This window comes from Lolium perenne, chromosome 6, assembly GCF_019359855.2.
Source record: "Lolium perenne isolate Kyuss_39 chromosome 6, Kyuss_2.0, whole genome shotgun sequence".
NCBI classification, from domain to species: domain Eukaryota; kingdom Viridiplantae; phylum Streptophyta; class Magnoliopsida; order Poales; family Poaceae; genus Lolium; species Lolium perenne.
Window position 1 is genome coordinate 31,648,264 of NC_067249.2, and position 143,296 is coordinate 31,791,559.

Consider the following 143,296-nt stretch of genomic DNA (forward strand, 5'->3'; position numbering starts at 1 on the left):
ATTCGCAACCCAATCGGTGTGGATAACTTCTATTACAAAACCTGCTTCTAGTAACTTTGCTAGTTCCATTCCTATGGCGCGGCGCTTCTTATCTCCAAAGCGTCGCATAGCTTGCTTCACTGGTTTGGCCCCCGGATTTATGTTGAGGTAGTGCTCGGCGAGTTCCCTAGGTACTCCGGACATGTCAGAAGGTTGCCATGCGAAGATATCCATGTTAGCGCGGAGGAACTCGATGAGCGCGTCTTCCTATTTGGGGTCCATGTTGGCTCCGACTGAAACCTGCTTGGAAGAGTCGCCTTTGATGAGGTCGTGCTTCTTGGTTTCTATCGCGGCCTTGAAGGAGGTTTTCTGCTCGGAGATCTGCTTCTTGGTGGTCTGCATCTCAGTCGGATCCACCGCGGCTCTGTAGCCTTTCAGCTCTTCTCCAGATATCACAGACTCTGCGAAGGCGGCTTCGCCTAACTCGCACTCATGAGCCTTTTTGTAGTCTCCGGATACGGTAATCATACCTTTAGGACCCGGAATCTTGAGCTTGTTGTAGATGTAGCACGCTCTTGCGTGGAACTTGTGGTAGGTGGGCCTGCCGAAGATGACGTGGTAGGAGCTCTTGAAGGGCACAACTTCAAACGTGATCTTCTCTTCGCGGAAATTATGAACATCGCCAAAAGCCACGGGAAGTGTGATGCTGCCGAGGGAGTTCGCCTTCTTACCCGGAACCACACCATGAAACTCAGTGGTGCTGTGTTTAAGCTGTTCCTTGGTGAGGTTCATCCGCTCTAGAGTCTCCAGGTACATGATGTTCAAGCTGGCTCCGCCATCCATGAGGCACTTGGAGAAGTCATACCCATCTATGCGGGGACTTACAACCAAGGCGTAGCATTCTTTTGGCACAATTGCGGGGTGATCCTTCCTATCAAATGTGCAAGGGATTTCCGACTACCTGACGTACTGCGGCACAGCCGGGACTATGGCGTTCAGGATCCGGGTAGCTGACTTGGAGGCGCGTACTGTTGGTGTCCCGAGGAAAGTGTGGTAAGCCCCCACGCTCTTTTTATCGAATGGGTTGGATTTTCCTGCGGATCCTGCCTTGGGATCCGGCGAGTTATCATCCTCATCCATCGCCTCGGAACTATCCTCCTCTTTGTCCTTGTTCTTGCCCTTGCCACCTTTGTCGCGTGGGCGGTGTTTCCGGGCGCGCTTGTATCCTGCCTCCGGGTCGTTCTTTAGATCATTGACCCACTTGCAGTTGCGGTTGGTGTGAGTGGACTTTCCTGTAACCGGATCCAGATGGGCCAGGCAGGGCATGTCTCTGTACTCCTCGTAGGTTTGCGGAGCGCGGGATCCGCCAGCAGTGACCTCCGAGGTATGCTGTTGACCCCTGCCGGCTCTGCCTCCACGTCCGCGTCCTCTTCCACCTCCTGGACCTCCGCGTTGAAACGCCATGGCGACCATCTCGGATCCGCCACTTTTCTGGTCATCAGGGTTCTTGCGCTTATGGCTGCTACTGCTACCGTTGTCGCGGTTCTTCTTTTGTTGATGCAGGGGGATTGCTGTAGCTGCGAGATCACCGCCTGCGTCGTCATCGGCGGCAGTGTGATCGCTGGCGATGGTAATCATGTCGTCCAACGTCAGTTTATTTGCATTGACCAAGCAAGTTAGCTTGTGTCGCAGCAATCCTCCTCGCTGCAAGCCCCCAATGAAGGCGTGCATTGCTGTGCGGTTGTCGACGTTCTCGCACTCGTTTCTGCATGCCAACCATCGGGTGAGGAAATTCCTCGATGTTTCGCCCTTCTTCTGGATGCATGCCTGCAGGTCGCTTGTTGTGGCAGGTCTCTTGTAGGTGCCCCTGAAGTGCTTCTCGAAAGCGTTCTTCAGGTCGAACCAGCAAAAGATGGAATTCTTCTCGAGGTCGCTGAGCCAGATCCGGGCTGGACCTACAAGGTACAACTGAAGCATGCAGCAGGCGATGTTAGGGGTTCCTCCGGCGAAGGTTACAGCATTGTAGTAATCCTCAATCCAGGTATCCGGCCTTTCGGTGCCATCATAATGCTTCAGATTTCCGGGTAGCTTGAGGTTCATCCTTGGCTTTGGTTCCTCTCGAATCATCCTGCCAAAGCACTTCGGACCAATGTAGTCGGTTCTGTACTCGTTAAGGCGATCCCGCGCGTCGCGCGAGCCGTGGCGAGGGGACTTTGAGCGAGAGCGAGATCTCCGACCATTGCCTCCGCCTCCGCCTCCACCTCCGCCGCCACCGCTAGGTGGTGGTGAGGGAGACCTGCGAGGTGGGTGGTCCGACTTCTTGCTTCCGCCATCTGAATCTCCTCGGCCTTCCTGGTGCTGGCTCCGGCTCCTGCGGCTGCCTTCGCCCTGGCGCTGGCTGCCCTGGTCGTTCCGGCGTGGCTCCGGGTCATGGCTCCGACGAGGCCCTGGGTCCCGGCTCCGGCGAGGCTCTGGGTCATGGCTCCGACGAGGTTCTGGATCGCGGTTCCGGCGAGGTTCTGGACCGCGGTCCTCATTCCGACTCCTCCTGGGCTCGGGCTCATGAACATTGTTCTAGTTCCGGCGAGGTTCCGGCGAGCGCTCCCTGTTTCTGTTTCTTGGCAGCACGTTGTCGCGGATAACAATCCCACCATGCCCTGGGGGCCTGGTGTTTCCGGCTGGACTACGGCGGCGAGGGGGTCGCGGGTAACCGTTGGGCGGAGGAGAGGGGTTGCGGTATTTGTCTCGTCCAGAGTACATCGCATCCTTTCCCTTTCTTGGATCTGACGGTGGCGTCTTTGATGGTACGGGGATCGGATTTGGGTGTTCCCTGGCTTTCCTTCTGCGCTCCGAAGATCCGGTGTGTGATTCATCGTCGGGATGCCGATCAGCGCGGGCGTCCTTCTGCGCGGTAGATACACAGTTATCCGGATTGGATTCCAGCCTGCGCGAAGTATCCGCCTTGCTTTGCTGCTGCATTGCTGAAGCGACAAGTGTGCGGAGATAGTTGATATCAACCTCTTCGTCCTTCTTCTTCAGCAATTCCGCAGCTTTTTGCATGTTGTCCTTTGGGGTTTCCAGCGGCTGGTGCTCTGCGGGTGTGTTGAAGGGTATCCTGCGAGGCGGAATTGCTTCTCTAACAATTCGATCGGCCTCCGCCTGCGCATAGATCATCTTTACTTCCCACTCAGCCCTCATGCTCTTGACCTGCTCGAGTGTGGCAGTAATCTCGCGGTCCTGTCTGTTGAAGTTTTCCGCCAATCCTGCAGCTTCTGCCCTCTCTTCCCTTAACGCAGCTTCGGTATCGGCGAGCTTCTTGGCTGTGGCCAGCATTTCCTTTCTAGTGGCCTCTAGAGCCTCCAGATCTGCGGCGTCGCCTGGGGTTATAGGTGTGTTAAGAACTGCTCGCGCGGCCATCTCTTCAGCTGACAGGAGCTCCTCCGAGGAAGAATCTCTGCTGGGTCGCTCCTGAGACCTTGGAGATCCTTGGTGGGATGGCTGAGGGTCAGATTGGTTGGTTGCCTCTTCTGATCTAGTTTGTCCCTGCGCTGCTACCGTTGCGAGAACCTGCTTAGGCTGGGCGGAGTCGACTTCAGGCTGATCGCCGAAGCCGTACTCCCCTAGTTTGCGGACGAAGTCATCAGATTCCATGGAGGGGGTATCTCCGGAAATTGGGCTCAGATTGCCCAAAATCGACTCTTCAACCGGAGCTTCGCTTTCTCCGACAGGCTTAGCCTGATCCAGATCTGCGCTGTTTTCCGGTGCTTCTACCTGCTCAGGACCAGCTCCGTCTTCTTGAGGGGCGGTTCCGGCGGTATGGGCCAAGAAGTGTACGAAGTGGCACCTCTGCTTTTCTAACACCTGGGAGACCCAGGCGGATCTGCATTGGTCTTCCACCGTTGTTTCCTGCACAGGGGCGGATTGGGTGGGTTTTGAAATTTCCAAATCCGAGGCGGAATCTTCCTTGGGAAGCTCCTGCATCTCAGATCGGATCTTCGCGACAGCGTCCAGCTCTGCGGCGGTCGCGTCTGCGTTACTTACCAGTGGGTTTCCGTCGGAATCGACGGTTTCCCCGATGAAGATGTGAATGCCGCCAATTGGGATGATGGAGAGCTTGACGGGGTTTGTCCTAGCCGGAATCCAGCACTCATCCGGAGGGACGATCGGCAGATTCCCGGCGTAAAGGACGCGCCCCACAGCGATGGTGTCGTCGTAGCTTCCCATGGCGGAACCCTCCCGGTTCCGGCCTCCAGACGCCACAGGCCCCACGGTGGGCGCCAACTGTCGTTGCCTAATCGACGGTACCTCGGAGGAGGGATCCTCACGAGGGGGAGAAGAAGTAGGGGCCATAGGGCGGAGTGCACACGGGACGGTGGTACGCGAGTTACCCAGCTTCGGAACACCTGCACGATGACAGGGCCTACTGCTGCTTGTCTGGAATTATCTGGGCGCTTTCGCATTGTTACAATGAGTTGTGGTTGTGCCTCTAGGGCTCCCGAGATCCGGCTTATATAGGCGCTCGGATCTAGGGTTTACACGGAGAGTCCTAGCCGGAATACAAGTTGCCTAACTACGGTACAAAGTCTTGCCGTGTACGTCAAGGATCCGCCTTCCTTCTAGGTCACGCTGGATCCGGATACTTCATGGGCCTTCACGGATCCGGCCTCCTTCGTAGGTCGGTTAGGATCCGGCTCCTCGTTCCTGGGCTGGACTTCATCCTTCATGATCTACAGCAACTGGGCCGCCCGATGGGCCACATGCCTCACCACCAACTATGGGCCACCCGGGCTTGCCGGATCTAGGCCATGTCGTTGATATACCCATAAAGTATACCCACAACAACCAACGTGACATTGAGCGATTTCAACGGCCAAGCATCTGACGCACAAGGTGTTGTGAACGTGGATCTGACCGTAGGAAGGAAAACTATCCCTACGACGTTCTTCATCGTCGATAGCAAGAGCACCTATGCTGTTCTGCTAGGAAGAGATTGGATCCACGCCAACTGTTGCATTCCCTCCACGATGCACCAATGCGTAATACAGTGGGATGGAGATGAGGTAGAGGTCGTCCAGGCCGATGACTCAGCCGAAATTTCAACGGCTGGCATGAACGCTTGGGAAGCAGCAGGCCAAGAGCCACTCTCAGGTATCAATTTGGACGACTGCGAGCGCATCGACGTGACGAAGGGCAGGGTTAGGCTGGTCTTATCCACTGGCCTGACCGTGTAGCAAGAGCCAACCGATGAGCAAATGTGGCGAGGCCGATCCTTGGGATCGGCCCCCAAAGGTATATGAAGGAAAAGCACAACGTCTTCATTGAACACTTCGATCAATATGGAGGCCGATTCCAGCAATCGGCCAAAATTATCCTCACCACATGTTCTGCTTGTATGCAACGTCGATCTACTGGGCAGCGGTTTACGTCGGTTGATGAGTCAGGGAAATCAACATTGGTCCTACCGAAGCCGACATGCAAATACGGTGCCTTGGCTAAACTACAGAGCCGATATCTGCAGTTACCTGACAGATTCGGCTCGGGGGGGCACCTAATCAGATGAACATTTGCAGATGAACATGTGTGCAGTGAAACATTGGGGGCCGAATAGAAAAAATCGGCCAGTAAAAAAAAATCAGCATCACGATATACAGCCGATGCAAGGACATCGACTTTAGAACTAAGAGACAAAAGCCGATGCACAGCCATCGACTCTAGTGTAACTACGCAGGATCTACTGGCTACGGGTTCAAAGCACGGATCTTCACCAAGTCCAGTTCAGCTGTGGGGCCTTCTGCTTCCTCGAGGGAGTAAAACAATGAGAGCTTCCTCAGCTGCCTTGAGCCGATTCTGGTGCCTGAACCTTCTTGTCGAGTTCAGCTCTTGGCGCTAGTTCAGCGGTGCTGTTAGAAGAGATATATCGGCTTTCGAGGGAAGAAAGGTGATCGGCTTTGGTGCATCCTCACCGATATTCTCGCCTTGAGTAAGGCTCGGGGGGCAGCAGGTCTGGTAGATGCTCTGTTTAGGAGCCGATTGGGGTACCATCGGCTGATCCTTCGTCGCAACCTTCTTCACAAAATGATGAGTGCTTGAAGAAGACCATTGGGCCTGGTTGGAAGAATTCAAAGGCTCTCTTGAAGACTCTACATTATCCACCAGATCTCAAGGTCATCAGTTGAAGAATTGAAGGATGAAGTGTAAAGGACCGATGCGTTGCTATCGACTCGTCAAGCATTGGCTAAGGGGGCAAATCGGCAAAATCAGTATGAGGGGAAATCGGCTAAATTGACTCAAGGGAAATCGGCATAATCAAATTGGGGAAATTCTTCATTGATAAGCAAGATTCCTTACATAAAGAGCTGATTGCTCTCAAAAGGGGAGTACTAGGGGATACATTGCCCCGTCTACTACTACTGATCCTATGCTAATGGTCCTAATCTATGGGCCGTCGCTGCCCTCGTCGTCGCCGTCGTCGCTGCTGTCGGCGCTACTCCCGGCGGGCTCGTCGTCGCTGCTCCAGCGGCCGCCGGCCGGGCCCTCATTGTCCTCATCCTCCTCGTCAGCGTCATCGTCGTCGCTGTCGAAGTCGCTGAGGTTCCCCGGCCAGGGGCAGAACCGTTTGGCCGGCGGCTCGTCGGAGGAGGTGTCGTCCTCCTCCTCTTCCTCCTCCTTCTCCTCCTCCTCCTCCTCGGGGGAGGTGAAGTCGTCGCAGGAGAAGTGATCGTCATCGCTCTCCTCCTCCGTTTCCCCGTCGGCGAGGAAGCGGAGGTCACTTTCCCCGTCGGTCAAGGACTTGTCGTCCTCAGACCAGACGGAGAAGTCGTGGCTAGACTCCTCCCCGGCTTCGATGGCGCGGCGGGTGTTCGCCGCGTGGACCTCCTCCTGGTTCGGCTCCGGCGTCGGCTCGCGGGAAGAGGAGGACTGGGTGGAAAGATCCGATGAAGCAGAGGAGGAAGAAGACATGGTGGCGCAGGAGGGCTTTTGGAGTGCTAATGCGAAGGGGATGCGGAAGTAAACTGTTCGGAGCGGTTAAATAAAAGGGGATATAGTGGAAATTCAATGCCACAGCAGTTTCCGAGGAAGTGGTGCCTAAAAGAAAAAAAAAACTGCCAGGTCACGCGGAGAAGTTGAGAAGGCAAGGCATCATGATGAAGGATACTGCGACGGTTCTGCCACGACATGACCCAACGAAGAAAAAGCAGGGTGATTTTGGAATTATCAATTCCAAAACCAGGGGGGCATGTGTTATCACCAGAATTTGACCGAGACAGAGGTGGGCCGCGATCAAGATGGATTTGAAGAATATACATGGAGGAAATACGTGAATCGGCCTGTTATGCAAAGTTTGGGCTAGTTGGCCCGTGTATCTGTAATATAGTAGGATACGTGTCGTTTAGGTAGAGTTTGTCTCGTGCACGGTGGGGATTATTCCCACGTTAGAAAGTCCCCTGGACTATAAATATGTATCTAGGGTTTATGAAATAAACAACAACCAACGTTCACCACAAATCAATCTCGGCGCATCGCCAACTCCTTCGTCTCGAGGATCTTGCGATCTAGGCAGCACAAGCTTATTTCGTTGTTCATGCGTTGCTCGTACTGAAGCCTTTTTGATGGCGAGCAACGTAGTTATCTTAGATGTGTTAGGGTTAGCATTGTTCTTCGTATCATATGCTGTCGTAGTGCAACCCTTATACATCTGGCCGCCCTTACACCTATCTTAGGTGTAGGGGCGGCACCCCGCTTGATCATTATTTAGTAGATCCGATCCGTTACGGTTGCTCCTTGTTCTTCAAGGATTAGTTTAATATCTGCAATAGTTAGGCCTTACAAAGGATTGGAGGATCCAGCGACGCGTAGGGTGTCGTTTGCTAGCCCTAGACAGGATGTTCCGAGGATCAACCTCGTGTTGGTTTTTAGGCCTTGTCTAGGACCGGCTTACGATCACCGTACGTGACCGCGAGGCCCAATCGTGAGTAGGATGAACCGATTATGCAGTGAAAACCCTAAATCGTCGTAGATCGCTTTAGCTTTATCTTGATCAAGCAGGACCACCATATATTCGTGCACCTCGTACGAATCATGGGTGGATCGGCTCCTTGAGCCGATTCACAGGATAACCTGAGAGCCGATCGAGGCTCATATTTAATGTTTACGTGTATGCCATGCAGGAAACTAAGCGAGGCATCTCCATCACCTTCCTGACCAGGTATAGGTCAGGTGGCACGCCCTTGCACCAGCATCGGACGTGCGTACCAGAGGCTTTGCGGGCCGTCGCTCGGAGGGACCAGGGCCAGCCGCAGCCCTAAGTTGTTCCCGGCTCTACTGTGTTGCCCGTCGCTGCTCGCCGGTGGGTTTCTGACCGCAACAAAAACATAGAAACAATTTTGTCAACGGTAGTAATAATTCATTTGTGTTATGCATAATACATCTTATAAGTTGCAAGCCTCATGCATAGAATACCAATAGTGCTCGCACCTTGTCCTAATTAGCTTGGATTAACACGGATTATCATTGCATAACATATGTTTCAACCAAGTGTCACAAAGGGGTACCTCTATGCCGCCTGTACAAAGGTCCAAGGAGATAGATCGCATTTGATTTCTCGTTTTTGATAGATCTCAACTTAGGACATCCATACCGGGACAACATAGACAACAGATAATGGACTCCTCTTTAATGCATAAGCATTCAACAACAGATAATATTCTCATAAGAGATTGAGGATTGATGTCCAAACTGAAACTTCCACCATGATTCATGGTTTTAGTTAGCGGCCCAATGTTCTTCTCTAACAATATGCATACTCAAACCATTTGATCATGAAAATCGCCCTTACTTCAGACAAGACGAACATGCATAGCAACTCATATGATATTCAACAAAGGTGTAAAAAGTTGATGGCGTCCCCAGAAACATGGTTATCGCTCAACAAGCAACTTATAAGAAATAAGATACATAAGCTACATATTCTTTACCACAATAGTTTTTAAGGCTATTTTCCCATGAGCTATGTATTGCAAAGACAAGGAATGAAATTTTAAAGGTAGCACTCAAGTAATTTACTTTGGAATGGCAGAGAAATACCACATAGTAGGTAGGTATGGTGGACACAAATTGCATAGGTTTTGGCTCAAGGCTTTGGATGCACGAGAAGTATTCCCTCTCAGTACAAGGCTTTGGCTAGCAAGGTTGTTTGAAGCAAACACAAGTATAAACCGGTACAGCAAAACTTACATAAGAACATATTGCAAGCATTATAAGACTCTACACTGTCTCCTTGTTGTTCAAACACTTCACTAGAAAATATCTAGACTTTAGAGAGACCAACACTGGTAGAAAAACAGGCTTCCGGTGAGCCCCATAAGTCGCGAAGCTATAGGAACCGCGACTAATGGGACCTTTAGTCGCGGTTCGGGAGGCGAACCGCGACCAAAGGCCTGGGCCCAGGGCGCTCGGTGGCCAGCTGGTGCACGTGGGGGTCTTTAGTCGCACTTGGCCTGGCCAACCGCGACTAAAGGTGCCCGAAGGCCTTTAGTCGCGGTTGGCCAGGCCAACCGGGACTAAAGCCCCTCCCCTATATATACCCATCCAGCAGCCAACACTTAGCCATTTGGAGCCATTCTCTTCACAAACTTCACAAGTGGGTGTTAGGTTTGCTTTTGGTTCCTCTTATGCACATAAGGTGTTTGATGAAATGCCCCAAGAGCATGAAACAAACATGATATGAAGTGTTGGAGCCACACTTGAGCTTTCTCATTTATTTTTTCCTCCTCGATCGCGGTTAGCAACTTGAACCTTTGATGTGTCATTGATAAAATATGCATGTGTGTAGTTCATTGTTTAATTTATATTGTTTGTAGCTAGTTAGTTTAACAAATGCATGATGGTTAATTATATATTTTATATTATAATAATGCAGATGAATCGACAATGGATGTACGGTAACCGACTCTCCGGCGAGTTCAGTACGGGTTTGAAAGGTTTCCTCGTAGTGGCTAATGCGAACAAGCAGGGGGTTTTGTTATCTGTCCATGTGTTAACCGTAAGAATCGAAGGGTTACTCTTCCTCAAGAGATGTTCACATGCACCTGCTTCGGCACGGTTTCATGCCAAGCTATAATTGTTGGACCAAGCATGGAGAAAGAGGGGTTATAATGGAAGAAGATGAAGAAGGGGATGATTTCATCGATGAAAGCTATCTTGCTCATTTCGGTGATACTTTCATGGAGGATGCTGAAGGTGAAGGGGAAGGTGAAGGGGAAGGTGAAGGGGAAGGTGAAGAAGAGGCACGTGATGATCCCGTTGATGATCTTGGTCGGACCATTGCTGATGCACGGAGACGCTGCGAAACTGAAAAAGAGAGGGAGAATTTGGATCGCATGTTAGAGGATCACAGGAAGGCGCTGTACCCGGATGCGATGATGGTCTGAAAAAGCTGGGCTGCACACTGGATTTGCTGAAATGGAAGGCACAGCAGGTGTAGCTGACTCGGCATTTGAAAACTTGCTGAAAATGTTGAAGAATATGTTTCCAAAGAATAACGAGTTGCCCGCCAAGATCGTACGAAGCAAAGAAGGTTGTCCGCCCTCTAGGTTTAGAGGTTCTCGAAGATACATGCATGCATCAACGATCGCATCCTCTACCGCGGTGAATACGAGAATTTGAATGAATGCCCGGTATGCACTGCATTGCGTTATAAGATCAGAGGCGATGACCCTGGTGACGATGTTGAGGGCCAGAAACCCAGGAAGAGGGTTCCCGCCAAGGTGATGTGGTATGCTCCTATAATACCACGGTTAAAACGTCTGTTCAGGAACAAAGAGCATGCCAAGTTGTTGCGATGGCACAAAGAGGACCGTAAGTCGGACGGGGAGTTGAGACACCCCGCAGATGGAACGCAATGGAGAAAGATCGACAGAGAGTTCAAAGATTTTGCAGCTGACGCAAGGAACATAAGATTTGGTCTAAGTACGGATGGCATGAATCCTTTTGGCGAGCAGAGCTCCAGCCATAGTACCTGGCCCGTGACTCTATGCATCTACAACCTTCCTCCTTGGTTGTGCATGAAGCGGAAGTTCATTATGATGCCAGTGCTCATCCAAGGTCCGAAGCAACCCGGCAATGACATCAATGTGTACCTAAGGCCATTAGTTGATGAACTTTTATAGCTGTGGGGCAGACCTGGTGTCCGTGTGTGGGATGAGCACAAAGAAGAGGAATTTGACCTACGAGCGTTGCTTTTCGTAACCATCAACGATTGGCCTGCTCTTAGTAACCTTTCGGGACTGTCAAATAAGGGATACAATGCATGCACGCACTGCTTACATGAGACTGAAAGTGTACATTTGCCAAATTGTAAGAAGAACGTGTACCTTGGGCATCGTCGATTTCTTCCGAAAGGTCATCCAGTAAGAAAGAAAGGCAAGCATTACAACGGCAAGGCAGATCACCGGCCGAAGCCTGCGGAACACACTGGTGCTGAGGTATTTGATATGGTAAAGGATTTGAAAGTCATCTTTGGAAAGGGTCCTGGCGGACAATCAGTTCCGAAGGGAGCTGACGGGCACGTAGCCATGTGGAAGAAGAAATCTATATTCTGGGAGCTAGAATATTGGAAAGTCCTAGAAGTCCGCTCTGCAATCGACGTGATGCACGTTACGAAGAATATTTGCGTGAACATCCTAAGCTTCTTGGGCGTGTATGGGAAGTCAAATGATACAAAGGAAGCACGGCAGGACCAGCAAAGTTTGAAAGACCCTGATGACCGGCATCCGGAACGGTTTCAAGGTCGTGCCAGCTACGCTCTGACCAAAGAAGAGAAGGTCATCTTTTTTGAATGCCTGAGCAGTATGAAGGTCCCGTCAGGATTCTCGTCCAATATAAAGGGAATAATAAACATGGCGGAGAAAAAGTTCCAAAATCTGAAGTCTCACGACTGCCACGTGATTATGACGCAATTGCTTCTGATTGCTTTGAGGGGGCTCCTGCCGGAAAATGTTCGAGTAGCCATTGTGAAGCTATGTGCATTCCTCAATGCAATCTCTCAGAAGGTAATCAATCCAGAAGTTCTACCACGGTTACAGAACGATGTGATCCAATGTCTTGTCAGTTTCGAGTTGGTGTTCCCGCCATCCTTCTTCAATATTATGACGCACCTCCTGGTTCACCTAGTCGATGAGATTTCCATTCTCGGTCCTGTATTTCTACACAATATGTTCCCCTTCGAGAGGTTCATGGGAATATTAAAGAAATATGTTCGTAACCGTGCTAGGCCAGAAGGAAGCATCGCCAAGGGCTATGGAAATGAGGAGGTAATTGAGTTTTGTGTTGACTTTGTTCCTGACCTTAAGCCGATTGGTCTTCCTCAATCGCGGCACGAGGGGAGACTAAGTGGAAAAGGCACGATCGGAAGGAAATCAACGATATGTATGGATGGCCATTCTCTGACTGAAGCACACCACACAGTTCTGACCAATTCCAGCTTGGTGGCTCCGTACTTTGAGAAACACAAGAATATTTTACGCTCGGACAACCCTGAGAAGCCTGAATCCTGGATTAGGAAGGCCCACATGGAGACTTTCGGCAGTTGGTTGAGAAAACATTTAATGAGTGACGATCATGTTGTAGATCAGCTGTACATGTTGGCCAAGACACCATCTTCGACTATAACGACTTTCCAAGGGTACGAGATAAATGGGAATACATTTTACACGATCGCCCAAGATAAAAAGAGCACCAACCAAAACAGTGGTGTCCGCTTTGATGCAAGAACCGAGAATGGGCAAAAGGTCACATATTATGGTTACATAGAGGAGATATGGGAACTTGACTATGGACCCTCCTTTAGGGTCCCTTTGTTTCGGTGCAAATGGTTCAAGCTAACAGGAGGTGGGGTAAAGGTGGACCAGCAATACGGAATGACAATGGTGGATTTCAACAATCTTGGTTACCTTGACGAACCATTCGTCCTAGCGAAAGATGTCGCTCAGGTTTTCTATGTGAAGGACATGAGTAGCAAACCGAGGAAACAGAAAGATAAGAAAACGATCAGTACATCATGCGATGATCCAAAGCGCCACATTGTTCTTTCAGGGAAAAGAAACATCGTGGGAGTGGAGGACAAGACAGACATGTCAGAAGATTATAATATGTTTGCTGAAATTCCACCCTTCAAAGTGAACACCGACCCAAGCATTAAGTTAAATGATGAGGATGCTCCATGGATACGGCACAATCGTAAGCAAGCAGGGACACAAGGGAAGAAATGATGTGTAATAATTTATTGTACCAAACTTTGTTGAATGAATCATGTGAATTATATTACCCGTGATGTGTTTGGTGTCCATTTTCGAATGATTCAATTGACTCGAGATAGCACTGATGATACATGAAATTTGGAGTGATTCAGTCATACTCCTGCATACAGGAAATTTGGAGTGACTAAGTCATACTCCTGCATACATGAAATTTGGAGTGACTAAGTCATACTCCTGCATACAGGAAATTTGGAGTGACTAAGTCATACTCCTGCATACATGAAATTTGGAGTGATTTAGTCATACTCCTGCCTAGGCGTATAATATGCATACTCGTAGTCTTCATAGCCGCCGCCGTTGTACTGGTAGTCGTCGCCTTCTAAGTTGCCGGCGTCGTCGTCGCTGCTGTCGTCGCTGCTGTCGTCGCTGTCGTCGGGCGGCGCTCGTGGCTCGAACTGAGGGTAGCGCAGGCGGGGGATATCGCCGGCCGTGATGTAGTCCATGACGCTCTGCAGAGTCCGGCCGTACCACCATAGCCGACGGCCGGCCTCCTGGAAGTTTCCAGGAGGCAGACCGTCCTCCTCATACCTGGCGAGCGCCCTCTCATGCCGATTGATGAAGAAGGCGTCCCAAGTATGCTGGTTATCGGGATGCCAGCGGGGATTCATCCGCTGCTCCGGCGTGAGGTCGAGGTAGTAGTGGTTCGTGATGGCCGCCCGGCGCGCAGCACTCGAGGGACGGGAGGGACCGGCACGCCGCCGGCGCTTAGGCTCCAGCCGGCAGGGACGCGGTAGCCCGGAGGGCAAGGGTAGTTCGAGGCGCAAAGCTCCTCCACCTGCTGGTAGGTTAGAGTGGGTGCGGTGGAAGCCATGAGAGAGTGATGAGAGATTGTAGAGATGTGATAATGCTGGCCAAGCCGGGCTACCTATATGTAGTGACAAATGGCGGGAAAAATGGGAGCGGGAAGACAGAAGGCGGGAAGAAAGAGGCGGGGAGAAAGTGGCGGGAAGAAATTGGCGGAAAAAAATTGGCGGGAAGAAAGAGGCGGGAAGAAATTGGCGGGAAACAATTGGCGGGAAGAAAGAGGCGGGAAGACAGGGAAGAAATGGCGGGAAGACGAGGAGGGAAGAGGGGGTCGGCGGAAAGAGGCGGGAAGAGGGGGCCAACGAACTTTTGAATTGAATTAGTTTTATTTTTATGAATTTTTGACGAGAAGACAGAGGCGACCGGGAAGAAATTTTGAATTGAATTAGTTTTATTTTTATGAATTTTTTTGATAATTTGTATTTTTAAAATTTTGAATTGAATTAGTTTTATTTTTCTGAATTTTTTGATATATTATTTGTATTTTTAAGATTTTGAATTGAATTAGTTTTATTTTTATGAATTTTTTGATATATTATATGTATTTTAAACATTTTGAATTGAATTAGTTTTATTTTTCTTAATTTTTTGATATATTATTTGTATTTTTAACATATTGAAATGAATTAGTTTTATTTTTCTGATTTTTTTGATATATAATTTGTATTTTTAATATTTTGAATTGAATTAGTTTTATTTTTCTGAATTTTTTGATATATTATTTGTATTTTTCACATTTAGACATGAATTAGTGTTATTTTTCACATTTAGAAAATGAAATAATTTTGAAAAAGGCCTTTAGTCGCGGTTGGCCACTAAAGCCTTTTTCCGCGGGAACCGCAAATGGGGCGAAAAAAAGGCTTTAGTCGCGGTTGGGGTCACCCGCGACTAAAGGGCACCCTTTAGTTGCGGTTGGTGAGCCCAACCGCGTCTCTGGCCCCGACGGTATAAATACCGCGCGCCGCGGGCGGCGGTTCATTATCGTCTTCTCCGCTCGCGCCTGCTCGCTCTCTCGCACACGTCGCCGCCCTCGCCGCCCTTCTGCACACGTCGCCGATGCCGTCGGGCTGCCCGCCTTCGCACGTCGCCGCCCTCGCTTCGCCGCCGACCGTCGCCGCCCTCGCCGCCAACGCCGCCGCCGCTTCGCCCGCTAACGTTGTCCTCCGCGCCCGCCGTCGCCCGCCGTAAGTCGATCGACGCGCCGCCGCCGCCCTCCCTCTCGCCGGTTCTTGTCGCGCGGCGCCGCGCGCGCCGCCGCCTCCCTCGCCGGCCGCCGCCGCGCTCGCCGCCCGATCGACGCGTCGTTGCCGCGAGCCACCTCCCTCGCTGCTGCCGCCCGCTTCGCCGCCGGCCAACGCCCGCCGTCGCCCCTGCAGGCAGAGATCGAGAGAGAGAGGAGAAAGTGCCAGGGGCACCCCGGCCCCTGGCCGGTTTTTTTTGTTTTTTTTTTTAAATCGTAACTAAGTTTTTTTAATTAAAATTGTAACTTAATTTAAATTGTAAACGACGTGTATATGTGAAGAAACTAAACAAACTTAATTTGTAACTTAATTTAAATTGTAAACGTACGTACGTGTATATGTACACTAAACAAACTTAATTAGTTACAAATTCAAAAAACAAAACTAAAAACTTAATTAAATTGTTTTTAAATAAGTTAAAAAAATTGACTTAAAAATTTAACTAATTAAAGTGTAAATTTAATTAACTCGCCGTCGCCGCACGTACTCGACCTCGCCGTCAGCGCCTTCTCTCCATCGTCGCCGCCCTCTCGTCGCGCCCGTCCCGTACGTCGGCCCGTCGTCGCCGCCCCACCCACACCGTGTGTGTCGACGCGCTCGTACGTCCCCATCGTCATCGCCGGCGCCCCGCTCGCATGCAGTGAGAGAGAGGAGAGGGAGAGAGCGCAGAACTAAAATTTGACTTTACCACCACGCGTATACGGAGGGGGCAGAGAGCCCCTCGTCGCCCCCTCCGTATACGCGCGGTGTTTTTTTTGGATCGAGAGGGGGCGGCGAGGGTTATGTGTGTTGTCCTCGGCACCGCCACTGCCCTTTCGCCACCGCCACTGTCACCGACACCACGTCTTTAATCGCCGCCCCGTCTCGCGCTCTACCGCGACACCCTCTCCCACCCCTTCCTCGCCCCCTCCTTTTGCCACCGCCCTTTCGCCACCGCCACCGCCCCCCTTCTTCACTAAATTAATTTGTTTTGACTACATGTTTTCAGGACTGACATATGGCGGACGATAGAGCTGACCCGATTCTGGACAACTATGATCCGGACCTTGAAGACCATATGTTCGGCATCATAAAAGGCGATATTCTATATGTGCCGACCGGACAAGAAGAAGATGATATCTCTTCTTATCTGAACCTTGAGGGTGAAGATGAAGGGCGCCGTCAGCAAGATGATGCCGAAGAAACGTCGATAAACGACGATCTTCAATTGGAAGTAGCAACCACCTCCGGCGCCGAGGTATATATATACATTGAGCCTCTGGTGATACAAACTAACTGATTTGAATAAATATGTGTGTACTAACGCGCGCGACTCTCTTTCTTATTTTAGCCCTCGGCCGGATCGTCGAAAAAATCGAGTACGTCATCAAAGCGTGGCGCAACCAAGACGATGAAACCAGGAGAAACATGCACCATCGAGGTTGTCGAGGAAGCAACCGGCAGGCCGCTGGAGCCCAGCAAGAACGCCACCAAGTTTATCAGCCAATGCGGAGCCATTGTTAGAGACAACGTCTCGATCACCGTCCAGAAGTGGAATGAGCCAAAGAAGGCACGTCTTGGTTTCACTTTTGTCGATAAGAGAACAAAAAAAGATTGCTTCAACAAGCTTATGGAACATTTCGTTCTACCTCCGGAATACCGCAAATACGATGAGAAGGGTAACAAGATTCAGGAAAACAAGGAGAGGTGCAAGCTAGTCAAACAGTTCGCTCTTTCTAAGATGTCCAACGCATTCCGGAAATACAAGCAAAATCTAGCCCATGACTTTGTCAAGCAGGGCAAGACTCCGGATTTCAAAGGACAATATGAGAAACTGCAACATGATTGGCCAGAATTTGTGAAGCAAAAGAAATCAGAGCAGTTCCTTGAAATATCGAAAAAAAATAAGGATAATGCGGCCAAGAAGGAGTACAATCATATTATGGGGCCAGGAGGGTATCGCTTTTGGCAGCCTAGGTGGGAGAAGATGGAGAACGAGCTGAGGGCGCGAGGAATCCGTCCAGGTGCGGAGGGATGGGACCCAAGGGCCAAAAGCTGGTGGTACGGGCATGGGGGATCGCTGAACCCGGAGACAGGGGAGTGTGTTTATCAGGGCAAAATAATTAAACCCACCCAAAAGCTTATTGAGGCAATGAGGGATGCTCAAGAGGGGAGGATCAAGTTCAACAGAGAGAACGACGCCCTGACAAAAGCCCTCGGGAATCCTGAACACGGAGGACGTGTACGAGGCATGGGGCCCATTCCGTGGAAAGTAGGGTTCCCCGTAACGATGACCCGTACGGTTACGTAAGCCGTAAGAGAAAGATGGATCGGGATGCAGATGTTGTGGCGCAGTTGGTATCAGAAATGGATGTGATGAAGAAAACTGTGAGTGTACTAGTAGCCGAAAGAGATGCAGCTCGGGCGCAGCAAGAAGATCATCCAATGGATCTCGGAAGCCAGCAGCAGAGAAGAAGCAGCGTGGCTTCCACGGAGGCCTCACCGGCTGGTGCACCGACGATCGAAATTACTGCACCGGAGCCTCTGGTGGTCGAAATTACTGCACCGGAGCCTCCTCGCTACCCCGTGGACGATATAAAGGAGATGAAAGCATGTCATCTGTATTATCCTATCGGGAACATGTCCATGAAGGTAGCCATCGGCAGTGCTTTACCACCTGGAGCACTCCACCACAACAACCCCATTCAAGATGGCTATGCTCGTGTCACGGTGGAGGAGATAGTCCAAGGGTTTGAGGACCTGGACATTGACATTGCTACACCTGAAGGGGCGAAAAGACTTGGAGATGTCAAGCGCCAGTTCATTCTATGGCAGAAGAAGTTTATCAAGTTTCCAGGCGAGGCGCCAACAAGTCCACCCCCCTACGGTGGTGGTGGTGGCGGCGGTGGCGGCGGTGGTGGTGGTGCTTCACCTACACCTCCTTCACGTCAGCCGACGCCGCCCCCCAATTCACCTCCGGCGGGTAAGCAGCCGCCGCCCCCTAGTCCGCCCCGGGCGGGTAAGCAGACGCCGCCCCCCAATCCACCTCCGGCGAAGAAGCAGAAGCAGCAGTCCTGGATTATTAACCCGGACCCTTACGTACCTAAGAAAACAAAGGTACCGGAGCCATCACTGAAGCCTCTCCCCACGAGGCCTTGGGAACGTAGTGCCGAGGAAGTCGACGCACACGCGGCTGCTGATTTAGAGAAATGGAAGGTGGCCTGCAAGAAGAAAAGAGAGCCCGAGCCCAAGCCAGTATTTTCTTATGAGCAAAAGAATTGGGCTAAGTCATTTTTGAACGCACCGTCCCAAGCCGCGAAGAATCTGCCTGACGACTATGCACGTGAACTAAAGAATCAGGCACACATATTCAAGGAGAAGAATGAGGAGGCCGATAAAGCGGAATTACAAAGTGCACAAAGCGGGAAACGAGTTGTTGCCCAGCTCGGGGAACAAAGTAAACAATCGATTGCCCCGCTTATAGTGACAGCCGCCGGTCCGGATGCCCCCGAAATCATAGAAGCTGCGGCAGCACAGGGATTGACTGTAACGAGTGCCAGAGAACAAGCGGCCAACTTAGGTATTACTCTTCGTGAACTGTTAGGCCTTGGTGAGGCGCCAGTGAAGGAGGTAGTACTTACATATGTGAAGAATGGGCCTCTCGTCGAGCCTGTGCAGGAAGAGGATCTACCTCCACAAATGAAAGGTCTGCTGAACTGGTAAAGGGTTACATAAAACATAAAAACGCCAAAGATTATATTTATGCGGAAGTTGGATATGAGCATCACTTCAAACAATACTGTGTACAAATTCATCTGAGTGAATTGTTCCAGCTTTTCAATCTGCGCGAGCTCGACAAATCTATCATCAGTTGCTACGTTCTGTAAGTGATTTATTTCTACCCCATCTCGTTCATATTGCATGCACTATATATATATATATGTCCTAACTATATTGTTGTGTCCGCTATTATACATGCAGATTGAAGATTAAGGAATGCAGAGTAAGGAGCATCCATGATGTTGGGTTCATTGACCCACACATCGTTAATGGATATACGTTAAAGCATCACCCCGCCGACGTGGAGAAAGACCTGTGGCGGTTTCTTGATAAGCAGGAACTCAAAAGTGATATTCTATTTCCTTACCATTTTGGGTGAGTGTTTATGTCTTGAGCACATTCTCTTTTGTTTACTCCATGCATGGTATGTGGCCGGCTAATCGATGAGTTATGCATGACGTACTGTGCATGTATCGTGTCCGCAGGTTCCACTGGATTTTGCTAGTAATTAAAATTGACAAATCAGAATGTCTCATCCACGACTCTCTGGATATGGATAAGGCGGAGTGGGCCGACATGAGACAAATGATTCAAAAGTAATTGTTTTCATTCATTTGCGCTCTATATCGATCGGCCTATTTCGTTCATTTCCTAATTAAGCTTCAAGTAATTAACTAATAACTCTCTTGTTCATTTAATTTTCTTTGCCTCGTGTGTGGATACTATGTCTGTGAGATGATCCGGAGATACACCTCTGAGCGCGTTCCGAGTGATCTCAATGCTCAGAGGAATCACCTCCGGTCGATGCTTAGTCCAGAAGCTCGCTTCCGACCACTTCAAGAGGAACTAGCTGGATGGTTCAGGAGGGAAGTCCTCCATCCTAAAGGAGAACACCATTGCGACGACGTAGAACTATACATGCATTAAATTATGTATGGAAACTTGTTCAAACTTGTATATGGTCATCCGATGATATTGAATATATATTGTATATTCCTCTTGAGTTCTTTTTGGTTCTAATTTCAAATTTGTTTGAAATTGTACATTCATATGCATGTATATATGTAGTACCGTAGAATATGTGAAACTCCTTCAAAATTACAATAAAGCACAAAAGAAATAAAATAATATACAAATTAAACAGAAAATATGGTTAGGGGGGGGGGGGGCAGGTTTAGGGGGGGCCTAAAACCCTAAACCTGCGGCGGCCTTTAGTCGCGGTTGGCCAGAAGAACCGCGACTAAAGGTCCTCCGCCCGGACGGCCGCCTGGCGCCCACGTGGACGGGCCTTTAGTCGCGGTTCGTAAGGAACAACAATTGCCAAGTATCAAATTATTCAAGACCATATACCATTTACCACATGAAGCCTTTTCTGTTTCCAACCAAATAGCAATTAACGAAGCGGTTTTCAACTCCGCCATGAACATTAAAAATAGAACTAAGAACACCAGTGTTCATATGAAAAATCGGAGCGTGTCTCTCTCCCACATAAGCATGAATTTATTCAGTGTCGGGGGGAAGACCCCGGATAGGGCAATGGACGTGGAGCAGCCGGCTGGCCACCGGCCGGCTCGCGGCAAAGGCCGGCTGAGGAGCAGCCGGCTGGCGCCGTGGCCGGCTGGTCCGGAAGCCGGTTGGCTCTAGGTCCTAGTCGGCCTGGCTGCGGCCACCAATGCTGTAGCCGGGCCGGCTTCTACAAGCCATATCCGACTGGGGTTTGTACCTCAGACCGACTCGAGGCTGGCGAGTCTTGCACTGGAAGGAACCGGGTTGGTGATCCGGGTTCCCAAAGTCCACGCTGACTCCATCTTCCGTAAAGCGCGGGGCACTGTGGAGCAATAGTGCCACGCGCCGGACAGGCCGTCAGGGCTTACGACGATCCGTACTGGCTACAGTGGCTGACGGAGACAGGGACACCTCCTCTCCATACCGCTGACCGTGGCAGTCGGATGGGACAGGCCACGATGCCTCAACCACTCCTGACATCACCGCCTCGGGAAGGAGTGGAAGCCGGAGCCGGCCAAGCCGGCCAGTAAACTATAGGGTCTTATATGTAAAGTGCCGGTGCCTATATAAGCCGCACTACCCCCTCTCGTGCAGGGGATCGATCATTTATTACTTTCACCCACCTACAGAGCTGCCCTGTGAGAGAGACCATCGTCTCCCTTAGCCTCTCAGGAGCAGCCGGACACAGCTCTAGGAGCACCATTGTATCGTGTGATCATCATATACACTCATAGCAGGAGTAGAGGTTTTACCTCCATCGGAGGGCCTCGAACCTGGGTACGTCGCCGTGTCGCTCGTGCCCATACCCGCATCCGGATACCGCCGTGAGATCCCTCAGGAACCACTTCGATTAGCCACCCTATGGCATATGCCGTGACGATACCACGACATTTGGCGCCCACCGTGGGGCCTTCAGCATCCTCGGCCGGTGTCTTCATCCGGACGGGCCTCACCATCACCACCGGCGAGCGAGTCGCTTCAGGCTTGGTCTGGAGATTCGGCTCCCTCAACTGCGTCAGCGACAACGCTGGCTGCTTCGCTGACCGCCCTTTCCCAGCCGGCGGCAGCGTCATCTCCTTCGGCGGCTTCGACGTCTACGTCGCCACCGTCGCACCGCCGCGTTACCCGCGGCAGGTGCTGCGCTGCGCTAGCCCTCCTCCGCGAGCCGGCAGCAGCGCTCCCGCCGGCCCCGCCGTCGTGCAAGTCATGATGGCTGGCGATGAGCTCCCCACCAAGAACCCGCGCATGCGCGGCCCCAACTTGGAGCGCAACATCGACCCCAACGCCTCCGGCTCAGGCCCGAAAGCGCCACCACCACCGTCCCGGCTGGATATAGTCCGGGCAAAACTGAGCACCCCGCTCACGCCTGGTGCAGACCCCACCGCCATCGAGGCGGACTTGGAGGCGCACCACCAGCTCCTCCTCAAGCAAACCGAAGAACTGGCTGCTGCTAAGCGCCAGATGGAGATCACCCAGCGTGAATACAACCGCGCCCACGGCCTCACCTGTGCGGCGACGAGCCAAGCCGAGCCGGCCATATCCGCCGCAGGGCCGCGACCTTGGCGCTGAGATCGCCCGCGACGGCGCTCCTTCGCCGGCTCCGTCCGCGGAGCTCCCGTCTACAACACCCCCGACAAGAACGTGCGCGCGGCGAAGCCGCCGCGGAAGAGCTGAACCGCCTCGAAGGCGAAGAGTTACGCCGCCGCATCAGGCGGGTGACCGAGCTGCTCGGTGCAGCCAACAGCAGATCGCCGACCCTGTGTATGTCAATGCCACCAGAGCTTCTCACGCTCGTGGAGCTGCATGCAACGACAGGGAAGGCGCCAGGGACACGGCCGAGTCCGCCTCCCCAACACCAAGCCGGCACCGTGACTCCCGGGCCACGCATGCAAGCTCGGGCCGGCCAAGCTACCAGCCGAGCGGCAGCAGCCGCAGCCGGCCCCCTCCGAGCCGGAACCAGGAGCAAGACTCCGGGCCCCACCGTCATCACCGGCCGGCTCCAGAAGCAAGCGGCGCGCGCCAGCCGGCACACTCCCGGCTGGGCCCGCGCATCGAGCCCACCGACGCCCGGGACCGCCTCGACCGGCTGGTTCAATCCCGCATCGCGGAAGAAGAGGGGCCAGCCGGCCCAAAATGCTTCGGGCCGCGGATCCTCAACGAGCCCATGGTCGACGGCTTTCAGCTCCCGCGCGACACCCCCAAGTACGACGGCACCGCCAAGCCGGAAGACTGGCTGCTGGACTACTCCACGGCAGTCGGCATCGCCAAGGGCAACAAGCGCTGGGCTGTGCGCTACTCCCCCCTCATGCTACTCGGCTCCGCCCGCACGTGGCTCAACAACCTGCCAGCCGGCAGCATAAACGGCTGGCTGGACTTCGAAGCCGCCTTCATCAGCAACTTCACCGGCACTTATCGCCGGCCGGGTCGCCCTCAACAGCTTGAGATGTGCAAGCAGGGCCCGGACGAGACGGATCGCACGTACCTGACGCGCTGGTGCGAGATGCGCAACTCTTGCGAGGGCGTGCACGAGATGCAGGCCATCAGCTTCTTCATGGGAGGCTGTCGGCCCAACACCATGCTGTGGCACAAGTTGCGCCGCAGTGACCCCAAGTCGATGGCCGCCTTGATGGCCATCGCCGACAAGTACGCGCTGGCTGAGGAAGCCGGCAAGGCGCCGGCTGACGTTTCGCCGGCCCCCACCAGAAGGGACAACAACAAGCCGGCTGAGGGCGCCTCGCACGGCAGCCGGCGGGACAACTACCGCGGCAAGCGTCACAGCGACCAGCCGGACCGCCGGTACGGCTCCGCCCACGTAGCCGCCGTGGCAGACAACGCGGCAGGCGGCAGCCGCCGCCAGAAGCAAGACCGGCAGTGGAAGCTGAAGTATACCTTCGAGCAGATGCTCGACTCGCCGTGCAAGTACCACAGCGGCAAGAACCCCTCCAACCACATCACCCGCGACTGCCACTTCATGAAGCGGCTGACAAGCGGTGAACCTCTACCGCCTCCCCCCCCGCCCCCACCAGCCGGCGGGCCGGGTGGCCAAGCCGGCGCAGAGAACGCCAACCTCGAGCACCACGAGGCTAACCAAGTGCACCATGGCGGCCGATATCTGGCCGAAGACGCCACCTACATCATCTTCACCTCCGAGCCCGAGGACAGGACGAGCCAAGAGCGCCGTTCCCTCGAGGTCAACGCGGTCATACCGCCGGTCCCCCGACCTAAACTGGTCAGAGCAGGCCATCACCTTTGATCGCCGCGACACACCGGCTGTCCTGCCGAAGCCGGGCAGCTACGCCATGGTCCTCGACCCCACCATCGGCACAACCCGGCGCAGCGTGCGTTTTTCGCGCGTCCTCATCGACGGCGGCAGCAGCATCAACATCCTCTACCGCGACACCGCCCGCAGGCTGGGCATCCAGGAGGCCGAGTTGCGCCCCACCCCCACCGTCTTCCATGGCATCGTGCCAGGCCATTGCTGCCAGACGATCGGCCGGATCACGCTGGAGGTGATGTTCGGGAAGCCGGATCACTTCCGCACCGAGAGAATCGAGTTCGAGGTGGTGGACCTCGTGAGTCCCTACCACGCGCTCCTGGGCAGGCCGGCCCTGACCAAGTTCATGGCGGTGCCCCACTATGGGTACCTGAAGATGAAGCTGCCTGGCCCCAAGGGGGTCATCACCGTAGCCGGCGACTATCGCCGCTCCATGGACTGCGCCACGCAGAGCTCCAAGATGGCCCAGACGCTGGTCATCGCCACCGAGAAGCAGCTCATCCACGACGCCGTCGCCCTCGCCAAAGCCGCGCAGACAGACATGCCGGCTGCGGGCAACCCGGCTGGGACGACTCACTTCCAGCCGGCCGACAACACCAAGAAGATCCTGCTGGACCCGGCGCAGCCGGACAAGTTCGTCACCATCGGTGCCGGCTTGAACAAGAAATAGGAAAGCGAGCTCACCAGCTTCCTCCGTGAGAATCGGGACATCTTCGCATGGACTCCAAGAGACATGCCGGGTGTGCCGAGGGAGTTGGCTGAGCACCACCTCCACGTCCGGCCTGAAGCCAAGCCGGTGAAGCAGCCTCTCGTGCGCTTCGCCGAAGAACGAAGGAAGGCCATCGGTGAAGAAATCGCCCGGCTCCTAGCTGCCGGCTTCATCATGGAAGTGCTGCACCCGGACTGGTTGGCGAACCCGGTCCTGGTTTTGAAGAAGAACGGCTCCTGGCGCATGTGTATCGACTACACCAGCCTGAACAAGGCGTGCCCAAAGGATCCCTTTCCCCGCCGCGCATAGATCAAGTCATAGACTCGATCGTCGGCTGCGAACTGTTGTCTTTCCTAGATGCCTATTCAGGCTACCACCAGATTCCTTTGAATCCGGATGATCAAATAAAGACTTCGTTCATTACCCCGTATGGGGCTTATCGCTACACGACTATGCCGTTCGGCTTGAAAAATGCAGCGCCACCTACCAAAGGTGCATGCAAAAATGCTTGCAGGATCAAATCGGCGTAAACGTTCACGCATATGTGGATGATGTCGTTGTAAAGACCAAGGAGACGACTACCCTCCTTGATGACCCGAGAGAAACCTTCACCAATCTGAGAAGATTCCGGATGAAGCTCAACCCGGCCAAGTGCACATTCGGCGTGCCGTCCGGCCAGCTCCTTGGCTACCTCGTCTCTCGCCGAGGGATCGAAGCCAACCCGGACAAGATCAGTGCCCTGGAGAAGATGGAACTGCCGCAAGGCCTCAAGGACGTCCGTAAGTTTGCTGGCTGCCTGGCTTCCTTGAGCCGCTTCGTCGCCCGGCCGGGAGAAGGCACGCCCCTGTATCAATTGATGAGGAAGGCGGACAAATTGATCTGGTCACCGCAGCGGATGAAGCTTTCCGTGACTTGAAGCGCGTGCTCTCAACCGCGCCAATCCTTGCAACGCCGGGTTCAATGGAGCCGATGCTGTTGTACATCGCAGCCACCAACCGAGTGGTTAGCGTTGTCCTGGTGGTGGAGCGCAAAGAAGCCGACAACGAGGAGCAGCTGGTTCAGCGCCCAGTCTATTACCTTAGCGAAGTGCTCTCCCAAATAAACAAAATTACCCCCACTACTGTAAGGTCACCTACGGCGTCTACATGGCGGCCAAGAAGCTCAAGCACTACTTCCAAGAGCACCCCATCAGGGTGGTTGCCACAGCGCCCTTGGCGGAAATCATCGGCAGCAAGGATGCCAACGGCCGGGTTGCCAAGTGGGCCCTGGAGCTAGCCGCCCACACCATCCTCTACGAGCCACGCACAGCCATCAAGTCGCAGATCCTAGCCGACTTCTTTGTCGACTGGGCTGAGATGCGCACTGCCGCCTGTGCCGGATTCCACACACTGGAAGATGCACTTCGACGGCTCGAAGATGCGCAATGGTTTGGGAGCCGGCATCGTCATCACCTCTCCTAAGGGAGACCAGCTGGACTACGTCCTGCAGATCCACTTCGCCGCATCCAACAATGTGGCGGAATATGAAGCGCTCATTCATGGGCTGAAGCTGGCCAAGGAGATTGGCGTGCGTCGCATACTCTGCTTCGGCGACTCCGACTTGGTCATACAAAGCAAGCATCCGGCGATCGGGACGCGAAGGACGCCAACATGGCCTCATACCGCTTCCACGTCCAGCAGTTATCCGGCTTCTTCGACGGCTACGAATTCCACCACGTGCCACGAGCAAACAACGAGGCGGCTGATGCCTTGTCCAAGATTGGCTCAACCCGGCAAGCTATTCCGCCGGGTGTCGCCTTGGCGGTTCTCAAGAAGCCGTCCATCATACCGTCACCGGACTCGGATTCAATATTCGTGCCGGCTGACTCGGGGGCTGCTCAGCCGAACCCGGGGGCTTCATCGCCCAAGTCGGGGGCTAACAAGCCAAACCCGCCGGCTACCATGCCGAACCCGGGGACTTCTCAGTCCAACCCGGGGGCTGCATCGCCAAACTCGGGGGCTAGCAAGCCGAACCCGCCGGCTAGCAAGCCGAACCCGGCGACCATGCAGTCGAACCCGGAAGCTCCCACGCAGGAGGCCCTGTTGGTTAGCGTATTCGAGATAAGATGCGTACCTTCATGGGCACAAGAATTCCTCTCCTACCTCACCGACGGTGTGCTGCCTGATGATAGAGTCCAGGCCAGGCAGATTGAGAGAAGGGCCAAGGCCTATACCATCATCAACCACCAGCTGTACAAACGCAGCGTAAGTGGGGTGTTCCAGCGGTGCGTCGAGCCGGCTGAAGGGATTGAACTCCTACGAGAAATCCATCAAGGAGAGTGCGGACATCACGCCTCATCCAGAGCCATAGTGGCCAAAGCCTTCCGGCACGGTTTTTACTGGCCGACTGCTCTCAGAGACGCAGAGGATTTGGTGAAGAAGTGCAACGGCTGTCAGCCGTCGCAAAGCAGAGACACCAGCCGGCTTCCGCCTTGAAAACCATCCCCATCACATGGCCATTTGCCGTATGGGGCTTGGATATGGTAGGCCCATTCAGAACAGCGAGGCGGCATGACACATCTCTTGGTGATGATTGACAAATTCACCAAGTGGATCGAAGCCAAGCCAATCAAGAAACTGGACGGGTCCACAGCCGTCACATTCCTCAAGGAAATCATTGTGAGATTCGGCTACCCCCACACCATCATCACCGACAACGGCACCAACTTCTCCCAAGGCATCTTCTCTCGCTATTGCGGGGAAATGGGGATCCGGATGGCCCTATCTTCTGTGGCACACCCAGAGTCCAACGGACAAGTGGAGAAGGCTAACGGCTTAGTCCTAGCCGGCATCCGGCCCCGACTGGTGGAGCCGCTCGAGCGAGCAACCGGCTGCTGGATCGAAGAACTGCCCAATGTGCTGTGGAGCCTGCGCACAACGACAAACCGCTCAGTCGGCTTCACACCATTTTTCCTCGTATACGGGGCCGAAGCCGTCCTGCCGACTGATATCGAGCATGATGCGCCAAGGATCAAGCTCTACACAGAAGCCGAAGCCAAAGAAGCTCGCGAAGATGGAGTTGACCTGGTCGAAGAGGCCCGGCTGCTGGCTGAGTCTAGATCTACTATCTACCAGCAAAGCCTCCGACGTTATCACAGCCGGAAGGTCCAGCCCTTGGCATTCCGAGAAGGAGATCTAGTGCTTCGACTGATCCAGCGGACAGCCGGACAGCATAAACTGTCATCCCCATGGGAGGGTCCCTTCATCGTGAGCAAGGCAGTAGGCAATGATTCCTACTATCTCATAGATGCCCAAGAGGCTAAGAAAAACAAGCCGGACAAGGCTGACGAGGAGACTAAACGTCCCTGGAATGTCAGGTTACTCCGCCCATTTTACACATGAGAGCAGGAATGTATGTATCCCTTGTATCCCTTTCGTAAGTTATGAAAAAGCTTGCGCCGAGAGCGCCGTTTTCGACAAGTTTTTCGCGTACTTTACCTTGTTTCGCCAATTGGCTTGAACCCTCTCACGCGGTCGGCTCAGTAACGTGATCCGGTTTCCGACAGCCGGCTTCCGATCCAGCTACAGACCGCAACCCGGCTGTCCGGCTGGCGGGAGTAAGGCCTAGGGAGCCGGCACGCGAAAAACGACTAAGGGAAAGAGTAAAAGCGAATTGACTTGCAACTTTTCATAAAAGTGCCGGATTGCCGAATTCAGCTCGGTCGACTGAAATACTGTCGCCCTCACCCAGCGGCCCGCTCTTGATCCGGTGACGGATCGCAAGTCGGACGTACGACCGGCAAGGGCACAGCCAAAGAGTGGGGCGGATGGGAAAAAGCGAACGAGTCGAAAGAAAGCAACTCGGCACGCAAAATGATTAACAAACACATTAAAGTGTGACATAATTAAAGGGCGATAATATTGTCTTACATATGCACCCGGCATCCCGGGGATTTAACGAATTGTCTTGCAAAAGCAGCAATCGAAAGACAGGTAGAAGCTAAGCACCGGCTGGACCAGGACCAGTCGGAGGAGCATCAGCAGAGCCGGCTGCCGGATCATCCTCGGGCACGTCGTCCGCCTCCTCATCCTCAGCCTCCTCCTCCTCGTCGTCAGACGGCGGATTCGGGTCCGCGATGAAGATGGACTTGTCGACGAAGTCGGCAATGGCGCAGGCGCGGGCAAGCCGAGCAGTCTTGTTCTCCGCCGGGAGCTTGTCCTCCACGTCGGCGCGCCGGAACTCCAACTGGTCGAGGCTAACCTCGTTATACCAGGAGAGCACAAAAGATAGCGCCATATCGGCTCCGGCGCGCGTGGCCGACTCCTTCCAGTCCAAGAAGCGGTCGGGAGCCCTGTCCAGCCAAGCGATGAGATTGGAGAGATCTTCCGGCAGCGTCTCCGTCGGCCACAGCAGTCGGACCAGCTCCTCCGCCGCCTTCCGCAGCTCCCAGCCAAGCTTGGTGACCGGCTCCACGCGGGCGGCGATGGACGCCAGATAGTCGTCCATGGTGAAGCAGTCGGAGCTCGCTCCCCGGCCTGCCGGCGATCCTCCCGCGCCCTGCCAACAGCCGCTAACTCCTCCTCCTGCGCCTCAGGGAAGGCCGCTGCATAGAAGAAAAGCATGTCAGAAGCCATCAAAGCCGAAATAAGCTGAAAAATGCAAATTTTCGAAGTCCTAAAGTAAGCTTTGGCGGCAGCCGGCAAGATCCGATCGCCCCACCTGAAGATGGAGATTCCGGTTCCAAAGTAAGCCTGGCGGCAGCCGGCAAGAACCGATCGCCCAGCCCGAAGATGGAGATTTCGAAAAAGTCAAGTTTCTGCCGCCGGCTGCCAACCTAAGCCGGCAGCCGACGGCCGAAAGCCGGCAAAAGGGAAGGCATAAGACAAAAGACTCACCCGCCAAGCCGCGGTCGAGCGCGCTAAGTTCCCCCAACCACCGCTTGGCGGTGGCCGACAGCTCGTTGGACTTGGTGGTCACCTCTTGCTGGAGCGAAAGCCGTTGCCGCTCCACCTCCTCCAACCGCTTGCTCAGACCCTCCAGCTTTTCCTCCTGTTCCTTCTTGAGGGCGGCAAGTTCCTTGAGATGGTTAGCCTCGAGAAGGCGCAGCCGTTTCAGCTCCCCGTCAGCCACCTTCAGCTTGGCGGCAGCAGCCCGGTTCGCTTCCTCACTTGTGGCGCATTGAGCGCGGGCAACTCGGAGGTCCGACTCAAGCTGCGGGATCCGGGCGGCCTCAGCTGCAAGCCGGCAAAAATGGGCCGTCAGTAAAAAAGGAAACTCATAGGAAAAGCAAGTCAAAAGAGAGAAGGCCTCACCCTTGACAGCCTCCAGCTCGCGAGCCAAGCCGGCTCGCTCGATCTTGGCCTTGTGGTAGCTAGTCACCACCTTGTTGTACAAGACGGTGCGTCGCTCCGTAACCGCCTGAAAGAAACAATCAGATATCCAGACGAAACCCGGACCGGCTCCAAGCAGCTGGACCATGCCTCGGAGGGCTACCAGATAATAACAAAATTGCAAAAACAAGAAGACACCTACCTTGTCGGCATCCTCCGGGTGTTGCTAGCTGGGCAAGGGCCTCGGCGGCCTTGTTCTTAAGGCTGGCCCGGTAGCCGGAGAAGACCATCTTCATGGGCGCCGCACCAGGCTGTCCCTCCCGGTTGAACACCTCGCAAGAATCCGCCTTGTGCCACGCAGCCTCCATGGTGCCAGCCGAGCCAAGGCTGGAGTCGAGGCGACGGCACATGCAGCAGCCGGGCCCCCTTGGCCACATGAAGGCCCTCGGTTGGGCTCCGGCGGGCCCTTCGTCCTTACCGCCGCCGGAGTCGGCGTCCTTCGAGCGCGCTGGCTCCTCCCTCGCCGGCTCCTTCCCCGGTCGGCTCCCTCCTCGTCGGCTCCGAAGGCTGGAGGCGGGCGCGGTCGGCGATCGGCCCGGTGGGAGCGCGTCGCATCCGGCGCTTGAGGCGCTCCTTCCGGGAGCTCTCCGGCACCACGACGTTGGGCGCGGGCCCGCCGACTCCGGTCGAAGGCGGCGCAGCCCCACCAGCTCCAGCTCCGGCCGCAGATGGCATGCCCTGCCGGCTCGGCTGCCGCTCCACAAACGGGGCGCGGCGCGGAACATGTCGTCTAGGGTCGGCCGGCGCGCCGATTGACCCTGGTCTCCGCGCTGTGCGCCGCAGAAGGCGCGGGCGAAGAAGACGCCCCGCAGAAGGTGGCGTGGCCGCAGCGGCACGTTAGCGCCCGGCGGCGTGCGCGCGCGCGCGTGCCGAAGGTTGCGGGGTTGGCTCCCTCCTTTGCCGCTGAAGCGGCGACGTGACGGGAGGAGCTGCCGAGAGCCGCCTCCCGGGTAAACTTAATCGCGGCCCTAGTTGAACAAGCAAGAAAAGATAAGTACAGAGGAAGGAAAGAAAAGGAATCAAACAACAAAGGAAAAAGAACTCACCCGGCTTTCTCCGGACCTTCTTGGGCGCCCGGCCGGCGCTGTTTCTTGGCCCTCGCCTCCGAAGCGGCCGTAGACCCGACGCCGGCCCGCTTCCTCCCCTTCGGCGCAGAAGTCGCCGTGCTCGTAGGCGGCACCGCGCGCAGAGGCACCGCCGGGATGGGCCCCGTGCCGGATTGGGCCGGCTCCGCCTGCTCCTGCTCCCTGCTCCTGCTCCCTGCTCCTGCTCATGCTCGGGCGAGGGCGGCGGGTTATGCTCCCCTGGCCGCCCTGATCCTGCACCACCGGCAGATCGTCGTCGCCGGCTTGGTCGCCGGCTAGGTCAGCCGGGTCGATGTGATCCGGCGTCCAGACCTTCGTCGCCAAGTCGCCATCCTCGATGCCTTGGCGGGTGAAAAGCTGAAAACAACAAGATAAATATCAAGTCGGCCACGCAGCCGCAAGCCGGAAGACGGCAAAAACGTTAAACTTACCAGTTTAGGCGGCTGCTCCCGGCTGTAAGGCGGCAGCCCCCAATTCCAGTTGTCCGGCATGTTGGCCTTGGTGATGTTGTTCACCCGGTGAGCCACCTGGGACTTGGAGAGCTCCACCTTCGACGTCCGTGTCGGGTCGAGCCGGCCGGACATATGGCCGATCTTGTGGACGCGCCACTGGAGCGGTATGACCCGGCGCGAGATGTAGGTGCAGAGGAGGTCCTCGGCACTCAGCCGGCCCTCCGCGACGCACTCTCCCAGAAGTCCCACGGGAGGTTCACCTCCGCGTCCGGGTCCGAGGACTTGGGGTTGTAGCCCCGCTGATCCGGCCGACTGGCGGGGCCGGGTTGTATTCCGGCAGGTTGAGCCGGTCGAAGGCCGGGCTCTCGTTCCGCACATAAAAGAAAGACATCTGCCAATTCTTTACAGAATCGACAGTCGGAATCCGCGGGAAGGACGTACCCGTGCGAGGATAGATGGAGGCGGCGCCGCAGGTCCTCAGGCGGCCTTCGGTCGTCTGCGCCTTGATGTAGAAGAGCCGGCTCCAAAACTCCACGTCCGGCCACAAGCCGGCGTAGCCTTCCATGAAGGCCACGTAGCAGCTGAGGAGGATCATGGCGTTGGCCGGCAGGTGGTGCGGCTGCAGGCCGAAGTGGTCGAGGAACCGGCGGAAGAAGTTGGAAGCCGGCAGACCCAATCCGCGGTCAAGATGCGCGCCGAAGACCACGCGTTCGCCGGGCTCCGGCCGAGGCTCCTTCTCCGCGCCCGGCGCCCTGGTAATCACCCCCGCCGGGATGCAGCGGAGGCGCACGAGCCGGGCAATGTCGTCCTCCTGCATATAGGAACCCTTCCAGGAGCCGCTCGGCTGGGCCATCGAGGACGAAGAAGAAGAGGAGGTCCAGGAGAGGCGGAAGGGCGAAGAAGAGCCGCTCCTCGCCGGAGGAGATCGCGGTGGAGAAGGGCGCGCCGTCGATGCGCGTGGCCCCGTGGCGCCGGATTGGCGGGTTTGCGGTGGCAGCTCGGCGGAAGATCGTCGGGGCAACCGCTCGCTGAGGTTCGCTAGAAGAACGGAAGAGGAACGGCGTCGGAGCAGCGAAGAGCTCGAGTGAAGAGAAGGAGCGCGAGGAGGAAGAAAGGGGCAAGTGCCGCCTCGATACCGCCCCCGCGGCATTTATAGCCGACCGCGGCGGGCGGTTGGCCTCCAAGTGGCCGACGTGGGCCACGTCTCCGGATTTACTGCGCCGTAACTCCTCCCACGACCGCTACCGTTACCAGAAACGGCCACACCACGTCGCCCACTACCGCACCGGATCCGGAGGGACATTGATGTGACCAGACGAACCGACCGCCGCCAAAGGCCGGGCGTCGGACCAGTCAAGTCGGGCGCAGGCCCGAGGCGGCGGAGACTCCGGCGCGCCGCAAGCCGGAGCCGGACGATAAGTTCCATCCGAACCAAAATTCGTCGCAAGGCGGAGACGCCATCAGATCTTGCGAGAAAGCAAAAACTATACAAGTGTAAGCGGCCGGCCGGGAGCAGCCGGCAGGAACGAGCCGGATGAGGGCGCAGCCGGCTGAAAGGAAATCCTCGCCGGCCCCTCCAAGTGCCGTCAAATATATTCAAGAAGCCAGGAAAACCTGCCTAGGTCCTTCTAAACGCAGGACCTTGCCAGCTTCGGGGGCTAATGTCGGGGGGAAGATCCCGGATAGGGCAATGGACGTGGAGCAGCCGGCTGGCCACCGGCCGGCTCGCGGCAAAGGCCGGCTGAGGAGCAGCCGGCTGGCGCCGTGGCCGGCTGGTCCGGAAGCCGGTTGGCTCTAGGTCCTAGTCGGCCTGGCTGCGGCCACCAATGCTGTAGCCGGGCCGGCTTCTACAAGCCATATCCGACTGGGGTTTGTACCTCAGACCGACTCGAGGCTGGCGAGTCTTGCACTGGAAGGAACCGGGTTGGTGATCCGGGTTCCCAAAGTCCACGCTGACTCCATCTTCCGTAAAGCGCGGGGCACTGTGGAGCAATAGTGCCACGCGCCGGACAGGCCGTCAGGGCTTACGACGATCCGTACTGGCTACAGTGGCTGACGGAGACAGGGACACCTCCTCTCCATACCGCTGACCGTGGCAGTCGGATGGGACAGGCCACGATGCCTCAACCACTCCTGACGTCACCGCCTCGGGAAGGAGCGGAAGCCGGAGCCGGCCAAGCCGGCCAGTAAACTATAGGGTCTTATATGTAAAGTGCCGGTGCCTATATAAGCCGCACTACCCCCTCTCGTGCAGGGGATCGATCATTTATTACTTTCACCCACCTACAGAGCTGCCCTGTGAGAGAGACCATCGTCTCCCTTAGCCTCTCAGGAGCAGCCGGACACAGCTCTAGGAGCACCATTGTATTGTGTGATCATCATATACACTCATAGCAGGAGTAGAGGTTTTACCTCCATCGGAGGGCCTCGAACCTGGGTACGTCGCCGTGTCGCTCGTGCCCATACCCGCATCCGGATACCGCCGTGAGATCCCTCAGGAACCACTTCGATTAGCCACCCTATGGCATATGCCGTGACGATACCACGACATTCAGAGAATGAAAATAACAAAACAAAAATATAAAAGCACACAGACGCTCAAAGTAAAGCACATAAGATGTGACTGAATAAAAATATAGTTTCACTAGAGGTGACCTGATAAGTTGTCGATGAAGAAGGGGATGCCTTGGGCATCCCCAAGCTTAGATGCTTGAGTCTTCTTGAAATATGCATGGATGAACCACGGGGGCATCCCCAAGCTTAGACTTTTCACTCTTCTTGATCATAGTATATCATCCTCCTCTCTTGACCCTTGAAAACTTCCTCCACACCAAACTCAAAACAAACTCATTAGAGGGTTAGTGCATAATCAAAAATTCACATGTTCAGAGGTAACACAATCATTCTTAACACTTCTGGACATTTCCCAAAGCTACTGAATGTTAATGGAACAAAGAAATCCACTCAACACAGCAAAAGAGGCAATGCGAAATAAAAGACAGAATCTGTCAAAACAGAACAGTCCGTAAAGACGAATTTTCTGGGGCACTTAACTTGCTCAGATGAAAAATCTCAAATTGAATGAAAGTTGCGTACATATCTGAGGATCACGCACGTAAATTGGCAGATTTTTCTGAGTTACCTACAGACGGGGCTGCTCAATTTCGTGACAGTAAGAAATCTGTTTCTGCGCAGTAATCCAAATCTAGTATCAACCCTACTATCAAAGACTTTACTTGGCACAACAATGCAATGAAATAAAGATAAGGAAAGGTTGCTACAGTAGTAACAACTTCCAAGACACAACAAAACAGTAGCAAAATAAAAACATGGGTTATCTCCCAAGAAGTGCTTTCTTTATAGCCATTAAGATGGGCTCAGCAATTTTAATGATGCTCGCGCAAGAAATAAGAGTTGAAGCAAAAGAGAGCATCAAAAAGCAAGTTCAAAACACATTTAAGTCTAACCCACTTCCTATGAAAAGGAATCTTGTAAGGAAACAAGTACTGAAAGCACATAGCAACAAGCATAAAAAGGCAACACAAGTTCAACTTCAAGATTCTCAACATAAAGAGGGGAAACTTAATATTATTAAGATGCATATAGCCATGTTTCCCTCTCTCATAATAACTTTCAGTGGCATCATGAGAAACTCAACAATATAAGTATCACATAAAGCATTCTTATTCACATGCATAAAAGTATCATTACTCTCCACATAAGCATAATCAATTTTATTAGTAATAGTGGGAGTAAAACTACCATAACCATCATTGTAATCATCATAAATTGCAGGCATGGTATAATCATAATAACCTTTATCCTCCATAGTAGGTGGCACAAAAATACCACTATCATTATAATCATCATAAATAGGAGCTAAAGTATCATCAAAGAAATTTTTTTCCTCAAAACTTGGGGGACTAAAAATATCATGCTCATCAAAACCAGCTTCCCCAAGCTTAGAATTTTCCATAGCATTAGCAACAATGGTGTTCAAAGCATTCATACTAATAACATTGCTACTAGCATGCAAATAAGGTTCCATAGGTTTTTTAAATTTCGCATCACATAATTCATGTCTTATTTCAGGAAATAGATTAAAAAGCTCACTGTTGTTTTCCATTATGCCCAACTAGTGAAAAATAAAAACAAGAAACAAAAAGATGCAATTGCAGGATCTAAAGGAAATAGCTTCGAGCACTCACACACCGGCAAAAGTGCTAGGAAATAGCTTAGTAGTCGGAGGATGTGATTACCTTTTACCTTACCTCCCCGGCAACGGCGCCAGAAAATAGCTTGATGTCTACGCACGCTTCTATTCCTGTAGACAGTGTTGGGCCTCCAAGAGCAGATGTTTGTAGAACAGCAGCAAGTTTCCCTTAAGTGAATCACCCAAGGTTTATCAAACTCGGGGAGGTAGAGGTCAGACATATCCCTCTCAAGCAACCCTGCAATTAAGATACAAGAAGTCTCTTGTGTCCCCAACACACCTAATACACTTGTCAGATGTATAGGTGCACTAGTTCGGCGAAGAGATAGTGAAACGCAGGTGGTATAGATGAATATGAGTGGTAATAACAATCTGAAATAAATATGGCAGCAAGTAAACATGTAGCAGAACTTGTTGGAAACGGTGCCAGAAAATAGCTTGCTGGCGTGGGAGGCAATTCTATGTGGTGTAACTTTTCTATTCGGAAACAAGGCCTAGGGATCCTACTTTCACTAGTGGACACTCTCAACAATGATCACATAAATAAATAACTTCTCTTCCTTTGTGCTACATACACTCTCTTGTTTGATAACAAACACCATTCATTGTGTAGGGCTACAAGAGCTCCCTCAAGCCGGAGTTAACAAGCGCCACAACATTCGCAGTTCATGTTTAAGTAACCTCTAGAGCATAATAGACCGTTGCAATTTAGACCGAGTACTAACATAGCATACACACTGTCACCTTTAAGCTATGAAAGGGGGAATAGATCACATCAATACTATCATAGTAATAGTTAACTCCATAATCTACAAGAGATTACAATCATAACCTACGCCAAGAACTACATGATGCACACACCGTCACCTTTACATCATGAAGGAGGAATAGACTACTTTAATAACATCACTAGAGTAGCACATAGATTAATAGTGATACAAAGCTCATCATATGGATCTCAATCATGTAAGGCAGCTCATGAGATCATTGTATTGAGGTACATGAGAGAGAGATTAACCACATAGCTACCGATAGAGCCCTTAGCCTCGAGGGAGAACTACTCCCTCCTCATCAAGGGAGACAACAGCGGCGATGAAGATGGTGGTGATGTCGATGGAGATGCCTTCCGGGGGCACTTCCCCGTCCCGGCGGCGTGCCAGAACAGAGACTTCTGTCCCCCGAACTTGGCTTCGCGATGGCGGCGGCTGCGTAACTTTTCTCGTCCCGTGGCTTATTCCTTTAGGGTTTTCGCGACGGAGGCTTTATATAGGCGGAAGGGCAGCCTCGGAGGAGTCCTGGTGGAGCCAGACCATAGGGGGGCGCGCCCCCCCTTGGCCGCGCCGCCTTGTGGGGTGGGGCCCCCTGGCTCCCCTCTGGCCCCTCTTCGGTGCTCTGGAAGCTTCCGGGAAAAATAAGATACTGGGCGTTGATTTCGTCCAATTCCGAGAATATTTCCTTTGTAGGATTTCTGAAACCAAAAACAGCACAAAACAGGAACTAGCACTTCGGCATCTCGTTAATAGGTTAGTTCTGAAAAACGCATCAAAACATCATAAAGTGTGAACAAAACATGTAGGTATTGTCATAAAACTAGCATGGAACATAAGAAATTATAGATACGTTGGAGACGTATCAAGCATCCCCAAGCTTAGTTCCTACTCGCCCTCGAGTAGGTAAACGATAACAAGGATAATTTCTTAAGTGACATGCTACCAACATAATCTTGATCAATACTATTGTAAAGCATATGAAGTGAATGAAGTGATTCGAAGCAATGGTAAAGACAATGACTAAACAACTGAATCATATAGCAAAGACTTTTCATGAATAGTACTTTCAAGACAAGCATCAATAAGACTTGCATAAGAGTTAACTCATAAAGCAATAGATTCAAAGTAAAAGGCATTGAAGCAACACAAAGGATGATTAAGTTTCAGCAATTGCTTTCAACTTGTAACATGTATATCTCATGGATAGTTGTCAACATAAAGCAATATAACAAGTGCAATAAGTAAACATGTAAGAATCAATGCACAGTTGACACAAGTGTTTGCTTCTAAGATAGAAGGAAGTGGGTAAACTGACTCAACATAAAGTAAAAGAAAGGCCCTTCGCAGAGGGAAGAATGGATTACTATTTTTGTGCTAGAGCTTTTATTTTAAAAACATAGAAACAATTTTGTCAACGGTAGTAATAATTCATATGTGTTATGCATAATACATCTTATAAGTTGCAAGCCTCATGCATAGAATACCAATAGTGCTCGCACCTTGTCCTAATTAGCTTGGATTAACACGGATTATCATTGCATAACATATGTTTCAACCAAGTGTCACAAAGGGGTACCTCTATGCTGCCTGTACAAAGGTCCAAGGAGATGGATCGCATTTGATTTCTCGTTTTTGATAGATCTCAACTTAGGACATCCATACCGGGACAACATAGACAACAGATATTGGACTCCTTGTCAACACCCGGATTTTTAAGTCCAGATGCCTGTTATGTCATACATCGCAATCCCAGGATTATTGTTGTTGCGAGACATAACAGTTTAATATCATAAGTCATCATTCATTACATTCCATAGTCGTCTTACAAATGGATCACATGATCCAATATTACAATAATAGTTCAACTATTGTTTCAACACACATCACAAATACATAGCGGAAGCGTAAGTAGAAGGGGACTCTATAGTCCACAGGCCAACGCTTGACGTCAGGAGTAGTCCTAGTTGTCGTAGACGTCTGATACGTCCAAAACGTATCTACTTTCCCGAACACTTTTGCTATTGTTTTGCCTCTAATTTGTGTATTTTGGATGCAACTAACACGGACTAACGCTGTTTTCAGCAGAACTGTTCTGGTGTCTCGTTTTTGTGCAGAAATCCAACTTTCAGGAAAATCCTCGGAATTTATGCGAAAGGCCCTATTTTCCCTGCATCACGAGCTGAGAAGGGCAAGCCAGGTGGGGGCACGAGGGCCCCACACACTAGGCCGGCGCGGCCCAGGAGGGGCCCGCGCGGCCCTAGTGTGTGGCGGCCTCGGCTGGCCCCCGACGCCCTCCTTCGGACTACTTATTGCCTTCGACCTAAAAACGCACGGAGAGAAGTCGAAGTCGCCAGAAACCCTCCAGAACGCCGCCACATCGCGAAACTCCGTCTCGGGAGCCAGAAGTCTCCGTTCTGGCACTCCGCCGGGACGGGGAATTGGAGGAGATCATCGCCACCATCACCACCGACGCCTCTCCATCGACCAGCCATGTTTCCTCCATCCATGTGTGAGTAATTCCCCCGCTGTAGGCTGAAGGGGATGGTAGGGATTGGATGAGATTGGTCATGTAATAGTCATAAGATTGTTAGGGCATGGTCCCTAGTATCCGTAGATGTCACTTTTATGATATTGTTGCAACTTGTTATGCTTAATGCTTGTCACTAGGGCCCGAGTGCCATGATCTCAGATCTGAACATGTTATTGATTCATGAAGATATTCGTTGTTTATGATCTTACCTGCAAGTTGTATACACATGTCGCTGTCCGGAACCAATGGCCCCGAAGTGACAGAAATTGGGACAACCGGAGGGGATGGTAGTGATGTGAGGATCACATGTGTTCACGGAGTGTTAATGCTTTGCTCTGGTACTCTATTAAAAGGAGTACCTTAATATCCAGTAGATTCCCTTGAGGCCCGGCTGCCACCGGCTGGTAGGACAAAAGATGTTGTGCAAGTTTCTCATTGCGAGCACGTACGACTATATATGGAACACATGCCTATTGATTGATTAGTACTTGGATACCGTTTTATTATTATCTGCAAATGCCCCTGCTTTGATTGTTACATGAGTTTCTCTCATCCATGCAACGCCCGTTATCCGTCCCCGTGCCTACAGTATTTTAATCCTGCTGTTTACTATAATCACTACTGCTGTCTCTGTTACTCTCGTTGTTATTTCACTATCACATCGCTATAAAACTGTTACTACTGATAAAGTCTTGCGAGCAAGTCTGTTTCCAGGTGCAACTGAATTGACAACTCCGTTGTTAAGGCTTTCAAGTATTCTTTGTCTCCCCTTGTGTCGAATCAATAAATTGGGTTTTACTACCCGCGAAGACTGCTGCGATCCCCTATACTTGTGGGTTATCAAGACTGTTTTCTGGCGCCGTTGCCGGGGAGCACAGCTTTATTTGGAAGTTCACTTGGATTGATATTGTTCGCTGCAAATTCTCCATCATGGGTAAACCTCGCGATCCTAAAGTCGCCATATTACCATCCACTACAAGAAAAGGTACAACTCTGAGTACCTCTGCTGCTCTTGATTCACCATCTGTGATTGATAAACTTGTTTCACCGCCACATGCTTCACATGCTGGTACTTCTGCTGAATCTGAAAATTCTTATAATATTGATGATGCTTCTTCTGTGCTTGATGATAGTGGTTCATCTGGATCTTTTCTAGATGCTACAATTGCTAGGTCTAGACAAATTGAAAATACTGAAACTCCTAATGCTACTACACTTGTTAATTCACCTGAACTTGATTATTCTAGTGATGATCCTGATGAAGATTATGTGGAACTTGATGATGATTTTATTGAAAAATGCAATGCTACTACTGATGCAAGAAAAATTAAAAAGTTGCTTGCAGAACATGCTGTTAGATATAAACTGTCTCCTGATCCTAAATTTGCCACATCTCCTATAAACATTAAGGATAAAGATTAAGATTTTTCTCTTGATCTATCTCATATAGCTATTGTTGAGAAAACACCCTTTTGTGGTACTGAAAAAGAAAGTGCTGTTGAACACATGATTGAGTTATCTACTCTAAGTAGCTTGTTTTCTGATGATGTTAAGAAGCGTACTTACTTTGTTGCTAAAATCTTTCCATTCTCATTAAAGGATGACGCTAAAACTTGGTATAATAGTTTGCCACCTGATTCTATTAAAAGTCCAAAAGAATTGCTTGATGTTTTCTTCCGTAAATACTTTCTTGCTAGTGCTCAACATATTGCTTTGCAGAGAATTTATAATTTTGACCAGGAAGATGGAGAGAAATTGCCTGAGGCTTGGGCGAGATTTTGCTCTCTTATTAGAGCTCGGCCTGATCATGATTTGGAAAAGCATGATTTACTTGATATATTTTATAGTGGACTAACCATTGAGTCTAGGGCATACCTGGATAGTTGTGCTGGTTGTGTTTTCAGGAAAAGAGCTCCAGACAACGCTGAAGAATTATTGGCTAGAATAGGCCGGAATCATGATGATTGGTCTACACCTGAACCAACCCCGACACCAATATTGAAGAAGAGGGGTATGATTAAATTAAATGATGAAGATATGAGGGAAGCTAAGAAGTCTCTTAAGGAGAAGGGTATTAAACCTGAAGATGTGAAGAATTTACCTCCTATAGAAGATTTATGTGAGATAATTCCCCCTTCATCCATGATTGAGGTAAACTCCCTTCAACGCTTTACTAGGGAAGATATTTCGTATTCGAAACCTCCTGCACAATGCTTAGATGAGTTTGATAATTATATTGTTAAGCAAGAAAATTTTAATATGAGAGTAGAGAATCATTTAATGGAAAATTCTCGAGCTATTAGTGAATTGCATGGTATTGTAGAGAGAACCTCCAATGATGTTAAGATGCTTGTTAAACATTTTCATATGGTTCAAACTCAAATTGATCAACTCACTAAAGTGCAAAATGACTTGTTGGGAAATAATTCTAAAGAAAAACATGCTTATGAAGTAACAACTAGAGGTGGTGTTTCTACCCAGGATCCTCTATATCCTGAGGGGCATCCCAAAAGAGTTGAACAAGATTCTCAACGAACTAAAACTAGTGCTCTATCTAAGAAAAAGAAAAAGAAACATAAGAATGTTGTAGAATCCTCTGAACCTGTTAATGATCCTAATAGTATTTCTATTTCTGATGCTGAAACTGAAAGTGGTAATGAACATGATAAAGATAATGATAAGAATGATGCTTCTGATAAAGAAGATGTTGAAGAAGAACCTGAAAAGCATGCTAAAAATAAAAAGTACACTAAAGAAGATTTTATTGCTGAGAAACATGGTAATGAAAGAGAACCTTGGGTTCAAAAGCAAATGCCTTTTCCTGCTAAGAAACTAAAATCAAAGGAAGAAGAACACTATAATAAATTTTGTGATTGGATGAAACCTTTATTCTTGCAAATCCCTTTGACTGATGCTATTAAATTGCCTCCTTATTCAAAGTATATGAAAGATATTGTGTCTAACAAAAGGAAAATTCCTAATGAGGAAATTTCCACTATGCTTGCTAATTACTCTTTCAATGGCAAAGTTCCAAAGAAGTTGGGCGACCCAGGTATACCTACTATTCCTTGTTCTATTAAGAATAATTATGTTAAAACTGCTCTATGTGACTTGGGAGCCGGTGTTAGTGTTATGCCTTTTTCTCTTTATAAGAGACTTTACTTAGATAAGTTGATACCTACTGATATATCTTTGCAAATGGCTGATAAATCTACTGCTATTCCTGTTGGTATATGTGAGGATGTTCCTGTTCAAGTTACTAATAACTGCTTGATATTAACTGATTTTGTTGTGTTGGAAATGCCTGAAGATGATAATATGTCTATTATTCTTGGGAGACCTTTTCTTAACACCGCAGAGGCTGTTATTGATTGCAATAAAGGAAAAGTTACTTTCAATATTGATGACAAGGAGCATACCGTTTATTTTCCCAAGAGGATTGAGAAAGCATGTGGAGTTAATACAATTTCAAATATGAGAACTATCAAAGTTGGAACTATCGTTTGTCCTATATATGAGCCTAAAGAAGAATATCAAACTCTTGTGATTGGATCCATATCAATACAATTCAAGGTAACATGATTGATTTGAGGTTTATTTCTTCTTATGCTATGTAAAATTTATTTGGTGGCAAGACTTGATCAACCTTGTTAACAAATACTTTTTATATGCATAGAGGAGGTAAACAACATCTCTTTCTTCCTCCACTTGTTTTACTTGCTGTAGCACTACTTATTTTGCAAGATGCTTTAGTTGTTTAGAGGTTTGAAAATCTTTTTCTGCCATGTAATAATAATTTTAACACCCAAAAATGTTCATGGGCACCATGGGATTGATCTCCACTTAGGCAAAAGCCTAAGCTTGGGGGAGGTATACCGGCATCACTCATTCTTTGCATATTATGGTTGCTGGATACTTGTACATACTTGTTTAGTTTCTTTGAGTGGTTTTCTAATGAGAGGGAGATGATATTTGGGGAAGTGCTGCCTGAAAACAGATTCTGGACTGTTACTAAAAAAATTCGTGCGCACAGCCAGAACGTTATTTTGAGCTGCCAATTTTTGTGCATGTTCCCCAGGTTGTTATCTAACTTTCATTAGTTGAACACTTTTCAATCTGAGCAACGGAAGATTTTTGTAAAAATCGATTTCTGTACTGCTGCCAGGTTTTGGCAGATTTCTGTCATCCTGCTTTTATGTGTTTCTTCTAGTCTTCATTCTCTTGTTTTTGTTTTGTTTCTTTCCTAAAACACAAAAATACCAAAAATATTTCTGTTGTTTCTCTTTACCATTTGTTATTTTGGTTTCTTGCTTTCATTTTGCTTTATTTGCTATCGTTAGTTTGCTATAAGAAAACCCAAAAAGATTTTGCTTTGTTTGCTTGTTTCCTTTTGTTCTTGTCTCAAATTCGAAAACACCAAAAATATTTGCTGTTCCTCTTTGGTTTTGTAAAGTTCTTTATGAATTCAATGGTCTTCGGTGGCTGGAGCGTGGTTTTCATTCCATATCATTCAAGCTACACAAGTGAAAAGGCAATAATGACGATCTACGACAATCTGATTGTGGTGAGAGGCTGGTATGAACTCTATTTGTTTTCATTTTTGTACATATACTCATCCATGTGAGCATGCTTGGTTGGTTCATGTGAGGTATATGTCACTTAAGAAAGTCTAGTAGTTCATGATCTCTCATGTTAAGCTCCAATTTATTAATATGAGTAGCATGTCATGGATGTTTGCTTGCATTGTTTTATTCATAAATAGGTATGATATTGTGGTATCCTCCTCTGAATAATTCGTTTGAATTAACTTGGCACATGCTCACGCATGCATATGACTGAACAAAAGTCAATTAAGCCTCAATGATTTACATTGCTTCAGAGTTCTTGTATCACTCTTATGCCTCAGTTAATTTATTTTGCCGCAAGCATGATTATGACAAGATTCGCTCTCTTGATTTGTCGCTCCCTAGTCTTTTGCTAGCCTTCACTTGTACTGAGCGGGAACACTGCTCGTGCCTCCAAACACATGAAAACCAAGTTATTCCAGAGTGTCCACCATAAATACCTATGCATGGCATTTCAAACCATTCCAAGTAAATTCTCATGTGCTACCTTTAAAACCCTTCAAAATGCTTCTCAATTTGTGTTAACGTTTTATAGCTCATGAGGAAGTATGTGGTGTTTATCTTTCGATCTTGTCATTTACTCCGGACGGACTTTCACCAATGGACTAGTGGCACATCCACTTATCCAATAAATTTGCAAAAAGAGCTGGCAACGGGGTTCCCAGCCCCAATTAACTAACTTTCATAAATTTACAAATAGACACTCCTCCATGGTATGTGATTGTTGGCAGGCACCCGAGGATTCGGTTAGCCATGGTTTGTGAAAGCAAGGTTGGAAGGAGTGCCACCCAAAAATAAAATTTCATGGGATCCGCTCTTGAAAGTCCGGTTGATGAGGTAGTTAGAGTGCCCATTACCATTCGTTGACAACAACAAACACCTCTCAAAACCATTTTACTTCTGTCTTTATAAAAATGAAAAGCTCTAGCGCATGTTAATCCCTGCTTCCCTCTGCAAAGGGTCAATCTTTTACTTTTACATTGAGTCTCCATCCTTTCTTTGAGTACTTTCTTGAGAGCACAACTGTCATTCTTAGTGTAATATGCTTGTCTCAAAATATGATTGATTGTGGTATAACTTTGATGCTTTTATCTTTGATAATCTTTACTTCCAGTCTTCTCATGAACCTCAAAGGTGCCCAAGCATTTATGTTTTGCTGTACAAATACGGGCAAGCGAGATACCACTTTATCATATCCTTTTATGAACATTGCAATCCTGCTAATAGACATGATTCATGATGCTTATTATTAATTTGTTGGTACCTTTTCCATGATTGATATAGCTATTAGATGATTTTATTTGCATGTATCTTATTATGAATTGCTTAAGTACTTGCCATGTCATGAGAATATTTACATCATATGAACAAATGTGTTCGTGAAAGTTCTTTTATCGCTCAGTTGTTAACTGAATTGCTTGAGGACAAGCAATAAGCTAAGCATGGGGGGAGTTGATACGTCCAAAACGTATCTACTTTCCCGAACACTTTTGCTATTGTTTTGCCTCTAATTTGTGTATTTTGGATGCAACTAACACGGACTAACGCTGTTTTCAGCAGAACTGTTCTGGTGTCTCGTTTTTGTGCAGAAATCCAACTTTCAGGAAAATCCTCGGAATTTATGCGAAAGGCCCTATTTTCCCAGAATACTGACGGAGCCAGAAGGGCAAGCCAGGTGGGGGCACGAGGGCCCCACACACTAGGCCGGCGCGGCCCAGGAGGGGCCCGCGCGGCCCTAGTGTGTGGCGGCCTCGGCTGGCCCCCGACGCCCTCCTTCGGACTACTTATTGCCTTCGACCTAAAAACGCACGGAGAGAAGTCGAAGTCGCCAGAAACCCTCCAGAACGCCGCCACATCGCGAAACTCCGTCTCGGGAGCCAGAAGTCTCCGTTCTGGCACTCCGCCGGGACGGGGAATTGGAGGAGATCATCGCCACCATCACCACCGACGCCTCTCCATCGACCAGCCATGTTTCCTCCATCCATGTGTGAGTAATTCCCCCACTGTAGGCTGAAGGGGATGGTAGGGATTGGATGAGATTGGTCATGTAATAGTCATAAGATTGTTAGGGCATGGTGCCTAGTATCCGTAGATGTCACTTTTATGATATTGTTGCAACTTGTTATGCTTAATGCTTGTCACTAGGGCCCGAGTGCCATGATCTCAGATCTGAACATGTTATTGATTCATGAAGATATTCGTTGTTTATGATCTTACCTGCAAGTTGTATACACATGTCGCTGTCCGGAACCAATGGCCCCGAAGTGACAGAAATCGGGACAACCGGAGGGGATGGTAGTGATGTGAGGATCACATGTGTTCACGGAGTGTTAATGCTTTGCTCCGGTACTCTATTAAAAGGAGTACCTTAATATCCAGTAGATTCCCTTGAGACCCGGCTGCCACCGGCTGGTAGGACAAAAGATGTTGTGCAAGTTTCTCATTGCGAGCACGTACGACTATATATGGAACACATGCCTATTGATTGATTAGTACTTGGATACCGTTTTATTATTATCTGCAAATGCCCCTGCTTTGATTGTTACATGAGTTTCTCTCATCCATGCAACGCCCGTTATTCGTCCCCGTGCCTACAGTATTTTAATCCTGCTGTTTACTATAATCACTACTGCTGTCTCTGTTACTCTGCTGCTGTTATTTCACTACTGCTACTGCTATAAAACTGTTACTACTGATAAACTCTTGCGAGCAAGTCTGTTTCCAGGTGCAACTGAATTGACAACTCCGTTGTTAAGGCTTTCAAGTATTCTTTGTCTCCCCTTGTGTCGAATCAATAAATTGGGTTTTACTACCCGCGAAGACTGCTGCGATCCCCTATACTTGTGGGTTATCAACGTCCTGCTGTCCATCATCTTCATACTGCTGCTCCTCTTCATAGTCTGGCCATTTGAATAGCCAGGGACAAAGCCGTGAGTACTTTAAAGTACTCGCAAACTAATACTAATGTAAGTACTAGCAATTCTAGTAAGGGGGATGCTAAGCTCTAGTTTGTTTTGCATAATGCCAATTTTAATTCACAAGTATTTGAAATAAAGACTCTTCATGTGCTAACTAACTCAAGTGGGAACATTAGTGTCATTCCCACAACTCAATTGTATTTCAAAGTCACCAATTCAATTTCAAATCACAAGTCATCCTTCACATGTCACATTTTTTTAAAAGTTCTGATGACGGAACAGTATGGCCTTTCCAACCGTCCATATCCGTGGACGCGGCTATTCGAATAGTTCTACACTCTGCAGAGGTCGTACACTTGTGCCACAACATTTGCAATAATCCGTCAGGGTTAACTGGCCCTGATTTATCACACTCTGTGTGCGGACTACCAACCATAACTTTTCACTTACATACCCTAGTATAGGCATCTCTCCCCGTGAGCTTGGCCTCCCAGTGAAGACAAACTGTCAGCCTGGGAACTGCACACGGCTTGGGCCGGACATTCACCTCATATTCACGTCATATCACATCATTTCGTAGTTCTTTGGAGGCAGCCCTTGGCATAACCCCGATGACGCTTGTGTAGAGGGAACCCATACTAAGATACATAAACTTCTAGTTAAGCCCTACCCATATCAGGTATTGTGGGGGTACTTGTAAAATTGGAATGGTATCGCATCCGAACCCAACCATCAGTTTTTGTAAAGTTCACCATGTCTTTCACAAGTCACATTCACCTTCAAAATCTTTCAATAGAATGACTCATCATTCCAAGGTTTTCAAATTCATTTCAGAATTACAAGTTCCCATCTAGAGTAGTCAATTTTAATTTAGCACTAGCATCTAAGTATGAGGGGTGCTAAGTAATTTTCTTTGCTTCTAGGCTAACAGTGATACTCTTGTACTAGTCCAATACTACCAAGTGAATCATGAATCAAAAAGTACTTTGATAAACAAAAGTAAGTAAAGCTTGTAAAGTAAAACTCGGAAATAGGATCATGAACATAAAGTAAATGGGTAATGCCTTGCTCATGGTGAGCTTTGCACTTTGCAAGGGTATTATCTTGCAACAATAGAGCTTGCATTGGTGTTAGCTTGCCTTGGTGGTTGAGGTGATCAAAGTGCTCTTCTTCTTCTGGGTAGAATCCTTCCTCTTCCTGGTATTCTCCGGTACTAGCGTCTATACACGAATACGAGGATACAATCACCAAGCAATTCATTGGCTATTCTAAACATCACATGTATTCATACAAACTATTATATTCACACAATTAATACAATTTGGTGCATTGGTGGTCTTGCTTGAGGAAAAATAATTTCCTCTCATTTCATATGTAAATGATAGTTTCCATACAGTTCTTGAGGAATAATTTCCTCTCATTGAATCTTCTTTAAGATTTAATTTCTCAAACCATCACACATGAATTCAGGTTGACCTAAGTCAACCATTCATCATCATCATTTGAGAAAATGATTTAAATGAGGCAGAGATACCTCATACTATTTAACACTTCTACAAATGATTTAAAATCTCCAAGTATTTCATATGAGAGCATTTGACCAGGGGTCCAAACTTCATATGAAAGTACTTGGGACAAGATTTAAATGAAGTGAAACACCTCATATAATTTACACAAATTAAACTAGCATCACACCTTACTATGGAGTGGGTAGATGTGTTTTTCTTATTTAAGAAAAATAAGTCCCTCTCATACTAATTAAGGTGTTACTTTTAATTACTTAGAGAAATAATTTCCTCTCATTATCTTATTAAGATTTAATTTCTCTCATGAATAATATAGGTCAACCTCTTCATACTCATCATTTAAGAAAATGATTTAAATGAGGTGAAGCACCTCATACAATTTAATCCTAATATGGTAAAGATTTAATATCATCAAACAATTCATATGAGACCTAAATGACCAGAGTCTCTACCTCATTTTGAAATGTTTGTGACAAGATTTAAGTGAGAGAAAAACTCCCATGTGATTTATTAATAGTTTTGGACAATATCTTTGACTAGAAATAGCCATATAGTCCTTTAATTAAGCTAGGCCATGATCATTCAAAGTAAGCATGGAATATTTTTGCAGAAAAAGTTAGTGTAAGTTAAATGTGAGCTATTAGAGTTGGAATTAACTAAATATCAGTTTTGGTTGATTTTTAAGATTTATTTGAATGTACAAAAGTCCCTGACTTAATCTTTTTGTCACTTTAATTCTACAACAGATCTCACAGTGAGACTAGTGGCATGTTGTAGATCTTTTCAGTAGCTTTCTAACAACATCAAGTTTGTTAAATTTGGCCAAGCCAAACAGATTCTATTTAATTTCAAAGTCATGTCCAGTATTGAATTTGATTTGAATTTAATTAAACGAGATTTGAATAAAGGGCCGGCGGGAAAACAACTTGGGCCGAAACGAGGGAAACGAACTGGGCTGGCCTAGTAACGTTTCAACGCGTCACGGGCCAACTAACAGTAGACCCCACCTGTCAGTGGGTCTTTAAACCCGAAGCGGTACGGTGAAACGTGGGCGGTTGGATTAGATCGCGATCCGACGGTCGCGCGTCGTCGTCGTCGTCGACGCGAGGGGAGGTGCTGGCACGGCGGAGTAGGGGGTCGGCGCGGTCGTCGGAGCTCCGGCGATCGTCGAAGGTGTGCGCAGCGACGTTGTCGATGACGAGGAACCTCCTGGCAGCAGTGGCGTCTCCTGTGGCGGTGTAGATCGACGGCGGCTTCTGCGTCGGCTTGCGGGTCTCCGGCGTGCAATTGGGCGGCGGCAGTGGCTAATCGGAGCAGTGAGGTGGTCGAGGAGCTTGAGGGAGAGGAGTGGAGCAAGTTTGCTGTGGTGATGGAGGCGCGGGGATGGCTCTATTTATAGGGCGCGAGGTGCCGTGAGGGGTGCGGCAAGGTCAACAAGGGCGCGGCGTCTCCGGGGGTCTAGCGAGCTAGGCGAGGGTGCGGTCGTGTTCTCCTCGTCACGGCGACTCGGTGAGCGTCAACGGCGCGGTAGGGTAGGGTGTACGTTGGTCGCGCGCGCGTGTACTGACGCGGCCGCGGCGGGCGGAATCGTCCTCTCCGGCGACGGCGGGTACAGGTAGGTGACGCGAGCGTGTACGGCGCGCTCCACGTGGCGAGGAGGGTACCAGGGCGCGTGGAGGTGGTCGGGGTACGGCGAGGTACGGCGAACGCCGCGTGGCCGTGTCGCGCGCGTCCGTGCACGGTGACGTTGCCATGCCGCTCCGGTCGCACGTGGGCGTCATGGGCGCGTTCTGGCCAGGGCGTTGTGGTCCACCTCTTGACGAACGGCGACCACCGGCGTGCTCAGGGGACCAAGGGGAGCATATTTGGCAAGGTGGTCGAGGCCACGGTGGAGAGAAGAGAGGAGAGGGAGATGCTCATGGCCATGGCCGGCATGGTGGTGGCTTTGGCATTCATGGCTCTCCTCTAGGCTTGCTGTTTGGTGTGATAGAGGTAGGAGGGATTAGGGAACAAGGTGGAGTAGTTTGGGGCAGTAGGGTTAGGCCAAAACTATTCACAATAGGGTTTTTGGTTTGTTCCATATTTGTAAATTGCAAATTTTGCCCAAATTCAAATGGGTTCAAAAGGTTGCAAGATTTGGAAGTGGTGTGTTTGAGTGAGTTGTAAATGACCAGAGAGAATGAGAAGTGGTGGTAGAATTGTCCAATTCAAAGAATTGCAAAATTTGCTAAGTGTGAGATTGTTCCTCATATTAAAAAGTCCTAACTTTACATGAGCATAGATTTTGATCCAAAGTGAATTTGGCATGGTTGTCTTTACAAAACTTGTTCATCTTGATGTCCTCTTGGATGACATGCAAAGACTTGAGCAAGTTTGGTTTGAAAATTTTGAAATACAAGGGCTCAAAGTAGTGACCAGAATATAAATGGCAGATTTGACCATTATCATATGTGATCACAATTTGAGTTTGAAATTGATTTGATTTGTGTTTCTTTGATTCCAAAAGTTGTAATAAGTGTTTAGTAACAAAATACAACTAATGGTGAAGGCCAAATTGGTCTAGGTCAAAGATTTGTAAAAATGGCCTAAACCATATGTGAGGGTTTTGTGATTTTCTAACTTTTATTATTTTATTTTTCTTTGCTTCATTTTGACAAGAGTGAGGTTTATTTGGTGTTAGATTGAGTTGGGAAAAAGGTTCAAACCATTTTGGGACAATGGGGGTGCCTAGGTCAAGATTTGATATTTTGGCTAAGTGCCACATATACCTTTATGCATATGTTGGATTTTATTTTGTTTCTCACTTGAATTGGTTGGTAAGTACTTTGTTAAGTGTGTTGATGTATTTCCAATCATCTAAACAAGGTAAGCAAACAAAGTTTTAGTATTTACACAAAGTAGCCATAGGCTTGCATATGCCCTTTTTTCTTATTTAAGATCACCTCTTTTTATTTTGTTTTTCAAAGGTTTGTGACAAGAAGGATGAGGTTTAGGGTTTAGTGGGGTTCACCATGGTTCACCACTATTTAGCAAAAATAATAAAGGTAGGGTTCAAGATTTACCTATTAGAGCCATATGCCCACATATGTCTTTTTCTTTATTTTGGTTTCTCAAAATAGATCCACTTGGATTTGTGAAGGTTAGGGTTTAGGGTTTTTCTTATTAGATTTCTTTCTCTTTTATTTGGCATGTGATCTTCACTTGATCACTTTAGGGTTTTAGGGTTTATCACACAAACATAGTAACACTCATCATAGCAAAGCACAAGTATCAGGTATGAGCACTATGCATAGCACTCTATGTAAGAAAAGTTTTTGTTGGTTCTCATTTTTGGAAAAAGGAAATTCATTTTCTCTTTGTTTTGAAATTTGGGGTGTTACACTCCTCTTTAATGCATAAGCATTCAACAACAGATAATATTCTCATAAGAGATTGAGGATTGATGTCCAAACTGAAACTTCCACCATGATTCATGGTTTTAGTTAGCGGCCCAATGTTCTTCTCTAACAATATGCATACTCAAACCATTTGATCATGAAAATCGCCCTTACTTCAGACAAGACGAACATGCATAGCAACTCACATGATATTCAACAAAGGTGTAAAAAGTTGATGGCGTCCCCAGAAACATGGTTATCCCTCAACAAGCAACTTATAAGAAATAAGATACATAAGCTTCATATTCTTTACCACAATAGTTTTTAAGGCTATTTTCCCATGAGCTATGTATTGCAAAGACAAGGAATGAAATTTTAAAGGTAGCACTCAAGTAATTTACTTTGGAATGGCAGAAAAATACCACATAGTAGGTAGGTATGGTGGACACAAATTGCATAGGTTTTGGCTCAAGGATTTGGATGCACGAGAAGTATTCCCTCTCAGTACAAGGCTTTGGCTAGCAAGGTTGTTTAAAGCAAACACAAGTATAAACCGGTACAGCAAAACTTACATAAGAACATATTGCAAGCATTATAAGACTCTACACTGTCTCCTTGTTGTTCAAACACTTCACCAGAAAATATCTAGACTTTAGAGAGACCAATCATGCAAACCAAATTTTAACAAGCTCTATGGTAGTTCTTCATTAATAGGTGCAAAGTACATGATGCAAGAGCTTAAACATGATCTATTTGAGCACAACAATTTCCAAGTATCAAATTATTCAAGACCATATACCATTTACCACATGAAGCATTTTCTGTTTCCAACCAAATAGCAATTAACGAAGCGGTTTTCAACTCCGCCATGAACATTAAAAATAGAACTAAGAACACCAGTGTTCATATGAAAAATCGGAGCGTGTCTCTCTCCCACATAAGCATGAATTTATTCAGAGAATGAAAATAACAAAACAAAAATATAAAAGCACACAGACGCTCCAAGTAAAGCACATAAGATGTGACTGAATAAAAATATAGTTTCACTAGAGGTGACCTGATAAGTTGTCGATGAAGAAGGGGATGCCTTGGGCATCCCCAAGCTTAGATGCTTGAGTTTTCTTGAAATATGCATGGATGAACCATGGGGGCATCCCCAAGCTTAGACTTTTCACTCTTCTTGATCATAGTATATCATCCTCCTCTCTTGACCCTTGAAAACTTCCTCCACACCAAACTCAAAACAAACTCATTAGAGGGTTAGTGCATAATCAAAAATTCACATGTTCAGAGGTAACACAATCATTCTTAACACTTCTAGACATTGCCCAAAGCTGCTGAATGTTAATGGAACAAAGAAATCCACTCAACACAGCAAAAGAGACAATGCGAAATAAAAGGCAGAATCTGTCAAAACAGAATAGTCCGTAAAGACGAATTTTTCTGGGGCACTTAACTTGCTCAGATGAAAAATCTCAAATTGAATGAAAGTTGCGTACATATATGAGGATCACACACGTAAATTGGCAGATTTTTCTGAGTTACCTACAGACGGGGCTGCTCAATTTCGTGACAATAAGAAATCTGTTTCTGCGCAGTAATCCAAATCTAGTATCAACCCTACTATCAAAGACTTTACTTGGCACAACAATGCAATGAAATAAAGATAAGGAGAGGTTGCTACAGTAGTAATAACTTCCAAGACACAACAAAATAGTAGCAAAATAAAAACATGGGTTATCTCCCAAGAAGTGCTTTCTTTATAGCCATTAAGATGGGCTCAACAATTTTAATGATGCTCGCGCAAGAAATAAGAGTTGAAGCAAAAGAGAGCATCAAAAAGCAAGTTCAAACCACATTTAAGTCTAACCCACTTCCTATGAAAAGGAATCTTGTAAGGAAACAAGTACTGAAAGCACATAGCAACAAGCATAAAAAGGCAACACAAGTTCAACTTCAAGATTCTCAACATAAAGAGGGGAAACTTAATATTATTAAGATGCATATAGCCATGTTTCCCTCTCTCATAATAACTTTCAGTGGCATCATGAACAAACTCAACAATATAAGTATCACATAAAGCATTCTTATTCACATGCATAAAAGTATCATTACTCTCCACATAAGCATAATCAATTTTATTAGTAATAGTGGGAATAAAACTACCATAACCATCATTGTAATCATCATAAATTTCAGGCATGGTATAATCATAATAACCTTTATCCTCCATAGTAGGTGGCACCAAAATACCACTATCATTATAATCATCATAAATAGGAGCTAAAGTATCATCAAAGAAAAATTTCTCCTCAAAACTTGGGGGACTAAAAATATCATGCTCATCAAAACCAGCTTCCCCAAGCTTAGAATTTTCCATAGCATTAGCAACAATGGTGTTCAAAGCATTCATACTAATAACATTGCTACTAGCATGCAAATAAGGTTCCATAGGTTTTTAATTTTCGCATCACATAATTCATGTCTTATTTCAGGAAATAGATTAAAAAGCTCACTGTTGTTTTCCATTATGCTGAAAAATAAAAACAAGAAACAAAAAGATGCAATTGCAGGATCTAAAGGAAATAGCTTCGAGCACTCACACACCGGCAATAGTGCTAGGAAATAGCTTAGTAGTCGGAGGATGTGAATACCTTTTACCTTACCTCCCCGGCAACGGCGCCAGAAAATAGCTTGATGTCTACGCACGCTTCTATTCCTGTAGACAGTGTTGGGCCTCCAAGAGCAGATGTTTGTAGAACAGCAGCAAGTTTCCCTTAAGTGAATCACCCAAGGTTTATCGAACTCAGGGAGGTAGAGGTCAGAGATATCCCTCTCAAGCAACCCTGCAATTAAGATACAAGAAGTCTCTTGTGTCCCCAACACACCTAATACACTTGTCAGATGTATAGGTGCACTAGTTCGGCGAAAAGATAGTGAAACGCAAGTGGTATAGATGAATATGAGTGGTAATAACAATCTGAAATAAATATGGCAGCAAGTAAACATGTAGCAGAACTTGTTGGAAACGGTGCCAGAAAATAGCTTGCTGGCGTGGGAGGCAATTCTATGTGGTGTAACTTTTCTATTCGGAAACAAGGCCTAGGGATCCTACTTTCACTAGTGGACACTCTCAACAATGATCACATAAATAAATAACTTCTCTTCCTTTGTGCTACATACACTCTCTTGTTTGATAACAAACATCATTCATTGTGTAGGGCTACAAGAGCTCCCTCAAGCCGGAGTTAACAAGCGCCACAACATTCGGAGTTCATGTTTAAGTAACCTCTAGAGCATAATAGACCGTTGCAATTTAGACCGAGTACTAACATAGCATACACACTGTCACCTTTAAGCTATGAAAGGGGGAATAGATCACATCAATACTATAATAGTAATAGTTAACTCCATAATCTACAAGAGATTACAATCATAACCTACGCCAAGAACTACATGATGCACACACCGTCACCTTTACATCATGAAGGAGGAATAGACTACTTTAATAACATCACTAGAGTAGCACATAGATTAATAGTGATACAAAGCTCATCATATGGATCTCAATCATGTAAGGCAGCTCATGAGATCATTGTATTGAGGTACATGAGAGAGAGATTAACCACATAGCTACCGGTAGAGCCCTTAGCCTCGAGGGAGAACTACTCCCTCCTCATCAGGGGAGACAGCAGCGGCGATGAACATGGCGGTGATGTCGATGGAGATGCCTTCCGGGGGCACTTCCCCGTCCCGGCGGCATGCCGGAACAGAGACTTCTGTCCCCCGAACTTGGCTTCGCGATGGCGGCGGCTGCGTAACTTTTCTCGTCCCGTGGCTTATTCCTTTAGGGTTTTCGCGACGGAGGCTTTATATAGGCGGAAGGGCAGCCTCGGAGGAGTCCTGGTGGAGCCAGACCATAGGGGGGCGCCCCCCCCCCCCTTGGCTGCGCCGCCTTGTGGGGTGGGGCCCCCCAGGCTCCCCTCTGGCCCCTCTTCAGTGCTCTGGAAGCTTCCGGGAAAAATAAGATACTGGGCGTTGATTTCGTCCAATTCCGAGAATATTTCCTTAGTAGGATTTCTGAAACCAAAAACAGCACAAAACAGGAACTGGCACTTCGGCATCTCGTTAATAGGTTAGTTCCGGAAAACGCATCAAAACATCATAAAGTGTGAACAAAACATGTAGGTATTTTCATAAAACTAGCATGGAACATAAGAAATTATAGATACGTTGGAGACGTATCACAGTTCAAGTTGCTGCACGGCTGGCACGTCTCCAACGGCGGCTTCGCCGTGCCGCCGCTGCCGCCGCGAGGACCACAGATGCGGGCCCTCACCAGGGAACGGCGGGCATCGATGACGTCGGAGCAGAGGAGACTCCCGGAGAATGCCCTCGACAGCTCGGACTGGGAAGAGCGCTTCGGCCGCGAGCGCGCCGAAGAGGTCGCGCGGATGGACAATCCCTCCGGCGGCCGCTTCAACAACATCGGCCGCCGTGCCTGGTGGTACGGCCGCGACGTCGACGCCACGCTTCGCGAGTACGGCTACCGTCCACGCCACCGCGGGCAACGGGAGCCGGTCTACTTCCCGCAGGCGGCGACCATGGCGCCGACGCCTGCCACGCAGAGGTTGCGGAACGAACCGCGACGTCCGGAACCTCCCGCACCGGATCGTCCGCCGTCGGCGCACGCGCTCGGCCGCGCCCGCGCCTCATTCCGGAGGCATCGTCATCCGCGACGACGCGACGCGACGCGACGCGCGTCCTCTGCTCCGGTTCGTCCGACGAAGGGGTCGGGCCGCCGCTCCCGCGTCAAGGAGGAGGACACCTCGCCACCACTTCCGCTGGCGGCGAAGAAGAAATGGTGGGAGAAGGAGGCCGAGGCGCAGGCGGCCCTCCGTGGTGACGGCGACGACGAGGAGTTCCCCGCCCAGAGCTTCATCATCGGCCACTCCGTCGACGAGGACTACCGTCACATCGCGATCGACCCGCGGCAGGCGGCGGTGTGGTCCGCTAGGGACCACTGCGCCAACTACGTCGATCTCGCCGGACCATCCAAGCTGCCGGCGCCAAAGGAGGAGAAAGCCGACGACGACGACAGCTGGTCCTTCGGGACATCCAGCGGCGACGAACTGGACTTCAGCGCCTTCGACTCCCCGCGCCGCTAGATGCTTATTTTTAGTTTTTTAGTTTAAAATCACGTTAAATTTGTACAAATTTGGTTCGAACTACGTATAAATATCGTGTCGCAAATTTATATTTAAATTTCAAAATCTATCGGGGCCACCTGTTTGGGAGTTCCGGTATGCGAGCAACGTCCCCAAATAGAGGATGCAGTGCTCGCACCCCCCAAACGGAGGTGCCGGCGCCCTGGCGGCGCCTATTTGTGGCTACCGGTGGAGATGCTCTAAAGGTGTAGACATTTTCAAGAGAATCAAAAGGATGACCAGTGGAGAGAACCGCATTAATCATATCTGGAATGGAGTGGTGAGTAGCAAATTGACCATCCATACCAACACCGGCAGATCAAAACCTCTGATTTCTTCCCAAAGTAAGCTAGGAAAAGACATCATCTATCTCTTGTCCACAAATGAGCATGCTCAGAGGATATCGAGATGTAAAGAAAATGAACCATAAAGCAAGAATAACGCACCAGCAGCGCCAAGCCCAAGCCTAAATACACCTTTGACCCAAAAGGTGCTAACAATCATCTAAAAAAAGTACTCCCTCCGGTCTAAAAAGATTGACGCGGAGCCAAGGAATCGCTAGCCTATAATTACGTAACTGCCGCGTCGATTAAATCGGACTCGAGGTAGTACTATCTATCAAAGAAGTCTCCGCATCATCATGTCATGCCAGTTGAATAACTTGCGGATAGACAGTAGAAAGAACTCCGTGGATATGAGTGATCGAAATCCTACGATGCTGCTTCAGAGTCGACCACTAAATGCTACTCCTACAATGTTGTGCGTAGGTCAACCACGCCAAATTAGACTGCTAAATCCTACAAATCTACTTCAGAAAAAACATCCTGAACCAATAGGAGCAAGCCATTTCTGCATCTCAGCCGCCGGAACACCACTCCAGATGCCTGCGGAACAACGAACATCACCTGTCAAAAAAAATTCTAAACTACTTGCTGATGCAAAAGCTGTGAGCTACATTCAGTGTGTTCGTATCATATCGTTTCGAACAGTATACACATCAAGTTCATTGTGCAGCTTATACTAAAATCCCAAGGTTGAATCGTATCCGCACCATTATACAAAACGAACAATAGAATGAGAGATAGAAGTAAAATGAGTATAATTAGTCTATCCTGGAACAAATTCATCTTATAGTGCTGACATGTTCTCAAGTTTTTTGGCCACATCAGAGCTCAGTAGAAGCTAAAACCTAAAAAAATCAGAGGTTTACATGCCTCCATGAGAGGCAAGTACTGTCTATATTGTTTGTCATCATGGCCACATGAAAATCTCATGGACCAGATAGCAGAAAAATATCGTGCCTACCTCATAGGCCAACTTTTTAGAATTCCAATTACTAACAAGTTACTAATAAGTCGAAAGAATCATAGAAGAAGCCTATCATGGTATTTCCTTCTGTCCAAAATTGACTCAGTTTCTCCACCCTGTACAGTATTACTACAAACACAACGTGTCCACTACTTTACTTGCAATGGTAAACATAAAAATGTGAAAATGGCAATGCCATTTTTTATGTCGAATCTAGTCATGCCACTTTGATCATGTGGTCAACAACTAAGGAGGCAACAACTTTGATCATGTGGTCAATGTCATCATGGCCACATAAGAATATTATATGAGCCAACAACTTCCGTGAAAAACATCGAAGAAACTGGACGTCACATAAACCATACCACAATACAAGTTAGCAAAATCTAGCTTGAGGGCTTGAACTAGAAAAGAATTATGAGGAGCTAAGGAGCAACTACAGAAACTTACAAAATATTACCTGCTAACCCAATGCATCAGAATAGCATATCTAACCAGACATTCATCTTATCTATTGTGCAAGAGTTCAGCTCCAGCATGTTCAGCACCAACGCCCATTTCTACAAGCAGAAGTCAAACAATCAATGATAGACCAATCGAAAGATAGTACCAGCAATGTAAAAGATATGCTATTACCTGCAGTATAGACGCTGGCAAATGGTTTAAACACGCGGGGTAATATTTTGAACTCTACAGGAAGTTGCTTGCACTGCATTGACTCCGTGTGGACCGTGAAGATACCAATACCGTCAAGTGTCCCCATGATCAGCATATTACTTTCGTCCATGAAGTCTACGATCAGTCTATCCCATGAAATCGTGGGAAGAAGGTTGTTCAGATGAATCGTTTTTGTCAGGCACCATGTCGTTACACTATCAGAATCAGTCTCCCTCTTCCATAGTTGTGCTCTCTGACCCGAAACAGAGACCAAGCCAAGTCCACCACCCTCTGCGGACATAATCCATCCCTCCATATGTAATGGAATCACAGCTAGGTTCTGCCTATCCAAATCAAACTCAAGGATGGCATTACTCGAATTCCCATAAAGCGACCAGTAAAGCGAACGCCCAACCAAGGCGCCCGACCTGGCCACAGAAAGTGTGCGTAGAAGCGGCGTCGATATCTGAACAAGATCACCCCATGCGCGGGTATCCGAGGAGTAAACACAAGCAATCGCTCGCGCATGAGGTCCCTTGATGCATCGCACGAGCACCACCTGGAACTGGAAAGGGTCGACATCTCCGACAGCAGCAGCAGAGCGAAGCACCATCCCGCTGTAGAACTTGTCCATGTTGCGGAAAACCTGGGGAAGGAGCAGGCTGCGCCGGTCGCCAGTAACAGGGTCCCAGACCAGTACCTTGCCCGGATGCACGTTGACAAGCAGCGCGAGGCCGTCGCGGCAGCAGACGATCCGACAGTTGAGCAGGCTGCCGGTGATCTGCAAGCGGAAGGGCTCGGGCGGGACGCGGTTGGGGGGATCCAGGGTAGGGTGGAAGGATATACCTATGCCTTCATCGGTGAAGAAACCGAGGACGGGGCCAGCGCCGCGGGAGCGGTGGTGGGCGCGGAAGCGGCGGAGGAAGCGGGGGTCGCGGACGAGAAGGCGCCAGCGCCTGCAGGTGAGGGAGGCGCGCGGGAGGGAGGATGGCTGCGGGGGGAGCCGGAGGAGGATCTCCGCGAGGAGGTCGTCGTCCTCGAGCGGCGCCGCCGGCGACGAGTTGGGATGGCGGCGGCGGCGGCAGAATGTCATTTCGCTGTAGCTCTCCGTGGGAGAAACTGGACTGGGAAATGAGTTCTCTTGTTCTCATTTTTTTTTAGCAGACTTCTCTTGTTCTCATGACAACCCTTTGCAACTAAAGGCCCTGTAGGCCCACCATTCATCAGTGTGGCTGACCGATAGGCCTGGGCAAATCCCGGGATGGGCCGTATTCGAGCTGGGTTTTTTAAGACTGACATGAAATGTCAAGCCCGGCCCAACTCGGCCCGAACTTTCCTATTTGATGCTTATTGCCTTAGTTATCCGGGAAACACGTATCCACTGTTACACTAAGTGCGCGATAGTGTGCCACGGCGTCACCGACAAGGCCAGATGACACGGCTGGTCTCGACGTCGTCGCCGAGGTGAGGCCGAAAAACTTAGGGTTTAGGGTGGGGTGCGGGTGCGAAGAGGCTCCGGTGACTTAGGGTTCGGGCGGGTAGTGGTGCTAGAACCTCGCCGGAGTTGTTTAAGGGAGAAGGGTTAGAGGGAGGCCAGGGGCGGCGGCTCGAGTAGGGCGGACGGCAAGGCGAGCCGGTAGCGTCGCTGGCCGCAGTGGTAGGAGCAGGCAGCGTTGGGGGCTGAGGAGGTACAGGTGTTTCACGGGGAAGAAGACAACCTGCTCTTGGGCGTGCGGGTGTTGCAAGTAGCTGGGAAGAAGACGACCCACACTTGGACTCGGCCCACTATTCGTCCAACGCGAGCGTCCGTGGTATTCGTGACGCTAAAGGTGTTGAATAGGAGGACCCCCTATTTGGTATTAAAACATACCCCCTTTCTCTCGTAAAAGATGTCTCAGCTTTTTCTAAATTTGAATGTATTGACACAGTTAAACTGTATAGATCTGCTAAAATTTAGATAAAGTTGAGATATTTTTTATGGGGCGCAGGAAGGTGCCCACCGAATATCTTCCTATCTTCTCTTTCTATTATTTTAATACAAACAACGAACACTATAAAAATATACAAGTATATTAATCCAAGTATAAGATACAAATGTAATGCAACTATATCAAAACTGAAGTACAAAAATAAAAAAGTACATTAATCTAAATGCAAAGTACAAGTATACTCCAAGTACAAGTATACTCCAAGTACAAGTATACTGAAACTAAAGTACAAAGTACAAAAGATAAACTATACTAAAAAAGAAACATAAAGTACAAAATATGCTAACTAAGATACACTGAAAACCCAAAGTACAAAAAAACATAGAAACTGAAATACAAAAGTATGAAAATCTGAAGTACAACTCAATGAAAAATCGAATACACTTATTCTACAATCTAAGTACAAGCGCACTACTTTAGAAAGCACAAATAAAATGTTTTTTAAAACCTATCAACATGGCATTTAGTTTTAAAGATCTTGTCACGAGCAGCATAGCGGTGAAACCACTCATAATTTAGACGAAAGTTTAAAAGATATTTTATTTTGAAAATTAAAATATCAAAATAAATGGAGGAAGGCACCCCGCATTTTCGTGTCAAAAATAAAAATTCCACCAAAAGTCTCTATTTCTGCCGCACATGCAAGTACCCCATATGGTCCCAAGAAAGAAGAAGCTAACACTTGGCGAGCAAGGAGCGCGCGAGCATCACGGTTTTTCCCAAACGAGTTGGGTACACTCACTACATATGAAATCAAACGAACAAAAGGAAACCAAAACAAGAAGGAGAACGAAAAAAAGAGTAAACTAAGATTCTGGCACATGGATCGTTGATATCCATGTAGTCCTATCAAATAGGTACATTCCAATCCATCATGCCTCTTTTTACCACCTTCGCCCAAGTCAAATTTTATCTTCCTCTACATCTTTTAGTCTCCTCCATAGTTATTAGAATTTCACTGTTAACTAGAGCTTCTGTAGGCTCCAACTGGATATGCCTAAACTACCTTAATCGGTATTGGACTAGCTTTTCATCGATCGGTGCCACCCTTAGCCTATCGAAAATTACCTTGTTCCTAGTCCGGTCCTTTCTTGTATGGTTGCACATCCACCGTAGCATGCGCATCTTCGTGACACTCATTTTTTGGACGTGTTGTCTTTTAACGGGTCAACATTTTGCCCCATATAGCACCGCTAGTCTGACCGTTGTCCTATAAAACTTACCTTTGAACTTTTGTGGGACCTTCTTGTCACATAGGATACCAAATGCTTAGCTCCACTTCATGCACCCTGCCTCGATCACGTGGCTAACATCCTCATTGATATCACCATTGCTTTGTAACATTGGTCCCTAGTATCGGGAGGTATCACTCTTAGGCACTATTTGTCCTTCTAAACTGACATCTCCGTCTTCGTCACCAATATCAGTAAAGTCGTATTGCATGTACTCAGTCTTGGTCCTGCTAAGTCTAAACCTCTCTGGCTCCAACACCTGGCTCCATAGCTCTAACCCCCTATTTACGTCAGCCCTAGTTTCATCTACTAGCACCACGTCATCAGCAAAGAGCATATACAAGGGATATCTCCTTGTATATCCTTGTTCACCTCATCCATCACCAAGGAAAACATGTACGGACTCAAGGTTGATTCTTAATGTAGTCCCATCGTGATTGGGAAGGTATTTGTCTCACTATCGCATGCGCGAATACTTGTCACAACACGGTCGTCCTGTTGGGGGTGATGTACTTTGTTGGAACTTTATTTTTCTCCAACGTCCACCACATGAATGTCATTGCTACCTGTCATACGCCTTCTCCAAATCGGTTGGAACTTTATTTTTCTCCAACGTCCACCACATGAATGTCATTGCTACCTGTCATACGCCTTCTCCAAATCGATGAAGACCATATGTAGGTACTTCTTCTCCCTATATCTCTCCATAAGTTAGCGAATTAAGAATTAAGAAAATCGCCTCTGTAGTCTATCTCCTAGGGCTAAAACCGATTTTTTTTAGCATTCGTCAATCTCCTCAAACGATGCTCGATGGTTCTTTCCCAAAGTTTCATGGTATGGCTTATAAGCCTAATCACTTGGTAGTTACACTATTAGGAAAAGGCATATAGCCGCAAGGACGGGTTACCGCCGGTGCGCCAAAAAAGTGCACGCCAGTGCTATTTACCGCCGTCGCACCACTATATTGGGCCGGTGGTAATGCCGAAATACCACTGCTGTACCACAATTTAGTGCGCCGGGGGTAATGGTAGACTAGTTTCGGGCTAGGAAAAAATGGCGGCTCCCATTATCGCTGGTGCACCACCATATTGGTTCGCCGGGGGTAATTTTATTACCACCAGCGCACCAATTCTTGCTCCACACCCCCTGTGGAACGCCTTTTATTTTTTGAAAAAAAAACAAAAGAAAATGACAAAAAAATCAAAAAATTAAATCATTCAAGATGCCCAAGTGTTATGTGATCTAGTTTTAAGTAAAATTAACAAACATGAATTTTGACTCTTTTTTTTGCAAAATGGCGCCATCTTTCGATAAAACGGCTTTTCTGATTGCATACGACCTTCGATGAAATTTTTTTCTATATCAAAATGTATCTACGAAAAATTACATCCGATTTCAACCCCTCCAGCCGTTTAGACAATTTTTTTATTCTTCGAATGCAAAACGGAAACAATAGTTTCTTCAGCTTTTAGATTTTGATGAAACATATAAAAAAATTACCATCATCGCACCACCATATTTGGTGCGTTGGCGGTAACCTTTGCTATATATGGAAAACTAGCCCGATGGCCTCTTTTTCTTTGCGACTTTCTCTCCTCCTCCTCCTCTTTCCCTACCTCCGGCGACACTCCGACAAGCACCTCCTCAACCCGGTGACCTTCCTCCGGTGAGTACCTCCCCAAGCTGGCGACCTCCCTCCGGTGAGTACCTTCCCAAGCCGGTGACCACCTCCTCAACCTCGTCGGGACCTTCCTCCAGCGACCACCTCATCAACGTCAACGACATCCACCTCCTCAAGCTCGCCGGCAACCTCACGTCCGATGACCTACCTCATCAACCATCGCTATCCACGATGAAGAAAGTGAAGAACACATCACGACGAGATCTAGATCTAGATACATATTTTTTATAAAAACAAATTGAAAAATATACCGCCGATGGTGAAAAAATGAGTTAATGTCGGTGCACCTCCTGATGCACCGGCGATAAGGCATTACCATCGGCATGTTCCCACCGATAGGCTTGGTGCACCGATGATAGGAAAAAATGTGTGCCGACAGTAGGCCTTTCCCTAGTAGTATTAGTACAACTTTGAATATCTTGTTTATTCTTTAAGATAGCTACTAATATTTTTTCTCCACTCTTCGGGCATCTTGTAACCTTTGCTATATATGGAAGACCAGCCCGACGGCCTCTTCTTTTTTGTCACTTTCTCTCCTCCTCTTTCCCTACCTCCGGAGACACTCCGGCTGGCTAGCACCTCCTCAACCCGGTGACCTCCCTCCGGTGAGTACCTCCCCAAGTCGGCGACCTCCCTCCAGTGACCACCTCCTCAACCTCGCCAGGACCTCCCTCCGATGACCACCTCCTCAATGTCAACGACATCCACCTCCTCAAGCTCGCTGGCAACCTCACGTCTGGTGACCCACCTCCTCAACCCTCGTTGGCCACGGTGAAGAAAGTAAAGAACACATCACGACGAGGTCTAGACCTAGACCTAGATTCACCTTTAAGAAAATGAAAAATATACCGCTGACGCACTAGGCTGGTGCGCCGGTGATAAATCGACTTACTGCCGGTGCACCTCCTGGTGCGCCGGCGATAACACATTACCACCGGCATGTTCCAGACAAGGCTTATATCTAGGGCATGTGTGGTGCATCTTGTAAAGGTTGGTCATTTCTAACAGTTTGCTATTTTTTCTATAAATATGAAAATCACTTATATTTGGGGCTTCCAGACAAGGCTTTTGGCACAAAATTGAGGGCCGAGCCTAGCACAAATGCTGGGCTGTCAGGTTGGGCCTGTCGTGCTGAGCTGCCCATCCATGGGCATACTTTTTTTTGAACACAAGGATTTCAATTGCGCTTAAAAACAATTCACTAAGACAAGCGAGCACATATCGCTGAAGTTTGAGATGACAACTGAAAGTGAAGGATTTGCAGTTTGCCCAGTAGCATACTAGGAAACCTAGCTTGGGAATCTGCTTTGAAGTTCAAGCTTATGTGAATATGTTAGACAACGGCAGTTAGCTGAGGCCATATTTTCCAATGTCCTGGAGCGTCGATGCTGTTGCAAGCAGCACCTTCCTTAGGAATGCGTTATCCGTGAAGTATGTGAATTTGACCTCCTAGAGCTGAAGATAATAGGCCAAGTTTGCTGCAAGAAGGATGCCAAATGCCTTGGCCTGTAACACCGAAGAAGCTGGCGGCAAAGTTGCAGATATGAAAGGCTGCGAGCAGTGCCTGTTATCCTCAAAGTGAACATATATTTTCGAGGAATGAAAACGTTGCTGTAATGAACAGTGACTAAGCTATGGGCCTAACATTGAGAAGACCCAACGTCGGTCACAGAAGGGACACAATGACAGTAAAAAATATTTCACCTAGTAGCTCAGACAGACGGTTCAGACCAAATATCAAGCAAAATCCCACGGCAGTATTTGTGCTGCGCGGGAGTGCCCTGAGAAAGCTGGGTACTCACCACGCTTATAACTCTTAAAATAGGAGTGATGTTTTGCTCCTGGTCTTGCTTCCATGAAGCGTCAAAAAAAAGTGCCTGAACTGCTAAACGGGGCGGTGAATTGTTATTCCTGGAGCAACTGCTCCAAGCTGGCAGATCTGCAAATCCTGCAAAGAAAGAAAGAAAGAGAGAAATTCCTGGATTGTGCTTCTGATGTTGTTGATTGCAGATTTGAGCCAAGCTGCCCTGTGACTGGTCATCAAGCTTATCTCTTCACAATATGCCCTTAGTGGCTGCGAAGACCTGCGATGGTTTGTGAACTTTTCTGTGTCTGGATTTCTACTTTCTAGAGGCACCACACAAAGGTGTATACATTTTCAGAGAAGAAAAAGGATGACCAGGGGGGAGAGTGGCATTAATCATATCTGCAATGGAGTGGTGAGCAGCAAATTGACCATATCCAGACTAATACCGGTAGATAAAAACCTCTGATTTCTACCCAAAGAAAGCTAGGAAACGACATCCTCTATCTCTTGTCCATAAATGGGCTTGCTAAAAAAAGAGGGTACTGTCTATCAAAGAAGTCACTGCATCTTTATGTCATGCCAGTTGAATAACTAGTGGAAAATAGAAAGCAGATAGAAGTCCGCAGATTTGAGTGATCAAATCTGCTGCTTTAGAGTCAATCACTACAATGTTATCAGGAGGTCAACTTCTCCAAATTATACCACTAAATCCTAAAATTCTACTTCAAAAAGACAGAGCCTGAAGTCCTAAACCAATAACAGAAAGCCGTTCCTGCATCACAGCCCCCGGAACACCACTTTAGATACCTGTAGAACAATGAGCATTACCTGTCAAACAATTCTGCACTAATCATTGGTGAAAAAGGTGCAAGTTATATTTCACGGTGTTAATATCATATCGTTCGAATAGTATAAGCATCAAGTACATTGTGTAGCTTATACTAGAATCTCAGGGTTGAATCGTATCAGCACTACTAGACTAAATGAACATGAGAATGATTAGAATTGATCTATACTGACACATCTTCATCTTCCAATGCTGACATGTTCTCAACTTTTTTGGCCACATCAGGTCTCAGTACAAGCTAAAAAGTTCAGAGGTTTACTGTTTACATGCCTCCATAGTTCCATGAGGGCAAATACTGAACTGGCAAATCACTCAAAATACTGCCTGTCATCATCGGCACATGAAAAACTCATGGACCTGGTATGGTCACATAAATTCGATGACTAGCAAAATTATTGACAAGCCAAAATTTAATAAGAATCATATAGTAGAAGCCTCAAGAGAGTGATCATGGTATTTCCTTCTGTCCAAACTAGACCCAGTTTTTTCCACTCTGTACAGTATGGAAAACACAACTTGGCAACTACTTTACTTGTAATGGCAAACAAACTACAAAGAAATATGAAACTGAGAAGGATATTTTTATGAAGAATCTAGCCATATCACTTTGATCATGTGGTCAATAAAATTAAAAACTATGAGGAATCCATTGTGATCAACATCGGAGAAGCTGGACCTCGCATAAACCATACCACATTGCAGGTAAGCAAAATCTATCTTGGAGGCTTGAACTAGAAAGATTACGAGGAGCTAACTACCAATTACAGAACTTACAACATTACCTGCTAAAGCAATGCATCTGAATAGCACATCTAACCGGGCATTTCTCTTTTTTATTGTGCAAGAGCTCCAGCATGTTCAGCACCAACTCCCATTTCTACAATCATAGGGCAAACAATCAATGATACAACAATGAAAAGATATTACCTGAAATGAAAGGGCATGCTATTACCTGCAGTATAGACACTTGAAAATGGTATAAAGACATAGGGTAATTCTTTGATGTTTACAGGAAGTTTCTTGATCTGCATTGACTCTGTCTGGACTGTGAAGATACCCTCACTGAACCCTAGGACGAGCATACTGTTTTCCTCTGCGAAGTGTGCAAAGAATCTGTCACCTGGACTCAGTGGAAGAAGTTTGTCCAGATGAATGGTTTTAGTCAGCATCCATTTCGCTACACCATTGGAACCAATCTCCCTCTTCCATATTTGCGCTGTGTGAGCACAAAGAGAGACCGATGCAAGCCCACCACCCTCCGATGACATAATCCATCCTTTCAGATCGGATGGAATCACAGCTAGGTTCTGCCTATCCAAATCAAACTCAAGGATGGCGGTCGATTTCCCACAAAGCAACCAGCAAAGGGAACGCCCAACCAAAGCGCCTGACTTTGGCCGTTCCACATAAAGTGCGCGTAGAAGCGGCGTCGATATCTGAATGAGATCGCCCCATGCGCGGGTATCCGAGGAGTAAACGCAAGCAACCGCTCGCGCATGGCGTCCCTTGATGCAGCGTACAAGCACCACCTGGAACCGGAAATGGTCACCGTCTCCGATAGCAGCAGGACAGCGGAGCACCATCCCGCTGTAGAACTTGTCATAGTTGCGGAAAACCAGGGGAAGGAGCAGGCGGCGCTGGTCGCCGGTGACGGGGTCCCACACCAGAACCTGGCCCGGATGCACGTTGACAAGCAGAACGAGGCCGTCGCGGCAGCAGACGATCCGACAGTTGAACGGGCTGCCGGTGATGTGCAGGCGGAAGCGCTCGGGCGGGACGCGGTTGGGGGGATCCAGGGTAGGATGGAAGGATATACCACTGTCTTCCTTGGTGAAGAAACCGAGGACGGGGGCAGTGCCGCGGGAGCGGTGGTGGGCGCGGAAGCGGCGGAGGAAGCCGGGGTCGCGGATGAGACGGCGCCAGCGCTTGCAGGTGAGGGAGGCGCGCGGGAGGGAGGACGGTTGCGGGGGAAGGCGGAGGAGGATCTCCGCGAGGAGGTCGTCATCCTCCAGCGCCGGCGGCGGCGACGAGTTGGGGCGGCGGCGGCGGCATCGGCATGTCATTTCGCTCTCGCTGTCGCCTCGAAACATACTCACGGCCGTGGGGGCTGTTTGCTTGTCTAAAGGTCCAGTTAGCCCACCATTAAAATGTTGACTAACAGGGAAATGATACATTCCTTAATTATACGGCTGTTTGATAGGATGAGATATCCCTCACTGATGGACCTACAATAATAACTCGATTTAAAATTCATCCTCCCTGCAAAATTACCGTGAAATAGGGATTCAAATCTGGGTGGACTGGCTGCACGCTCACTTGACTCGCCACTGAGTTAGAACTCAGTTCTAAAGTTAGAACACCATTACGAGGGAGATTTGTTCATTTGACTGTCGGATAGGCATGGACCAATCCCAAACAGGTTCGGTTTTCAACGTGGGCTTGGTAAAGCCCGATACTAAATTTCTTCTTTTGCAGAGACTTAACATTAAATGTCAAGTCAAGCCCGACCCGACATGACACGACAGCGGCCGGAAAATATGACTATTTTATGTTAAAACATCCCTCCGGTCGAAAATAAGTGCACATATATTTCCCAACAGAGGAAATATTAAATACACTGTTTTTAGGATATAGAAATATAAATCTTCTATTTTTTCCTTAAAATATACAATTATATTTTGGGCGAAGATGAATATATGAAGAGTTGCGAGCAATGTATCCTCAAAGTGAGGCGATCTCAAGGCGACTTGGGCCCCCAGCCTCCTCCCATCAACGTCGTCGTTCTGCCTCGCTTCTATGGCATTCGCGCCATGGAGGCGGGGTGCTTCTCGGGCCCGTCGGTGGGAGGGCTCCGTTCCCCTGGTTTTTAGGGTTTAATTTTGGTGGGGTGGCTCTAAGGTGGTGGCGGCGACGTCTTCTCTAATAAAATCTCCCCCGCTTCAACCCTATCTTGACGGCGATGTCGAGAAGCTTGTGGGAGTGGTGTGGTTCTCGAGGATTTCTTCTGGCTAGGGGAATCTTCGGATCTTACTGGAGCTTCATAGGCGGGAGGAGCGACAGCGGTGGGGCTCCATCGACACTGTATGGAGGTTGAAGACGATGGGCCTCTCAGGATTTTGTTGTAATTTTTGTTTTTGTTGAGGTGCTTTGTACTGTTCGATGTTTCTCTTAATACCAGATCCTATTTGAAGAAAAAGGCGAATGTTCCTGGTCGTGCTGGCATATGTCTCTAGTTTTATTCCTGGTCTTTGCTTCCATGAAGTGCCGACAAAAATATTGTTCCTGGCCTGGAGCAATTGCTGCGAGCTGGACGATCTGCAAATCCTGCAAAGAGACAGAAGATCCTGGATTGAACAAGGCATTTCTGAACCAGGTGTAGATGCTCCTGGTTAAATAAAAAATTCGGAAAAAATTGCAAAAACAGTCGTAAATCTGAAATTCTTGGACAACGAACATGAACAAGTGTTTTAATTGTACACCAAAAAGCTCCAGAAAAAGACATATGTAGCGGTCTATGCAAAATAAGATAAATTGGAGTGATGTAAAAAAAACAAATTTAGATGTTCCAAACAACACCGTATTTTGTCTTTTTTGCACATAGCACTACATATATCTTTTCTTGGAGATTTTTAGTGTGCAGTTAGGACACTTGTTTATGTCCATTGTCCAAAAAAATCAGTTTTTTTAAATTTGTTTACTATTTTTTGTTATTTTTTATTTAATCAGGGGCATCTACACCCAAAGTTCAGAACTGGTTTTTCGTCCTGGATTGTGCTTCTGATGTTGTTGATTGCAGACTTGGGCCAAGCTGCCCTGTGCCTAATCATCAAGCTTAGTTCCTTGCAATATGACCGCCTGCAAAGATCTGTGATGTTTTGTGAACACTGGCAAATCAAAACCTCTGATTTCTTCACAAAGTAAGCTAGGAAACAACATCATCTATCTCTTGTCCAGGATATCGAGATGTAAAGCAAATGAACCATAAAGCAAGAATAGTACACCGGCAGCGCCAAGCCCAGGCGCAAATACACCATCGACCCAAAAGGTATTAACAATCATCTAAACAAGGGTACTATCTATCAAAGCAGTCACTACATCAGCAGTCATGCCAGCTGAATAACTTGTGGAAAATAGTCAGTACAATGAAATCCGCACATATGAGTGATCAAATCCTACAATGCTACTTCAGAGTCGACCACTACAATGTTATCCAGATGTCAACTTATCCAAATTATACCACTAAATCCTACGATTCTACTTCGCCAAAAGATGGAGCCTGAACCAATATCAATACGCTTTTTCTGCATCTTAGCCGTCAGAACACCACTCTAGATACCTGCCAAACAATGAGCATCGCCTGTCAAAAAAATTCTACACTACTCTTTTGATGCAAAAGCAGAGTTAAATTTAAGGGTGTTTGCATCAAGTTCATAGCTCATACTAAAATCTCGAGGTTTTATCATATCAGCGCTACTAGACGAAAAAAAAAACACTAGAATCAGAGATATGGGAGGGTAATATGAGTTTATTTAGTCTACACTGGCATGACAGTATGACACAACTTCATCTTCCATTGCTGACATGTTATCAACTTTTTTTTGCCACATCAGATATCAGTACAAGCCTCTGTTCTTTTCAGATCCCAGTAAAATATCATGGACTAGATAGTAGAAACCTCTAATCTTATAGATTCTACTGAGATATGATGTGACCGAAAAAAAAACTTGAGAACATGTCTTGTCAGCAATGGAAGATGGTTTTTTTTTTGCGGGTAATGGAAGATGAAGTTTTTTTTTAACGTAATGGAAAATGAAGTTGGCAGTATATAGACTAATTATCATTCTCAGGAAAAAATCCACTAATTATACCCATGTTACTTTTATCGCTCATTCTAATGTTCGTTTTGTTAAGCTCCGATAGGATTTAAGGCCGTCATGAGAGGCAAATTCTGAATGGGCTAATCACACAGAATATTGTTTGGTATCATGGGCGCATGAAAAGCTCATGGACCAGATAGTACAAACATCCGGTGCCTACCTCATAGGCAATACTTTTGAGAAATTCAATTGCTAGCAATTTATTACTAACAAGTAAAAAAAAAGAATCATAATGTTAGAAACCACAAGAAAGCAATCATGTTATTTCCTTCTGTACAAAATAGACCCAGTTTTTCCCACTCTGTACAGTATAAAAAACACAACTTGGCAACTACTTAACGTAGGTGCAAACATAAAAATGATAAAGTCATAGCACTTTGACCATGTGGTCAACAAACACTATGAGGCATCCATTGTGAACAACATCGAAGAAACTGGACCTTGCATAACGCATACCAAATTAGCTTGGAAGCTCAACCAATTACAGAACTTACAACTTACCTGCTAAACGAATGCATCAGAATAGCATATCTAACCGGGCGTTCACCTTATCTGTTGTGCAAGATTTCAGCTCCAGCATGCTCAGCACCAACGCCCATTTCTACAAGCACAAGTGAAGCAACTCAATGATGCAGAAATGACAATATATTTCCTGCAATGTAAATGCATGCTATTACCTGCACTATATACGCTTGAAAATGGTTGAAAGCCACCTGGTAAATTTTTGAAGTTTACAGGAAGTTTGGTGCACTGCATTGACTCTGTGTGGACCGTGAATACACTGATACCGTCAAGTATCCCCAGGATCAGCATATTATTTTCGTCCATGAAGTCTACGACCAATCTGTCACCTGGACTCAGGAGAAGAAGTTTGTCGAGATGAATGGTTTTTGTCAGCCACCATGTTGCTACCTCATCAGAATCCGTCTCCCCCTTCCATAGCTGTGCTGTGTGACCCAAAACAGAGACCAAGCCAAGTCCACCACCCTCCGCAGACATAATCCATCCACCCAAAGGCAATGGAACCACAGCTAGGCTCTGGCTATCCAAATCTAACTCAAGGACTGCAGCCGAATTCCCACGAAGCGAGCAGTAAAGGGAACGCCCAACCATGGCGCCCGAGGTGTCCACAGAAAGTGTGCGGAGAAGCGGCGTCGATGTCTGAATAAGATCACCCCATGCGCCTGTATCCGAGGAGTAAACGCAAGCAACCGCTCGCGCGTGAGGCCCCTTGATGCAGCGGACGAACACCACCTGGAACTGGAAACGGTCGCCGTCTCCGGCAGCAGCCGCCGCAGAGCGAAGCACCATCCCGTTGTAGAACTTGTTAATGTTGCGGAAAGCGAGGGGGAGGGGTAGGCGGCGCTGGTCGCCGGTGACGGGGTCCCATACCAGTACCTGGCCTGGATGCACGTTGACAAGCAGAACGAGGCCGTCGCGGCAGCCGATGATCCGGCAGTTGTCCGCGCGGCCGGTGATGTGTAGGCGGAAGCGCTCGGGCGGGACGCGGTTGGGGGGATCCAGGGCAGGGTGGAAGGATATACCGCTGTCTTCCTTGGTGAAGAAACCGAGGACGGGGGCAGTGCCGCGGGAGCGGTGGTGGGCGCGGAAGCGGCGGAGGAAGCCGGGGTCGCGGACGAGACGGCGCCAGCGCTTGCAGGCGAGGGAGGCGCGCGGGAGGGAGGATGGCTGCGGGGGGAGCCGGAGGAGGATCTCCGCGAGGAGGTCGTCGTCCTCCAGCGCCGGCGCCGGCGCCGGCGACGAGTTGGGGCTGTGGCGGCGGGTTGCCATTTCGATCTCGCTCCCGCCTGGAATGGAACTGGACTGGAAAATGAGTCGAATCTGGGTCCTTCTGTTCTGGCGCATTACTTTTTGTTGGTTCCTACGGCCCAGTAGGCCCATCAGGTTGATAGCATGAATGTGCCTCTCTGACCTTCGGACAGAGATTTTTTGGCTCTGGGCATCATCCTCCTGCTGTTTTAAACAAATTAAAAGTCATATTTAGAAGTTTTAAAAAATTATAAAAAATAAATATGTAGCCAATGATTTATCCCACAAACGTGCAAAATTTCAATTCTAAATATTTTATATTCTAGGCTGCACAAAAATGGCAAACATGTGAATCTAAGTATGCATATTTTAAATCTCCAAATTTCAACTGATTTTATCTTTTTTGAGTAGCCTACAGTATAAATAATTTCACATTAAAAGTTTGCATGCTTGTAGTTTAAGTCATTTACTATGCCCAGGCTTATTTTCATATTTTTTTGAAACTGATATGTATAATTTTTTTAAGAGCAAGAGCACTAGTGCCGAGGAGTCAAAGACACTTTCCGCAAACAACATACTGATGGAAAAGTCACCCTACAAAAGATACTCCCCCCGTTCCAAAATATAAAGAAAGCTATTTTTTTCCTAGTCTTTGACGCATAACTTCGATCACCACTATAAACAAAATTATGGATCAGGAATGTATACATGTTATTATTGTTGGATTCATCTTGCAAAATTCTTTCATTTCGTATATTTTTTAAAAACTAATATTTTGGACATATTATAATTAAAAAAATCATGGGTAAAGTTGCAACCAAAATCAAGGATGCCTTTTATTTTGGGATGGAGGGTGCTAGTATTTTTGCTATTTTTACCAAAGGGTGGGTGATAGTTGGAGGGGAGCACCCCAGTCATCCATGGCCGTCTTCGCCGCTAGCATGTCAGCCCCAACACTGGCTCGGTCAAATAGGGAGCAGAGGAGAAGAGAAGGTGGTGTACATGGCGAAGTGGATTGAAAAAGAACGAGAGGATAAGGGGGAGAGGGAAGATATGAGACAAAGGGGATGGTGTCCCCTCCCCCACTTTCATGTAGTAAGCACATCAGTCACATGCATAATCCATACACAAACTGATCAATGTGACGGATGCGACATGCTTTTATTTTCTTCTAACATCATCTTAAGGGAGACCAACTATTTAATTACTTCTCCATCTATCCTAAATGTGTGTCATAGATTTGTCTAAATAGGCATGTAAACACATTTAAGTGTCTAGATACATGCAAATCTAGACAAATATGTAATATATTCAGGGCAGAGGAAGTACTCCCGAAGTACGTCTCAAATTATAAGATATCCTGCATGAGAGATACAAGACATGTTATGGTTTGAAACAGAGTACGTCTCAAATTATCTTTAAAAAAAGAGTATGTCTCAAATTATAAGACGTCCGACATGAGAGATACAAGACATGTTATGGTTTGAAAAGAGGATAGTGCTAGATAGCAAAGAATTAAGAAGCACGTGTCTTCCAATTTTTTTACTTCGCCAACACCAACCACAGCTAAATGAACGATTTGGGGATGTTTTCAGCCCCAGGTTAGGTAGCTGAGAGGCACCAATTCAAATCGCCAGAATGAATACTCCTCTACTTGGCCATAGGTTCTCTATTCGAACGGCTGCCCTTAGCTGAATGCAATCCGGTGCACTTGAGCACATGCCAGAAAGCCAAGTCGGACTACCTGCCGGTTTGAACAATTCCAGCACCGCAGGCCCGCAGCCACGACCAAAATTACCCAGGTCAAGGTACAAGCTCATCACCTTATAGGGCATTAGATGGTTTACAATGTACTACAATGCAAGACAGGAACACACTAATATGGTATTTACATGGCATTACACATAACAAGCCTCCACATCAATGGATACCACACCAAGCAAAAAATATTCATTCGCTGACAGAGCTCCACATGGATGCAAGCACACATGTCTAATACTACAGAAAAAATGGAGAACAAGAATCCATGCGTTGGCCGACAGTCATGGTTTATTCTGTGCATGGATTGAAGCGCGGATCACATGATTTGGAGCTGGTGCCTTCTCGTTGATAAGAATTTGTTCAGGGAAGTCCACCCGAATCGTTTTGAACTGGTAGTGCTGCTTGACATCAAATAAAAGAAGATGCAAGTTATTGCCAAGCGTGAGAGGTTTAATAGAACCTGATACTATGACCGCAATAAACATTCTACGGTACAAGAAACTAATTGTCCAAAAAAGAAGTGAAATGAAACCGATAAAGTCTGGTTAGGAAAATAAAAGGAAAAAAAAACAGGCTGTTTTCAGAAAAAGATCCTGTTCTGCGCCTAATTGACATCCTCTATCTATTCCTCATCTTTTCCAAAACAGATGTATTTTTATACTTCTTAGCCGTGGTGAAAATATCAAATGTTCAAAAGTAAAAAAAAAAAAAAACTCTAAGAAAGGAAAGGAAAAGAAAAACAGTCTATAGGTTCTTAAAGACGGTTACTTGGATGGTCTGAAGTAACGAAATGCAAAAAGACGTAGAAGAAGACTGGTATCAAAGGCATACCTGCTCTTTCCATGGTATATTCAGGATTCTGTAGTATGGTTCCAACAGTGCCACCCGGTCACCTTCTTTAATCTGTTGCGCAAAGGTTAATATTAGCAGGTATATCAGACATCGCAGAAGCCATTGCCACATGGAGCATAAGACACCACTGTGCCAACACTAACAGACATCGTTTTTTTTCTAATAAACCCAGTAATATCTTAAACCTGAGAAACAAATTGCTTGACTAGTATGGCATTGTAGAGTAGTACTTCAAAGATATAATGGAAATTAATGGTGGAACAGGTAGAGCCCAGACAAGCTGAGGAATACAAAATCCTGATGTTGGAGAACCTGTTCGCTATCCTGGTATTGGATTCACTGTTTATACATTTGAATCCAGATGTTGGAGTGACGCTTTAATATACTGAGTTTCCAAAGGAAAAAAAAAAGATCAGGTCACTACTCCTGCAAGAAGCCCGCCAAAACTAGAAGAAAAAAAACAGGTGATTTAGAATTTGAAGATGTACTAGTTCCATTGTGATTAGTGGTTACTTCCGGTTACCAGGGAGTGGGATTTAGATGTACATCATTTTAAATGTTGATTTGAATAAAACTAGTTGCCTTTAGCTGAATGCAATCCGGTGCACTTGAGCACATGCCAGAAAGCCAAGTCGGACTACCTGCCGGTTTGAACAATTCCAGCACCGCAGGCCCGCAGCCACGACCAAAATTACCCAGGTCAAGGTACAAGCTCATCACCTTATAGGGCATTAGATGGTTTACAATGTACTACAATGCAAGACAGGAACACACTAATATGGTATTTACATGGCATTACACATAACAAGCCTCCACATCAATGGATACCACACCAAGCAAAAAATATTCATTCGCTGACAGAGCTCCACATGGATGCAAGCACACATGTCTAATACTACAGAAAAAATGGAGAACAAGAATCCATGCGTTGGCCGACAGTCATGGTTTATTCTGTGCATGGATTGAAGCGCGGATCACATGATTTGGAGCTGGTGCCTTCTCGTTGATAAGAATTTGTTCAGGGAAGTCCACCCGAATCGTTTTGAACTGGTAGTGCTGCTTGACATCAAATAAAAGAAGATGCAAGTTATTGCCAAGCGTGAGAGGTTTAATAGAGCCTGATACTATGACCGCAATAAACATTCTACGGTACAAGAAACTAATTGTCCAAAAAAGAAGTGAAATGAAACCGATAAAGTCTGGTTAGGAAAATAAAAGGAAAAAAAAACAGGCTGTTTTCAGAAAAAGATCCTGTTCTGCGCCTAATTGACATCCTCTATCTATTCCTCATCTTTTCCAAAACAGATGTATTTTTATACTTCTTAGCCGTGGTGAAAATATCAAATGTTCAAAAGTAAAAAAAAAAAAACTCTAAGAAAGGAAAGGAAAAGAAAAACAGTCTATAGGTTCTTAAAGACGGTTACTTGGATGGTCTGAAGTAACGAAATGCAAAAAGACGTAGAAGAAGACTGGTATCAAAGGCATACCTGCTCTTTCCATGGTATATTCAGGATTCTGTAGTATGGTTCCAACAGTGCCACCCGGTCACCTTCTTTAATCTGTTGCGCAAAGGTTAATATTAGCAGGTATATCAGACATCGCAGAAGCCATTGCCACATGGAGCATAAGACACCACTGTGCCAACACTAACAGACATCGTTTTTTTTCTAATAAACCCAGTAATATCTTAAACCTGAGAAACAAATTGCTTGACTAGTATGGCATTGTAGAGTAGTACTTCAAAGATATAATGGAAATTAATGGTGGAACAGGTAGAGCCCAGACAAGCTGAGGAATACAAAATCCTGATGTTGGAGAACCTGTTCGCTATCCTGGTATTGGATTCACTGTTTATACATTTGAATCCAGATGTTGGAGTGACGCTTTAATATACTGAGTTTCCAAAGGAAAAAAAAAAGATCAGGTCACTACTCCTGCAAGAAGCCCGCCAAAACTAGAAGAAAAAAAACAGGTGATTTAGAATTTGAAGATGTACTAGTTCCATTGTGATTAGTGGTTACTTCCGGTTACCAGGGAGTGGGATTTAGATGTACATCATTTTAAATGTTGATTTGAATAAAACTAGTTGCCTTTTCAATCATGGGGTTTTCCATATCTAGCTGTAATCATGGGTTTTCCATATCTATATATGTTTATTCAAATATAACCAGTTTCCTTTTAACCAAATAGTATGAAAAGAGAGACGAAACCATATGCCACATAACTGTCTAGGTTTTCATGGTATTAAACTGAACCAGAACCCTTGGTGGTACCAAACCATTTATCCCAAAGATAATATAAATAAGCAAGAAACACATAATGCAGTATCATCATTTTCAAAAAATAACCAGGTACTAAAGGATCTTACTGCTTCATTTCGTAGCCCATAAACTGATAGTATAAAATAAGACTGATCTGAGTCGCACGTTAAATAATACCTGAAAAATCATAAGGTTGTCCCATTGAAGTGGATAATACAAATTGCAAAGCATATGAGGTAACAGGAGAAAAAAGATGTGGCAGTGTCTTTTATATTTTAAGTATGCACTCTGTAAAGGAACAACGCTGTATTCATCTACCTGATTACATTGTGCGTCAAATTCGGTAACCAAGTAGACATATCTTTTAGCAACACTGTTCTGGAAATATGTTACAAGATCCTCGGTTGCTAATAGGAAAAAATTCTGGCTTTGCAGTTCAGCAAAAAGACAAATGGTTTGTTTACTTAATCTGTTCAGGCATAGTATTCTGGTGTATGCTCAGGTGACCATACTCTATGCACTATTGCAATAAAATACAATCAGGATCGAAGATTCTGAGTAAAACCACGGGTATGCATAAATCCTGGTTTCTACCAGGCAAGCTAACACCACATTGACCAATATTTTGCAAATTCCTATTAACAAATAACTGACAAATCTATGGTCGTAAAACTAACTTGAGAACTTTACAGACGACCCTGTTTAACTTAAAAAGTACTTCATGCATCACAGAGCAATTTTTATATTCAAGTTTACATTCAATTTGGCTCAATGTTTCAAAATCAATTTCAGGCAGAAAAAGAGCAAACACAGCTTCCGGCGAGGGGTGAACAATTTGCTGGAATTTTTTAATTTATCTGAATTGAGTTAGCAATAAACCACAGAAAGAAGTCCCAGTTTCTATTTCTTTCATGTCAGTTAAACACACTATTTTCCCAACCAAAAGTAGATCCTTGGAGGATGGACCATAGCAGCATGCATCATATCTTTCAAATTCCGTCTTTCATGATAGTTAATAATTCTTCCAGCAGTACATTGTTCCATGACACTTTTTAGAATATATTTGTATATAGTTCAAAGCAGCACAATCAAGTGAGAAACGAAAGAAACAAGTCATAATGAAGCATGCAAGACACACTTATTGAATATGACGGATTGAAGGAACTTACAGTGGAGCAACATCGTCATGTCTTATCAAAAGCACAACTTTTCCCAAAACAGCAACCATCTTGTTTAAACCCTCTGATAGAATGCTTATGGTTGCTTTCTTGTGGGATGATTTTACTATGATGAGAAGGAAAGATGAAAAGGTATATGTTAGAAAAGAATAATTAAAGAACTCATACAATTTCAACACTTGCATTGTTAATGGGAGTATTACAGTTGACTTCATCCAAAGAAGACACCAATGATGCTAATCGCTTGGATCGTAGTTGTCCCTGAAAAATAAATATATTATAAACAGAAAATTAAACAGTATGCCATATCCCTGAAGAAAATTTATTATAATCAGAACAATTATTTGAGCAAATGATGACTGAATCATAAAATGATTGAGCATATGTGTCATATCATAAGGAGTTACACATTAAAGAGAGGGTGTCTACAGATTGACCATTCTATAAAAGTTTTTTACAAAGGTAATAGAAGTATTCATCACATGAGCAAATCAAAATTCTACACTGAACACAAGCACTTCAATGTTGTATACTTCAGCTGTAGGCATGGGGTTTCATTTTGATGCTGTTAGAATTACATATATGACTCTCAGCTTTACAGGGGAAAAAGCTAGTTCTCATATCACTACAGTTGTAGAAATATATTAATGCCGATTCCTCTCATTTCATGTAGTTTGCTTAATCTAATGAAATAGATGACTTAGAAGGATCTCCAGTTGTGCACGGCCATTAAAGATCAAGTTTTATCTGTTTTAGATTAAGTTCAAATAAGGCTCAGTGAAGTTGTTTCTGCTAATACATGTTAAAACTCTGCAGTCCACATACTTAGATATACAAAAGTTACCTTCATTGCATTCACAAGCTTATCAAGGAGACTGGTGATCTTCTGAACTTCTGTATCAGCACCAAGGTCAGGGTCCTTTAAAGCCGCAGCTTCAAAACCACTAAGGGCTCTTTCGTAATTCTCTAAATATTTGTTAGCCTGGAAAAGAACCAATATAATATTTATTACGCAAATGATGAAATTCTTGGTCAAAGTTAACTGATTTTGCTACCAAATTAATTATCTGGGGTACTCACGGTGGCAGAGTTATAATAGAGGTCTGGATTCAATTTCGTAGTTTCATCCTTCTCCTGGAAATAGAGTAAGCAAAAGTACACCCCAAAATATAACTGGAAGGTTCACATAAGAAAAGAACGGAAAACTACACAAAAATGATCCATCCCTTAGTCTCCATGATTTCCAAACTAATGCGCTAACATAATTAAATGTAAAAAATGCACAACTTACAGCATTCTGATATGCTTTGACTGAATGATGAAGTTGAGTGTGATCCCAGGCCCCACTCACAAAAAAGCTTGTGAGATATGCATTTCCCAGATTATCTAACAGAAAAGGAAAGTGAACAATTTTGTTGAACTTGAATATCTTGGGTACAAATCTAAAATAAACCTCTGAATACTCAATCTTATGTTCATTCAGAAAAGAATAAGGCACATGCAAGAACAATGTATGTCATGGCTTAGAAATACTAGCCTCGACTTCAGTAGGCCTTAGATCAAAACAGCTGCAGCATATTCATACAGCAACAGATCGTGCATTTTATGTTTCTTTTGATACTAGTAGTCATTTATTCTAAAAAGATAAAAATAGGTGTAAATTCTGACATCACCAAATCCCACTTCCTTCTCTTATTCAGCTTGTTTGATATTTACATACAAAAAATAGTAATGGCAGGAGCTGCAACCTGTTTGCTTTATTTCTTAATTTAGGTTAAGAGCTGCTTCATTTAGAAAGGTCAAATGAGAACTCCCACCTAGAACAGAAGCTTCTGATCCATGCCTTAATGTTTCAAAAGAAAAGGCAGATGCTGAAGAGAAGGAATATAGGCAACAACAATAGAACAAATGAACTCTTACACCAACAGTTGCCATCTTTTATGTCCAGCATTACAGCTTCTTTTGCATGATTAATGCTCTCTTCCACCAACAACTTTTGATCTTCACTACCTGAAAAGGCGAACACAAATAAGTGATGCAGCAAGCTCGAAAAAATGCAACCAAAAAAATTTGAAGAAAGACATTTTGTCATTTTTACAACAGCAGTTGAGCATTAAAGCATCCACTAGATGGAGGCCCAACATGAAGATATTATGCAAATTACTTGTGAAGCAATTCTAATCAACAATACATAGTAAATTTTTTAGTGTTGAGGGGCGCAAGAGACCTCCCTGAACACCCACGGGAGGAATAAGACATAGCACAAATCAGCTGAAAATCATCTCCATCGGAAATTCAGAAGGCTAGAAACATACATTATAATTTCAAGCTCAAAATAAAATCAATCACAATAAGGGCAACTAGGTCCGAAAACCACAACAGCTTGGTCTATGCAGGAAACAAAGCAAAAGCTCAATAACGGGCAAACTACCTAGCTAGACCGAGGTCTAAAGCAATCCAAAGAACAGACAAGGCCGAGCAACACGGCGCACATAGGAACACACCCACTAACTGTCCGCAACACCAACAATAACATCACCATTGCTAACAACGCGGTTTCAGGATTTGTGCCTTTCACTTCGGGAGATAGCATCACAGCGCTACTCAAGTATATTATATCTGTAATAAGAGCACTCAACATGCACAACTACCTTAGCTGCAAGGGGCAACCTTCGCCTCAGAAAGATTGCTTAACCCCACTAAGCAGCCAGGCTTCCTCCTGCTTGTCCCGGCCTCCCTTGCGCTCTCTCGTTTTAGATGATCCCTAGTCAACTGGTCAATTTTATACAGTATACAGTACCCGTTAAGCGGTCAAACATGACTGCAACTATATTATCAGCAATTAAGCTCATTCAGCCCACAACGGAAACAGTATTAAAGATTGACCTGGTCAATCATGCCGGCATAGAGTTCAAACGGAGAATAATGTACAAGATAAACCAAGGCCAGGAGTGCTGGTCTTGCTCTAAAGCTCACAGCCTATTTCCAAGCTTTGCACATATCACTGTCCTTGAAAATGATGGTGTACTGATACCCAACACTTGATGGTATCTAGAATATTAGCACTACAATTGATGGTCAATGCTCCGAGAAAGCCACGAGTACATTGTTAGTAACTTGGTGTTGCACATCCAAGTAAATATCAAAAAAGGCAGCCCGGTGCATGAAGCTCCTGCTTTGTGCAGGGTCCGGGGAAGGGTCGGACCACATTGGGCCATTGTATGCAGCCTTTCCTTGCAATTTTTGCAAGAGGCTGTTTCCGCCAAGTAAAGATGAAAGATGAAATGAGTAAATATTTGGTTCACTTGATTGTTTTATCCCATATTAGCAGATGTTTGTCCTTAAATACAAAAATAAATGAAGTATGCAAGTATGAGACTAGTTATAACTGATAATAATCCATCTGCAATATGGAGACTTTAAGAAACCATCAACTGAAGAGGTGCTATATGATAGAGGGCATCCTCACCTTGAGCCATACTTCTTTCAAGCATGGAGAGTTGGCATAGTATTTTCTTATCTGCGCCCTGCCAAACGAAATTATGCTGGATAAATCTGGAAACGTACAAAAACTTGTTCAAGGTTGAGACTTACCTTTTTCAGTGCTAATACAAAGCAATTCTTTGCTGAAGCCAGATCCCCCTTCTTCCAGATGCAGTTGCCCAAACATAGCCATGCATCTACAAGAGATGGATTCAGCTTTACCTAATGTGTCCAGTAGCAACAGCAGTTGTTTAAGTATCTAGACAAGAGAGAAAACGCATACAAGAAATGGTCTAGTCTTCGGCTACATACTGCTTTCGATAGATGATCTTCGGCCTCCTTGTTATACTCAGGGAAGACATCCAGTATTTTCCCCCTCAAGAATTCACAAACAGCACGCTGTTGTGGTGATTTCCTTTGCTCTGGATTTATAACAAACTAAAACTTAGTGTCGGAAAAAGCATAACGTGAACTTTGCCAAAAAGGGTGAGGAAGTTGACAAATGATATAAACAAAATGCACATATAATCACAACTAGGGGTGAAAACACTTGAATTGTTTTTGAATGATCCAGACCACTTTCAAATATCAACCCTATCAGCTCATATATTTGCTGGATATTGCATATACAGAAACATATACATAAGTCCGTCAACTACGAATACAGGCTCAGCTATCCAGGGGTGAAAGCACTTCTACGTTCTAGAGACCATAACTTTCTTGTTTGAAGTTCGATTAGGCAGAAGAGTATGCCATATTCTCAACAAGGTCTAGGCAGTATGCCCGAAACCAAACATGGTAAAGACACTATCGCCCGTGTTCAATTCATTTTCACACCTAATCACAACAAGAAAAGTGACAGACTCACAGTTACCATGTATGTGACTTGTTTAGTTGTTTCTCATGTGTCCCAGGCGTCGGCATTGCATGTCCAGCAGACACTGACACCCAACTTAGTTACTACTGAATTGAACAGCAACAGTAACACTGGCTAGACAGCGAGAGCCTAAACAGTAGAGAAGTGGGACAGGCAACTGAGCCAGCCCCCAAAGCATGTACTACGTATTAGCTGATTCCGATTGGTGAAAATCGTCTAAAATCCGTTTTGCCCGTGCACAGCTCACTGTCGTCAGCTATCGATTACCGATGGAGGAACCAAAGGCAAGCAAAGGAACAGAGGGAGACTGGCGGGTTGGGAGACGGAGATGTACCAGGAGGGAGGGAGTCTAGGATGGCGAGGGCGGCGTCGGCGCGGGCGCGGAGCGCGGCGGGCTTCTCGGCGGGGTCGCGGGGGAAGAACGTGTCGCGGAGGCGGTACAGCTCCTCCACCGCTTCGGCCGTGCTCTCCAGCCCCGCGTCCGCCCCTCCGGCGCCCTCCCCCCGCTGCGAGGGCGAGGCGGAGGTCGCCGCCACTCCGCTGGCCTCGCGCTCGCGGCTCATCGGTGTTTGATTGATTCTTGGTGGCGATGGGATCTAGCCGGGGAAGAAACCGCACGCTCTGGGGAGGGATGGAGGAAGAAATCGGAGGGCAGTGATGTGGGCCGTGGATCTTGACGGGTGGCGATGGGATCTAGCCGGCCGGGGAAGAAACCGCACGAGGGGTACGTCTAGTACTGTGGGGAGGGATGGAGGAAGAAAATCGGAGGGTAGTGAACTAGTGATGCGCTGGGGCCGTGGATCTTGACGGGTGGCTTTTGGCCACGTTTTGGTCTTGCCAAATTGAATTGTTCAATCAGAATTGAGGTTGTTTCACCGGGAGGCCAAACCGAAGGGACTGAATTAGTTGTTTTTTTTTGGCAGATTTGAATCCTTGGCAAAACTCATTTCTCATCGACGAAACTATTTTGAAAATCGACCTCTATAGCGCTAGCAAAAATGGAGCTAAAATAGTGCAAGGCGCCGAACTGAACTCCACGCCACAACGGAAAAACCAAAGTGAAACCTTTGACTCATGTTTTCTCGATCAAGAGGACTCCCAGAAGGGAGAGCCCCGGTTCCATTTTCATCACCGAAACCAGGTTTTTGGCAAAGGCTAGGTTTAAAGCTCAAAAACGGAGCAAGAAAACAAAAGAAAGGAAAATAGGCTACAAGTTCAGTGCTGAAAACTAAAGAGGAAAACCTTTGACCCATTTTTCTAACCCTTTGACTCATTTTCTGCCGAAACTACTTGACGCCGGCCTGTGCAACTTCGGCTTCATCCTCATTGGCGCCGAATTTAGGGGTTAGAGCATCTCCACTCGTCCCCCCGACGAGGCCCCCGAGCGACGTTTTTCCCATCCGGACGGCGAAATTCGGCCCAGTCGCGCCCCCGGTTCCTCGTTTTCGTCCGGATTTGGCCCTTCATCCATCCGGCGAGCCCACGCCATCCCCAGCCCCCCCGGGGAGCGCTCGGGGACTCCGGACGAAACGAAAGCGCGCGAAACGTTCCCGCGCGTCTGGTGGCCCCAACTTGTCGGCGAGAGACACTGATCGTCGTCCTCATCGCATCGTCTTCCGCGCGCTGTAAAAGCCTGCCGCCGATCAGCATTCGCCGGACGCGTAGCTTCCACGCGGCGAGTTAATGCCGTCGCCTCGGTTTCATGCGCGCCTACCGCTATTTATCGCCGAACTACCCCGGCTGCCCCGCATTCACCTCCTCGCTCGTCTTCCCCCAAATCATCCCCGAACTCGAAGGAACCAGCAATGGCGAACGACGGTGCGGCCAACAACGGCTTCGGCCGCCGCTCTCTCCACCAATGGGAGGGGCGACTCCTGCACGCGGCGGGCTACCCTGCGCCGCCGGACTTCCGCGCGTCAGGAGGCTGGAGGCTGACGCGGGCGGCGTGCCGATCCCGCCGCCGCCAACCGGTGGCGGCGCACTCAGGGAGGCGATCGACGAGAGTGACGAGCAGCGCGCGGATCCGCGCTTCTTCCCCGACAACCACGAAGCGTGGATCGCGTTCTTCCGGCGAAGGTACGAACGCGAACTCGCCGCTTACGACGGCCCTCCTCCTCCTCCGGCAAGGAACAACGGCTGCCGGCCGCCGCCGATGGTGGAGCGCGCCCAACCGCACCCTCGAGAATGTGCTCGCGCACATCGAGGACGGAACTCCCCATCACTGGGGATGCCGCCGCCGGTGGCGGCTCACCGTGTCGCGCCGGCACGGTAGTTCCTGGATACCGAGGAGGATGGCGTTGTCCTCTTCGTCGTCGGGCTCGAGGTCGGCGTCTAGGTCCGGCGGGTCGACGCCGGCCACCGTCAAGAAGGAGTGGCCGTCTCCGGCCACCGTGAAGAAGGAGCCGGCGTCTCCACCGCCGACCGCGAGGGCGCGACGGCGTCGCGCTCGTCATCCGCGACCAGCCCTCCTCGCCGCAACGCGGGCGGAAGAGGAAGACGGCGAAGAATGAGGCCGCCGCGGCCGCCGCCAACCAGCTCGCCGAGGAGGAGGCGAAGCGCGCGGAGGACGCCGCGGTGGCGGAGGCGATCGCCGTGTCGGCGAATGACCTGGTGCCCGCCGACAACAGCCTCCCCATCGACGCCGCGCCGGAGTGGTCCGAGCGCGGCGGGAGCGCCGAGGCGAGCAGCGGCCGGCGGCGAATGTTGGATCGCCGCCGCGCGACAACTCGCCGCCCGCGCCGCGCCGCACCGTCGTCCTCGCGGAACGCCGCGCCCGGGGAGGTGATCAAGCTCGAGGAGAGCGGCGACGACGATATCTACCGCCATCGCCTCCACGCGCCGGCGACGCTGGCCAGGGCACGAGCCGCTGGTACGAGGCGCCGCCGCCCCAGGACGACGCCGGCTCCAGCAACGACGACGACGGCGGCGACTACACGACCTTCTACCGCCATTTCGGTATGTAGGAGGCCGCTTTTAGTTTTAGTATTAGTTTGCCAATCGCCGAATTCAAATATATGTACGAATTCGGCCTATTTATGTACGAACTCGCCTCTATATGTTAAATATCATTAAATTTCGCTTATGTTTGAACAAATTCGCCTATTTTGTCTGAATTCGTCGTATTACGTTGCATCTATCCTGGGCTCGCGGCTGGGAAAATGGGCCTCCCCACGCCAAATCTTCCTCGAATCCGGACGAAAATTTCGCCGGATTTGGGCGCCAAACGAGTGGGGATGCTCTTAGATTCTGAAATAGTTTCGCTGGATGGCGGATGACACATCAGTGTGATGCTAGGGTGCTATCGCACACCTTGGAAGATTCATTGTTCCGCACAATGCAATGCTTGAGAGGTCTCCTAGCTTGGCAACAAATGGCTCGTACAAGGAAATCCTATCTTACTTGGGCGAATAGGTTTGGATTGCTCGTTTTGTATCATGCGAAGATGCATACAGGATACAGCTACAGAAAAATTACTACTTAGCTACAAATGTGCTACATCTAAACTACCTACAGACCCGGTCAGCTAGTTACATAGGATCGTTACATACAACAACAGTTAACTGAATATCTGCAGCTACACTTCAACACGAGGCGGGGCCCCGGCGCTCTGATTTTGCTTGCTCCTCGATCGGCTCCGTTGTCCGTTTCCCCTTGGAGTCTTGCGGCGTGGATGGAGCGCAGTCGCGGCCTGCGTGGGCGCTGACGACGGCTTCTCCCTGTCTTCCCGCTCGGCCGGCTCGTCCGGTAGCGTGCAGCAGTGGGGTGAGCCATGCCGCGAGGTGACAGTGCAGCAGTGGAGCGCAGTCGCGGCCTGCGTGGGCGCTGACGACGGCTTCTCCCTGTCTTCCCGCTCGGCCGGCTCGTCCGGTAACGTGCAGCAGTGGGGTGAGCCATGCCGCGAGGTGACAGGGCAGTCCTCGATGCTGCTGAAGGGCTGCTGTCCGGCCTGCGTGGGTCGCCCGAGGTGGATTCACCTTTTCCGCTTTGCCGCTCCTGTCCCTGGTCTCCCGCTGCGGCGTCTGCCGGTCTGATGAGCTCTGGTTAGCATTACTGGTCCCGGCCCTGCTGGTTCCTTGGCAGCGAAGCGAAGATCGAGCCTGTGTCCCTGTCAGAGTGGCGCAGCAGCTCCGAACGCCGGCCGCGCGAAATTACCACCGCGCCCCCGCCTCGGCCCGCGTCCAAAGCAGCTTCGCCGCCTCTTTTTCTGGAGTACGTCCGTCCTGCCCTGCGCTGCGCTGCACCGGAGGCAGTGTGGAAGCAGTAGGCCAGCACCAGGTCTGTCCTGCGCTCCCCGCACTGTACACCACTCACAACCCTCTTTTTCTACGTCCGTCCTGACTCCTGAACCAGACGGAACCCAGCCCTGCGCTGCTTTGCGTTTCTTTCGCTCCTCTTTTTTCGGCTGGCGGGCGAGTAGGCCTCCTCCTGCATGCTGCGCCGCGTACTTGCCTGCCACAATTATTTTCTCAAGTCTTCCTCTTTTGGGTTCGTGGACTTGACTGTGCACTCTACTAGTATCCGCTGGTAGGTCGTGGACTCGTGGGCAGATAGCGGCCAGGACCAAGGGATGAACTAGCAAGGCCTCGTGGTGTCTCTGCCTGCCTGCCTGCCCAGGGATAGGGTACGTACGTGCTGGACGCGGATTCAACGCGCCTCGTTACTTCCATCGACCCAAAGTTTTCTGAACTTTCTTTTGCGAGTATAAATATAATTTCCATAGGAATAAAAAAGTTTCTGTTTAAGGCTAAAGCTCTTCGAATAGAAAAGGAAGTTAACTTCAAAAAATGTAAGAGCACAAGACTTACTCACTTCGCAGTGCACAAACACAAGGAATTCAGAATCTGACTGGAATAGGCCCTAATATCTACACTGATGCTTCCGTTCCTTGTCTTGCCATTTTTGAGCAATTTGTATTTTTCTAAAAGCTGCTCATGTATTTTTCTATGCATACTTCTCATCAACCTTCTTTTGTTTCCTGGGCAATCAAGCGCGCAAAGGAGAAAATAAGCCTAGGTTCTCAGCTGCATTTACTTCACGCGCACTGTTGCATGTGTGATGTGATGCGTCCTCCTGGGCATAGCGCCGAAATCATGGCCATGTCGTTCTGACTAGGGCCCTAGTGCTGACAGTACGTTTCTTTTTACCGTGAGGCTTTGGACATGGACCGATTCTAGATGCTTTTCTGAGAAATCATTACTGGCCATTGTGAAGGATAGTTGTTACCGTAACATGTTTAGAGATAGAGGTTGTTAGTAGTTTGTATATGGGCTGATTCGGTTTATAAGGATCAGTCCAAATCTCCTTTATCTCCTCCCCAAGTTGTAAACAAACTCAATGTAAATCCTGCCAATGTTACGGCCTATATAACACGAAACCGATCCCGAGACAAAGGGCATCGTTCAACGCAAATTATCACATGGTATCAGAGCCACCCTTCCAAAAACACATCTAAACCCTAGCAATGAACTCCTCCTCTAGCGCCGCCATGAGCAACCCCCTTCCATCGCAAGGCACATCGGAGAAGCTGACGCGGGACAACTTCCTGCTATGGGAGACGCAAGTCCTCCTCGCCATCAGAGGGGCTCGCCTGATGGGTTTCCTTGATGGAACCAACAAGGCGCCGGCGGACACGATCACCGTCGAGGATAGTGACGGCAAGGGCCGCACCAAGGTAAGCAACCCAGAATATGAAAATTGGGTGCAGACTGATCAGCAAGTTTAGGGTTAGGGTTTTGGTTGGATATCATGTGAGATGCTATGCATGTTCGTCTTATCTGAAGTAAGATGCAGTTGCCCAAACATAGCCATGCATCTACAAGAGATGGATTCAGCTTTACCTAATGTGTCCAGTAGCAACAGCAGTTGTTTTAAGTTTCTAGACAAGAGGAAAACGTATACAAGAAATGGTCTAGTCTTCAGCTACATACTGCTTTCGATAAATGATCTTCGGCCTCCTTGTTATACTCAGGGAAGACGACCAGTATTTTCCCCCTCAAGAACTCACAAACAGCGCGCTGTTGTGGCGATTTCCTTTGCTCTGGAGGTATAACAAACTAAAACTTAGTGTCGAGAAAATCATAACGCGAACTTTGCTAGAAAGGGTGAGGAAGTTGACAAATGATGAGGATAAACAAAATGCACATGTAATCACAACTAGGGGTGAAAACACTTGAATTGTTTTTGAACGATCCAGACCACTTTCAAATATCGACCCTATCAGCTCATATACTTGCTGGATATTGCATATACAGAAACATATACATAAGTCCGTCAACTGCGAATACAGGCTCAGCTATCCAGATATACATAAGCAGTTCTATGTTCTAGAGACCATAACTCTCTTGTTTGAAGTTCGATTAGGCAGAAGAGTAGGCCATATTCTCAACAAGGTCTGCGGAGTATGCCCGAAAACAAACATGGTATATAAGACACTATCACCTGTGTTCAATCCATTTTCACACCTAATCACAACAAGGAGAGTGACTGACTCACAGTTACTATGTACGTGACTTGTATAGTTGTTTCTGAGCTTGAGTTATCAGCCCATTTTTCAGACACGGATAGTACAAGAGTACATAGAACTCTTGCGGAAAAAAAGCATGTGTCCCACGCGTCGGCATTGCATATCGAACAGACACTGACACCCAACTTAGTTACTACTGAATTGCACAGTAACACCGGCTAGACAACTAGAGCCTAGACAGTAGAGAAGTGGGACAGACCCCAAAGCATGTACTACGTATTGGCTGATTCTGATTGCTGAAAATCGTCCAATCCGTTTTACCTGTCGTCAGCTATCGATTACCGATGGAGGAATCAATGCCAACCAAAGGAATAGAGGGGGACTGGAGGGTTGGGAGAGGGAGATGTACCGGGAGGGAGGGAGTCTAGTACGGCGAGGGCGGCGTCGGCGCGGGCGCGGAGCGCGGCGGGCTTCTCGGCGGGGTCCCGGGGGAAGAAGGTGTCGCGGAGGCGGTACAGCTCCTCCACCGCTTCGGCCGTCCTCTCCAGCCCCGCGTCGGCGCCGTCCCCCCGCTGCGAGGGCGAGGCGGAGGTCGCCGCCACTCCGCTGGCCTCGCGCTCGCGGCTCATCGGGTTTTTGATTGACTAGTACAAATGCCCGTGCGTTGCTACGGGTCCTCAAATTATATTTCTCAATATACATATATAATCTAAATATCATATATGAAATTTTGAAAATAGATTTATAGGTGGGTACATAGAGTAGCAAAGTGTAGACAATAAAAAAAAGGACCGAATGTTGGTTGAAATGTATCATAGAAGAACTTAATACATAGTCACAACAATGCCCGTACTTACAATTTTCATGTTTTTGGTGTTGAGTTTGTTTAATTATATTTTTGTATTGCAGAATATCACTGTTAGAGTACAACGAAGGGGATATACTGCGTATTGTTGCAAGCTGCATAAATAAGGGAGGCACTGTGTTGCCTGTTGCTTGTTGTTCATTTGATATTTTGTGTAAACAAATTGTTATCTTAAAACTAAATTTAGTCACTTGCAAATTTATTCAGTGTGTTAGTCTCAATTTAATGCAGTTTGACCTTCAGAAAAATATGTTGTTTTTATCTAAGGATGAGCATGGTGAAGCATTGCGGGTTTTTTGATTTGGCATACGTCAAATACCTCATTTGCTATGGAGGTTTGGTTTTCCTATGCAGGGATAACCATTTGACATTTTGTTTTACTGTTGAAGTGGGTTTGAAATTTCTGCTTGGGGTAAGAGCAAACGCTCAAAAAATCGGCGTGCTAAACCTCTCTTCCACCGCGCTGTAAATGGTTGGCACGCGTTTGGCCGAACTTTGCTCCGCCGGACGCACCAAAATGCAGCGCGTGCACGGGCGGTAAAATTGGCCCTCCGGCGGATGCGGCAAAATACAGCGCGCGCGGCCACGCGACCGGCTAGTTTGATTGTATATCGTTCAAAATGAATCAAATAAAGTACGAAACTTTAACTGAAAATTACGAAATATATTAGAAGTTCGACAAACACCCACATTTTATTTAAATTAAACTAAACTAATCTACTCCGAGTCCTCCCAGTCGTGGTCCGACGATCCGCTAGTTGGAGTCGTGTCGGAGACCGGAGTGGTCGTCCACTCGAAGGAGGAGGAGGAGGTGGGCATGTTCGTGGACGGTCCGGTGCCTCTCTTCTTCTCCTCCGCCCTCCTCGCCATCCGCGCCGCCTTCTCCGCCCTCTCGGCCTTCCTCGCCGCCGACTCAGCGCGGCGCTTCTCGCGGTCGGCCTTCTTCTTTGTCGCCGCTTTCGCCTTCTCCTCTTTCTTCTGAGCGTAGAAAGCTTCCATGGCGGTGACATCCTCCGGGAACGCGCGCGCCTACTCGAGGCGGAGGCGCTCGGCCTGCTCCGCGACGTGCAGGCGCTGCTCGAGCTCGCGAGCGCGCCGCTGCTGCTCGGTCGTGACGGCCGGCGATGGCGGCGCGAGCATCTCCTCCTGCTCGCGCGTCCAAATGTCGTTGAAGTTCATTTGCTGGCGCGGGCGGCCGAGGCGCCAGGCGACGGCGTCGTAGGCCCGCGCCGCCTCGTGCGTGGTGTCGAACGTTCCGAGGCGGATACGCTCCTCGCTGTCATTAAAGTTTAGGGGAGTAAGGATTAATTTAAGTCTTCATTTTGTTTTCTCATGCGAGAAGTAGTTCACGTTCATCTAAAAAAGAGTAGTTCGCGTTCCGAATAAATAAAGGGAATCACGGTAGTGTAGGGGTATAATATAATAGAAAATACTTTGTAAATTCGCAAGTAAGTGGTGCCTCCTCCGCTTTGTAAAATAAAAACAACCCTAAAAAAATCTCTCGCACGGAAGTGGTGCCTCCTCCGCTTTGTAACATGAAATGCTTTGTAACAAAAAAAACCACTCTCTCTCTCTCCCACTCCGGTCTCTCCCTCTCCCACTCAATTCCCCATTCCCCCACCGCGTTTCCTCCAACCACCAGGGACGGCGAGGGCAAGCTCCGGAGTGGGTGACCACGGCCAGGTGCCAGACGAGCTCCGCGACGGGGCATCGCGGGCAAGCTCCTCGAGGGGCTGCGAGGGCGAGCTCGGCCATGGCACGGAGCGGGCGAGCCAGCTAGGGGCGGCGCGGGAGAGATCCTCCAGGGGCGGCACGGGCGAGGTACGCCATAGCCGGCGCGGGCGACCACGGCGAGATGCTGGCGCCGACGAGCTCCGCGATGGGGCGGCGCGGGCGAGCTCCTCGAGGGCGGCGAAGGCGAGCTCGGCCATGGCGCGGCTGGGCAAGCTCTAGCCAGGGGCGGCCGCGGGCGTGAGCAAGTACGAACAGTTCCCTCCGGCGAAATTTCCCATCCAGCCATGGTGTATGCGCGTGCATTGTGTTCAGGTCCGTGGGTCTGAGTATGATTGATTCCATGGCTTCAAAGATCTAGTAGAAGATTGCTTTCCTGTTAATCATGTGATTGCTTGCTTTCCTATTGATCTGTGCAACTTAGTATCAGATTTTGTTCCTGCGTGGTTAATTATAGTATTGTGGTATGTGATGATGAACTTCAATTTCATGTCTTACCTGTCACTGGTCGTGAGCAGTTGCATGCTTGCTTATTCATGTAACCAACTAAGCAGTCTGATATTTCCTTTTACCATCAAGTGTTGTAATACGTCCACTATCCTAAGATATTGTAAAGCTAAATTTCACTTTCAAAGCATCTTATAATAGTGAACAGAGGCATATTTTCGGATGAGAGACGACAAAAAATGGTGGTGCTTATAATAGTGAACAGTAGCTAAATTGCACAGAGTAGCTATATGTCTGCAATTGCACGAGCAATATTATTGCTTTACATAATTTAACTGTCCAGTAATATATGGGATTTTGTTGAAATCTGTTCACTATTATAAGACAGTATTTCCTTTTACCATCAAGTGTTGTAATATGTCCACTATCCTAAGATATTTTGTAAAGCTAAATTTCACTTTCAAGGCACTATAAATTTTGGATGACTTCTTATTTTGCAGGTTTTATGGATTGGGAAGTGTCTGAAGGTTTAGTTATTGAATCCATTAACAGTTTTGCTTCATAGCTCTGCAGCCTCTTCATTGGTAAAGCACAATCGCTTGTTAGTACAGTTTGGAATTTTGGATTGTGTCTTTTCATATTTTGACATGCTTCTAGTGCTCTGATTATTCATTGCTGCCTTCTCAGTACACTTAAGACAATTATATCTTCTGAACATTGTTTGGTTAGTTTTTTCACAAGCGGTCATGCTAAGTGCTCTGAATATCTGTTGATGTGCTCGTTTGGCAATTTTTTTTTAGATATTGTATTATTAGTTCTTATGCGTTTGTTTTACTTGATTGGGTTGGGGTGTTCAGGAAACTTGAGGGTTTCAACTTGTGTTTATTTTAGTTGATGATATCCTGCCGTATATGCATTGTTGGTTTCCACAAATAGGCCAAGAAACTCGAATTTTGTGTTGGATTAGTGGGTATTAACGATCCTCAAAAAATTTGTTGTTCAACTCATAAGCAATTAAGCATTAAAATTTTGTGAATTAATTGGTAATTTAATTTTCTAAGATGTGCCTTTTCTCTATATGTTTGATAGACTCGAATTTAGGATCACTGGACGAGAGTTCAGTATAGTTAATGAAGACTACTCTGTTGCATGGTACTACGCCAAATAGTAATCTTACGTTTAATATCATTGCTTGCATGCTTGCATGCTTGCAGGAATGCATGATACATACTCCATGTTAGCTGGTTGGTCCATATTAGCTGGTTGGTTCATGACAAGGAAGTGCATTGATTTCTTTGTTCTCTGGTAAGAAACCCTGATTTAGTTTGGCTCAGTTTATTGTTTGTCTTCATTTTGTTTCCTAGCTGTGAGCTTTATTGTTTGCATTACGCTAATTGCATTTGGTCAGCGGTGAGAGTTGGTGTGCTGACCACGGCCATCTCGCGCCTACCTATTCCGGTGTGCTTGCCTCCAGCAACTCGCCACTACGGCCTGGCGCAAATCTAGCACCCGCAGAAATCGAGTCTGCCATCAAGGATTGACAAGGTGAGTAATTCTCTATTGTTTTTTATTCGTGCTATTTGGCATGCTTGCAGATTTTATAAAATTCCTGAATATGCACTAATAACCAGCTCAAGGGTTCTCAAAAACAAATAGCATGGTGCTGTGTAGAAATTTCAGTTTAAGTATGTTGAGCAGGTTGCATTTGGCATGCTTGCACTTTCTGATGTTTCTCACATCTGATGTGTGCTTGCCTAGAAAAGTTTTGTCGTGGCAAGGATTAGCTATTTGTAGTCATAACACTTGGAAGTAGTCATAACACAGAAGCTTAACTGAATTATATAACACATGATTTTGTTTTGCACTATAACACTTTAACTGAATTATATATCACATGCTAAGCTAAGCTGCCCCTGAATCAGGGAGAGACTTGAGCTGCTCTAGATTAATTAATTCACTGTGATGCTCAAGTTCACCTAAAGCTACTGGAGACATGAGACATTAAGGTATCCATGGAGTTATAGGTGAACTGAGTGCCCTCTGTTCATACACCAACAAATCATGTTTGAAGTAATTCAATGGAAATAAAGGGCTAGGTATTTGGAGTTGACGGGTAGTTCCCTAAATTTGGTGCCAACTCATTTTTTTTTTTTTTGAACAAGTGCCAACTCATTATTCACCTCTTACACATATCATAATTGTTGGAATACTTACATTTTCGTCGACGAGGATAGCATGGTAGATTAGATCACCTCCTCTATTGTTTTTTATTCGACCAGAAATAAGTTTCGCAGTTGCCTCCCAGGATCTGTTGTAGATATGCAATTGTTCCACATTGCAGAATGTAACATGACTGCATTATAAATGGAGAAACATGAGTAAAACGTGATGCTAAGAACATGAGTAAAACGTGATGCTGGAACTTACCTTGGTGCCATTACCCTCTTGGAGGCGTGGCGTGAAAGGTGTATTGACTGAGCATGGCGACTGAAGATGGATGAACTCGACTGAGATGAAGATGACCTTAGCCTGGAGCTATGGTAAGATGGTTCATTCCTTTAACCTGGCGTGATTTATTTCCTGGCGTGAATCCTAATTTTAACCTGCGTCCTTTAATGGTGATTACAGGCGCACGATTACTGGGAAGGATTCATGCGTGATTACTGGGAAGGATTACATACCATGCGTCATGGGTGTTTCCTGATTCATACCATGCGTCATGGGTGTTTCCTGATTCATGGGTCGTTCTTGGTTTATTTCCATGCGAGATTTCCTAATTCATCGGTCGTTCTTGATTTATTTCCTGTTTAGATTCCATTCATGCGTGATTTATATTTCCTGGCGAGATTTCCTGGCGAGATTTTCCTGCCGAGATTACATACCTGACGAGATTGCATACCTAGCGTGATTTATATTTCCTGGCGAGATTACATTCGGCCCATGTTAACGCTTGGCCCAGGCGGGTGGGCAACGAAGGACGACGACGACCAATTACGACCAAACTTTCTCTAAGTATTTTAGAGTACTCTGAATTTTAAAAACATGCATGTGCCTTTTAAAAACATGAGATATCAGACATGGGAAAAGTTATTGAGCTCTGATGTGAGAGTCTATAAAATTTGCACCACCAAAATATTTGTGCATCTGTGCAAAATTGTTGAAAAGTGATATTCAGTTGTTGCCTTCTAACACTTAACTATTTGTTTGGCAGGTTCAGTCATTTTTTACATCACTGGGAGCATTGTCTCGTAAACAATTTCATGATGGCTCATATGAAACGACTGAGCAGGTAAAATAATGTGCTTTAACCACTAAGAAATTGTTGCTTTCACTTGTTATTGAATGTCAAGATCTAATGATGGCTTATGAAATTTGCACCCCCAGGCAAATGCTAAATGATAACCACTCACTCAATGATAACCAAACACCAGGTATGACAATTGAAACTTTATCTGAAGTAATCACTGGATCAACGCCAGACATTGAACATGCTTTCCTGCCTTCTCAAATACTACATGCCAATGCACAAGTTCAGCGAGCAACAGTCTATTTTCTGCCTCCCTGCATAGAAGAAGAATATGTTTTCTGCCCGTCATACATGTTTGATGTTGCCCCTCTGAAACATGAGTATTATTCCATTCCCATTTTTTCAGTGTGAAAAGCATAGAGGCAGATATTTATTGCAGCTTAGCCTCGACTATCACTGCTCTAAGAAAAACACACCATTAGCTGTGAGTAATTATTATAACATTTTTCACATCCAAGCATTTACTTTTCATTTCGGCATGATACTATAAGGTGATGACACTTAACAGTAGAATCGAAACCTTGATGTATTTATAAATTCTCAGACTGCACACACAAAAGCAGTAATTTTAGTTACAACCATATTTTTTGCAAAGACAAGAAACACTTTTTATTTTCTAAAAAATCAAGGCATTGTTAATTCGTTACTCGTTCAAAGTACACTAAGTTCATGCTAGATAGTTGGCTCAAGTGCTTTTAAAAGTGTTGAGTTGCAGTTTGGAGTTGTTGTGGTTATCACCAATCAAGTAGTGGCACAAGTGGATGTGTTTGCGATGTTTGCTGGGCCACAAGTGGATTCCTTGTATACTGAATTTGAATGTATGTTTATTTTTCAGACTAATAGCATGTAGCAATTGATTTCTAATTTTTTAAATCTACATGTGCAAGTTTGCTCTCATGAATGTAGACAGTGCCACAGCTCTTACAGAACTGATTTTTTGCATGCAGCATGAAGATGAAGGATAAGAAGAGGCGATGTCTTCGACTGGTTGGAGAGCCAACCTGTGCGTCAAAGAAGAGGCGGCAGACCAATGAGGCAGATCACGGGGCGTCGGCGAGCCGGCAGACCTCGGGGCGTCGGTGTTGGAAACCAGTGTTATCACGGGGCATCGGCGAGGCGGCAGACCTCGGGCGTCGGCGAGGCGGCAGACCTCGGGGCGTCGGTGTTGGCAACCAGTGTTTGCCAAGAAGGCAGACGTCGGAGAAGAGACGTCGGAGAAGAGACGGCAGACCACTGGGCGGCGAGGTGGTTGCCGTACGGAAGGCATCGGAGAAGAGATGGCAGCGTAAGAGTGAGAAGAGACGGCAGCGTGAGGGGAGAGATGATTTCCTATTCCGCCCAGCTGATTCATAGGGATACGGCTGGGCTGATTGGTTTCCTTGTACGTCTGCGCTGATTGGTTTCCTTGTATGTCTAGGCTGATTTTTTTCCTTGTATGTCTCGGCTGATAGCTGATTGTCTGCGCTGATGCATGCTGGATTGCGCTGATTTTTTTCCTTGTACGTCTGGGGACGGACGGACGACGAAAACGACCAAACGTATTGGGCTATTGGCAGAATAAGGAACCTTGAGTCTTTTTAAGTAGTAGAGATTCTGGGTGGCGATGGGATCTAGCCGGACGGGGAAGAAACCGCACGAGAATGGAAAGGGGCCCGTCTAGGGTCTAGTACTGCGGGGAGGAATGGAGGAAGAAATCGGAGGGCAGTGATGCGCTGGGGCCGTGGATCTTGACGGGTGGGTTTTGGCCACGCTTGGTTCTCACCAAATTGAACTGTTCAAAATTCAGCAATCTTAAGAAGAGGTTGTTCCCTTTGTACCCAAATCATCACCCATGTTCAAATAAAAATAATAATGCCCAAATGATTACTAGCAGTGACCCTACCTTGAGGGTCCTTACTCTTTCATCGGGCTGCCGACAACCTCTCCTCCGAAATAACTTGCCGGAGTTGGTCTAGGTTAGACGTCGGAGTAGTTTAGGGCTTAGATTTGTAGGGTTTTTTCGGCTTATGCCCTGTAGAGTAGGTGGACCTATGGGTCTCGTCCGCCAGATCCATGGGGTCCTAGGGTTGCTGCTCACCCCGGTTGGAGCATGCATGGCCTAGGAAGTGGCGACGCCGCCTGCATCAATAAAAGGGCGGGTGCCAAGATATGATCTCTCTGGCTACGAAGCGGAAGAGCTCCTGACCGGCCATGGTGGCGAGGGGGAGCACTGCCCCTGGAGTAGCAAGGTATGTTGTATCTTCTCTCTAGGCCGGCCGTGGTGGCGAGGTAGGGCGGTGCGCCGCTTTTCTATCTGGAGTTTGGATCTTGTTTTCTGCGTCGAAGCTGCTTCAAGTGGAGGAGCTCGCGGTTGCTGTACTACCTGCCCTGCCGTGGTGGCGAGAAGGGAGTTGGCGACGCGGTGGTTTCTCTCAGTGAGCTGCATCTACGTCTGCATGTGAGGTGCTATGGAGTTGTGCGTTGCAAGCTCCTTCGCGCGGACAACTCGACGGCGATTTTCGTTGTCGTGATCTTTGGTCGGCAGGGGTGGCCCAATCTCTACATCCACCGTGGAGGCTTTGCTTGGATCTCTGTCTCGGAGCTCGACGGGGTGCTGTCTCCAAGTGGTTTGTCCCCGGAGACAGCTCAACGGCCAGCGACGGGGATTCTTCGTCGAAATAGGGCTATCAGGCGTTCCGCTCTCTAATCTCGGTAACTTCTCCTTGAGATCGCCGGTGATCGGTGGCGGAGGCACCCAAGCACTTGATTGCTTGTTTTCCCTTTGTGCTAGGGTGTTTTTTGCAAAGATGGAGACCCTTTCTTCAAAAAAAATGTTTCTTCATGCGAGTGATGTAAAAGGACATCTGTGTAAACTATACCTGCCCCATGTTCAATGAAATCCTTCGGGGTCTTTCTAGACCCTGCTCTTGTTCAAAAAAAAAAAAAAAAAAACTTCCGCGCCAGCAAGAATGGAGCCAAAATGGTAGGTGCCGAAGTGAACTCCACGCCACAACGGAGAAACCAAACTGAGATCAATTGGTGCCAAACCTTTGGCCCATTTTTTCTAACCCTTTGACTCATTTCCTGCCAAAACTCCTTGGAACCGACCTACGCAACTTCATGTTCATCCTTATTGGTGCCAAACTTAGGGGTCAGATTCCGGAATATTTTCACCGGTTGGATGGTTAGATCATGCATCAATTTTGCCCCGGGGTCAGATTTGTCAAAAAAAAAAGAACCTGAATTTTGCTCCTAGGGAGAATATCAGTGTGGTGCTAGTCCATTGTTCCGCACAATGCAATGCTTGAGAGGACTCCTACCTTTGCGACGGCTCGTACAAGGAAATCCTATCTTACTTGGGCGAATAGGTTTGGATTGCTCGTTTTGTACCATGCGAAGAGGCATACAGGATACAGCAGCTACAGAAAAATTACTCAAATTGTTTTGCTTGGGTGAATAGGTTTGAAATGCTCGGTTTGTACTATCTCGCAAAGAGGCATACAGGATACAGTGACAGAAAAATTGGGCACATCAAATTGCGTCAGTACTTTGCCACACAGCTGAACAATAACTATCATATAGCATTACAAAACTTAGACAAAGAGGCAATGTAGGATACAGTGACAGAAAAATTGCCAGCACCACCAAATTGTGTTTGTGCTTTGTCGTGCAACTGAACAATATTACCCACACAATAATCACTTTCATACAAGATTCTTCATCCAAACTTAGACAACGGATGATCGGTACAAACATGTAACAAACATTGCATTCCAGGAACTAGGTTAAGTTACCAACTAGCAGGAGAAGAACAAAGTGCATCAGGATATCAATGGAGATAGATTGTGCATGTAATAAGGACTTCTACAAGCCAAATAGGCCGGAAACAGCGTGAAGCCGAAGCAAAGGTACATCCAAACCCAGAATCATATAGTCTCACCAAAAAAAATCAAGAGTGCCATGACTGATAAAACTAGCTTCCAGACGTTCATGGGCTCGGTCCACCTTCTTAATTAGTTTACCACAAATTGACGAAGAAGTAACAGGTACCATATCCTCATAAGCACCATCATCAGAAACACAAACTCTCGTCCTCAGTACGACAAGCAATCCAGGTCACGTCATGCCTCGACGCATAGAAGGGATCCTTCACTGAGAAGTCAATGGCGTTCTGAAAGCTCCAGCCGCGGGAGGCGGGGCAAACAGAAATATCACTGCCACTGCTTCCACCTGATGGCGTGCCACGCTCAAGAATGAAACCTGACGTCGGGCCTACCTCCGGTACCACGTGGCATGCCTCCGCTAAAAAGTCATCAATCTCACTGCGAACAATGCACAGGGTCTTAAGCATCTTACCCTTCTCCAAAATGTAATTGAGGAACAGCAGTTCTTGGTTAAGGTTCTGGAATCCATGGAGGACTAAGGTCTTGAGGTGACTTCTGAGGCAGTCACAGGAGCCCAGGGACTCCCAGAACCCAGCACGGTCCACGGTATCAGTTGACCCAGGAATGGACTGAAATTGAGCAAAAAAAACAATTTCAATGTTTAGGGTATCAATCCTAAAATTGCACCCAGCTACAAGTAATAGTGCCTACACTATCAATCTGGAATACGTAGCAGTGAATACAAATGCTTGAATAAGTTGACATCCATGTGATCATCTTGAATTTCAATCGACAAAACAATTATTCAGATGAACAAGTATCTTATGACACAAAAACTGTGTACCATGACGTGAAGTGTCTCGAGAGAAGGAAAGCATCTGAGCAGAGTGGGCAGCATCTTGGCCTCCGTCTGATCTAAAAACCGCACCTTGACGGCAAATATCTTCAAACTTGGTAGCATGGCTCTAGCTCTCACATTCATCCCAGCCTGCCATCGAGACAAGTTATTTGGTTGCACAATCACGTAATGAATGCTAATTAAGTGCAGAGCACAGAAGTAACAAGACGCAGTTAGTTACCTTGATGACAATGCCGCCAATCTGGAGCTCGTGGAGCTGGAGGTCCAAGAACCCGAGGACCTCGAGCCTGGGCGCCTGGACAATCTTGACGAGCCTCCGTTCGCCGATGCTGTCGAAGAGCAGGCGCTCCAGGCAGGGGGCATCATCGACGAGGATTTCTTCCAAGCTGCATCTCCATTCAACCACGGCGCAGAGGCTGCGGGACCTGACGCGGAGGCGCGAGTCGGAGTTGTAGGACATGGCGAAGGAGAGGATCTTGAGCTTGCGGCAGCGCGCGAGCAAGGCGTCAATGTCCCTGTCGGCGATGATGGTGTGGAAGATGCCGAGCTCCTGGAGGTTGGGGAGGTTGGGGCGGTGCGCGGCGGTGTCGGGGAAGTGCCAGACGCCGAGGTAGAGGCGGGTGAGGGAGGCGCAGCGGAGGATGTCGTCGGGGAGAGGCATGTTGAGCGGCCAGGGGCGGTTGAAGAGGACGAGGTCCTGGACGTTCTTGGCGGCGAGACCGGCGACCATGCGCTGGAGCGCGTACTCCTGCTGGTGGAAGGAGGTGCGGGTGATGCGCACGCCGCGGACGGGGCCCGGGTGAGCGGCCACGCAGCGCGAGATGGCGCGCACGGCGTGGAAGCCGGGGATCTCGCGGGACTCGCCGGGGTACCTGAGGTGGGCGTCGTCGACGAGGAGTGGGGTCGCCGGCCACAGGCAGCGCCAGCGCGATGAGAGGACCATGGTGCGCGCGGCTTCCTTGGTGGGGAGGCGGGAGATGACGTTGGAGAGCAGATCGTTGGAGAGGCGGCTGATGTGGTCCTGGCCGTCACCCTGCGCCGGCAGAAAGACAGCGGACCAGTCGGCGCCCGCGGCATCCCCTTCGTCGTCGGAGGAGGAGGTGAGAGAGAAGTGCTCGTCTTCGGAGTCGGAGGCGTCGGCGGCGTCGGGGGCGGGGATGAAGGGTGGAGGGAGGAGGGAGATGATGTAGGGGACGATGTAATCGATGCGGTCCTGCGCTGACGGGCCCTCCGACGACATGTTGTTGAAGAACTCCTCGACATCGGCGTAGGTTCGGAGTTCTCCTTGGCCGGCGGCGGCGGCATCCATGGCGGATGAGGCGGCGGAGGCCGGCCGAGTAGGGTTTTTTGGCAAGGGGATTGCGACAGGACGAACCTTGAGGTCTTTTTTTTTTGGAGCTGGAAACGAAATGGGGTTCTGTTCCAGGGGATTGGAACTGGTGGATTGGGGCGCCGTGTGGACAGCGGCGGTCGTGCCTACTGCTAGTGCCCTAGTGCTAGTGCGCCGTGGACTTCACCGTTTTTTCGGGGTTTTTTTTCCTTTTTTTTTTCTTCAAGCTAGGTCATCTCCAGCAAAGTATCTTTTGTTTAGTTTTTTTTTATAATGAACGTTTTTATTAACTGAACAAGCAATTACACCGGGCTTGATGCCTACAGCGGTTTAAAAGTTCTCTAAGTATTAAGAAATAAAGGAAAAGGCGAAATAATACATATCGTGACGATAAAATGTAAAACGCCTAAGACGCAGGAGGAGCACCAATCCGCAGATTATGCGGTCATCCATTTGGAAAAAATTATCCCTCGCCGTAGCCTCCAATCGTGTACAGGTCTCCGTAAAGAGATCGTGATCCTCCACCCGCTGAAGAAGCCACCACAAGCAGAGAATATTGGTACATTTGTAGATAACCTGCAAAACGGAATAATTTTTGTCATTAATTTTTTTATCATTTTTACATAGCCATAACGCTCAGATAACTGCAAGCGCACACATCCTAATAAGTCTTCGAAACCTTAAATCGATACCATGAAGCCAATTGATAAAGACGTTGGCGACACTAGTCGGTGGATGAAGGCCTGAAGCTACTTGGATGATCGATCATATAGATCTAGCAAACCGACATTGGAAGAACAAGTGCTTAATAGTCTCATCTTGATGACAGAATACACATCGAGTACTTTCATGTCAGTTCCGCTTAATAAGATAATCTTTTGTGAGAATAACCCCCTGACGAAGATACCATGCAAAAATCTTGTTTTTCAACAGTATTCTCATCTTCCAGATTTTCTTGTTATTAACAGCTGGTGTATCTGATAGAAGGATTGCTTTGTAAAGGGAATCTACCGAGAATTTGCCATTGGCACGTAGATTCCATCGAAATTCGTCAGGTGCATCCGATAGTTGAATATCCTCCAAACAAACAAGTAAGGAGTTCCATGCAATTAGTCGTGGACCCAACAAATCCCTTATGAAAGTCACATCCGGATGTGAGGTATCCATTATTGTAGCAATGTTATCACTTTTGCGACGAACAATGCTATACAAAGCAGGATACTGTTCACATAGGGGGACGGTGCCTAACCAAATATCCCCCAAAACTGTATATGTGTTCCATCATTGATAGAGAAAGTACCATGGCGAAAGAAGAATTTCTTCAATGCCATTAACCTAGCCCAGAAATGTGAATCCCCAGATTCCCAGACCACTTCGGATAGCGCTTTCAAACCGATGTACTTTCTTCTCAGCATAGTTTTCCAGACCTCATTCTGGGTAAGAAACTTAAACAGTTATTGACATAGTAAAGCTGAGTTCTTGACCCGAAGATCATGAACTCCAAGATCACCTTGGTCTTTGGGTCTACAAACTACACCCTATTTAACCAGTCGATATTTATTTTTATCACTATCCCCTTGCCAAAAGAATCTTGATGGATAATAATCGAGTTTTGTAGGACTCCTTTTGGCAAAAGAAAGAATGATATCATATACAATACCATCTTTGTCAATACGAATTAATGAGTACCAATCTTTCCCTAAGGATAACAATTTACCTTTACAACTACTCTAACGTTTCTTAAGTCTTTTCTCAGCTATTTTCCATTTAGCATTTGTAAGTCTCTGATAATGAATCGAAATCCCTAAATAACGAATAGGAAACTGGCATTGCCCATAACCAAACAACTCTGCGTAAAGAGTTGCATCATCCTGGGCATCACCGAAATAAAACAATTCACTCTTATGAAAATTAATTTTTAGACACAAAAGTTGCTCGAAGGCCGCTAAATTACGTAGTGAGTTTTTTCAAGATCATGGTCCATAAAAATAATTATGTCGTCGACATACTAAAGGACTGATAAATCACCATCAACAAGATGTGGAATCACTCCCTCAATCAAGCCATAAGACTTAGCACGTTCGATCAAGATAGCTAACATATCTGTCACAATGTTAAATAACATTGGCGGTAAAGGATCGCCTTGTGCAAGCCTTTCCATGTCTGGAAGAAATGTCCAGTGTCATCATTTACCCTGATGGCCACACTTCTTCCAGATACGAAATCATTAATCAACGCTCGTCACTCAGGAGAAAAACCTTTCATCCTAAGAGCCTGCTGGAGAAAAGACCATTTGACCTTATCATAGGCCTTTTCAAAATCTAAATTTAAAATAACCCCATCTAACTTCTTAGTATGCATTTATGTACCACCTCATGCAAGACCGCCACACCATCAATGACATTCCTTCCTTGCATGAAAGCGGTTTGTGAGGGCTGAACTACATAATCTGCCACCGTATTTAGTCTAATAGTGATCACTTTTGTGAAAATCTCGAAATTACATTTAACAGGCAGATATGTCAAAATTGTTGGATCTTCTCTGCCTTGTTAACTTTTGGTAACAAGATTACTTCACCAAAATTTAGACGAAATAATTCTAACTGTCCAGCATGAAAGATGGAGTATATAAATACCAAACCACCAACCACGTATGTTGTTACATTGAGCTGATCCTCCCATCCTCTCCTTACTAGGGTTAGGGTTTTACGGAGATGACATCAGCTTCATCCTCATCTAGTATGGGTGTCTTAAGACCAGTGGAAACCTTAGGCATGACCGTTAAATGACCGCGCTCCATATGTCTCAACATATTGGCCGAAACTGATATCTCATCCACATGCCGACCCATAGAAACACCTAGCCCACCCAAACGTGAATGAATGCGAAAATCTGAAAAGGAAATGAAAGAAGCTGAAGATTGTTTCGTACCAGCACCATCGAGGTTCTTCTTCGCCTTGCGACGCATGGCCTTCTACATCATGTCCTCGTCCGTGGCCCCGGCTCTATCCTCCGCCAGCGCATGTCTCCCGCTATGCCTAACCTCCGGCTGGAGCATTAGCGGGGGACACGCTGGCTGAAGCTGGAAAGTAGGCACCGGTGAAGAAGACCCTGAACGCCGCGAAGAACTAGCCGATGAAGGGGAAGAGGGTGGAGTAGAACCCTCCACCGAGACTGTAGGAGACGCCGGCCTGGGCAATACCGATGGAGAGGGAAATGTCGGTGAAGACCCCTCCACTACCTCAATGCCCTGCACATGACGTACCCGCACGGGCGACCCAGGTGGATCCACCGCAAGTGGGTCTTGCCCCGCCGATGCCCCAACCGGCGGAGAAGCCGACCTCTCGTGCCAGGGAGCATGCCCACCTCATGGATAGCTGGGGAGGCACGACTATCCTCCTCCTAATTAGGCCGCGTCGCCCCCGATGATGTTGACCCAGCCTCCGCCTGAGGTCGTGCCGCCGTCGGAGAGGTGGACTGCGGACACGCAACTGCAGGTGCGGGGCTGCCCACCCCTAAGCAACATCCTCCCCATGCGCCTCGGGAGGCGAAGTGGACGACCGTGCCGCGTACAACGGTCCCCGACCGCCTTGCGGCTGCGGTGCCACCACCAGTGACGGTGAAGATGGAGGCGACCACAGCCTCGACGTCTGTGGGGACTCGTCAACGAGGACAGGGCCCGGCCTGGTGCGACCCTACATGAACGAGCGCACGCGAGAAGGGGAATCCAGCCTGGACGGAGTCGGTGGAGACGCAACAAGGTGCAGCGGGGACACCCTAGCACGAGCAACAATATCTTTCCCCCTCGTAGTAACTAGAGAATGGTTAAGCGGAGTCAAAGCTATCTGTACACCAAAAAAGGTGTCGCCGTCTTCTCCGAGCCATCCGAAGGATGACCATCGACCTGCATATTGGCCACATCCGGTGTAGCACTCTTAGATGGATCATTGGACTTCTCCCCCTCCATCCCATGAGCATCCTCGTCATCGCCATCCCCTCTCCAAAAGAAAGGCTGAAACCGAGGATCCGGGGCAAAACCCACCGACTCTCTGCAATACCGTAGCATGTACCCATATGTACATACACTTACTTCCATAAATGCACACATACCCTACTTCTATGAGCACCTCCGAGAAACTGAGTCCAAGAAACTAATCCGGTAGGTTTTGAGATTGACAAAGTCAGCACGGACGTCTAGCTATCGACGAGAACGTCACCTCCCACTAAAGAATATTCCGCGTTTAATGAGACACCAAAGTGTTAAATCTGGGATTCAAACTCTGTTGGGTTGCCCGGTTCTCCTGCTTTGGTTAGTTTGAGTTGGGTCACGCACATCAAAATGGTTGTCTTGTTTGACCGTTTGGATCGGGAATAACCTAGCAGGCCGACATATTTTGTTTTTGCAATAACATCTATATTGATAGAAAATAAATTACATAGTGTGCAAAAAGGAAAATACTAAAAATTAAAGGGATTTCTATTTTCGTGCCCTCGGTTCCTTAGTTGTGCTCAGTTTTCCCCAGCTCCTTAGTTTTTCCTCAGTTTTCCCCAAGACCTTGTCTGAAACCATCGCAGGTGTTGTAACGGCCGGTTGCCCGACGGTTGATCGTTATCTTCTGACTAGTGGGGCCACGTAGAGCCCGCAAAGACACGTCAGACCATCCATCTTTGTTTGACCGTAAGCATCGATGTACCCCTGACCAAAACGTGCACGAGTGGGGCTTCGATATATCAAATGATAAGTGGGTCCATGACGCTGATACAAGGGGCAATACACGGGTAGGAATAGATTTTTAAACGGAGCTCTACAGCGATGGCACGGAGGAGGTGGCCTGCGGGGTGCCGAGATGAGATCGATGTCCACAAATAACTGCATGAGGCGAGACCAGACGCATTAGATAGATATGAACTAGACGCGTCTAACCATGCAAAGAAGAGAAGAAATGGTCGACGACATCGACGATTACCTCAAAACTTTGACTGACCGTGTCCGACACGAACGCGAGCAATGTAGAGAAAACTAGTGTCTCTCCTTTCTGGCGTGTATAGATGGGTGCTAGAAGAGTGTGGTGGCGAAGGGAAAGACCTCCCGGGTGTCTGTGGCGTCCAGCATAGCGGGGCAGCGTGGCCGTGCCCACAACGGCGTGCATGCATGTTCGGCATTGGCATCAGTATGTACGTTCGGCATTGGCCTCGGCGGTATCTCTAGTGTGTCAGCGATCGAATGAGGGGACGGGATTGAGGGTGCATCCCGACGGTGACCTAGCAGTGGCGGCGAGCATAGCCGTTCTGACCATGCCGATATCGGCATTGGCATCGTTTGGAGGTTGTGGTGCTCGAATCAAGGTGGGATCTGTTTCTTGTACGCCAAAATGAATTTGAAACAAGTTTCGTGTTGAAGGTTAGGTAACAAAACTTTGTAACTAAGCCCAAAATTATACTAGCGCCATGGTGAGGTTCTTTTTGATAGAGCTATACGGTTGGGCAAACTTTTGACACTTTTTAGATAGGGTTCCTTGTTATTACACGTATGGCATCATGTATGGCAAATTTGGGGTCATTTGGAGATGTTCGAAAAAATCACTTTGCTTAAACGCATGCCGGTTCGTCTCATTGAAACCAGCTTTTCTAACAAGGTGATTTTTTCTACCTTCTCTAAATGACCTCAAATTTTATACAGCTGATCTTCTATACATAAATAGATAGATTGTTTCGTTTTTACATTTTTCGAATTTTTTATTTCCCTTTATAATACCCAATTGATTTTCAGGTCAAAACCTCGAAAAAGAGCATCATGTATGGCATCATTTTCGCCGTGAATAGTAATGGCTACAAGAAATCGGTGATGGTTTATCATTTTTTGCGTGAGAAGTAATGGATACAACAAATCGGTGATGGTTTATCATTTTTTGCGTGAAAATTAATGGCTACAAGAAATCGGTGATGGTTTATCATTTTTTGCGTGAAAAGTAATGCCTAAAAAAGTTTATAATTTTTAGCGCGTGAAAAATAATACAGAAAACCGCCCTTTAGCATACTTAGAGAGTGGAAGGTAACCGCCGACAGAGAGAGAGAGGGGTTATCCTGCCCGTTAGATCATACGATCAACGGTCGGCGGGCACGATCCGCGTGACATGGGCTAGACCAATCAGGGAAATGTTGCACGTCGAATTTGTAGAGGGAGAGGGCAAAACTGAGTAGTTTCACGAAACCAAGGGCACCTGTGTAAAATGGAAAATGCGTGTTTTGTACCATGAAACCCATCTTGGCCTACCTCAAACTATTTGCAATACAAATATACATGAGTGTGAGAATTGTGGCCTTATTTAGACAAAGTATGTTTTGGGGAAAGCTGTTTTGGGAAGGGCTTATTGTGGAAAACCATGCACCTTCATAGCTACTAGGTGATTTGAGAAGTGACAATTTGTGGTAAAACTTGATTTATCTATAACTTATCTATGTTTTGAGAAGTGGCAATTTGTGGTAAAGACTCCATGAGTAAGTGCCACTATTTTTCGGAATTTTTTGCATATTAAATGACTCATTTAACTAGTTAATTCCATTTGTTGACTCTCTGTTGACCAACCACTTGAGGGTAAAACTGAGCATATTGCACTAGCCAGTATTAGCACTCAAGGGGAAAACTGAGCACACAAAAATGCTAGTATAATACTCTAGGTTATAACTGAGTATATCTAAATTTAAAGGGTTAGACTCGAGGACGCGTGTTTGATACGTCTCAAACGTATCTATAATTTCTTATATTCCATGCTACTTTATTGATGATACTCACATGGTTTATACATACTTTATGTCATATTTATGTATTTTCCGGCACTAACCTATTAACAAGATGCCGAAGAGCCAGTTGTTGTTTTCTGCTATTTTTGGTTTCAGAAATCCTAGTAAGGAAATATTCTCGGAATTGGACGAAATCAACGCCCAGGGGCCTATTTTTCCACGAAGCTTCCAGAAGTCCGGAGGAGATACGAAGTAGGGCGACGAGGCGCCCACACAACAGGGCGGCGCGGCCCAGGTGCTGGCCGCGCGGCCCTGGCGTGTGGGGCCCTCGTGGCGCCCCCTGACCTACCCTTCCGCCTACTTAAGCCTTCGTCGATAATAGTTCCAGTACCGAGAGCCACGATACGGAAAACCTTCCAGAGACGCCGCCGCCGCCAATCCCATCTCGGGGGATTCAGTTTATCGCCTCCGGCACCCTGCCGGAGAGGGGAATCATCTCCCGGAGGACTCTTCACCGCCATGGTCGCCTCCGGAGTGATGTGTGAGTAGTTCACCCCTGGACTATGGGTCCATAGCAGTAGCTAGATGGTCGTCTTCTCCTAATTGTGCTATCATTGTTGGATCTTGTGAGCTGCCTAACATGATCAAGATCATCTATCTATAATGCTACATGTTGCGTTTGTTGGGATCCGATGAATATGGAATACTATGTTATGTTGATTATCAATCTATCATCTATGTGTTGTTTATGATCTTGCATGCTCTCCGTTATTAGTAGAGGCTCTGGCCAAGTCATTGCTTGTAACTCCAAGAGGGAGTATTTATGCTCGATAGTGGGTTCATGTCTCCATTAAATCTGGGGGAGTGACAGCAACCCCTAAGGTTGTGGATGTGCTGTTGCCACTAGGGATAAAACATCAATGCTATGCCTAAGGATGTATTTGTTGATTACATTACACACCATACTTAATGCAATTGTATGTTGTTTGCAACTTAATACTGGAGGGGGTTCGGATGATAACCTGAAGGTGGACTTTTTAGGCATAGATGCATGCTGGATAGCGGTCTATGTACTTTGTCGTAATGCCCAATTAAATCTCACACTACTCATCATAACATGTATGTGCATTGGCATGCCCTCTTTATTTTTCAATTGCCCAACTGTAATTTGTTCACCCAACATGCTTATTCTTATGGGAGAGACACCACTAGTGAACTGTGGACCCCGGTCCATTCTTTTACATCGAATACAATCTACTGCAATACTCGTTCTACTGTTCTCTACAAACATCATCATCCACACTATACATCTAATCCTTTGTTACAGCAAGCCGGTGAGATTGACAACCTCACTGTCACGTTGGGCAAAGTAATTTGGTTGTGTTGTGCAGGTTCCACATTGGCGCCGGAATCCCTGGTGTTGCGCCGCACTACACTCCGTCGCCATCAATCTTCAACGTGCTTCTTGGCTCCTACTGGTTCGATAAACCTTGGTTTCTTACTGAGGGAAAACTTGCCGTTGTACGCATCACACCTTCCTCTTGGGGTTCCCAACGGACGCGTGCTATTGCAGACAATCAAGATTTTCTGGCGCCGTTGCCGGGGAGATCAAGACACGCTGCAAGGGGAGTCTCCACTTCCAATATCTTTATTTTGTTTTTGTCTTGCTTTACTTTATTTACTACTTTGTTTGCTTCATTAAATCAAAATACAAAAAAAATAGTTGCTAGCTTTACTTTATTTACTGTCTTGTTTGCAATCTCCATATTAAAAACACAAAAAAATTAGTTACTTGCATTTACTTTATCTAGCTTGCTTTATTTACTGTTGCTAAAATGGGTACTCCTGAGAATACTAAGTTGTGTGACTTCATAACCACAAATAATAATGATTTCTTATGCACACCTATTGCTCCACCTGCTAGTACAGCTGAATTCTTTGAAATTAAACCTGTTTTACTAAATCTTGTTATGAGAGAGCAATTTTCTGGTGTTAGTTCTGATGATGCTGCTGCCCATCTTAATAATTTTGTTGAACTATGTGAAATGCAAAAGTATAAGGATGTAGATGGTGACATTATAAAATTAAAATTGTTTCCTTTCTCATTAAGAGGAAGAGCTAAAGATTGGTTGCTATCTTTGCCTAAGAATAGTATTGATTCATGGACTAAATGCAAGGATGTTTTCATTGGTAGATATTATACTCCTACTAAAATTATATCTTTGAGAAGTAGCATAATGAATTTTAAACAATTGGATAATGAGCATGTTGCCCAAGCATGGGAAAGAATGAAATCTTTGGTTAAAAATTGCCCAACCCATGGGCTGACTACTTGGATGATCATCCAAACCTTTTATGCAGGACTGATTTTTTCTTTGCGGAACCTATTGGATTCAGCTGTTGGAGGTACATTTATGTCCATCACTCTAGGTGACGCAACAAAGCTTCTTGATAATATGATGATTAATTACTCTAAATGGCACACGGAAAGAGCTCCACAAGGTAAGAAGGTAAATTCTGTCGAAGAAACCTCCTCCTTGAGTGATAAGATTGATGCTATTATGTCTATGCTTGTGAATGGTAGGACAAATGTTGATCCTAACAATGTTCCTTTAGCTTCATTGGTTGCCCAAGAAGAACATGTTGATGTGAACTTCATTAAAAGTAATAATTTCAACAACAATGCTTATCGGAACAATTATAGTAACAACTATAGGCCATATCCTTATAATAATGGTAATGGTTATGGTAATTCTTATGGGAATTCTTACAACAATAATAGGAATGCACCCTTTGGTCTTGAAGCTATGCTTAAAGAATTTATTAGTACATAAACTGCTTTTAACAAATCTGTTGAAGAAAAGCTTGAGAAAATTGATATACTTGCTTCTAAAGTCGATAGTCTTGCTGCTGATGTTGATCTTTTGAAATCGAAAGTTATGCCTAATGAAAATAAAGATATTAAGTCATTTGCTACAGCAAACGCCATCCAAGTTAGAATTAATGAGAATATAAGATTGATGGCCGAATTGCGTGCTATGTGGGAAAAAGAAGAAAATGCTAAAGATAACAATGTAGCTAAAGTTTGGACTATTACCACCACTAGTAATGCTAATGCTTCACATGTTGCTGCACCTCCTACTATTAATGGTAAAAGAATTGGTGTTGGAAATGTTTCCACTTCTAATGCAAAGCGTGAAAAACTGCTTGAAACTGCTGAAACTGCCTGTGATAAAACTGCTAAAAAAAATTCTAATGTTGGGGACAATGATCCCATTGCTTTAGATCATAATGGTTTAGATTTTGATTATTGTCACATCTCTGAAGTTATAAAGTTCTTACAAAAACATGCTAAGAGTCCTAATGCTACTGCTATGAATTTGGCCTTTACAAAACATATTACAAATGCTCTCATAAAAGCTAGAGAAGAGAAACTAAAACTTGAAACTTCTATTCCTAGGAAGTTAGAGGATGGTTGGGAGCCCATCATTAAGATGAAGTTTAATGACTTTGATTGTAATGCTTTATGTGATCTTGGTGCAAGTATTTCCGTTATGCCTAGGAAAATCTATAATATGCTTGACTTGCCACCATTGAAAAATTGTTATTTGGATGTTAATCTTGCTGATAACTCTACAAATAAACCTCTGGGAAGGGTTGATAATGTTCGCATTACGGTTAACAATAACCTTGTCCCCGTTGATTTTGTTGTCTTGGATATTGAATGCAATGCATCTTGTCCCATTATATTGGGAAGACCTTTTCTTCGAACTGTTGGTGCTATTATTGATATGATGGAAGGTAATATTAAATATCAATTTACTCTCAAGAAAGGTATGGAACACTTCCCTAGAAAGAGAATGAAGTTACCTTTTGATTCTATCATTATAACAAATTATGATGTTGATGCTTCGTCTCTTGATAATACTTGATATACGCTTTCTGCGCCTAGCTGAAAGGCGTTAAAGAAAAGCGCTTATGGGAGACAACCCATGATTTTACTACAGCACTTTTGTTTTATATTTGAGTCTTGGAAGTTTTTACTACTGTAGCAACCTCTCCTTATCTTAATTTTGTTGCATTGTTGTGCCAAGTAAAGTCTTTGATAGTAAGGTTCATACTAGATTTGGATTACTGCGCAGAAACAGATTTCTTGCTGTCACAAATCTGGGTTGAATTCTCTGTAGGTAACTCAGAAAATTATGCCAATTTACGTGAGTGATCCTCAGATATGTACGCAACTTTCATTCAATATGAGCATTTTCATTTGAGCAAGTCTGGTGCCTCGTAAAAATTCGTCTTTACGAACTGTTCTGTTTTGACAGATTCTGCCTTTTATTTCGCATTGCCTGTTTTGCTATGCTTGATGGATTTCTTTGTTCCATTAACTTTCAGTACCTTTGTGCAATGTTCAGAAGTGTTAAGAATGATTATGTCACCTCTGAACATGTGAATTTTGATTATGCACTAACCCTCTAATGAGTTGTTTTGAGTTTGGTGTGGAGGAAGTTTTCAAAGATCAAGAGAGGAGGATGATACAATATGATAAAGGAGAGTGAAAGCTCTAAGCTTGGGGATGTCCCGGTGGTTCATCCCTGCATATTTCAAAGAATACTCAAGCATCTAAGATTGGGGATGCCCAAGGCATCCCCTTCTTCATCGACAACATTATCAGGTTCCTCTAGTGAAACTATATTTTTATTCTGTCACATCTTATGTGCTTTACTTGGAGCGTCTGTATGTTTTTGTTTTGTTTTGTTTGAATAAAAATGGATCCTAGCATTCATTGTGTGGGAGAGAGACACGCTCCGCTGTTGCATATGGACAAATATGTCCTTGGCTTTACTCATAATGTTCATGGCGAAGGTTGAACTGCTTCGTTAATTGTTATATGGTTGGAAACGGAAAATGCTACATGTGGTAATTGGTAAAATGTCTTGAATAATTTGAAACTTGGCAATTGTTATAGCTCATGTTTAAGCTCTTGCATCATATACTTTGCACCTATTAGTGAAGAAATATATAGAGCATGTTGAAATTTGGTTTGCATGATTGGTCTCTCTAAAGTCTAGATATTTTCTAGTAAGGGTTTGAGCAACAAGGATGACAGTGTAGAGTCTTATAATGCTTGCAATATGTTTTTATGTGAGTTTTGCTGTACCGGTTCATACTTGTGTTTGCTTCAAATAACCTTGCTAGCCTAAGCCTTGTATTGAGAGGGATTACTTCTCGTGCATCCAAATTCTTGAGCCAATAACTATGCCATTTGTGTCCACCATACCTACCTACTACATGGTATTTCTCCGCCATTCCAAAGTAAATTGCTTGAGTGCTACCTTTAAATTTATATCCTTTGTCTTTGCAATATTGTTGCGGTCAGAAACCCACCGGCGAGCAGCGACGGGCAACACAGTAGAGCCGGGAGGCTCCCAGGACTGCGGCTGGCCCTGGTCCCTCTAAGCGACGGCCCGCAAAGACTCGGCACGCACGTCCGATGCTGGTGCAAGGGCATGCCACCTGACCTATACCTGGTCAGGAAGGTGATGGAGATGCCTCGCTTAGTTTCCTGCATGGCATACACGTAAACATTAAATACGAGCCTCGATCGGCTCTCAGGTTGTCCTGTGAATCGGCTCAAAGAGCCGATCCACCCATGATTCGCACGAGGTGTACGAATATATGGTGGTCCTGCTTGATCAATATAAAGCTAAAACGATCTACTACGATTTAGGGTTTTCACCACATAATCGGAACGTCCTACTCGTGATTGAGCCTCGCGGCCACGGACGGTGATCGTAAACCGTCCCTAGACAAGGCCTAAAAACCAACACGAGGTTGATCCCCGGAACATCCTGTCTAGGGCTAGCAAACTACACCCTACGCGCCACTGGATCCTTCAATCCGTTTGTAAGGCCTAACTATGCAGATATTAAACTAACCCTTGAAGAACAAGGAGCAATCATAACGGATCAGATCTACTAAATAATGATCAAGCGGGGTGCCGCCCCTACACCTAAGATAGGTGTAAGGGCGGCTAGATGTCTCAGGGTTGCACAACAACAGCATATGATACGATGAACAATGCTAACCCTAACACATCTAAGATAACTACGTTGCTCGCCATCAAAAAGGCTTCAGTACGAGCAACGCATGAACAGCGAATAAACTTGTACTGCCTAGATCGCAAGATGCGATCTAGGCAGCATGATGCTTACCCGGAAGAAACCCTCGAGACAAGGGAGTTGGCGATGCGCCTAGATTGGTTTGTGGTGAACGTGATTGTTGTTTATTTCATAAACCCTAGATACATATTTATAGTCCGTAGACTTTCTAACGTGGGAATAATCCCAACCGTGCACGAGCCAAACTCTAACTAACCGACACGTATCCTACTATATTACAGATACACGGGCAGACTAGCCCAAACTTTGCATATAAGGCCGATTCACGTATATTCTTCCATGTATATTCTTCAAGCCCATCTTGATCGCAGCCCACCTCTGATTCGGTCAAATTCTGGTGATAACACATGCCCCCCTGGTTTTGGAATTGATAATTCCAAAATCACTCTGCTTTTTCTTCATCGGGTCATGTCGTGGCAGAGCAAAAACCGTCGAAGTATTCTTCATCATGATGCCTTGCCTTCTCAACTTCTCTGCAGGATCTGATAGCTTTAACATTACTTCCTCGGAAACTGCAATGGCATTAAATCTCCACTAGGCTCCCCCTTATTTAACTGTGCCGACCGATTCGCCTCTTCATCCCCCTCCTCTGTTCTAGCTATCGGCACCGAAAAACCCTCTTTCCCTGTAGCAATGTCTTCTTCTTCCTCCGTCTCCTCCGGCCTCTCTTTCCAATCTTCTTCCTCGAGCGAGCCGATGTCAGAGCCAGAGTGGGACTTCGACTTCGTGTCAGATAGCCCACCAGAAGCCCTCGTCGGATCAGATGGCGACCTGCCCCTGACTGATGGGGAGGGCGACCTCCAGTTCCTCATTGAAGGGGAACTGGAGAGCGAGAGCGAGGATGACCTCCACTCCTGGAGGAACCCCACTTCCTCCGATAAGGAGGAGGAAGAGGAAGACGAGGAAGAAGAGGAGGAACAGGAAGAAGAGGAGGAAGACGACTCCTCCTCCTCCGCTGGGTACCCGCCGGCGAAGCGCTTCCGCGCTTGGGCGGACAGTGAAGATGATGATGATGACGAAGAGGAAGAAGCTCCAGCCGAGGGCTGGGGTAGCAGCGACGAGGAGTTCTCCGGAAGCAGCGCCGGCGGCAGCTACGATGCCGACGACGAGGGCAGCGAGGATTGGTAGAGTAGGCTCAGTAGTACTCGAGCAATCGGCTCTTCTTTTGTTCCCCCTTTCTTGAGCAATCGGCTCTTCATTGTAAAAAACCCTCCTTTTATTAATGAAGAAGTATTTCCAATCAACTTTTTGCCGATAGTCAAAGTCAAACGATCTCCCAAAAGAGCCGATGGCATCGCATCGGTCTCTACCATAAAAACACGAGTAAGGCCGACCCAGCTGCCCCTCCAAACGGTAACCTGCGACCTCCGTCTGAGAAAGCAAACTCAGATCCCCAAATCGCCGCCTGAGCAGTTCCAACTCACGGCCACCCGCATCCCAGATCTCGACCGCGCCGCCCCAACTCTACAGCGCATCCAATGGTGGAATCATCCAATACCAATGCCATGGTCTCCGGTCTGAAGGTAATCCTTAATCTCCTCTCGCCATTTGAATTGACGTTAGGATTAATAGCAAACACCTGAATTAATGTTCTGTTCCGTTATTAATTTTAGGTTTCAGACATCCTACTGCCACATCCTTCTCTCGCAAATTCTATGTGCCGCGGTCCCCGTTCTTCCGAGAGTTCCGCCCTCTTAATTTCATGCGAGGCTAACAGAATCCCCTTCGTGAACCAGAACTTAGATCTGTCTTCCTGGGCCGACTGCCTGCGAGCCTAGCCTAATCCTCCTGAGGGTTGGGTGGCATGGTACAATAGAGTATCCAAAACCCACTATGCCACCTGGGAAGCCATAGGGATAGCCGATGCCTTGTCATTATCATTGTCTCCCCTTGAAAAGAATGAAAATATTCTGAAAACCATCGGCTACTTCTGGTCTGATGCACTGAACTGCTTCATGTTTGGCCATGGCCCCATGACACCAACTCTGCTGGATGTGGCCATGATCACAGGCCTAGACATTGCATCCCCAAGCCCTTCTGCATTCAAACTGCCGAAAGTTCCTTTCACCCTTTCCTCTAAAAAAGAGTGTACCAGCTGGGGTGCCTACCTCAATCGTTATATGAAAACCAAAGGCCCTGTGACAGAGAGAGAACACACAGCCTTCCTGAACTTCTGGTTGGAGCACTTCATCTTCTGTGGCCCCTCACTCGCCCCTACCAAGAATTACCTTTCCCTGGCTTATGAACTTGCCAAAGGCACCCAACTTGGCCTCGGCAAACTGTTTCTTGGAGAGGTCTATCGATCTCTTCAACTGATGTCTGTCAAACTGTTCTCTCAAAAGACAGTTAAAACTGGAGGCCCCTGGTGGTTCATTCAGTTATGGGCTCAGCTGTACTTTCAGAACCAGATCCCAGACTTCCCACCTTTGGTCACCTGCACCTTCCCGGATGCTAATGGAAAGGAGATCCGATGCACCAGCTATGGCCAAGCCTTGTATGGTCTCCCAGGCAGCAGGCTGATCCCTAAGGAAGCAGCAGGGTGGTTCAAGATTTTCTTCCAAGGTTTGGACAACCCCCTGTTCTTTCCTTATACTGAATCGGAGAACTTTGAGAATCCAGTCTCCTTCCGATTGGATAACTTTGCCGATGACGCTAGCACCCGGCATCTGTACTCTATCATGATTCGTCCTTGCTTCCTCCCAGTTGGCATGAGTACCTCAAACCGGATCATCAAGCCTGGTTATGAGTCTTACCAACCGGTAGTAGTAGCCCGACAGCTTGGTCTCGGGCAGGTGCCTCCACACTTCTTCCTACACCACCTGACAGCAAGCAGAGCTGAACTGCCTGACATTCTTACTGGCCAAAGGTGCTATACCTTCTTTGATGCTCTGGCCGTTCCAATCCCCCACAACCTCCGTTTCACCTTTACTACCGATGGTTTCGAGACTTGGTGGTCCATGTGGAAGACCCATGCCTTCAGAAGAGCTCTAGGACCGCTGCTGAGACAACTTGATGCTGAGTATGACGTTCCTGCAGACCAGGTACCATTACTTATAAACTTCTTGCAATGGCTTATGGTGATTGTCTGTAACCTAACTCCATCTCCTGGCAGCAACAAGATGGCCCAGTTCCCACGCAAGCCGATGGCTCCCCCTTCGAATTCCTTCCTCCGGCCCCAGTGGTTCTCTTCTGCCAGAGCTCGCCACCCCTGAAGAAAGTCATAATGCAGAGTCAGCCGATTTCACCGAAATCGGCTCCCAAGAGTAAAGCATCTTCGGGGCCGGATGCCCCCCGAGCCTCAACTCAGGCGAGGACGGCAGTGAGGAAGGTGGCTGCCAGAAAGACCCTGAAGCGCAAAGCTCCTGCCCAAGAAAGCTTGCACGTGAGTTGACTTGTGCCCTGTCCACATTTATCTGCTTCCCAGTCTTTTGCAACATGCTTGTATTTCTTTCTACAGACTTCCACCGAAGAGAACTCCAGTGGGGACGCAGAGTCCAGCCAGAGGGATTCGAGCTCGGGCAACTCCGAGAGGTCCACCACACAGAGCCAGACGGCCTCACCAGCGCCGGCTTCTAAGAAAAGGTCGATTCCCGAGCCTCCTCCCCCCATGCCCCGATCAAATCAGGGTCACGCGTGAAGCGTCGATGCGTCAAAAGGGCTCGCAAAGACCCACGAGCTTCTCCCTCAAGCCAGGAGGTCTCAAATGTAATTATCTCCCTGGTTTATATTTCATGCTAACCCATTGCCAGTTGGATCGGCTAATTACTTCCTTTTGCAGGCCAATGATACCTCTAGCGGAGACGTCGAGGAGGTACTGATGCCGTCCGTCATGCTAGACCTAGCCACCTCGACGATCGTGGCTGACCAAGTGGCTCACCTAGCCAAGTCCACGGAAAAGCCGATTATCACGACATCGGCTGCTCCTCCTACCTTGGGAGAGGTACACCCCACTTCCTTGGCCCTATCACTTTCTTCGTTGTATACTAACACCACTTTTGTTCGTCTTGTCAGGGTTGTGATCTCTCAAGCTTGCTGACGTTCGATCCTGAATCCATCGAACCAACTACTTCCAAGGCAAGTGAAGAGCCCAGTCCTAGCACGGTCCATGGTCCACTCTAGCGTCTCAAGGATTTGCTCTCCTCCTCAATTGAGTCCCTGGTTGAAAATTCCGAGGAAGTCAAAGGCATCCTCGAAGATATCCAGCCCCACCTCCCTATGACACTGCAGGTGAAGCTTTGGCCAGCTGTGACTCTGTCGGTCTTCAAGTCAAGGGTGCAGTCGGCTCGCCAAAGGATTAATCTTCGCCACACCCAGCTTCCATTGAGAGCCGATATTGCAGACAAGTGTCAACGGCTCAACGAGAAGAAGGCTGCTTTAGACGCCAAAACTGACACTTCCGCCAATAGTGCCGAACTCGAGACCCTGCGTAAGGAACTGGAGAACCTTGAAGAGAGGGTCAGGGTGACCAAGCAGCTTATCCAAGACAAGGAAGCCCTCATTGCCCACTCCCAAGAGGAAGCAAAGGGCCTCACAGCCGATCTGAAGACCGATCTGGCTGAAATTCGTGCCCTGAGCAGTCAGTTGGTGACGGGCAAAGACGAGGACGACGAGGCTGAGATCGCCGAGGTGGATCGCATCCGTGCTGACGCCCTTCACGCCCTCAGTGCGTTTCTTCAGTAGAGCCTTTCTGTATAAAACTGTCAAATGTTTTGCTGAACTTGTACCTCTAGAATCGCTGACTGTGCATCGGCTCCTTACCTTCTGAAGCCGATGTCTCTGCGTTTTCTTTTTTTTTACTGGCCGATTTTCCTATCGGCCCCTAATATTTTATTGCCCATGTATCGCACATGTTCATAGCATCTGTCTATCTGCTTATGTGCCCCCCGAGCCGAATCTGTCAGGTTACTGCAGATATCGGCTCTGCAGTTATCCACAGAACTATACCTGAACATCGGCTCTGCAGACATAACCAATGCCGATTTCCTCGAGCTCACAAGCCGATGTAAACCCATACCCTAGCTTTCCATCACCTGTTAGATCGACACTAAATACAGGGAGAACGTGTGGTAAGGATAATACGGGCCGATTGCTGGAATCGGCCTTCATCTTGATTGTAACCGGGACTTTTTGGAATTGCCGGGGCCGATCGCGTGGAACGGCTTCCTCCTTGTCCTGGCTATGAGAGCAGCTGCCCTCATCTCTGTCCTTACCAGGGTGGCGCCCAAGTCCTACCACGTTGATGTTGCACGAGAATCTTGGCTGGCACCTCCAAGGGTATGTGCATTCCACCATGTCAATGGTGTATGCCGGTAAATTCGGCACTTCTGGTGCTGCCAACGCGAATGGCAGCGGTGGACGGGATTGGAGTGGCATCTCTCCTTGGTAAGTCCCGAGAGCTGGTCCTGACGGAGAGTACTGATGCCTCATGATTTCCTGGATCACCCGAAAAGCGACACGCTCCAAAGTGTTCACCAGGCTCTCAGAATGGCGGTGTAGCGAATGAGCTACCATGAAGTTAACCTCCTGACGCAGGGACCTGGTGCGTTCTTCTGACGGGGCGGACAGATCCACTCCATCGAGCGCGCCTTCAGGTGAGAACCCTTTCCACCTGATGCCATGTGAGCGGGTTCTGTGAAAAGAGCCGATGAGGTCGGCTTCGAGGATCGCTTTGACCTCGTCATACTTCTTCTTGAGCTCCTCGGTCAGATCCTCATACGTGACTGGGGTGCCGTCCGCCATCTCAGATGTAGATGGCGATGCGGTTGATGTCGAAGACGGTCCCACCGGGCGTGCCAGAATGTGTTGCGGTCAGAAACCCACCGGCGAGCAGCGACGGGCAACACAGTAGAGCCGGGAGGCTCCCAGGACTGCGGCTGGCCCTGGTCCCTCTGAGCGACGGCCCGCAAAGACTCGGCACGCACGTCCGATGCTGGTGCAAGGGCGTGCCACCTGACCTATACCTGGTCAGGAAGGCGATGGAGATGCCTCGCTTAGTTTCCTGCATGGCATACACGTAAACATTAAATACGAGCCTCGATCGGCTCTCAGGTTGTCCTGTGAATCGGCTCAAAGAGCCGATCCACCCATGATTCGCACGAGGTGTACGAATATATGGTGGTCCTGCTTGATCAATATAAAGCTAAAACGATCTACTACGATTTAGGGTTTTCACCACATAATCGGAACGTCCTACTCGTGATTGAGCCTGGCGGCCACGCACGGTGATCGTAAACCGTCCCTAGACAAGGCCTAAAAACCAACACGAGGTTGATCCCCGGAACATCCTGTCTAGGGCTAGAAAACTACACCCTACGCGCCACTGGATCCTTCAATCCGTTTGTAAGGCCTAACTATGCAGATATTAAACTAACCCTTGAAGAACAAGGAGCAATCATAACGGATCGGATCTACTAAATAATGATCAAGCGGGGTGCCGCCCCTACACCTAAGATAGGTGTAAGGGCGGCTAGATGTCTCAGGGTTGCACAACGACAGCATATGATACGATGAACAATGCTAACCCTAACACATCTAAGATAACTACGTTGCTCGCCATCAAAAAGGCTTCAGTACGAGCAACGCATGAACAGCGAATAAACTTGTACTGCCTAGATCGCAAGATGCGATCTAGGCAGCATGATGCTTACCCGGAAGAAACCCTCGAGACAAGGGAGTTGGCGATGCGCCTAGATTGGTTTGTGGTGAACGTGATTGTTGTTTATTTCATAAACCCTAGATACATATTTATAGTCCGTAGACTTTCTAACGTGGGAATAATCCCAACCGTGCACGAGCCAAACTCTAACTAACCGACACGTATCCTACTATATTACAGATACACGGGCAAACTAGCCCAAACTTTGCATATAAGGCCGATTCACGTATATTCTTCCATGTATATTCTTCAAGCCCATCTTGATCGCGGCCCACCTCTGATTCGGTCAAATTCTGGTGATAACAAATATATAGCTCATAGGACAAATAGCCTAAAAACTATTGTGGTATTGAATATGTACTTATGTATCTTATTTCTTATTAAGTTGTTTGTTGTGCGATAACCATGTTCCTGGGGACGGCATCAACTACCCTTTGTTGAATATCATGTGAGTTGCTATGCATGTTCATCTTGTCTGAAGTAAGGGCGATTTACCATGAGTTGAATGGTTTGAGCATGCATATTGTTAGAGAAGAACATTGGGCCACTAACTAAAGCCATGATCCATGGTGGAAGTTTCAGTTTTGGACAACAATCCTCAATCTCTTATGAGAATATTATCTGTTGTTGAATTCTTAAGCATTAAAGAGGAGTCCATTATCTGTTGTCTATGTTGTCCCGGTATGGATGTCTAAGTTGAGAATAATCAAAAGCGAGAAATCCAATGCGTGCTTTCTCCTTAGACCTTTGTACAGGCGGCATAGAGGTACCCATTTGTGATACTTGGTTAAAACATATGTATTGCGGTGATAATCCAGGTAATCCGAGCTAATTAGGACAAGGTGCGGGCACTATTGGTAATCTATGCATGAGGCTTGCAACTTGTAGGATGTAATTTACATAACACATATGCTTTATTACTACCGTTAACAAAAAAATTCTTGTTTTCAAAATAAAAAGCTCTCGCACAAATATAGCGATCGATGCTTCCCTCTTTGAAGGGCCTTTCTTCTACTTTTATGTTGAGTCAGTCTACCTATTTCCTCCCACCTTAAGAAGCAAACACTTGTGTTAACTGTGCATTGATTCTTACATACTCGCATATTGCACTTGTTATATTGCTTCATGTTGACAACTAACCATGAGATATAAATGTTACAAGTTGAAAGCAACCGCTGAAACTTAATCTTCCTTTGTGTTGCTTCAATGCCTTTACTATGAATTTATTGCTTTATGAGTTAACTCTTATGCAAGACTTATTGATGCTTGTCTTGAAAGTACTATTCATGAAAAGTCTTTGCTATATGATTCAGTTGTTTACTCATTGTCTTTACCATTGCTTTGGATCGCTGCATTCATTACATGTGCTTACAATAGTATTGATCAAGATTATGATAGCATGTCACTTCAGAAATTATCTTTGTTATCGTTTACCTACTCGGGACGAGTAGGAACTAAGCTTGGGGATGCTTGATACGTCTCAAACGTATCTATAATTTCTTATGTTCCATGCTACTTTATTGATGATACTCACATGGTTTATACATACTTTATGTCATATTTATGCATTTTCCGGCACTAACCTATTAACAAGATGCCGAAGAGGCAGTTGCTGTTTTCTGCTGTTTTTGGTTTTCAGAAATCCTAGTAAGGAAATATTCTCGGAATTGGACGAAATCAACGCCCAGGGGCCTATTTTTCCACGAAGCTTCCAGAAGTCCGGAGGAGATACGAAGTGGGGCGCCGAGGCGCCCACACAACAGGGCGGCGCGGCCCAGGTGCTGGCCGCGCGGCCCTGGCGTGTGGGGCCCTCGTGGCGCCCCCTGACCTACCCTTCCGCCTACTTAAGCCTTCGTCGATAATATTTCCAGTACCGAGAGCCACGATACGGAAAAACTTCCAGAGACGCCGCCGCCAATCCCATCTCGGGGGATTCAGGAGATCGCCTCCGGCACCCTGCCGGAGAGGGGAATCATCTCCCGGAGGACTCTTCACCGCCATGGTCGCCTCCGGAGTGATGTGTGAGTAGTTCACCCCTGGACTATGGGTCCATAGCAGTAGCTAGATGGTCGTCTTCTCCTAATTGTGCTATCATTGTTGGATCTTGTGAGCTGCCTAACATGATCAAGATCATCCATCTGTAATGCTACATGTTGCATTTGTTGGGATCCGATGAATATGGAATACTATGTTATGTTGATTATCAATCTATCATCTATGTGTTGTTTATGATCTTTGTAAGAGCAAAATTCATATCCCATATTTTGTGTGTTTGATGACAACACTTGAGTAATCTCACCGTGTGCCTTGAGTATCATTGTTAGATTTGCAAGTACACGGTGACCTCGCCGGACGCGTCAAGATCGGAAGACTGAAGCGTAGTTGATAGGTTTTACGGTTTTGTGTGTGTTTAGCAAGGTAACAAAGTTGGAGAGAAAAAGGGAAGAAAACCAAATTTAGCCAGGCCGGTACTACCGGTACCTGTAGCGGTAGTACCGCTACCCCTATAGGTACCGCCCTCGGTACCGCTCTGAGTCTGTGCTGAATTCGTCCCCCAGAACAAGTTGCGGTACCCCTGCAGTACCTGGGGCGGTAGTACCGCTCACGAGCGGTAGTACCGCTCAAGGTACCGCTTGAGGTACCGTAACGCGTTACGGTCGCACCGCTCCGATACCGCCCTGGTACCGCTCTGGATCCAGTAAGGTCTGGACCCTATTGCGGTACCACGAGCGGTACCGCGGGCGGTAGTACCGCTCTGGGTCCTTTGACCAGATCTGGGGTGATTTCGAACTCAGGGCGGTAGTACCGCTTACTCCAAAGCGGTAGTACCGCTTAGGCCAAATCTGGGCATAACGGTTGGATTTGGAGGAGCCTATTTAAGGGCCCCTTCTTCCCCACCCGATTTTTACCTCTTCCCTTCTCTCTCCTCCATTGTTGCTGAGCTTAATCCTTGTGGATCTCATTCCCCCTCCAACCAATCTTGCCCTAATTTTGAGGATAGGTGGAGGAGACCCCGATCTATAGTTCTACCAAGAGAGATTTCACAAATACTAGCTATTCCTTAGTGGATCTTGGTGGTAGGGTTCCTTTGGTGGATCTTGGAGAAGAGTTCCTTTGGTGGAGCATTGGGGAGTTCCTTTGGTGGAGCCTTGGAGAGTTTCTTGGTGGAGCCTTGGAGAGTTTCTTGGTGGAGCATTGGAAGAGTTCCTATGGTGGAGCATTGTGATGGGTTCCTATGGTGGAGCATTGGAGATGTGCATCTATGGAGTCTAGCTTGGTGATGTACTAGCTCCATAGGGTGTTGGGAGCATCCTTGTGTGTGTGGAGCTCGCCCCAACCTTGTGAAGGAATCACCGCCTCGACCGGTGCCTTAGTGGAAGAGGGAGAGCACCTCCGTGGAGCTCTCTCGAGGAAGAGGGTGAGGCCTTCCTTCGTGGTGTGGCCGCCTAGTCTCTTGTGTGAGACTAGCACCTCCTCAACACAGACGTACCTCCTTTAGTGGAGGGAACTGCGGGAAACAAACCTCGACTCGCCTCGCGCCCCCCCGGTTGTCTCGCTCCTCACTTTTGTTATCTTGTTGATTCCTTTACTTGTTGCACATGCTCTAGCTTCATTGTAGGATCACCCCCATTGCTAAAAGTCACACCTTTACCTTTCGTTGCATAAAACTTGAAAAAGACTAAAACTTGCTGTAGCGCCATTCACCCCCCCTCTTGTTCGCTATGATCCGTTCAAGTGGTATCAGAGCAAGGTTTTCTTGCTCGGGCTTTACCGCCTAAGAAATGGCCGAACAAGAGACGGTTGTGGATGGGTCACCTTCCCTTGAGCCACCCGCTCCATCATCTCCCATCGATAGCACTACGGCTACGTTGGATGACCTCAAGAAATTGGAGTCATCCATCGTTGCCCAAATGAAGGCGATGATGATGGAGTTGGTGGTTCAAAAACCAAACCCTCCACCAATAGCAAGTGCCTAGGATCCACCACCAAAAGCTAACACCCTTCCTCTTGTTGATTTTGTCGCGGAAGCGACAAAAGATTCACAAAAGGAAGGGGTTGGGGATACCGGCACTTCAACAAAAGGGAAGGATGATGACACACCGGTAGCGGAACGTCAGGGGGGTTATCATGCGGTGCCACCACCAAATGATTACACCATCAACGTTCCGATACCGATGCCGCATATCTTGTCGCATGGTTCTCCACCGTTACTCGAGTCAAACAACTTTGAGAATTGGCAATTCTTAATGCGTTCACATGTGCGCAGCGCTTCCACCGAGCTTTGGCGTATTATTGAGGAGGGCTATTCACCACGAGATCCCAAGAATATGACAAGAAGAGATGTGGTGGATGACCAACTCAACGCCACCGCCATCAACATGATTCATATGGCCATCTCCCCCAAGGACCGCGCTCATATCCGCTCGATCAAGACCGCCAAGGAAGCATAGGACAAACTTGAGAAGCTCTTCCTCGGCAACGCAAGCATCCAAAGCTCTCGTTTTGATGAAGTGAACAACATGGCCGACAACTTCGTCATGATTGAAGGAGAGATCCCCGAAGAAATGTACCGACGCCTTGATACGTCCAAAACATATCTACTTTCCCGAACACTTTTGCTATTGTTTTGCCTCTAATTTGTGTATTTTGGATGCAACTAACACGGACTAACGCTGTTTTCAGCAGAACTGTTCTGGTATCTCGTTTTTGTGCAGAAATCCAACTTTCAGGAAAATCCTCGGAATTTATGCGAAAGGTCCTATTTTTCCAGAAGACTCACGGAGCCAGAAGGGCAAGCCAGGTGGAGGCCCGAGGGCCCCACACCCTAGGGCGGCGCGGCCCAGGAGGGGGGCGCGCGGCCCTAGCGTGTGGCCCCCTCGGCCGGCCTCCGACGCCCTCCTCTGGACTACTTAAGGGGTTCGATCTAAAAATCGCGACCAAGAAGTCGAAGTGGCCAGAAACCCTCCAGAACGCCGCCACATCGCGAAACTCCGTCTCGGGAGCCAGAAGTCTCCGTTCTGGCACTCCGCCGGGACGGGGAATTGGAGGAGATCATCGCCATCATCACCACCGATGCCTCTCCATCGACCAGCCATGTTTCCCCCATCCATGTGTGAGTAATTCCCCCGCTGTAGGCCGAAGGGGATGGTAGGGATTGGATGAGATTGGTCATGTAATAGCATAAGATTGTTAGGGCATAGTGCCTAGTGTCCGGAATTGGTACTTTGATGATATTGTTGCAACTTGTTATGCTTAATGCTTGTCACTAGGGCCCGAGTGCCATGATCTCAGATCTGAACATGTTATTGTTTCATCATGATATTCATTGTTTATGATCTTACCTGCAAGTTGTATACACATGTCGCTGTCCGGAACCAAAGGCCCCGAAGTGACAGAAATTGGGACAACCGGAGGGGATGGTAGTGATGTGAGGATCACATGTGTTCACGAAGTGTTAATGCTTTGCTCCGGTGCTCTATTAAAAGGAGTACCTTAATATCTAGTAGATTCCCTTGAGGTCCGGCTGCCACCGGCTGGTAGGACAAAAGATGTTGTGCAAGTTTCTCATTGCGAGCACGTACGACTATATATGGAACACATGCCTATTGATTGCTTTGTACTTGGACACCGTTTTATTATTATCTGCAAATGCCCTGCTTTGATTGTTACATGAGTTTCTCTCATCCATGCAACGCCCGTTATCCGTCCCCGTGCCTACAGTATTTTAATCCTGCTGTTTACTGTAATCACTACTGCTGTTTACATACTCTGCTGTTATTTCACTACTGCTACTGCTATAAAACTTTTACTACTGATAAACTCTTGCGAGCAAGTCTGTTTCCAGGTGCAGCTGAATTGACAACTCCGCTGTTAAGGCTTTCAAGTATTCTTTGTCTCCCCTTGTGTCGAATCAATAAATTGGGTTTTACTACCCGCGAAGACTGCTGCAATCCCCTATACTTGTGGGTTATCAAGACTGTTTTCTGGCGCCGTTGCCGGGGAGCATAGCTTTATTTGGAAGTTCACTTGGATTGATATTGTTCGCTGCAAATTCTCCATCATGGGTAAAACTCGCGATCCTAAAGTCGCCATATTACCATCCACTACAAGAAAAGGTACAACTCTGAGTACCTCTGCTACTCTTGATTCACCATCTGTGATAAGTCAACTTGTTTCACCGCCGCAAGCTTCACTTGCTGGTACTTCTGCTGAATCTGAAAATTCTCATAATATTGATAATGTTTCTGCTGTGCTTGATAATAGTGGTTCATTGGGATCCTTTCTAGATGCTACAATTGCTAGGTCTAGACAAATTGAAAATGCTGAAACTCCTAATGAAAATGCTACTACACCTGTTAATTCACCTGAACTTGATTATTCTAGTGATGATCCTGATGAAGATTATGTGGAGCTTAATGATGATTTTATTAATAGATGCAATGCTACTGCTGATGCAAGAAAAATTAAAAAGTTTCTCGCACAATATACTGTTAGACATAAGCTATCTCCTGATCCTGAATTTGCCACATCTCCTATATGCATTAAGGATAAAGATTATGATTTTTCTCTTGATCTATCTCATATAGCTATTGTAGAGAAAGCACCCTTTTGTGGTACTGAAAAAGAAAGTGTTGTAGAACACATGATTGAACTTTCTTCTATGAGTAGCTTGTTTTCTGATGATGTCAAGATGCGTACTTACTTTGTCGCTAAAAATTTTCCTTTCTCATTAAAGGATGATGCTAAAACTTGGTATAATAATTTGCCTCCTGGTTCTATTAAAAGTCCAACTGATTTGTGTGATGTTTTCTTTCGAAAATACTTTCCTGCTAGTGCTCAACATATTGCTTTACATAAAATTTATAGATTTGACCAGGGAGATGAAGAGAAATTGCCTGAGGCTTGGGCAAGGTTTTGTTCTCTTATCAGAGCTCGACCTGGACATGATTTAGAAAAGAATGATCTACTTGATATATTTTATAGTGGACTAACCATTGAGTCTAGAGCATATTTGGATAGTTGTGCTGGTTGTGTTTTCAGGAAAAGAACTCCAGATGAAGCTGAAGAATTATTGGCTAAAATAGGCCGGAATCATGATGATTGGACTACACCTGAACCAACTCCAACGCCAATATTGAAGAAGAGGGGTTTAATTGAATTGAATGATGAAGATATGAGGGAAGCTAAGAAGTCTCTCAAGGAGAAAGGTATTAAATCCGAAGATGTGAAGAATCTACCTCCCATAGAATATATATGTGAGATAATTCCCCCTTCATCCATGATTGAGGTAAACTCCCTTCAACGCTTTACTAGGGAAGATATTCCGTATTCAAAACCTCCTGCTCAATGCTTAGATGAGTTTTCTACGGGAGCTTCTATTCTTGTAGACAGTGTTGGGCCTCCAAGAGCAGAGGTTTGTAGAACAGCAACAAGTTTCCCTTAAGTGGATCACCCAAGGTTTATCGAACTCAGGGAGGAAGAGGTCAAAGATATCCCTCTCATGCAACCCTGCAACCACAAAGCAAGAAGTCTCTTGTGTCCCCAACACACCTAATAGGTGCACTAGTTCGGCGAAGAGATAGTGAAATACAGGTGGTATGAATAAGTATGAGCAGTAGTAACATCACCAGAAAAGTGCTTGCTGGCGTATAGTTGATGGTGATGATATTGCAGGCAGTAGAAACACAGTAAAATAGTAAACAAGCAGCGATAGCAGTATTTAGGAACAAGGCCTAGGGATTATACTTTCACTAGTGGACACTCTCAACATTGATCACATAAATAAATAGATAGATGCTAGACTCTACACCCTCTTGTTGGATGATGAACACCACTAATTGTGTAGGATTACACGAACCCTCAATGCCGGAGTTAACAAGCTCCACAATATTCGATGTTCATATTTAAATAACCTTAGAGTGCATGACAGATCAACATAACCAAACCAAGTACTAACATTGCATGCACACTGTCACCTTCACGCTACGAAAGGAGGCATAGATCACATCAATACCATCATAGCAATAGTTAACTTCATAATCTACAAGAGATCACAATCATAGCCTATGCCAAGTACTAACACGATGCACACACTGTCACCATTACACCGTGCAGGAGGAATAAACTACTTTAATAACATCACTAGAGTAGCACATAGATAAATTGTGATACAAAACACATTGCAATCATAAAGAGATATAAATAAGCACTTCACTATGCCATTCATAACAGTGAATAAGTATTCTGTGAAATATAGCCTAAGAGACCCACACGGTGCACACACTGTCACCTTTACACACGTGGGACAAGGAGTCTCCGGAGATCACATAAGTAAAATCCACTTGACTAGCATAATGACATCAAGATTACAAGCATCATCATATGAATCTCAATCATGTAAGGCAGCTCATGAGATTATTGTATTGAAGTACATAGGGAGAGAGATGAACCACATAGCTACCGGTACAGCCCCGAGCCTCGATGGAGAACTACTCCCTCCTCATGGGAGACAGCAGCGTTGATGAAGATGGCGGTGGAGATGGCAGCAGTGTCGATGGAGAAGCCTTCCGGGGGCACTTCCCTGTCCCGGCGGCGTGCCGGAACAGAGACTCCTGTCCCCCAGATCTTGGCTTCGCGATGGCGGCGGCTCTGGAAGGTTTCTCGTACCGTGGCTTTTTCGTCTCGAGGTTTTAGGTCTGGGACCTTTATATAGGCGAAGAGGCGGAGTCGGAGGGGCGACGAGGCGGTGAGGGGGTATGGCGGCGTGGCCAGGGCCTGGGCCACGCCGGCCACCCTCCTGGGCCCACCAGGCCTCCCCTCTGGCGACTCTCGGGTGTTCTGGAAGCTTCGTGGAAAAATAGGATGCTGGGCGTTGATTTTGTCTGATTCCGAGAATATTTCCTTACTAGGATTTCTGAAACCAAAAACAGCAGAAAATAGGAACTGGTCCTTCGGCATCTCGTCAATAGGTTAGTTCCAGAAAATGCATAAATATGATGTAAAGTATGCATAAAACATGTAGATATCATCAATAATGTGGCATGGAAGATAAGAAATTATCGATACGTCGGAGACGTATCAGCATCCCCAAGCTTAGTTTCTGCTCGTCCCGAGCAGGTAAACGATAACAGAGATAATTTCTGAAGTGACATGCCATCATAACCTTGATCATACTATTGTAAAGCATATGAGCTGAGATCAAATCATTCAAAGCAAGTATCTATATTGATATAAGAGATGATAATGCAAGAGTTAAACAAGCTAGAAGTTTTCATGAACTATTGCTTTAAAGACATGAAACCGTACAAAGTTCATTAAAGATGTGTTAAGTATTCAGCGTAGAAGTTCTATCCTTCATTCCAAGCATCAAGTAAATTTTCACAACATAAGAAGGATTCAGTCAAGTAAACATAAACATGAACATCATGAATCAACTGTTTCGAAGTCTACTCAACCGGTGAGCGCAAGCATTTGGTATTAGCACCAGGATGTTATGGCATAAAAACGTTAATGGGGGTTTGGAAGGCCAAATGGAAGAAAGGCTTGCAAAGCTGTAAATGACCATTAGACAAGAGGAAGCCTTATGATCGAAGCTATGCAAGGAGTAGTGATTGCCATGCAACGGATGCACATAGAGCTATATGTGTATGAAAGCTCTCCAATGGAACTAGTGGGGGTGCATCCAACTTGGTTGCTCACGAAGACCTAGAGCACTTTTGAGGAGGCTCATCATTGGAATATACAACCCAAGTTCTATAGTGTAAATTCCCCACATAGTTATACTAGTAAAACATGAAAACTCTCTCATATGAATGTAGGTGCTAAACATGAGCACAAATGATGACTATGAATAATGCGGGTGCTAAAACATGAGCACAAGTGTGGATAAAAGATAGTAATGCTGCCCCCTTTTTCTTTACTCTCCTTTTTCCTTTTTTCTTCTCCTTTTTTTTCTTTTTTCTTTCTTTTCATTTTTTTTTCTTTTTTTTTCTTTTTGATGGCCTCCACGGCTCTTTTCATTTTTAGGGGCAACATCCTAATATGACAACACACTTTTTGGTACAAATAACTCATAATGAATGAAACATGATGTATGAAACTGTATGCCTCTGCCAGTGTAGCAGGATGTGCAATGATCTAGCGTAACATGGGCAAACCACACATCAGCTGTATATGATCATGCAAAGCAATATATAAATAATAAATGACAACATGGCATGTAATGTAAAATGGATGTTGCATGGCAATATATCTCGGAACAGCTATGGAAATGCTGTGGTAGGTAGGTATGGTGGCTGTTTTGAGGAGATGTATGGGCTTATGTGTAGGAGAACAAGAGAAAGTTCTCCCACGGGTTTGGATGTACCGGCGAAGTATGCACATTTCTCAATGTGAGCAAAAGGCAGTGCACAGTAGCGAAGAGGCTAGCAAATTTGGATGGTGGAAGTGCCAAAAACCGTAGCTTAACATTAGTTAAAAAGAACTCACAAGCTTATTGCAAACAACTAGCAGGTTCATCATTAAGAGCATGATTAAAATTTACTCCAAGGAGGGCCGTTCACGGTGGCACAAGTACCCCGCTAGCTCCCTCGACCTTCAGCACAACTTAGTTATTACGATGAACTCTCAGACATGGAAAGCTATCAAGTCCAACTACGCCTTCAACTATTTAAATAGAGTTTGTATTACGGCACAAGCTTAAAGACAACAATCCACTACTAATTTTAACTTATTTATCCAGCAAGCCTTACCATCTAAATACCTCAAAACATTTGCAAAGAATCAAGTTATCAAAGCTCAATGTTCTACAAGTATTTTATTATACACTACCACATGCAACATTTCCCATTTCCAACCATACAACAATTTAACGAAGCAGTTTCAACCTTCGCCATGAAAATTAAAAGCTAAGAACACATGTGTTCATACGAACCATCGGAGCGTGTCTCTCTCCCAAGCAATCATTTATTCAAACAAAACCAAAAACAAAAACAAAAGCAAACAGACGCTCCAAGTAAAGTACATAAGATGTGACCGAATAAAAATATAGTTTCAAGAGAAGGAACCTGATAATTTGTCGATGAAGAAGGGGATGCTTTGGGCATCCCCAAGCTTAGACGCTTGAGTCTTCTTGAAATATGCAGGGGTGAACCACCGGGGCATCCCCAAGCTTAGAGCTTTCACTCTCCTTGATCATAGTATATCATTCTCCTCTCTTGACCCTTGAAAACTTCCTTCACACCAAACTCGAAACAAACTCATTAGAGGGTTAGTGCATAATCAAAAATTCACATGTTCAGAGGTGACACAATCATTCTTAACACTTCTGGACATTGCTCAAAGCTACTGAAAGTCAATGGAACAAAGAAATTCATCCAACATAGCAAAAGAAGCAATGCGAAATAAAAGGCAGAATCTGTCAAAACAGAACAGTCCGTAAAGACGAATTTTATTGAGGCACCAGACTTGCTCAAATGAAAATGCTCAAATTGAATGAAAGTTGCGTACATATCTGAGGATCACTCACGTAAATTGGCATAATTTTCTGAGTTACCTACAGATAATTTTGCCCAGATTCGTGACAGCAAAGAAATCTGTTTCTGCGCAGTAATCCAAATCTAGTATGAACCTTACTATCAACGACTTTACTTGGCACAACAAAGCACAAAACTAAGATAAGGAGAGGTTGCTACAGTAGTAAACAACTTCCAAGACACAAATATAAAACAAAGTACTGTAGCAAAATAACACATGGGTTATCTCCCAAGAAGTTCTTTCTTTATAGCCATTAAGATGGGCTCAGCAGTTTTAATGATGCACTCGCAAGAAATAGTATTTGAAGCAAAAAGAGAGCATCAAGAGGCAAATTCAAAACACATTTAAGTCTAACATGCTTCCTATGCATAGGGATCTTGTAAATAAACAAGTTATGTAGGCATAATGCAATAAGCATAGGAAAACTAGACAAGCTCAACTTCAAAATTTTAAGCATATAGAGAGGTGTTTTAGTAACATGAAAACTTCTACAACCATATTTTCCTCTCTCATAATAATGTCCAGTAGCATCATGAGCAAATTCAACAATATAACTATCAAATGAAACATTCTTATCATGAGTCTCATGCATAAAATTATTACTCTCCACATAAGCATAGTCAATTTTATTAGTTGTAGTGGGAGTAAATTCAACAAAGTAGCTATCATTATTATTCTCATCATCAAATATAGGAGGCATATTGTATTCATAATCAAATTTATCCTCCATAACAGGTGGCACCAAAAGACTACTATCAGTATAATCATCATAAATAGGAGGTAAAGTATCATCAAAGTAAATTTCCTCCTCAATGCTTGCGGGACTAAAAAGATCATGCTCATCAAAGCCAGCTTTCCCAAGCTTAGAATTTTCCATAGCATTAGCAACAATAGTGTTCAAAGCATTCATATTAATAACATTCCCATTAGCATGCATATAAAGTTCCATGGGTTTTTTAATTCTCTCTTCAAACACATCATGTCCTAATTCAAGATAAAGTTCATAAAGATCTCTCATATTTTTGTTGTTTTCCATTATGCCTTACTAGTGTAAACAAGAAACAAAAAGATGCAATTGCAGGATCTAAAGGAAATATCTTCGAGCACAAACACAATGGCGCCAGAAAAGTACTGTTACCTGGAACCGGAGTATGAGTGCCTTTTACCTTTCCTCCCCGGCAACGGCGCCAGAAAAGTGCTTGATGTCTACGGGAGCTTCTATTCTTGTAGACAGTGTTGGGCCTCCAAGAGCAGAGGTTTGTAGAACAGCAGCAAGTTTCCCTTAAGTGGATCACCCAAGGTTTATCGAACTCAGGGAGGAAGAGGTCAAAGATATCCCTCTCATGCAACCCTGCAACCACAAAGCAAGAAGTCTCTTGTGTCCCCAACACACCTAATAGGTGCACTAGTTCGACGAAGAGATATTGAAATACAGGTGGTATGAATAAGTATGAGCAGTAGTAACAGCACCAGAAAAGTGCTTGCTGGCGTATAGTTGATGGTGATGATATTGCAGGCAGTAGAAACACAGTAAAACAGTAAACAAGCAGCGATAGCAGTATTTAGGAACAAGGCCTAGGGATTATACTTTCACTAGTGGACACTCTCAACATTGATCACATAAATAAATAGATAGATGCTAGACTCTACACCCTCTTGTTGGATGATGAACACCACTAATTGTGTAGGATTACACGAACCCTCAATGCCGGAGTTAACAAGCTCCACAATATTCGATGTTCATATTTAAATAACCTTAGAGTGCATGACAGATCAACATAACCAAACCAAGTACTAACATAGCATGCACACTGTCACCTTCACGCTACGAAAGGAGGCATAGATCACATCAATACCATCATAGCAATAGTTAACTTCATAATCTACAAGAGATCACAATCATAGCCTACGCCAAGTACTAACACGATGCACACACTGTCACCATTACACCGTGCAGGAGGAATAAACTACTTTAATAACATCACTAGAGTAGCACATAGATAAATTGTGATACAAAACACATTGCAATCATAAAGAGATATAAATAAGCACTTCACTATGCCATTCATAACAGTGAATAAGTATTCTGTGAAATATAGCCTAAGAGACCCACACGGTGCACACACTGTCACCTTTACACACGTGGGACAAGGAGTCTCCGGAGATCACATAAGTAAAATCCACTTGACTAGCATAATGACATCTAGATTACAAGCATCATCATATGAATCTCAATCATGTAAGGCAGCTCATGAGATTATTGTATTGAAGTACATAGGGAGAGAGATGAACCACATAGCTACCGGTACAGCCCCGAGCCTCGATGGAGAACTACTCCCTCCTCATGGGAGACAGCAGCGGTGATGAAGATGGCGGTGGAGATGGCAGCAGTGTCGATGGAGAAGCCTTCCGGGGGCACTTCCCCGTCCCGGCGGCGTGCCGGAACAGAGACTCCTGTCCCCCAGATCTTGGCTTCGCGATGGCGGCGGCTCTGGAAGGTTTCTCGTACCGTGGCTTTTTCGTCTCGAGGTTTTAGGTCTGGGACCTTTATATAGGCGAAGAGGCGGAGTCGGAGGGGCGACGAGGCGGTGAGGGGGTATGGCGGCGCGGCCAGGGCCAGGGCCGCGCCGGCCACCCTCCTGGGCCCACCAGGCCTCCCCTCTGGTGACTCTCGGGTGTTCTGGAAGCTTCGTGGAAAAATAGGATGCTGGGCGTTGATTTCGTTCGATTCCGAGAATATTTCCTTACTAGGATTTCTGAAACCAAAAACAGCAGAAAACAGGAACTGGCCCTTCAGCATCTCGTCAATAGGTTAGTTCCAGAAAATGCATAAATATGATGTAAAGTATGCATAAAACATGTAGATATCATCAATAATGTGGCATGGAACATAAGAAATTATCGATACGTCGGAGACGTATCAATGAGTTTGATAATTATATTGTTAAGCAAGAAAATTTTAATATGAGAGTAGAGAATCATCTAATGGAAAATTCTCAAGCTATTAGCAATTTACATGATATTGTGGAGAGAACCTCCAATGATGTTAAGATGCTTGTTAAACATTTTCAAATGATTCAAACTCAAATTGATCAACTCACTAAAGTGCAAAATGACTTGTTAAAAAATAATTCTAAAGAGAAACATGCTTATGAAGTAACAACTAGAGGTGGTGTCTCTACCCAGGATCCTCTATATCCTGAAGGGCATCCCAAAAGAATTGAACAAGATTCTCAACGCATTGAACCTAGTGCTCCTTCTAAGAAAAAGAAGAAGAAACATAAAAATGTTGTAGAATCCTCTGAACCTGTTAATGATCCTAATAGTATTTCTATTTCCGATGCTGAAACTGAAAGTGGTAATGAACATGATAATGGTAAAGATAATGATAAGAATGATGCTTCTGATAAAGAAGAGGTTGAAGATGAACCTGACAAGCATGCTAAAAATAAAAAAGTATACTAAAGAAGATTTTGTTGCTAAGAAACATGGTAATGAAAGGGAACCTTGGGTACAAAAGCAAATGCCTTTTCCTGCTAAGAAACTAAAATCAAAGGAAGAAGAACACTATAATAAATTTTGTGATTGGATGAAACCTTTATTCTTGCAAATCCCTTTGACTGATGCTATTAAATTGCATCCTTATTCAAAGTATATGAAAGATATTGTTACTAACAAAAGGAAAATCCCCAATGAGGAAATTTCCACTATGCTTGCTAATTACTCTTTCAATGGCAAAGTTCCAAAGAAGTTGGGCGACCCAGGTATACCTACTATTCCTTGTTCTATTAAGAATAATTATGTTAAAACTGCTCTATGTGACTTGGGAGCCGGTGTTAGTGTTATGCCTTTTTCTCTTTATAAGAGACTTTACTTAGATAAGTTGATACCTACTGATATATCTTTGCAAATGGCTGATAAATCTACTGCTATTCCTGTTGGTATATGTGAGGATGTTCCTGTTCAAGTTACTAATAACTGCTTGATATTAACTGATTTTGTTGTGTTGGAAATGCCTGAAGATGATAATATGTCTATTATTCTTGGAAGACCTTTTCTTAACACCGCAGGGGCTGTTATTGATTGCAATAAAGGAAAGGTTACTTTCAATGTTGATGATAAGGAGCATACCGTCTATTTCCCCAAGAGGATTGATAAAGTATGTGGAGTTAATACTATTTCTAATGTGAGAACTATCAAAGTTGGAACTATCGATTGTCCTATATATGAGCCTAAAGAAGGTTATCAATGTCTTATGATTGGATCCATATCAATACAATTCAAGGTAACATGATTGATTTGAGGTTTATTTCTTCTTATGTTATGTAAAATTTATTTGGTGGCAAGACTTGATCAACCTTGTTAACAAATACTTTTTATATGCATAGAGGAGGTAAACAACATCTCTTTCTTCCTCCACTTATCTCACTTGCTGTAGCACTTTTGTTTTGCAAAGTTCCTTAGTTAATTAGAGATTTCAAAAAATTTCCTGGCCAGTAATAATAAACTTAATACCCAGAAATGTGCATTTTTCAAAGTTTTCAAAAATTCACAAAAATTATACCGTTGGTCCTATTTTTCGAAAATGCACTCGGGAGCACCTGGGGATGATCAGTGGGGCACCCCAGGGTGGCACCCCACAGGCCGGCGCGGCCAGCAAGGGGGGCGCGCCACCCTGGTGTGTGGGTCCCCCTTTGCCCCACTTCAGCATCTCTTCCTCCCACACTCTTCTCTCTCCCAAAAAATCAACACCAGCTTTCTCTCACTCGCGTTTTTGCTCAAGAGCTCGGGATTTCTCGATCTCTTTGCTCAGCCCAGATTTCTGTCTGAAATTTGGCACATTTGCTCTCCGGTATGTGACTCCTCCGATTATCCAAGTAGAATTTTGTTTGGTTGAGTATATCTTGAATATTTTGCTGCTGTAGGCAACATGTTTAGTGAGCTTGCATGCTTGTTCTAAGTTGTATAAACTAGTTTTGATGCATGATTAGTACTCTAGCAAGTTCCTATGGTAGTTCCCCTCAATTATATGTCACCAAATCAAATTTTATAATGTTTGTTGAAAATTTCAGAAAAGGAAGATGGATAATTTCAACTTTGGAGAAGTGTTTGAGAGAGAGACAACCAGCACCGGAAGGCCCTCTAGGACCGCCACCCGATTCAGGCGATCCTACAATGAGGATGTCATCGCGCCAAGCTTCGAGCCTGAAGAAGACAATGGAGTTCCTAATGCTTCATCTTTCCCATGTTATGATTTTTTGATTAATGCAGGGTTGTTGGATGATTTCTTTACCCTCGTCAACAGGGCGGGCTTAGCCGCCTACGTGGGAGATGAAAGGGAGCAATACTACATGCTCACCAAAATCTTTGTCGAAAGCTTCAAGTTCCACAACAAGCACTATGGCCCGACAGTTGCATTCAAGATTTATGGTGATGCTATTACTATGACATTGGAAGACTTTTGTGTTGCATTGGGTATTGCACCTGAAGGTACAACAAGGAAGATTGAGGACAACCCCAGGGTCTTGTTGGAGCTCTACCGAGGGATCACCAATGATGATTGTCGCACCATTCAGCGTGGCAAGATAAGGAATATCCAACTCCCCGCCATTAAGTATTTTGCCTATTACATTGCTACTAGCATTCTTGGTAGGGAGAACACTAGCAATATTTCTAGCTACCATCTTGCTTTCTTAATTGCTGCACTTACTGGAGAGACACCTTATCATCTTGGTTCTCTTATTGCTCGCCGCTTGTCTAACAAGGGGCCTATTTTTCGAGGAACTATTGCATTGCGCATTTTAACACATTTACAACTTCCTCTTGACTCTAATGATGTGCCATTAACTCCTAGGAGGCTTGATATTGCTGCAATGAAGAGCCATCATTTTGTTACCGCTGATTCCACTTCAGATAATTTGGTCTATAGAATGTTGTTTGCTGATGGGGATGAGAAGGAAATCCCTTTGCCCCAGCGAGATTTGTTCAGTATTGACAGGAAACCATGGTCGCGCTCTAAGGAGGAGGTGGAGGAGAAACTGCAGATACAAGGCTTCCACCAGCAGCATGACTCCGAGGACGCCGAGCCCTCCTATGACTACACCATCACATATCCGGGTGCTTCCTCTAGCACATACCCGGAATATGATCCATCTTCGTCGTACTACGGAGATGCTACTTCCTGGACACCATGGGATTGAACTCCACTTAGGCCAAAAGCCTAAGCTTGGGGGGAGGTATACCGGCATCACTCATTCTTTGCATATTATGGTTGCTGGATACTTGTATATACTTGTTTAGTTTGTTTAAGTGGTTTTCTAATGAGAGGGAGATGATATTTGGGGAAGAGCTGCCTGAAAACAGATTCTGGACTGTTACCGGAAAAATTCTCAAAAATAGCCAGAACGATATTTTGCGAAGCCAATTTTTGTGCATGTTCCCCAGGTTGTTATCTAACTTTCATTAGTTGAACACTTTTCGATTTGAGCAGTGGAAGAATTTCTTAAAAATCAAGTACTGTACTGCTGTCAAGTTTGACGAATTTCTGCTGCTTTGTGTTTATGTGACTCTTCTAGTTTGCTATTTCTTGTTTTTTGCTTTGTTTCTTTCCTAAAACACAAAAAGACCAAAAATATTTCTGTTGTTTCTCTTCACCATTTGTTTGTTTTGGTTTTTACATTTATTTTGCTTTATTTGCTATTGTTGGTTTGCTATAAGAAAATCCAAAAAGATTTTGCTTTGTTTTCTTGTTTCCTTTGTTCTTGTCTCCAATTCGAAAACACCAAAAATATTTGCTGTTCTTCTTTGGTTTTGTAAAGTTCATTTTGAGTTCAATGGTCTTCGGTGGCTGGAGCGTGGTTTTCATTTCATATTATCCAAGCTACACAAGTGAAAGGCAATAATGACGATCTACGACAATTGAATTGTGGTGAGAGGCTGGTATGAACTCTATTTGTTTTTATTTTTGTACATATACTCATCCATGTGGGCATGCTTAGTTGGTTCATCTGAGGTATATGTCATTTAAGAAAGTTTAGTAGTTCATGATCTCTCATGTTTAGCTCCAATTTATTAATATGAGTAGCATGTCATGGATGTTTGCTTGCATTGTTTTATTCATAAGTAGGTATGACATTGTGGTATCCTTCTCTGAATAATTCATTTATATCGACTTGGCACATGCTCACGCATGTATATGACTGAACAAAAGTCAATTAAGCCTCGATGATTTACATTGCTTCAGAGTTCTTGTATCACTTTTATGCCTCCGTTAATTTATTTTGCCGCAAGCATAATTATGACAGTGACTGCTCTCTTGATTTGTCGCTCCCCAGTCTATTGCTAGCCTTCACTTGTACTGAGCGAGAACGCTGCTCGTGCTTCCAAACACCTGAAAACCAAGTTGTTCCAAAGTGTCCACCATAAATACCTATGCATGGCATTTCAAACCATTCCAAGTAAATTCTCATGCGCTACCTTTAAAACCTTCAAAATGCTTCTTAATTTGTGTTAATGTTTCATAGCTCATGAGGAAGTATGTGGTGTTTAACTTTCAACCTTGTCATTTACTCTTGACGGACTTTCATTATGGACTAGTGGCACATCCGCTTATCCAATAATTTTGCAAAAAGAGCTGGCAATGGGGTTCCCAGCCCCGATTAATCAAACTTCATTAATAATTCTCTTCACATGTTTTGCTCTGATTCATCAGTAAGCAACTTAATTTTGCAATAGACACTCCTCCATGGTATGTGATTGATAGAAGGCACCCGAGGATTCGGTTAGCCATGGCTTGTGTAAGCAAAGGTTGGGGGGAGTGTCACTCATAATAAAACTAAAATACGTGTGTAAACAAAAGAGAAGAGGGATGATCTACCTTGCTGGTAGAGATAACATCCTTCATGGGAGCCGCTCTTGAAAGTCCGGTTGGCGAGGTAGTTGGTGTACCCATTACCATTCGTTGACAACAACAAACACCTCTCAAAATAATTTCACTCCTATTTTAAAAATGAAAAGCTCTAGCGCATGTTAATCCCTGCTTCCCTCTGCGAAGGGTCAATCTTTTACTTTTATGTTGTGTCTCCATCCTTTCTTTGAGCACTATCTTGAGAGCACAACTGTCATTCTTAGTATAATATGCTTGTCCCAAAATATGATTGACTGTGGTATAACTTTGATGCTTTCATCTTTGACAATCACTATTTCTAGTCTTTCTACGAACTTCAGAGGTGCCTGGGCATTTATGTTTTGCTGATCAAATATGGGCAAGCGAGATACCACTCTATCATACTCTTTTATGAACATTGCAATCCTGCTTATAGACATGATTCATGATGCTTATTATTAATTGTTGGTACCTTTTCATGATTGACATAGCTGTTAGATGATCTTATTTGCATGTATCTTATTATGAACTGCCTAAGTGTTAGCCATATCATGAGAATATATACATCATATGAACAAATGTGTTCGTGAAAGTTATTTTATCGCATCAGTTGTTAACTGAATTGCTTGAGGACAAGCAATAAGCTAAGCTTGGGGGGAGTTGATACGTCCAAAACGTATCTACTTCCCCGAACACTTTTGCTATTGTTTTGCCTCTAATTTGTGTATTTTGGATGCAACTAACACGGACTAACGCTGTTTTCAGCAGAACTGTTCTGGTATCTCGTTTTTGTGCAGAAATCCAACTTTCAGGAAAATCCTCGGAATTTATGCGAAAGGTCCTATTTTTCCAGAAGACTCACGGAGCCAGAAGGGCAAGCCAGTTGGAGGCCCGAGGGCCCCACACCCTAGGGCGGCGCGGCCCAGGAGGGGGGCGCGCGGCCCTAGCGTGTGGCCCCCTCGGCCGGCCTCCGACGCCCTTCTCTGGACTACTTAAGGGGTTCGATCTAAAAATCGCGACCAAGAAGTCGAAGTGGCCAGAAACCCTCCAGAACGCCGCCACATCGCGAAACTCCGTCTCGGGAGCCAGAAGTCTCCGTTCTGGCACTCCGCCGGGACGGGGAATCGCCTCATCGCTCTTGCCGTGCAAATGCAAGATCTTGGAGCAACGTTCGTGGATGACTATTGGATCAAGCGCAAGTTCTACAACGCTCTCCTCCCTTATGAGGAAGTGAAGTTGACGGCCATCCGCCAAAACGCCTCCTTCCGTACTATGACATCCGATGAAGTCCTTAGCGAAGTCATCGCTATGGACATCTCCAAGAAGAATGCGGAGGATCTTGTTGCTCGCGCCCACAACTCCCGCAAGCCCAATCTTGCATTGAAGATGAAGGTGCATGAAGCTAGTGAAAGTGATGAGGATCCCGTTGAGTGGGGTTCGGATGATCTCAAGCTCAACTACCATGAGCACATGGCTCTCGCCGCCAAGAAGTTTTGGGATGGAAACATGTCCCAAAACACAAGACCAAGAAGATCACGTGATTCTCCAAGAAGACCCTCCAAGAGCCCAAGAGAAATGACAAGGGGAAGAACATGCTACAATTGCGGTGACAAGAATCATTTTGTCGTGGATTGTACGTTTGAGAGAAGAGAAGATCATGGTGGAAGGCTTATCCCAAAGGATAGGTGCAAGCCACTCTCCAAAGGATTCTCCAAGTTCTCCCCAAGGTCCGATGACGACAAGGTCTCCTCCAACAAGAAGCCTAGAGCATTCATCATCCGTGAAGAGTACACCTCTGATGAAGATAGGGAGCATGAGGACAAGCACTCCAACAAGGAAGGAGAGGGAGTGGCCGCCATCGCCATTTCCACTCCCTCTACCTCCCTCTTCGACTCTCCAAATGAGGACCTCGTCACCAACAATGCACGGTGTCTCATGGCAAAGGTATCCACGGAGGTAAAATCCCATTCCAAACCATCATTTTCGACTAACGCCTCATATATTGATGATGCCACTAGTCTCACCGTTAAACGTGAGATTATGGGTTTGGATTCCTTGGATTCTTTTCTCACTAACATGAAGGGGGACACCAAGATTCATGTTGGGGCTCTCTTAGCCCAACTTGGTGCGGCACAAGATCTTATCGAGAAGAGGGAGAAGTTGAAAAGGGAAGCGGCCTTTGAGCTTGCCAATCT

At 46.7% G+C, this 143,296-nt stretch overlaps 6 protein-coding genes and 1 long non-coding RNA gene across 11 annotated transcripts; 1 reads left to right on the forward strand and 6 right to left on the reverse strand.

Moving 5' to 3' along the window:
- Window positions 1-56,977: 56,977 nt before the first annotated feature.
- LOC127308408 (putative F-box/LRR-repeat/kelch-repeat protein At1g11620) lies at window positions 56,978-59,786 on the reverse strand. The gene is made up of 3 exons (XM_051339219.2): window positions 58,605-59,786; window positions 58,429-58,528; window positions 56,978-57,544 (listed from the first exon to the last, which is right to left on the reverse strand). Exons 1-2 carry the CDS (start codon window positions 59,716-59,718, stop codon window positions 58,476-58,478), a joined length of 1,167 nt encoding a protein of 388 aa, XP_051195179.2. The 5' UTR covers window positions 59,719-59,786; the 3' UTR covers window positions 56,978-57,544; window positions 58,429-58,475.
- Window positions 59,787-65,878: 6,092 nt separating this feature from the next.
- Window positions 65,879-68,280, reverse strand: LOC139829802 (putative F-box protein At3g16210). The gene is made up of 3 exons (XM_071821535.1): window positions 67,133-68,280; window positions 66,963-67,057; window positions 65,879-66,140 (listed from the first exon to the last, which is right to left on the reverse strand). Exons 1-2 carry the CDS (start codon window positions 68,268-68,270, stop codon window positions 67,014-67,016), a joined length of 1,182 nt encoding a protein of 393 aa, XP_071677636.1. The 5' UTR covers window positions 68,271-68,280; the 3' UTR covers window positions 65,879-66,140; window positions 66,963-67,013.
- A 1,977-nt stretch (window positions 68,281-70,257) lies between these two features.
- LOC139829697 (putative F-box/kelch-repeat protein At1g15680) lies at window positions 70,258-72,912 on the reverse strand. 4 transcript variants are annotated; one of them, XM_051339229.1, is made up of 3 exons: window positions 71,771-72,912; window positions 71,605-71,658; window positions 70,258-70,516 (listed from the first exon to the last, which is right to left on the reverse strand). In XM_051339229.1, exons 1-2 carry the CDS (start codon window positions 72,846-72,848, stop codon window positions 71,606-71,608), a joined length of 1,131 nt encoding a protein of 376 aa, XP_051195189.1. In that variant the 5' UTR covers window positions 72,849-72,912; the 3' UTR covers window positions 70,258-70,516; window position 71,605. The 4 variants fall into 4 exon arrangements, with proteins under 4 accessions (XP_051195189.1, XP_051195188.1, XP_051195187.1 ...); XM_051339228.1 differs by having other exon boundaries at window positions 71,559-71,658; XM_051339227.1 differs by having other exon boundaries at window positions 71,735-72,912.
- Window positions 72,913-76,144: 3,232 nt separating this feature from the next.
- On the reverse strand, window positions 76,145-83,893 carry LOC127308407 (uncharacterized). The gene is made up of 13 exons (XM_051339210.2): window positions 83,574-83,893; window positions 82,675-82,784; window positions 82,474-82,584; window positions 82,349-82,406; window positions 80,800-80,889; window positions 80,171-80,265; window positions 79,960-80,013; window positions 79,724-79,861; window positions 79,083-79,140; window positions 78,871-78,985; window positions 77,809-77,878; window positions 76,928-76,999; window positions 76,145-76,496 (listed from the first exon to the last, which is right to left on the reverse strand). The coding sequence occupies exons 1-13, from the start codon at window positions 83,800-83,802 to the stop codon at window positions 76,380-76,382; spliced, it is 1,317 nt and encodes a 438-aa protein (XP_051195170.1). The 5' UTR covers window positions 83,803-83,893; the 3' UTR covers window positions 76,145-76,379.
- A 2,920-nt stretch (window positions 83,894-86,813) lies between these two features.
- LOC139832336 (uncharacterized) lies at window positions 86,814-90,340 on the reverse strand. Its single transcript, XM_071822073.1, has 4 exons — window positions 90,112-90,340; window positions 89,167-89,276; window positions 88,996-89,076; window positions 86,814-87,185 (listed from the first exon to the last, which is right to left on the reverse strand). Exons 1-4 carry the CDS (start codon window positions 90,329-90,331, stop codon window positions 86,814-86,816), a joined length of 783 nt encoding a protein of 260 aa, XP_071678174.1. The 5' UTR covers window positions 90,332-90,340.
- A 2,139-nt stretch (window positions 90,341-92,479) lies between these two features.
- On the forward strand, window positions 92,480-97,264 carry LOC127308405 (uncharacterized). 2 transcript variants are annotated; one of them, XR_011746616.1, is made up of 8 exons: window positions 92,480-92,613; window positions 93,246-93,329; window positions 93,960-94,050; window positions 94,154-94,290; window positions 95,957-96,034; window positions 96,130-96,176; window positions 96,768-96,870; window positions 97,000-97,264. It is a non-coding gene; the product is annotated as an uncharacterized lncRNA (long non-coding RNA). The 2 variants fall into 2 exon arrangements; XR_011746615.1 differs by lacking the exon at window positions 96,768-96,870.
- A 2,416-nt stretch (window positions 97,265-99,680) lies between these two features.
- LOC127308401 (F-box/FBD/LRR-repeat protein At1g13570) lies at window positions 99,681-102,205 on the reverse strand. Its single transcript, XM_051339208.2, has 3 exons — window positions 100,995-102,205; window positions 100,760-100,903; window positions 99,681-100,544 (listed from the first exon to the last, which is right to left on the reverse strand). The coding sequence occupies exons 1-3, from the start codon at window positions 102,081-102,083 to the stop codon at window positions 100,104-100,106; spliced, it is 1,674 nt and encodes a 557-aa protein (XP_051195168.1). The 5' UTR covers window positions 102,084-102,205; the 3' UTR covers window positions 99,681-100,103.
- Between the last annotated feature and the right edge of the window lie 41,091 nt (window positions 102,206-143,296).

Excerpts from the sequence above, each read along its gene's own strand:
- LOC127308408 (XM_051339219.2), bottom strand. The coding sequence starts at position 59,718 with ATGACATTCTGCCGCCGCCGCCGCCATCCCAACTCGTCGCCGGCGGCG. Across the intron at positions 58,529-58,604 it reads TGCCAGCGTCTATACTGCAG|AAATGGGCGTTGGTGCTGAA; the intron begins GTAATAGCATAT and ends TTCTGCTTGTAG.
- LOC127308401 (XM_051339208.2), bottom strand. The coding sequence starts at position 102,083 with ATGGATGCCGCCGCCGCCGGCCAAGGAGAACTCCGAACCTACGCCGAT. Across the intron at positions 100,904-100,994 it reads TTGGCGGCATTGTCATCAAG|GCTGGGATGAATGTGAGAGC; the intron begins GTAACTAACTGC and ends TCTCGATGGCAG. Across the intron at positions 100,545-100,759 it reads TCGAGACACTTCACGTCATG|TCCATTCCTGGGTCAACTGA; the intron begins GTACACAGTTTT and ends GCTCAATTTCAG.
- LOC127308407 (XM_051339210.2), bottom strand. The coding sequence starts at position 83,802 with ATGAGCCGCGAGCGCGAGGCCAGCGGAGTGGCGGCGACCTCCGCCTCG. Across the intron at positions 79,862-79,959 it reads TCTATTATAACTCTGCCACC|GCTAACAAATATTTAGAGAA; the intron begins GTGAGTACCCCA and ends GTTCTTTTCCAG. Across the intron at positions 77,000-77,808 it reads ATGGGCTACGAAATGAAGCA|ATTAAAGAAGGTGACCGGGT; the intron begins GTAAGATCCTTT and ends TTTGCGCAACAG.
- LOC139832336 (XM_071822073.1), bottom strand. The coding sequence starts at position 90,331 with ATGAGCCGCGAGCGCGAGGCCAGCGGAGTGGCGGCGACCTCCGCCTCG. Across the intron at positions 89,277-90,111 it reads ACTAGACTCCCTCCCTCCCG|AGCAAAGGAAATCGCCACAA; the intron begins GTACATCTCCCT and ends TTATACCTCCAG. Across the intron at positions 89,077-89,166 it reads AAGATCATTTATCGAAAGCA|GTAAAGCTGAATCCATCTCT; the intron begins GTATGTAGCTGA and ends TGGACACATTAG.
- LOC139829697 (XM_051339227.1), bottom strand. The coding sequence starts at position 72,848 with ATGGCAACCCGCCGCCACAGCCCCAACTCGTCGCCGGCGCCGGCGCCG. Across the intron at positions 71,659-71,734 it reads TTCAAGCGTATATAGTGCAG|AAATGGGCGTTGGTGCTGAG; the intron begins GTAATAGCATGC and ends TTGTGCTTGTAG.
- LOC139829802 (XM_071821535.1), bottom strand. The coding sequence starts at position 68,270 with ATGTTTCGAGGCGACAGCGAGAGCGAAATGACATGCCGATGCCGCCGC. Across the intron at positions 67,058-67,132 it reads TTCAAGTGTCTATACTGCAG|AAATGGGAGTTGGTGCTGAA; the intron begins GTAATAGCATGC and ends CTATGATTGTAG.